The sequence below is a fragment of the Astyanax mexicanus genome, chromosome 6 (assembly GCF_023375975.1).
Source record: "Astyanax mexicanus isolate ESR-SI-001 chromosome 6, AstMex3_surface, whole genome shotgun sequence".
Lineage (NCBI taxonomy): Eukaryota > Metazoa > Chordata > Actinopteri > Characiformes > Acestrorhamphidae > Astyanax > Astyanax mexicanus.
Genome location: NC_064413.1, coordinates 22,439,643 through 22,583,821, shown reverse-complemented (window position 1 = coordinate 22,583,821; position 144,179 = coordinate 22,439,643). Strand labels below are relative to the sequence as shown.

General features: G+C 34.9%; 3 protein-coding genes across 4 annotated transcripts; 1 reads left to right on the top strand and 2 right to left on the bottom strand.

The window, feature by feature from the left end:
* Positions 1-43,121: 43,121 nt before the first annotated feature.
* Positions 43,122-74,847, top strand: capn7 (calpain 7). Its single transcript, XM_007240971.4, has 21 exons — positions 43,122-43,585; positions 45,464-45,572; positions 46,736-46,893; positions 48,622-48,689; positions 50,187-50,387; positions 51,486-51,572; positions 51,762-51,888; positions 52,018-52,103; positions 52,224-52,317; positions 52,734-52,880; positions 52,998-53,104; positions 53,235-53,355; positions 62,013-62,157; positions 62,251-62,350; positions 68,170-68,305; positions 68,400-68,475; positions 68,597-68,742; positions 69,665-69,727; positions 69,841-69,971; positions 70,489-70,572; positions 71,844-74,847. Exons 1-21 carry the CDS (start codon positions 43,484-43,486, stop codon positions 71,998-72,000), a joined length of 2,445 nt encoding a protein of 814 aa, XP_007241033.2. The 5' UTR covers positions 43,122-43,483; the 3' UTR covers positions 72,001-74,847.
* A 3,763-nt stretch (positions 74,848-78,610) lies between these two features.
* Positions 78,611-121,042, bottom strand: sh3bp5b (SH3-domain binding protein 5b (BTK-associated)). Its single transcript, XM_022673880.2, has 9 exons — positions 120,652-121,042; positions 117,271-117,333; positions 112,682-112,810; positions 92,117-92,281; positions 91,504-91,634; positions 88,638-88,680; positions 87,041-87,260; positions 83,360-83,686; positions 78,611-80,588 (listed from the first exon to the last, which is right to left on the bottom strand). Exons 1-9 carry the CDS (start codon positions 120,730-120,732, stop codon positions 80,431-80,433), a joined length of 1,317 nt encoding a protein of 438 aa, XP_022529601.2. The 5' UTR covers positions 120,733-121,042; the 3' UTR covers positions 78,611-80,430.
* Positions 121,043-126,432: 5,390 nt separating this feature from the next.
* mettl6 (methyltransferase 6, methylcytidine) lies at positions 126,433-134,097 on the bottom strand. 2 transcript variants are annotated; one of them, XM_007240969.4, is made up of 5 exons: positions 133,514-134,096; positions 130,803-130,937; positions 128,915-129,085; positions 126,809-126,950; positions 126,433-126,725 (listed from the first exon to the last, which is right to left on the bottom strand). In XM_007240969.4, exons 1-5 carry the CDS (start codon positions 133,796-133,798, stop codon positions 126,586-126,588), a joined length of 873 nt encoding a protein of 290 aa, XP_007241031.3. In that variant the 5' UTR covers positions 133,799-134,096; the 3' UTR covers positions 126,433-126,585. The 2 variants fall into 2 exon arrangements, 1 of the variants encoding a protein (XP_007241031.3); XR_007439614.1 differs by having other exon boundaries at positions 126,588-126,725; positions 126,809-126,918; positions 133,514-134,097.
* Between the last annotated feature and the right edge of the window lie 10,082 nt (positions 134,098-144,179).

Genomic DNA, 144,179 nt, shown 5'->3' with positions numbered 1-144,179 from the left:
ACTCGATGCTTCAAGCCACCTGAATTCGGCAAAGCTGTGCAAGCTAAATTGCATCACTTTTGTGATGCCTGTGAAACAGGCTACGGTACTGTCACATACTTAGTCCAGAAGAATAGCAGTAACCAAGTACACTGTTCATTCGTCTTGGGGAAGGCGAGGGTCGCACCTCTGAAACCAACTACCATCCCGCGGTTGGAGCTGACGGCAGCTGCCTTAGCTGTGAAGGTGGATGTCATGCTGAAGAAGGAGCTTCAGTTGCCACTGACAGAATCCAAGTTTTGGACGGATAGTACTGCAGTACTCAAGTACATAGCCAATGAGAACATTAGGTTTAAGACTTTTGTGGCAAACAGGATCGCCATAATCCTGCAAGCATCAAACGTGCATCAATGGGGCTACGTGAATACTCACTTGAATCCTGCCGATTGCGCCTCAAGGGGTCAAAGTGTGAGCGCCTTCATGAAGAATGAGGTCTGGATTGCTGGTCCCAACTTCCTTAGCAAACCAGAAGGGGAGTGGCCAGTTAACCTCGAACACCAAGAAGAGCTCACAGCTGAGGACCCTGAGGTGAAGAAAGGTGTACTGGTTAATGCTACCACAGTAGAAAGCACTGATGCCATGCAACAACTAATCCATTACTTCTCTTCATGGATACGGCTCAAGAAGGCTGTAGCGTGGTTGACACGCCTCAAGCAAATCCTGGTGAACCTGTCTAGGAAGAGAAAAGAGTTGAAAGGATTGTGCAGTGATGGACAACAGTTGAACAAGGAGATGTTGAGCTACAAAAAGAGTGTCAAACATACTTACCTGACTGTGGAGGACTTGCAAAAAGCGGAGATTACCATTATTGGCCATTGCCAAAACAATAGCTTCCAAGAGGAGATATCGGCACTCCGGAGGAAGGACTCTGTCAAGAAGAATAGTCGAATCTTAAGACTCAATCCACAACTTGAGGAGGGAATCCTTCGCGTTGGAGGGAGGCTCAGCCGAGCATCCATGCCAGCTGAAGCCAAGCATCCAATGATCATTCCCAAGAACCATCACGTGGCGGACTTGATTCTTCAGGATGCACATGAGTGCCTAGGGCACAGTGGACGTAATCATGTTTTGTCTCACGTACGCCAAAGGTACTGGATCATCGATGCTCCCTCATCAATCCGAAGAATGCTGTCTCGGTGTACTACCTGTCGAAGACAACATGGTGCATCAGGTACACAAATGATGGCAGACTTACCAAGAAACCGAGTTCTACCAAATGAACCACCCTTCACCAGAACTGACAACGGGACCAACTTCGTTGGTGCCGACCATGAGCTGAAGAAGGCAATAAAGGAGTGGAATGCTGCACAGATCGAGAACAGCCTGCTTCAACATGATATCAAGTGGTTGTTCAATCCACCATCCGGATCCCACCACGGAGGAGTGTGGGAAAGAATGATTCGTTCAATCAGGAAAATCATGAATGCTATGTTGAGAGAACAAAGCTTGGACGAGGAAGGTCTTCAAACGTTCTTCTGCGAATGTGAAGCCATTTTGAATAGTAGGCCTATCACTACGCCTTCTAATGACATTAATGATCTAGAAGCTCTTACCCCACAACACTTACTCTTGCTCAAAACTAAACCCAACCTACCACCGGGCGTCTTCGACGAGGATGATACTTACGCACGCAAAAGATGGAGGCAAGTCCAATACATGAGCGATCTGTTCTGGAAACGCTGGACCAGAGAATACCTGCCTCAACTCCAGAAAAGACAGAAATGGAACCATCCAGCGCGTAACTTCAGCCAGGGAGACGTAGTCTTGATCGTCGACGAGTCAGCCCCCCGAGGATCATGGCTGATGGGCAGAATCGTGAAGATCGTGGTGGATGAGCATGGAATCGTCCGCAAGGTTCGAGTGAAGACGAAGACGAACGTACTTGAGCGGCCGATCACCAAACTCTGCCTGCTTCAAGAAGCAGAATAAAAAGGACTGTTAAGTATATTACTTTTTTTGTTTGTTTTTGTAATTGTTTCTAAAATAGAAATCAATTAGGGGCCGGGTATGTAGCGGCCAAAGTGGACTTTAAGTTTAAATAAATAAAAAATGTTTAAAATCGCTTTAAAAGATAAATAATAATTTACTTTAAAGGTCTAATTTCATAGATAGATACATTTATTGATTAACATGATTTATTTTATATAGGATGGTTAAAAGAATAATAATTCATGTTGGATTTGGATTAAAAATGTGTACTGTCTCTTTAAGAACGGACGAGCCGGCATCCTTAGGCTTGCGCTTTTTAGTTTTCATTTTCAGATCGCAAGGAACCGTGGAAGCGAACAGTCTTCTTACCTGCTGTTGCTCTTCAACTCCCAGAAACTGTAAATCTTTCTATTTTCATTATAGGATACTTCAGTTAGTTCATTTACGTTTTGTATGCTTTAAGAAGAACAATAAACTTCGATTATCATTTCAACACCTTGTGGAGTGGATTTGTTTCAATTACATGGAAATTGCTGCAGTGGAAACAGTAACTTTGGTTTTGAGAATATCAGCGTAAGGAAAAAGCACTATCCTCGCGGTCTCACCCTGATCAAACCTCTATACACATGTTTGTCATGAGCTCTTTAGTGAGTTAGGTTAGTTGTTTTGCGGCACTGGCTTTGTACTTACTGTTTTTTTAAATATATAAAATAGGAACACTCACTGACCCACACAGTGTCATGTGATACTGTGACATAGAGCTTTCCCAGGATGCATTGGAGTGCAGTTAAATTTTTTAATTTGATTAATAATTAAGGAATTGTGTATGGAGGATTTTTTCTGAGGTATTGTGATGTTAGTTTGTGGTGAAATAGATGTGTTAGGGTTGTTGTTTTGCGTTTTTGGGTAATTCTGAGCAGTCACCATGAAGAAGTAAAGCGTGCTGGAACCGTGCTTTAAAAGGCCCCTGTCTCCCAAGCCATAATGTATTGGCTCTGTAGTCAGTACTGAACACTGGGAAACTGGTGCTTGTCTAAAGTATGTCAAATCAAACAACACAAGGGAAATCTAATGGAAAAAAATGGGTATTCAGGGAAATAGGTACAATTTATTTATTTATTTATTTATTTATTTAATTTTTTTTCTGTTCACTTTTTAATCTCTTTTACAAAAGTTTATTTATTTTACAATGTCCGTCCTACTTTAAATCACATGTTTGTCATGAGCTCTTTAGTGAGTAAGGTTAGTTGTTTTACGGCACTGGCTTTGTATTTACTGTTTTTTTTTTTAATATATAAAATAGGAACACTCACTGACCCACACAGTGTCATGTGATACTGTGACATAGAGCTTTCCCAGGATGCATTGGGGTGCAGTTAAATTTTTTTTTTTTATTAATAATTAAGGAATTGTGTATGGAGGATTTTTTCTGAAGTATTGTGATGTTAGTTTGTGGTGAAATAGATATGTGAAAATTTTTTTGGTCCAAAATTTTTTAGTTCCCAAAATTTTTCGAAGTATTTTTTGGTCCAAAATTTTTTTGGTCCGAAAATTTTTCAATGTTTTTTTTGGTCCAAATGTTTTTTTGGTCCCAAAATTTTTCTAATTTTTTTTGGGGTCAAATTTTTTTTGGTCCGAAAATTTTTCGAACTTTTTTTTGGTCCAAAATTTTTTTGGTCCCAAAATTTTTCGAAGTTTTTTTTGGGTCAAAATTTTTTGGTCCCAAAATTTTTCGAAGTTTTTTTTTGGGTCAAAATTTTTTTTGGTCCGAAAATTTTTCCAAGTTTTTTTTGGTCCGAAATTTTTTTGGTCCCAAAATTTTTCGAAGTTTTTTTTGAGTCAAAATTTATTTGGTCCGAAAATTTTTCGAAGTTTTCTTTGGGTCAAAATTTTTTTGGTACCAAAATTTTTCGAAGTTTTTTTTGGTCCAAAATTTTTCGAACTTTTTTTTGGTCCAAAATTTTTTTGGTCCCAAAAGTTTTTCTATGTTTTTTTTGGGTCAAAATTTATTTGGTCCAAAATTTTTTTAGTTGCAAATTTTTTCGAAGTTTTTTTTGGGTCAAAATTTTTTTGGTCTGAAAATTTTTCGAAGTTTTTTTTAGGTCAAAATTTTCCGAACTTTTTTTTGGTCCAAAATTTTTCGAAGTTTTTTTGGGTCAAAATTTATTTGGTCCGAAAATTTTTCGAAGTTTTCTTTGGGTCAAAATTTTTTTGGTACCAAAATTTTTCGAAGTTTTTTTTGGGTCAAAATTTTTTTGGTCCCAAAATTTTTCGACGTTTTTTTTGGGTCAAAATTTTTTTAGTCCCAAAATTTTTCAAACTTTTTTTTGGGTAAAATTTTTTTCGAACTTTTTTTTGGGTCAAAATTTTTTGGGGTCAAAATTTTTTCTAACAATTTTTTTGGGTCAAAATTTTTTTGGTCCCAAAATTTTTCAAACTTTTTTTTGGCTCAAAATTTTTTTTGAAGTTTTTTTTGGGTCAAAATGTTTTTTGGTCCCAAAATGTTTCGAACTTTTTTTATGGTGAAAATTTTTTTGGTGCCAAAATTTTTCAAACTTTTTTTTGGCTCAAAATTTTTTCGAAGTTTTTTTTGGGTTCAACATTTTTCGAACTTTTTTTTGGGTCAAAATTTTTTTGGTCCCAAAATTTTTCGAAGTTTTTTTTGGGTCAAAATTTTTTTGGTCCCAAAATTTTTCAAACTTTTTTTTGGGTCAAATTTTTTTCGAAGTTTTTTTGGGTCAAATTTTTTTTGGTCCCAAAAGTTTTCGGACTTTTTTTTGGCTCAAATTTTTTTTGGTCCCAAAACTTTTCGAACTTGTTTTGGCTCAAAATTTTTGGGTCAAAATTTTTTCGAACTTTTTTTTGGGTCAAAATTTTTTTGGTCCCAAAATTCTTCAAACTTTTTTTTGGGTCAAAATTTTTTTGGTCCCAAAATTTTTCAAACTTTTTTTTGGCTCAAAATTTTTTCGAAGTTTTTTTTGGTTTCAACATTTTTCGAACTTTTTTTTGGGTCAAAATTTTTTTGGTCCCAAAATCTTTCGGTTTTTTTTGGGTCAAAATTTTTTTGGTCCCAAAATTTTTCAAACTTTTTTTGGGGTCAAATTTTTTTCGAAGTTTTTTTTGGGTCAAATTTTTTTTGGTCCCAAAATTTTTCGAACTTTTTTTATGGTGAAAATGTTTTTGGTGCCAAAATTTTTCAAACTTTTTTGAGTCAAATTTTTTTTGAAGTTTTTTTTGGGTCAAAATTTTTTTGGTCCCAAAATTTTTCGAACTTTTTTTTGGCTCAAAATATTTTTGGTCCCAAAATTTTTCGAACTTTTTTTTGGGTCAAAATTTTTTTGGTCCCAAAATTTTTCAAACTTTTTTTTGGGTCAAATTTTTTTCGAACTTTTTTTTGGGTCAAAATTTATTGGGGTCAAAATTTTTTCGAACAATTTTTTTGGGTCAAAATTTTTTTGGTCCCAAAATTTTTCAAACTTTTTTTTGGCTCAAAATTTTTTTGGGTCAAAATTTTTTTTGAAGTTTTTTTTGGGTCAAAATGTTTTTTGGTCCCAAAATTTTTCAAACTTTTTTTTGGCTCAAATTTTTTTTGGTCCCAAAATTTTTCGAACTTTTTTTATGGTGAAAATTTTTTTGGTGCCAAAATTTTTCAAACTTTTTTGAGTCAAAATTTTTTTGAAGTTTTTTTTGGGTCAAAATTTTTTCGAAGTTTTTTTTTGGGTTCAACATTTTTCGAACTTTTTTTTGGGTCAAATTTTTTTCGAAGTTTTTTTTGGCTCAAAATTTTTTTGGTCCCAAAATTTTTCGAACTTTTTTTTGGCTCAAAATTTTTTTGGGTCAAAATTTTTTCGAACAATTTTTTTGGGTCAAAATTTTTTTGGTCCCAAAATTTTTCAAACTTTTTTTTGGGTCAAATTTTTTTCGAAGTTTTTTTTGGGTTCAACATTTTTCAAACTTTTTTTTGGGTCAAAATTTTTTTGGTCCCAAAATTTTTCGAACTTTTTTTATGGTGAAAATTTTTTTGGTGCCAAAATTTTTCAAACTTTTTTGAGTCAAAATTTTTTTAAACTTTTTTTTGGCTCAAAATTTTTTCGAAGTTTTTTTTTGGGTTCAACATTTTTCGAACTTTTTTTTGGGTCAAATTTTTTTCGAAGTTTTTTTTGGCTCAAAATTTTTTTGGTCCCAAAATTTTTCGAACTTTTTTTTGGCTCAAAATTTTTTTGGGTCAAAATTTTTTCGAACAATTTTTTTGGGTCAAAATTTTTTTGGTCCCAAAATGTTTCAAACTTTTTTTTGGGTCAAATTTTTTTCGAAGTTTTTTTTGGGTTCAACATTTTTCAAACTTTTTTTTGGGTCAAAATTTTTTTGGTCCCAAAATTTTTCAAACTTTTTTGAGTCAAAATTTTTTTAAACTTTTTTTTGGCTCAAAATTTTTTCGAAGTTTTTTTTTGGGTTCAACATTTTTCGAACTTTTTTTTGGGTCAAATTTTTTTCGAAGTTTTTTTTGGCTCAAAATTTTTTTGGTCCCAAAATTTTTCGAACTTTTTTTTGGCTCAAAATTTTTTTGGGTCAAAATTTTTTCGAACAATTTTTTTGGGTCAAAATTTTTTTGGTCCCAAAATTTTTCAAACTTTTTTTTGGGTCAAATTTTTTTCGAAGTTTTTTTTGGGTTCAACATTTTTCAAACTTTTTTTTGGGTCAAAATTTTTTTGGTCCCAAAATTCTTCTAACTTTTTTTTGGGTCAAAATTTTTTCAAAGTTTTTTTTGGGTCAAAATTTTTTTGGCCCCAAAATATTTCGGACTTTTTTTTGGCTCAAAATATTTTTGGTCCAAAAATTTTTCGAACTTTTTTTTGGCTCAAAATTTTTTCGAAGTTTTTTTTGGGTTCAACATTTTTCGAACTTTTTTTTGGGTCAAAATTTTTTTGGTCCCAAAATTTTTCGAAGTTTTTTTTGGGTCAAATTTTTTTGGTCCCAAAATTTTTCAAACTTTTTTTTGGCTCAAAATTTTTTGGTCCCAAAATTTTTTGAACTTTTGTTTGGCTCAAAATTTTTTTGGGTTAAAATTTTTTCGAACTTTTTTTTGGGTCAAATTTTTTTGGTCCCAAAATTTTTCAAACTTTTTTTTGGCTCAAAATTTTTTGGTCCCAAAATTTTTTGAACTTTTGTTTGGCTCAAAATTTTTTTGGGTTAAAATTTTTTCGAACTTTTTTTTGGGTCAAAATTTTTTTGGTCCCAAAATTTTTCAAACTTTTTTTGGGTCAAATTTTTTTCGAACTTTTTTTTGGGTCAACATTTTTTTGGTCCCAAAATTTTTCGAACTTTTTTTTGGGTCAAAATTTTTTCAAAGTTTTTTTTGGGTCAAAATGTTTTTTGGTCCCAAACTTTTTCAAACTTTTTTTTGGCTCAACTTTTTTTGGGTCCCAAAATTTTTTGAACTTTTGTTTGGCTCAAAATTTTTTTGGGTCAAAATTTTTTCGAACTTTTTTTTGGGTCAAAACTTTTTTTGGTCCCAAAATTTTTCGAACTTTTTTTGGGTCAAATTTTTTTTGGTCCCAAAATTTTTCGAACTTTTTTTTGGCTCAAAATTTTTTTGGGTCAAAATTTTTTCGAAGTTTTTTTTGGGTCAAAATTTTTTTGGTCCCAAAATTTTTCAAACTTTTTTTTGACTCAAAATTTTTTTGGTCCCAAAATTTTTCGAACTTTTTATTGGCTCAAAATTTTTTCGAAGTTTTTTTTGGGTTCAACATTTTTCGAACTTTTTTTTGGGTCAAAATTGTTTTGGTCCCAAAATTTTTCGAACTTGTTTTTTGGGTCAAAATCTTTTTGGTCCCAAAATTTTTCTAACTTTTTTTTGGCTCAAAATTTTTTCGAAGTTTTTTTTGGCTCAAATTTTTTTTTGTCCCAAAAGTTTTCGAACTTTTTTTATGGTCAACATTTTTTTGATCCCAAAATTTTTCAAACTTTTTTTGAGTCAAAATTTTTTCAATGTTTTTTTTTATTCAAATTTTTTTTGGTCTCAAAATTTTTTAAACTTTTTTTTGGCTCAAAATTTTTTTGGTCCCACAATTTTTTGAACTTTTGTTTGGCTCAAAATTTTTTTGGGTTAAAATTTTTTCGAACTTTTTTTTGGGTCAAAATTTTTTTGGTCCCAAAATTTTTCAAACTTTTTTTGGGTCAAATTTTTTTCGAACTTTTTTTTGGGTCAACATTTTTTTGGTCCCAAAATTTTTCGAACTTTTTTTTGGGTCAAAATTTTTTCAAAGTTTTTTTTGGGTCAAATTTTTTTTGGTCCCAAAATTTTTCGGACTTTTTTTTGGCTCAAAATATTTTTGGTCCCAAAATTTTTCGAACTTTTTTTTGGGTCAAATTTTTTTCGAAGTTTTTTTTGGGTCAAAATGTTTTTTGGTCCCAAACTTTTTCAAACTTTTTTTTGGCTCAACTTTTTTTGGGTCCCAAAATTTTTTGAACTTTTGTTTGGCTCAAAATTTTTTTGGGTCAAAATTTTTTCGAACTTTTTTTTGGGTCAAAACTTTTTTTGGTCCCAAAATTTTTCGAACTTTTTTTGGGTCAAATTTTTTTTGGTCCCAAATTTTTTCGAACTTTTTTTTGGCTCAAAATTTTTTTGGGTCAAAATTTTTTCGAAGTTTTTTTTGGGTCAAAATTTTTTTGGTCCCAAAATTTTTCAAACTTTTTTTTGACTCAAAATTTTTTTGGTCCCAAAATTTTTCGAACTTTTTTTTGGCTCAAAATTTTTTCGAAGTTTTTTTTGGGTTCAACATTTTTCGAACTTTTTTTTGGGTCAAAATTGTTTTGGTCCCAAAATTTTTCGAACTTGTTTTTTGGGTCAAAATCTTTTTGGTCCCAAAATTTTTCTAACTTTTTTTTGGGTCAAAATCTTTTTGGTCCCAAAATTTTTCTAACTTTTTTTTGGCTCAAAATTTTTTCGAAGTTTTTTTTTGGCTCAAATTTTTTTTTGTCCCAAAAGTTTTCGAACTTTTTTTATGGTCAACATTTTTTTGATCCCAAAATTTTTCAAACTTTTTTTGAGTCAAAATTTTTTCGATGTTTTTTTTTATTCAAATTTTTTTTGGTCTCAAAATTTTTTAAATTTTTTTTTGGCTCAAAATTTTTTTGGTCCCACAATTTTTCAAACTTTTTTTGGCTCAAAATTTTTTCGAAGTTTTTTTTGGGTTCAACATTTTTCGAACTTTTTTTTGGGTCAAAATTTTTTTGGTCCCAAAATTTTTCGAACTTTTTTTTGGGTCAAAATTTTTTCAAAGTTTTTTTTGGGTCAAATTTTTTTTGGTCCCAAAATTTTTCGGACTTTTTTTTGGCTCAAAATATTTTTGGTCCCAAAATTTTTCGAACTTTTTTTTTGGGTCAAATTTTTTTCGAAGTTTTTTTTGGGTTCAACATTTTTCGAACTTTTTTTTGGGTCAAAATTTTTTCGGTCCCAAAATTTTTCAAACTTTTTTTTGGGTCAAAATTTTTTTGGTCCCAAAATTTTTCAAACTTTTTTTTGGGTCAAATTTTTTTCGTACTTTTTTTTGGGTCAAAATTTTTTTGGGGTCAAAATTTTTTCTAACAATTTTTTTGGGTCAAAATTTTTTTGGTCCCAAAATTTTTCAAACTTTTTTTTTGGCTCAAATCTTTTTAGGGTCAAAATTTTTCAAACTTTTTTTTGGGTCAAATTTTTTTTGGTCCCAAAATTTTTCGAACTTTTTTTTATGGTGAAAATTTTTTTGGTGCCAAAATTTTTCAAACTTTTTTGAGTCAAAATTTTTTTGAAATTTTTTTTGGTCCCAAAATTTTTCGAACTTTTTTTTGGCTCAAAATTTTTTTGGTCCCAAAATTTTTCGAACTTTTTTTTGGGTCAAAATTTTTTTGGTTCCAAAATTTTTTGAACTTTTTTTTTGGGTCAAAATTTTTTTGGGTCAAAATTTTTTCGAACTTTTTTTTGGGTCAAAACTTTTTTTGGTCCCAAAATTTTTCGAACTTTTTTTGGGTCAAAATTTTTTTGGTCCCAAAATTTTTCGAACTTTTTTTTGGTCAAAATTTTTTTGGTCCCAAAATTTTTCGAACTTTTTTTTGGCTCAAAATTTTTTCGAAGTTTTTTTTGGCTCAAAATGTTTTTAGTCCCAAAATTTTTCAAACTTTTTTTTGGCTCAAAATTTTTTTGGGTCAAAATTTTTTCGAAGTTTTTTTTGGGTCAAATTTTTTTCGAAGTTTTTTTGGGGTCAAAATTTTTTTGGTCCCAAAATTTTTCAGAATTTTTTTGGCTCAAAATTTTTTTGGTCCCAAAATTTTTCGAACTTTTTTTTGGCTCAAACTTTTTTTGGTCCCAAAATTTTTCGAACTTTTTTTTGGGTCAAAATTTTTTTGGGTCAAAATTTTTTCGAACTTTTTTTTGGGTCAAAACTTTTTTTGGTCCCAAAATTTTTCGAACTTTTTTTGGGTCAAAATTTTTTTGGTCCCAAAATTTTTCGAACTTTTTTTTGGTCAAAATTTTTTTAGTCCCAAAATTTTTCGAACTTTTTTGTGGCTCAAAATTTTTTCGAAGTTTTTTTTGGCTCAAAATTTTTTTAGTCCCAAAATTTTTCAAACTTTTTTTTGGCTCAAAATTTTTTGGGGTCAAAATTTTTTCGAAGTTTTTTTTGGGTTAAAATTTTTTTGGTCCCAAAATTTTTCGAATTTTTTTTTGGCTCAAAATTTTTTCGAAGTTTTTTTTGGGTTCAACATTTTTCAAACTTTTTTTTGGGTCAAAATTTTTTTGGTCCCAAAATTTTTCGAAGTTTTTTTTGGGTCAAAATTTTTTTGGTGCCAAAATTTTTCAAACTTTTTTTTGGCTCAAAATTTTTTCGAAGTTTTTTTTGGGTTCAACATTTTTCGAACTTTTTTTTGGGTCAAAATTTTTTTGGTCCCAAAATTTTTCGAAGTTTTTTTTGGGTCAAAAATTTTTTGGTCCCAAAATTTTTCAAACTTTTTTTTGGGTCAAATTTTTTTTGGTCCCAAAAGTTTTCGGACTTTTTTTTGGCTCAAAATTTTTTTGGTCCCAAAAATTTTCGAACTTGTTTTGGCTCAAAATTTTTTTGGGTCAAATTTTTTTCGAACTTTTTTTTGGGTCAAAATTTTTTTGGTCCCAAAATTCTTCAAACTTTTTTTTGGGTCAAAATTTTTTTGGTCCCAAAATTTTTCAAACTTTTTTTGGGGTCAAATTTTTTTTGAAGTTTTTTTTGGGTCAAATTTTTTTTGGTCCCAAAATTTTTCGAACTTTTTTTATGGTGAAAATTTTTTTGGTCCCAAAATTTTTCAAACATTTTTGAGTCAAATTTTTTTTGAAGTTTTTTTTGGGTCAAAATTTTTTTGGTCCCAAAATTTTTCAAACTTTTTTTTGGGTCAAAGTTTTTTCGAAGTTTTTTTTGAGTCAAAAATTTTTTGGTCCCAAAATTTTTCGAACTTTTTTTTGGGTCAAAATTTTTTTGGTTCCAAAATTTTTTGAACTTTTTTTTGGGTCAAAATTTTTTTGGGTCAAAATTTTTTCGAACTTTTTTTTGGGTCAAAACTTTTTTTGGTCCCAAAATTTTTCGAACTTTTTTTTGGTCAAAATTTTTTTGGTCCCAAAATTTTTCGAACTTTTTTTTGGTCAAAATTTTTTTGGTCCCAAAATTTTTCGAACTTTTTTTTGGCTCAAAATTTTTTCGAAGTTTTTTTTTGGCTCAAAATTTTTTTAGTCCCAAAATTTTTCAAACTTTTTTTTGGGTCAAAATTTTTTCGAAGTTTTTTTTGGGTCAAAATTTTTTTGGTCCCAAAATTTTTCGAATTTTTTTTTGGCTCAAAATTTTTTCGAAGTTTTTTTTGGGTTCAACATTTTTCAAACTTTTTTTTGGGTCAAAATTTTTTTGGTCCCAAAATTTTTCGAAGTTTTTTGGGTCAAAATTTTTTTGGTGCCAAAATTTTTCAAACTTTTTTTTGGCTCAAAATTTTTTCGAAGTTTTTTTTGGGTTCAACATTTTTCGAACTTTTTTTTGGGTCAAAATTTTTTTGGTCCCAAAATTTTTCGAAGTTTTTTTTGGGTCAAAATTTTTTTGGTCCCAAAATTTTTCAAACTTTTTTTTGGGTCAAATTTTTTCGAACTTTTTTTTGGGTCAAAATTTTTTTGGTCCCAAAAGTTTTCGGACTTTTTTTTGGCTCAAAATTTTTTTGGTCCCAAAACTTTTCGAACTTGTTTTGGCTCAAAATTTTTTTGGGTCAAAATTCTTCAAACTTTTTTTTGGGTCAAAATATTTTTGGTCCCAAAATTTTTCAAACTTTTTTTTGGCTCAAAATTTTTTCGAAGTTTTTTTTTGGTTTCAACATTTTTCGAACTTTTTTTTGGGTCAAAATTTTTTTGGTCCCAAAATCTTTCGAAGTTTTTTTTGGGTCAAAATTTTTTTGGTCCCAAAATTTTTCAAACTTTTTTGAGTCAAATTTTTTTTGAAGTTTTTTTTGGGTCAAAATTTTTTTGGTCCCAAAATTTTTCAAACTTTTTTTTGGGTCAAATTTTTTTCGAAGTTTTTTTTGAGTCAAAAATTTTTTGGTCCCAAAATTTTTCGAACTTTTTTTTGGCTCAAAATATTTTTGGTCCCAAAATTTTTCGAACTTTTTTTTGGGTCAAAATTTTTTTGGTCCCAAAATTTTTAAAACTTTTTTTTGGGTCAAATTTTTTTCGAACTTTTTTTTGGGTCAAAATTTTTTTGGTCCCAAAATTTTTCAAACTTTTTTTTGGGTCAAATTTTTTTCGAAGTTTTTTTGGGGTCAAAATTTTTTTGGTCCCAAAATTTTTCAGACTTTTTTTGGCTCAAAATATTTTTGGTCCCAAAATTTTTCGAACTTTTTTTTGGGTCAAAATTTTTTGGGTTCCAAAATTTTTTGAACTTTTTTTTGGGTCAAAATTTTTTTGGGTCAAAATTTTTTCGAACTTTTTTTTGGGTCAAAACTTTTTTTGGTCCCAAAATTAAAACTTTTTTTTGGGTCAATTTTTTTTCGAACTTTTTTTTGGGTCAAAATTTTTTGGGGTCAAAATTTTTTCTAACAATTTTTTTGGGTCAAAATTTTTTTGGTCCCAAAATTTTTCAAACTTTTTTTTGGGTCAAAAATTTTTTTGAAGTTTTTTTTGGGTCAAAATGTTTTTTGGTCCCAAAATTTTTCAAACTTTTTTTTGGCTCAAATTTTTTTTGGTCCCAAAATTTTTCGAACTTTTTTTATGGTGAAATTTTTTTTGGTCCCAAAATTTTTCAAACTTTTTTGAGTCAAAATTTTTTTGAAGTTTTTTTTTGGTCAAAATTTTTTTGGTCTCAAAATTTTTTAAACTTTTTTTTGGCTCAAAATTTTTTCGAAGTTTTTTTTTGGGTTCAAAATTTTTCGAACTTTTTTTTGGGTCAAATTTTTTTCAAAGTTTTTTTTGGCTCAAAATTTTTTTGGTCCCAAAATTTTTCGAACTTTTTTTTGGCTCAAAATTTTTTTGCGTCAAAATTTTTTCGAACAATTTTTTTGGGTCAAAATTTTTTTGGTCCCACAATTTTTCAAACTTTTTTTTGGGTCAAAATTTTTTTGGTCCCAAAATTTTTCAGACTTTTTTTGGCTCAAAATATTTTTGGTCCCAAAATTTTTCGAACTTTTTTTTGGGTCAAAATTTTTTTGGTTCCAAAATTTTTTGAACTTTTTTTTGGGTCAAATTTTTTTTGGGTCAAAATTTTTTCGAACTTTTTTTTGGGTCAAAACTTTTTTTGGTCCCAAAATTTTTCGAACTTTTTTTGGGTCAAAATTTTTTTGGTCCCAAAATTTTTCGAACTTTTTTTTGGTCAAAATTTTTTTGGTCCCAAAATTTTTCGAACTTTTTTTTGGCTCAAAATTTTTTCGAAGTTTTTTTTTGGCTCAAAATTTTTTTAGTCCCAAAATTTTTCAAACTTTTTTTTGGCTCAAAATTTTTTTGGGTCAAAATTTTTTCGAAGTTTTTTTTGGGTCAAAATTTTTTTGGTCCCAAAATTCTTCAAACTTTTTTTTGGGTCAAAATTTTTTTGGTCCCAAAATTTTTCGAATTTTTTTTTGGCTCAAAATTTTTTCGAAGTTTTTTTTGGGTTCAACATTTTTCAAACTTTTTTTTGGGTCAAAATTTTTTTGGTCCCAAAATTTTTCGAAGTTTTTTTTGGGTCAAAATTTTTTTGGTGCCAAAATTTTTCAAACTTTTTTTTGGCTCAAAATTTTTTCGAAGTTTTTTTTGGGTTCAACATTTTTCGAACTTTTTTTTGGGTCAAAATTTTTTTGGTCCCAAAATTTTTCGAAGTTTTTTTTGGGTCAAAATTTTTTTGGTCCCAAAATTTTTCAAACTTTTTTTTGGGTCAAATTTTTTCGAACTTTTTTTTGGGTCAAAATTTTTTTGGTCCCAAAAGTTTTCGGACTTTTTTTTGGCTCAAAATTTTTTTGGTCCCAAAACTTTTCGAACTTGTTTTGGCTCAAAATTTTTTTGGGTCAAAATTTTTTCGAACTTTTTTTTGGGTCAAAATTTTTTTGGTCCCAAAATTCTTCAAACTTTTTTTTGGTCAAAATATTTTTGGTCCCAAAATTTTTCAAACTTTTTTTTGGCTCAAAATTTTTTCGAAGTTTTTTTTTGGTTTCAACATTTTTCGAACTTTTTTTTGGGTCAAAATTTTTTTGGTCCCAAAATCTTTCGAAGTTTTTTTTGGGTCAAAATTTTTTTGGTCCCAAAATTTTTCAAACTTTTTTTGGGGTCAAATTTTTTTCGAATTTTTTTTTGGGTCAAATTTTTTTTGGTCCCAAAATTTTTCGAACTTTTTTTATGGTGAAATTTTTTTTGGTGCCAAAATTTTTCAAACTTTTTTGAGTCAAATTTTTTTTGAAGTTTTTTTTGGGTCAAAATTTTTTTGGTCCCAAAATTTTTCAAACTTTTTTTTGGGTCAAATTTTTTTCGAAGTTTTTTTTGAGTCAAAAATTTTTTGGTCCCAAAATTTTTCGAACTTTTTTTTTGCTCAAAATATTTTTGGTCCCAAAATTTTTCGAACTTTTTTTTGGGTCAAAATTTTTTTGGTCCCAAAATTTTTAAAACTTTTTTTTGGGTCAAATTTTTTTCGAAATTTTTTTTGGGTCAAAATTTTTTGGGGTCAAAATTTTTTCTAACAATTTTTTTGGGTCAAAATTTTTTTGGTCCCAAAATTTTTCAAACTTTTTTTTGGGTCAAAATTTTTTTTGAAGTTTTTTTTGGGTCAAAATTTTTTTTGGTCCCAAAATTTTTCAAACTTTTTTTTGGCTCAAATTTTTTTGGGTCCCAAAATTTTTCGAACTTTTTTTTGGCTCAAAATTTTTTCGAAGTTTTTTTTGGCTCAAAATTTTTTTAGTCCCAAAAGTTTTCAAACTTTTTTTTGGCTCAAAATTTTTTTGGGTCAACATTTTTTCGAAGTTTTTTTTGGGTCAAATTTTTTTCGAAGTTTTTTTGGGGTCAAAATTTTTTTGGTCCCAAAATTTTTCAGACTTTTTTTGGCTCAAAATTTTTTTGGTCCCAAAATTTTTCGAACTTTTTTTTGGCTCAAACTTTTTTTGGTCCCAAAATTTTTCGAACTTTTTTTTGGGTCAAAATTTTTTTGGGTCAAAATTTTTTCGAACTTTTTTTTGGGTCAAAACTTTTTTTGGTCCCAAAATTTTTTGAACTTTTTTTGGGTCAAAATTTTTTTGGTCCCAAAATTTTTCGAACTTTTTTTTGGTCAAAATTTTTTTAGTCCCAAAATTTTTCGAACTTTTTTGTGGCTCAAAATTTTTCTCGAAGTTTTTTTTGGCTCAAAATTTTTTTAGTCCCAAAATTTTTCAAACTTTTTTTTGGCTCAAAATTTTTTGGGGTCAAAATTTTTTCGAAGTTTTTTTTGGGTTAAAATTTTTTTGGTCCCAAAATTTTTCGAATTTTTTTTTGGCTCAAAATTTTTTCGAAGTTTTTTTTGGGTTCAACATTTTTCGAACTTTTTTTTGGGTCAAAATTTTTTTGGTCCCAAAATTTTTCGAAGTTTTTTTTGGGTCAAAAATTTTTTGGTCCCAAAATTTTTCAAACTTTTTTTTGGGTCAAATTTTTTTTGGTCCCAAAAGTTTTCGGACTTTTTTTTGGCTCAAAATTTTTTTGGTCCCAAAAATTTTCGAACTTGTTTTGGCTCAAAATTTTTTTGGGTCAAAATTTTTTCGAACTTTTTTTTGGGTCAAAATTTTTTTGGTCCCAAAATTCTTCAAACTTTTTTTTGGGTCAAAATTTTTTTGGTCCCAAAATTTTTCAAACTTTTTTTGGGGTCAAATTTTTTTCGAAGTTTTTTTTGGGTCAAAATTTTTTTGGTCCCAAAATTTTTCAAACTTTTTTTTGGGTCAAAGTTTTTTCGAAGTTTTTTTTGAGTCAAAATTTTTTTGGTCCCAAAATTTTTCAAACTTTTTTTTGGGTCAAAGTTTTTTCGAAGTTTTTTTTGAGTCAAAAATTTTTTGGTCCCAAAATTTTTCGAACTTTTTTTTGGGTCAAAATTTTTTTGGTCCCAAAATTTTTAAAGCTTTTTTTTGGGTCAAATTTTTTTCGAACTTTTTTTTGGGTCAAAATTTTTTGGGGTCAAAATTTTTTCTAACAATTTTTTTGGGTCAAAATATTTTTGGTCCCAAAATTTTTCAAACTTTTTTTTGGCTCAACATTTTTTTTGGTCAAAATTTTTTTTGAAGTTTTTTTTGGGTCAAAATGTTTTTTGGTCCCAAAATTTTTCAAACTTTTTTTTGGCTCAAATTTTTTTTGGTCCCAAAATTTTTCGAACTTTTTTTATGGTGAAATTTTTTTTGGTCCCAAAATTTTTCAAACTTTTTTGAGTCAAAATTTTTTTGAAGTTTTTTTTTGGTCAAAATTTTTTTGGTCTCAAAATTTTTTAAACTTTTTTTTGGCTCAAAATTTTTTCGAAGTTTTTTTTTGGGTTCAAAATTTTTCGAACTTTTTTTTGGGTCAAATTTTTTTTGGTCCCAAAATTTTTCGAACTTTTTTTTGGCTCAAAATTTTTTTGCGTCAAAATTTTTTCGAACAATTTTTTTGGGTCAAAATTTTTTTGGTCCCAAAATTTTTCAAACTTTTTTTTGGGTCAAATTTTTTTCGAAGTTTTTTTGGGGTCAAAATTTTTTTGGTCCCAAAATTTTTCAGACTTTTTTTGGCTCAAAATATTTTTGGTCCCAAAATTTTTCGAACTTTTTTTTGGGTCAAAATTTTTTTGGTTCCAAAATTTTTTGAACTTTTTTTTGGGTCAAAATTTTTTTGGGTCAAAATTTTTTCGAACTTTTTTTTGGGTCAAAACTTTTTTTGGTCCCAAAATTTTTCGAACTTTTTTTGGGTCAAAATTTTTTTGGTCCCAAAATTTTTCGAACTTTTTTTTGGTCAAAATTTTTTTGGTCCCAAAATTTTTCGAACTTTTTTTTGGCTCAAAATTTTTTCGAAGTTTTTTTTTGGCTCAAAATTTTTTTAGTCCCAAAATTTTTCAAACTTTTTTTTGGCTCAAAATTTTTTTGGGTCAAAATTTTTTCGAAGTTTTTTTTGGGTCAAAATTTTTTTGGTCCCAAAATTCTTCAAACTTTTTTTTGGGTCAAAATTTTTTTGGTCCCAAAATTTTTCGAATTTTTTTTTGGCTCAAAATTTTTTCGAAGTTTTTTTTGGGTTCAAAATTTTTCGAAGTTTTTTTTGGGTCAAAATTTTTTTGGTGCCAAAATTTTTCAAACTTTTTTTTGGCTCAAAATTTTTTCGAAGTTTTTTTTGGGTTCAACATTTTTCGAACTTTTTTTTGGGTCAAAATTTTTTTGGTCCCAAAATTTTTCGAATTTTTTTTTGGGTCAAAATTTTTTTGGTCCCAAATTTTTTCGAACTTTTTTTTGGGTCAAAATTTTTTTGGTCCCAAAAGTTTTCGGACTTTTTTTTGGCTCAAAATGTTTTTGGTCCCAAAACTTTTCGAACTTGTTTTGGCTCAAAATTTTTTTGGGTCAAAATTTTTTCGAACTTTTTTTTGGGTCAAAATATTTTTGGTCCCAAAATTTTTCAAACTTTTTTTTGGCTCAAAATTTTTTCGAAGTTTTTTTTTGGTTTCAACATTTTTCGAACTTTTTTTTGGGTCAAAATTTTTTTGGTCCCAAAATCTTTCGAAGTTTTTTTTGGGTCAAAATTTTTTTGGTCCCAAAATTTTTCAAACTTTTTTGAGTCAAATTTTTTTTGAAGTTTTTTTTGGGTCAAAATTTTTTTGGTCCCAAAATTTTTCAAACTTTTTTTTGGGTCAAATTTTTTTCGAAGTTTTTTTTGAGTCAAAAATTTTTTGGTCCCAAAATTTTTCGAACTTTTTTTTGGCTCAAAATATTTTTGGTCCCAAAATTTTTCGAACTTTTTTTTGGGTCAAAATTTTTTTGGTCCCAAAATTTTTAAAACTTTTTTTTGGGTCAAATTTTTTTCGAACTTTTTTTTGGGTCAAAATTTTTTTGGTCCCAAAATTTTTCAAACTTTTTTTTGGGTCAAATTTTTTTCGAAGTTTTTTTGGGGTCAATATTTTTTTGGTCCCAAAATTTTTCAGACTTTTTTTGGCTCAAAATATTTTTGGTCCCAAAATTTTTCGAACTTTTTTTTGGGTCAAAATTTTTTGGGTTCCAAAATTTTTTGAACTTTTTTTTGGGTCAAAATTTTTTTGGGTCAAAATTTTTTCGAACTTTTTTTTGGGTCAAAACTTTTTTTGGTCCCAAAATTAAAACTTTTTTTTGGGTCAATTTTTTTTCGAACTTTTTTTTGGGTCAAAATTTTTTGGGGTCAAAATTTTTTCTAACAATTTTTTTGGGTCAAAATTTTTTTGGTCCCAAAATTTTTCAAACTTTTTTTTGGGTCAAAATTTTTTTTGAAGTTTTTTTTGGGTCAAAATGTTTTTTGGTCCCAAAATTTTTCAAACTTTTTTTTGGCTCAAATTTTTTTTGGTCCCAAAATTTTTCGAACTTTTTTTATGGTGAAATTTTTTTTGGTCCCAAAATTTTTCAAACTTTTTTGAGTCAAAATTTTTTTGAAGTTTTTTTTTGGTCAAAATTTTTTTGGTCTCAAAATTTTTAAAACTTTTTTTTGGCTCAAAATTTTTTCGAAGTTTTTTTTTGGGTTCAAAATTTTTCGAACTTTTTTTTGGGTCAAATTTTTTTCAAAGTTTTTTTTGGCTCAAAATTTTTTTGGTCCCAAAATTTTTCGAACTTTTTTTTGGCTCAAAAATTTTTTGCGTCAAAATTTTTTCGAACAATTTTTTTGGGTCAAAATTTTTTTGGTCCCAAAATTTTTCAAACTTTTTTTTGGGTCAAATTTTTTTCGAAGTTTTTTTGGGGTCAAAATTTTTTTGGTCCCAAAATTTTTCAGACTTTTTTTGGCTCAAAATATTTTTGGTCCCAAAATTTTTCGAACTTTTTTTTGGGTCAAAATTTTTTTGGTTCCAAAATTTTTTGAACTTTTTTTTGGGTCAAAATTTTTTTGGGTCAAAATTTTTTCGAACTTTTTTTTGGGTCAAAACTTTTTTTGGTCCCAAAATTTTTCGAACTTTTTTTGGGTCAAAATTTTTTTGGTCCCAAAATTTTTCGAACTTTTTTTTGGTCAAAATTTTTTTGGTCCCAAAATTTTTCGAACTTTTTTTTGGCTCAAAATTTTTTCGAAGTTTTTTTTTGGCTCAAAATTTTTTTAGTCCCAAAATTTTTCAAACTTTTTTTTGGCTCAAAATTTTTTCGAAGTTTTTTTTTGGGTTCAAAATTTTTCGAACTTTTTTTTGGGTCAAATTTTTTTTGGTCCCAAAATTTTTCGAACTTTTTTTTGGCTCAAAATTTTTTTGCGTCAAAATTTTTTCGAACAATTTTTTTGGGTCAAAATTTTTTTGGTCCCAAAATTTTTCAAACTTTTTTTTGGGTCAAATTTTTTTCGAAGTTTTTTTGGGGTCAAAATTTTTTTGGTCCCAAAATTTTTCAGACTTTTTTTGGCTCAAAATATTTTTGGTCCCAAAATTTTTCGAACTTTTTTTTGGGTCAAAATTTTTTTGGTTCCAAAATTTTTTGAACTTTTTTTTGGGTCAAAATTTTTTTGGGTCAAAATTTTTTCGAACTTTTTTTTGGGTCAAAACTTTTTTTGGTCCCAAAATTTTTCGAACTTTTTTTGGGTCAAAATTTTTTTGGTCCCAAAATTTTTCGAACTTTTTTTTGGTCAAAATTTTTTTGGTCCCAAAATTTTTCGAACTTTTTTTTGGCTCAAAATTTTTTCGAAGTTTTTTTTTGGCTCAAAATTTTTTTAGTCCCAAAATTTTTCAAACTTTTTTTTGGCTCAAAATTTTTTTGGGTCAAAATTTTTTCGAAGTTTTTTTTGGGTCAAAATTTTTTTGGTCCCAAAATTCTTCAAACTTTTTTTTGGGTCAAAATTTTTTTGGTCCCAAAATTTTTCGAATTTTTTTTTGGCTCAAAATTTTTTCGAAGTTTTTTTTGGGTTCAAAATTTTTCGAAGTTTTTTTTGGGTCAAAATTTTTTTGGTGCCAAAATTTTTCAAACTTTTTTTTGGCTCAAAATTTTTTCGAAGTTTTTTTTGGGTTCAACATTTTTCGAACTTTTTTTTGGGTCAAAATTTTTTTGGTCCCAAAATTTTTCGAATTTTTTTTTGGGTCAAAATTTTTTTGGTCCCAAATTTTTTCGAACTTTTTTTTGGGTCAAAATTTTTTTGGTCCCAAAAGTTTTCGGACTTTTTTTTGGCTCAAAATGTTTTTGGTCCCAAAACTTTTCGAACTTGTTTTGGCTCAAAATTTTTTTGGGTCAAAATTTTTTCGAACTTTTTTTTGGGTCAAAATATTTTTGGTCCCAAAATTTTTCAAACTTTTTTTTGGCTCAAAATTTTTTCGAAGTTTTTTTTTGGTTTCAACATTTTTCGAACTTTTTTTTGGGTCAAAATTTTTTTGGTCCCAAAATCTTTCGAAGTTTTTTTTGGGTCAAAATTTTTTTGGTCCCAAAATTTTTCAAACTTTTTTGAGTCAAATTTTTTTTGAAGTTTTTTTTGGGTCAAAATTTTTTTGGTCCCAAAATTTTTCAAACTTTTTTTTGGGTCAAATTTTTTTCGAAGTTTTTTTTGAGTCAAAAATTTTTTGGTCCCAAAATTTTTCGAACTTTTTTTTGGCTCAAAATATTTTTGGTCCCAAAATTTTTCGAACTTTTTTTTGGGTCAAAATTTTTTTGGTCCCAAAATTTTTAAAACTTTTTTTTGGGTCAAATTTTTTTCGAACTTTTTTTTGGGTCAAAATTTTTTTGGTCCCAAAATTTTTCAAACTTTTTTTTGGGTCAAATTTTTTTCGAAGTTTTTTTGGGGTCAATATTTTTTTGGTCCCAAAATTTTTCAGACTTTTTTTGGCTCAAAATATTTTTGGTCCCAAAATTTTTCGAACTTTTTTTTGGGTCAAAATTTTTTGGGTTCCAAAATTTTTTGAACTTTTTTTTGGGTCAAAATTTTTTTGGGTCAAAATTTTTTCGAACTTTTTTTTGGGTCAAAACTTTTTTTGGTCCCAAAATTAAAACTTTTTTTTGGGTCAATTTTTTTTCGAACTTTTTTTTGGGTCAAAATTTTTTGGGGTCAAAATTTTTTCTAACAATTTTTTTGGGTCAAAATTTTTTTGGTCCCAAAATTTTTCAAACTTTTTTTTGGGTCAAAATTTTTTTTGAAGTTTTTTTTGGGTCAAAATGTTTTTTGGTCCCAAAATTTTTCAAACTTTTTTTTGGCTCAAATTTTTTTTGGTCCCAAAATTTTTCGAACTTTTTTTATGGTGAAATTTTTTTTGGTCCCAAAATTTTTCAAACTTTTTTGAGTCAAAATTTTTTTGAAGTTTTTTTTTGGTCAAAATTTTTTTGGTCTCAAAATTTTTAAAACTTTTTTTTGGCTCAAAATTTTTTCGAAGTTTTTTTTTGGGTTCAAAATTTTTCGAACTTTTTTTTGGGTCAAATTTTTTTCAAAGTTTTTTTTGGCTCAAAATTTTTTTGGTCCCAAAATTTTTCGAACTTTTTTTTGGCTCAAAATTTTTTTGCGTCAAAATTTTTTCGAACAATTTTTTTGGGTCAAAATTTTTTTGGTCCCAAAATTTTTCAAACTTTTTTTTGGGTCAAATTTTTTTCGAAGTTTTTTTGGGGTCAAAATTTTTTTGGTCCCAAAATTTTTCAGACTTTTTTTGGCTCAAAATATTTTTGGTCCCAAAATTTTTCGAACTTTTTTTTGGGTCAAAATTTTTTTGGTTCCAAAATTTTTTGAACTTTTTTTTGGGTCAAAATTTTTTTGGGTCAAAATTTTTTCGAACTTTTTTTTGGGTCAAAACTTTTTTTGGTCCCAAAATTTTTCGAACTTTTTTTGGGTCAAAATTTTTTTGGTCCCAAAATTTTTCGAACTTTTTTTTGGTCAAAATTTTTTTGGTCCCAAAATTTTTCGAACTTTTTTTTGGCTCAAAATTTTTTCGAAGTTTTTTTTTGGCTCAAAATTTTTTTAGTCCCAAAATTTTTCAAACTTTTTTTTGGCTCAAAATTTTTTTGGGTCAAAATTTTTTCGAAGTTTTTTTTGGGTCAAAATTTTTTTGGTCCCAAAATTCTTCAAACTTTTTTTTGGGTCAAATTTTTTTTGGTCCCAAAATTTTTCGAATTTTTTTTTGGCTCAAAATTTTTTCGAAGTTTTTTTTGGGTTCACCATTTTTCAAACTTTTTTTTCGGTCAAAATTTTTTTGGTCCCAAAATTTTTCGAAGTTTTTTTTGGGTCAAAATTTTTTTGGTGCCAAAATTTTTCAAACTTTTTTTTGGCTCAAAATTTTTTCGAAGTTTTTTTTGGGTTCAACATTTTTCGAACTTTTTTTTGGGTCAAAATTTTTTTGGTCCCAAAATTTTTCGAAGTTTTTTTTGGGTCAAAATTTTTTTGGTCCCAAAATTTTTCAAACTTTTTTTTGGGTCAAATTTTTTCGAACTTTTTTTTGGGTCAAAATTTTTTTGGTCCCAAAAGTTTTCGGACTTTTTTTTGGCTCAAAATTTTTTTGGTCCCAAAACTTTTCGAACTTGTTTTGGCTCAAAATTTTTTTGGGTCAAAATTTTTTCGAACTTTTTTTTGGGTCAAAATTTTTTTGGTCCCAAAATTCTTCAAACTTTTTTTTGGGTCAAAATATTTTTGGTCCCAAAATTTTTCAAACTTTTTTTTGGCTCAAAATTTTTTCGAAGTTTTTTTTTGGTTTCAACATTTTTCGAACTTTTTTTTGGGTCAAAATTTTTTTGGTCCCAAAATCTTTCGAAGTTTTTTTTGGGTCAAAATTTTTTTGGTCCCAAAATTTTTCAAACTTTTTTTGGGGTCAAATTTTTTTCGAATTTTTTTTTGGGTCAAATTTTTTTTGGTCCCAAAATTTTTCGAACTTTTTTTATGGTGAAAATTTTTTTGGTGCCAAAATTTTTCAAACTTTTTTGAGTCAAATTTTTTTTGAAGTTTTTTTTGGGTCAAAATTTTTTTGGTCCCAAAATTTTTCAAACTTTTTTTTGGGTCAAATTTTTTTCGAAGTTTTTTTGGGGTCAAAATTTTTTTGGTCCCAAAATTTTTCAGACTTTTTTTGGCTCAAAATATTTTTGGTCCCAAAATTTTTCGAACTTTTTTTTGGGTCAAAATTTTTTTGGTTCCAAAATTTTTTGAACTTTTTTTTGGGTCAAAATTTTTTTGGGTCAAAATTTTTTCGAACTTTTTTTTGGGTCAAAACTTTTTTTGGTCCCAAAATTTTTCGAACTTTTTTTGGGTCAAAATTTTTTTGGTCCCAAAATTTTTCGAACTTTTTTTTGGTCAAAATTTTTTTGGTCCCAAAATTTTTCGAACTTTTTTTTGGCTCAAACTTTTTTCGAAGTTTTTTTTTGGCTCAAAATTTTTTTAGTCCCAAAATTTTTCAAACTTTTTTTTGGCTCAAAATTTTTTTGGGTCAAAATTTTTTCGAATTTTTTTTTTGGCTCAAAATTTTTTCGAAGTTTTTTTTGGGTTCAACATTTTTCAAACTTTTTTTTGGGTCAAAATTTTTTTGGTCCCAAAATTTTTCGAAGTTTTTTTTGGGTCAAAATTTTTTTGGTGCCAAAATTTTTCAAACTTTTTTTTGGCTCAAAATTTTTTCTAAGTTTTTTTTGGGTTCAACATTTTTCGAACTTTTTTTTGGGTCAAAATTTTTTTGGTCCCAAAATTTTTCGAAGTTTTTTTTGGGTCAAAATTTTTTTGGTCCCAAAATTTTTCAAACTTTTTTTTGGGTCAAATTTTTTTCGAAGTTTTTTTTGGGTCAAATTTTTTTTGGTCCCAAAAGTTTTCGGACTTTTTTTTGGCTCAAAATTTTTTTGGTCCCAAAACTTTTCGAACTTGTTTTGGCTCAAAATTTTTTTGGGTCAAAATTTTTTCGAACTTTTTTTTGGGTCAAAATTTTTTTGGTCCCAAAATTCTTCAAACTTTTTTTTGGGTCAAAATATTTTTGGTCCCAAAATTTTTCAAACTTTTTTTTGGCTCAAAATTTTTTCGAAGTTTTTTTTTTGGTTTCAACATTTTTCAAACTTTTTTTTGGGTCAAAATTTTTTTGGTCCCAAAATCTTTCGAAGTTTTTTTTGGGTCAAAATTTTTTTGGTCCCAAAATTTTTCAAACTTTTTTTGGGGTCAAATTTTTTTCGAATTTTTTTTTGGGTCAAATTTTTTTTGGTCCCAAAATTTTTCGAACTTTTTTTATGGTGAAAATTTTTTTGGTGCCAAAATTTTTCAAACTTTTTTTTGGGTCAAATTTTTTTCGAATTTTTTTTTGAGTCAAAAATTTTTTGGTCCCAAAATTTTTCGAACTTTTTTTTGGCTCAAAATATTTTTGGTCCCAAAATTTTTCGAACTTTTTTTTGGGTCAAAATTTTTTTGGTCCCAAAATTTTAAAACTTTTTTTTGGGTCAAATTTTTTTCGAACTTTTTTTTGGGTCAAAATTTTTTGGGGTCAAAATTTTTTCTAACAATTTTTTTGGGTCAAAATTTTTTTGGTCCCAAAATTTTTCAAACTTTTTTTTGGGTCAAAATTTTTTTTGAAGTTTTTTTTGGGTCAAAATGTTTTTTGGTCCCAAAATTTTTCAAACTTTTTTTTGGCTCAAATTTTTTTTGGTCCCAAAATTTTTCGAACTTTTTTTATGGTGAAAATTTTTTTGGTCCCAAAATTTTTCAAACTTTTTTGAGTCAAAATTTTTTTGAAGTTTTTTTTGGGTCAAAATTTTTTTGGTCTCAAAATTTTTTAAACTTTTTTTTGGCTCAAAATTTTTTCGAAGTTTTTTTTTGGGTTCAACATTTTTCGAACTTTTTTTTGGGTCAAAATTTTTTTGGTCCCAAAATTTTTCAATATTTTTTTGGGTCAAATTTTTTTCGAAGTTTTTTTGGGGTCAAAATTTTTTTGGTCCCAAAATTTTTCAGACTTTTTTTGGCTCAAAATTTTTTTGGTCCCAAAATTTTTCGAACTTTTTTTTGGCTCAAAATTTTTTTGGTCCCAAAATTTTTTGAACTTTTTTTTGGGTCAAAATTTTTTCGAACTTTTTTTTGGGTCAAAACTTTTTTTGGTCCCAAAATTTTTCGAACTTTTTTTGGGTCAAAATTTTTTTGGTCCCAAAATTTTTCGAACTTTTTTTTGGCTCAAAATTTTTTCGAAGTTTTTTTTGGCTCAAAATTTTTTTGGGTCAAAATTTTTTCGAAGTTTTTTTTGGGTCAAAATTTTTTTGGTCCCAAAATTCTTCAAACTTTTTTTTGGGTCAAAATTTTTTTGTTCCCAAAATTTTTCGAATTTTTTTTGGCTCAAAATTTTTTCGAAGTTTTTTTTGGGTTCAACATTTTTCAAACTTTTTTTTGGGTCAAAATTTTTTTGGTCCCAAAATTTTTCAAACGTTTTTTTGGCTCAAAATTTTTTCGAAGTTTTTTTTGGGTTCAACGTTTTTCGAACTTTTTTTGGGGTCAAAATTTTTTTGGTCCCAAAATTTTTCGAAGTTTTTTTTGGGTCAAAATTTTTTTGGTCCCAAAATTTTTCAAACTTTTTTTTGGGTCAAATTTTTTTCGAACTTTTTTTTGGGTCAAAATTTTTTGGGGTCAAAATTTTTTCTAACAATTTTTTTGGGTCAAAATTTTTTTGGTCCCAAACTTTTTCAAAGTTTTTTTTGGCTCAAAATTTTTTTGGGTCAAAATTTTTTTTGAAGTTTTTTTTTGGGTCAAAATGTTTTTTGGTCCCAAAATTTTTCAAACTTTTTTTTGGCTCAAATTTTTTTTGGTCCCAAAACTTTTCGAACTTTTTTTGGCTCAAAATTTTTTTCGGTCAAAATTTTTTCGAACTTTTTTTTGGATCAAAATTTTTTTGGTTCCAAAATTTTTCGAACTTTTTTTTGGGTCAAAATTTTTCAAACTTTTTTTTGGGTCAAAATTTTTTTGGTCCCAAAATTTTTCGAACTTTTTTTATGGTCAAAATTTTTTTGGTCCCAAAATTTTTCAAACTTTTTTTTGGGTCAAAATTTTTTTGGTCCTAAAATTTTTCGAACTTTTTTTTGTCTCGAAATTTTTTTGAAGTTTTTTTTGGGTTCAACATTTTTCGAACTTTTTTTTTCGGTCAAAATTTTTTTGGTCCCAAAATTTTTCGAAGTTTTTTTTGGGTCAAAATTTTTTTGGTCCCAAAATTTTGGTCCCAACTTTTTTTTGGGTCAAAATTTTTTTGGTCCCAAAATTTTTCGAACTTTTTTTTGGGTCAAAATTTTTTTGGTCCCAAAATTTTTCGAACTTTCTTTTGGCTAAAAAATTTTGAGCAAAAAAAAAGTTCGAAAAATTTTGGGACCAAAAAAATTTTGACCCAAAAAAAAGTTTGAAAAATATTGAATAAAAAAAACTTCGAAAAAATTTTGAGCCAAAAAAAATTTCAAAAAATTTTGGGACCAAAAAAATTTTGAGCCAAAAAAAACTTCGAAAAAATTTTGAGCCAAAAAAAAGTTCGAAAAAATTTTGAGCCAAAAAAAAGTTCGAAAAATTTTGGGACCAAAAAAATTTTGAGCCAAAAAAAGTTCTTAAAAATTTTGACCCAAAAAAATGTTGAGCCAAAAAAAAGTTTGAAAAATTTTGGGACAAAAAAAATTTTGACCCAAAAAAAACTTCGAAAAAATTTTGACCCAAAAAAACTTCGAAAAACTTTTGACCCAAAAAAAACTTCGAAAAAATTTTGGGACAAAAAAAATTTTGACCCAAAAAAAAGTTCGAAAAATTTTTGAGCCAAAAAAAAGTTCGAAAAATTTTGGTACCAAAAAAATTTTGAGCCAAAAAAAAGTTTGAAAAATTTGGGGACCAAAAAAATTTTGAGCCAAAAAAAAGTTCGAAAAATTTTGGAACCAAAAAAATTTTGACCCAAAAAAAAGTTCGAAAAATATTGAACCCAAAAAAAACTTCGAAAAAATTTTGAGCCAAAAAAAAGTTCGAAAAATTTTGGGACCAAAAAAAATTTGAGCCAAAAAAAAGTTTGAAAAATTTTGGGACCAAAAAAATTTGAGCCAAAAAAAAGTTCGAAAAATTTTGGGACCAAAATTATTTTTACCCAAAAAAAAGTTCGAAAAATATTGGGACCAAAAAAATTTTGACCCCAAAAAAAGTTCGAAAAATATTGAACCCAAAAAAAACTTAGAAAAAATTTTGAGCCAAAAAAAAGTTCGAAAAATTTTGGGACCAAAAAAATTTTGAGCCGAAAAAAAGTTCGAAAAATTTTGGGACCAAAAAAAATTTGACCCAAAAAAAAGTTCGAAAAATTTTGGGACCAAAAAAATTTTGACCCAAAAAAAAGATCGAAAAATTTCGCGACCAAAAAAATTTTGACCCAAAAAAAAGTTTGAAAAATATTGAACCGAAAAAAATCTTCGAAAAACTTTTGAGCCAAAAAAAAGTTCGAAAAATTTTGGGACCAAAAAAAATTTGAGCCAAAAAAAAGTTCGAAAAATTTTAACCTAAAAAAAACTTCGAAAAAATTTTGACCCAAAAAAAAGTTCGAAAAATTTTGGGACCAAAAAAATTTTGAGCCGAAAAAAAGTTCGAAAAATTTTGGGACCAAAAAAAATTTGACCCAAAAAAAAGTTCGAAAAATTTTGGGACCAAAAACAATTTGAGCCAAAAAAAAGTTCGAAAAATTTTGGGACCAAAAAAATTTTGACCCAAAAAAAAGTTCGAAAAATTTTAACCTAAAAAAACTTCGAAAAAATTTTGACCCAAAAAAAAGTTTGAAAAATTTTGGGACCAAAAAAATTTTGACCCAAAAAAAAGTTCGAAAAATTTCGCGACCAAAAAATTTTGACCCAAAAAAAAGTTTGAAAAATATTGAAATAAAAAAAAACTTCGAAAAAATTTTGAGCCAAAAAAAAGTTCGAAAAATTTTGGGACCAAAAAAAATTTGAGCCAAAAAAAGTTTGAAAAATTTTGGGACCAAAAAAATTTGAGCCAAAAAAAAGTTCGAAAAATTTTGGGACCAAAAACAATTTGAGCCAAAAAAAAGTTCGAAAAATTTTGGGACCAAAAAAATTTTGACCCAAAAAAAAGTTCGAAAAATTTTAACCTAAAAAAACTTCGAAAAAATTTTGACCCAAAAAAAAGTTTGAAAAATTTTGGGACCAAAAAAATTTTGACCCAAAAAAAAGTTCGAAAAATTTCGCGACCAAAAAATTTTGACCCAAAAAAAAGTTTGAAAAATATTGAAATAAAAAAAAACTTCGAAAAAATTTTGAGCCAAAAAAAAGTTCGAAAAATTTTGGGACCAAAAACAATTTGAGCCAAAAAAAAGTTTGAAAAATTTTAACCTAAAAAAAACTTCGAAAAAATTTTGACCCAAAAAAAAGTTTGAAAAATTTTGGGACCAAAAAAATTTTGACCCAAAAAAAAGTTTGAAAAATTTTGGGACCAAAAAAATTTTTGACCCAAAAAAAAGTTCGAAAAATTTTGGGACCAAAAAAATTTTGACCCAAAAAAAAGTTCGAAAAATTTCGCGACCAAAAAATTTTGACCCAAAAAAAAGTTTGAAAAATATTGAAATAAAAAAAAACTTCGAAAAAATTTTGAGCCAAAAAAAAGTTGGAAAAATTTTGGGACCAAAAAAAATTTGAGCCAAAAAAAAGTTCGAAAAATTTTAACCTAAAAAAAACTTCGAAAAAATTTTGACCCAAAAAAAAGTTTGAAAAATTTTGGGACCAAAAAAATTTTGACCCAAAAAAAAGTTTGAAAAATTTTGGGACCAAAAAAATTTTTGACCCAAAAAAAAGTTCGAAAAATTTTGGGACCAAAAAAATTTTGACCCAAAAAAAAGTTCGAAAAATTTCGCGACCAAAAAATTTTGACCCAAAAAAAAGTTTGAAAAATATTGAAATAAAAAAAAACTTCGAAAAAATTTTGAGCCAAAAAAAAGTTCAAAAAATTTTGGGACCAAAAAAAATTTGAGCCAAAAAAAAGTTCGAAAAATTTTGACCTAAAAAAAACTTCGAAAAAATTTTGAGCCAAAAAAAAGTTCGAAAAATTTTGGGACCAAAAAAAATTTGAGCCAAAAAAAAGTTCGAAAAATTTTAACCTAAAAAAAACTTCGAAAAAATTTTGACCCAAAAAAAGTTTGAAAAATTTTGGGACCAAAACAATTTTGACCCAAAAAAAAGTTTGAAAAATTTTGGGACCAAAAAAATTTTTGACCCAAAAAAAAGTTCGAAAAATTTTAACCTAAAAAAAACTTCGAAAAAATTTTGACCCAAAAAAAAGTTTGAAAAATTTTGCGACAAAAAAAATTTTGACCCAAAAAAAAGTTTGAAAAATATTGAACCCAAAAAAAACTTCGAAAAAATTTTGAGCCAAAAAAAAGTTCGAAAAATTTTGGGACAAAAAAAATTTTGACCCAAAAAAAAGTTCGAAAAATATTGAACCCCAAAAAAACTTCGAAAAAAATTTGACCCAAAAAAAATTTGGAAAACCAGACCCTGTGCACATTCCTTTAAAAAGTTTTCTTCCTAATGTAAATTACATTTCATTAGCACATTCTAGCACACTATCCAATTGTGTAGCTAGTGGAACCGTGACAGACTGACCAAAAAAAAAAGTTCGAAAAATTTTGGGACCAAAAACAATTTGAGCCAAAAAAAAGTTCGAAAAATTTTGTGACCAAAAAAATTTTGACCCAAAAAAAAGTTCGAAAAATTTTAACCTAAAAAAACTTCGAAAAAATTTTGACCCAAAAAAAAGTTTGAAAAATTTTGGGACCAAAAAAATTTTGACCCAAAAAAAAGTTCGAAAAATTTCGCGACCAAAAAATTTTGACCCAAAAAAAAGTTTGAAAAATATTGAAATAAAAAAAAACTTCGAAAAAATTTTGAGCCAAAAAAAAGTTCGAAAAATTTTGGGACCAAAAAAAATTTGAGCCAAAAAAAAGTTCGAAAAATTTTAACCTAAAAAAAACTTCGAAAAAATTTTGACCCAAAAAAAAGTTTGAAAAATTTTGGGACCAAAAAAATTTTGACCCAAAAAAAAGTTCGAAAAATTTTGGGACCAAAAAAATTTTGACCCAAAAAAAAGTTCAAAAAATATTGAACCCAAAAAAATTTTGACCCAAAAAAAAGTTCGAAAAATATTGAACCCAAAAAAAACTTCGAAAAAATTTTGAGCCAAAAAAAAGTTCGAAAAATTTTAACCTAAAAAAACTTCGAAAAAATTTTGACCCAAAAAAAAGTTTGAAAAATTTTGGGACCAAAAAAATTTTGACCCAAAAAAAAGTTCGAAAAATTTCGCGACCAAAAAATTTTGACCCAAAAAAAAGTTTGAAAAATATTGAAATAAAAAAAAACTTCGAAAAAATTTTGAGCCAAAAAAAAGTTCGAAAAATTTTGGGACCAAAAAAAATTTGAGCCAAAAAAAAGTTTGAAAAATTTTGGGACCAAAAAATTTTGAGCCAAAAAAAAGTTCGAAAAATTTTGGGACCAAAAAAATTTTGACCCAAAAAAAGTTCGAAAAATATTGGGACCAAAAAAATTTTGACCCCAAAAAAAGTTCGAAAAATATTGAACCCAAAAAAAAACTTAGAAAAAATTTTGAGCCAAAAAAAAGTTCGAAAAATTTTGGGACCAAAAAAATTTTGAGCCGAAAAAAAGTTCGAAAAATTTTGGGACCAAAAAAAATTTGACCCAAAAAAAAGTTCGAAAAATTTTGGGACCAAAAAAATTTTGACCCAAAAAAAAGATCGAAAAATTTCGCGACCAAAAAAATTTTGACCCAAAAAAAAGTTTGAAAAATATTGAACCCAAAAAAATCTTCGAAAAACTTTTGAGCCAAAAAAAAGTTCGAAAAATTTTGGGACCAAAAAAAATTTGAGCCAAAAAAAAGTTCGAAAAATTTTAACCTAAAAAAAACTTCGAAAAAATTTTGACCCAAAAAAAAGTTCGAAAAATTTTGGGACCAAAAAAATTTTGAGCCGAAAAAAAGTTCGAAAAATTTTGGGACCAAAAAAAATTTGACCCAAAAAAAAGTTCGAAAAATTTTGGGACCAAAAACAATTTGAGCCAAAAAAAAGTTCGAAAAATTTTGGGACCAAAAAAATTTTGACCCAAAAAAAAGTTCGAAAAATTTTAACCTAAAAAAACTTCGAAAAAATTTTGACCCAAAAAAAAGTTTGAAAAATTTTGGGACCAAAAAAATTTTGACCCAAAAAAAAGTTCGAAAAATTTCGCGACCAAAAAATTTTGACCCAAAAAAAAGTTTGAAAAATATTGAAATAAAAAAAAACTTCGAAAAAATTTTGAGCCAAAAAAAAGTTCGAAAAATTTTGGGACCAAAAAAAATTTGAGCCAAAAAAAAGTTCGAAAAATTTTAACCTAAAAAAAACTTCGAAAAAATTTTGACCCAAAAAAAAGTTTGAAAAATTTTGGGACCAAAAAAATTTTGACCCAAAAAAAAGTTTGAAAAATTTTGGGACCAAAAAAATTTTTGACCCAAAAAAAAGTTCGAAAAATTTTGGGACCAAAAAAATTTTGACCCAAAAAAAAGTTCGAAAAATTTCGCGACCAAAAAATTTTGACCCAAAAAAAAGTTTGAAAAATATTGAAATAAAAAAAAACTTCGAAAAAATTTTGAGCCAAAAAAAAGTTGGAAAAATTTTGGGACCAAAAAAAATTTGAGCCAAAAAAAAGTTCGAAAAATTTTAACCTAAAAAAAACTTCGAAAAAATTTTGACCCAAAAAAAAGTTTGAAAAATTTTGGGACCAAAAAAATTTTGACCCAAAAAAAAGTTTGAAAAATTTTGGGACCAAAAAAATTTTTGACCCAAAAAAAAGTTCGAAAAATTTTGGGACCAAAAAAATTTTGACCCAAAAAAAAGTTCGAAAAATTTCGCGACCAAAAAATTTTGACCCAAAAAAAAGTTTGAAAAATATTGAAATAAAAAAAAACTTCGAAAAAATTTTGAGCCAAAAAAAAGTTCGAAAAATTTTGGGACCAAAAAAAATTTGAGCCAAAAAAAAGTTCGAAAAATTTTAACCTAAAAAAAACTTCGAAAAAATTTTGAGCCAAAAAAAAGTTCGAAAAATTTTGGGACCAAAAAAAATTTGAGCCAAAAAAAAGTTCGAAAAATTTTAACCTAAAAAAAACTTCGAAAAAATTTTGACCCAAAAAAAGTTTGAAAAATTTTGGGACCAAAAAAATTTTGACCCAAAAAAAAGTTTGAAAAATTTTGGGACCAAAAAAATTTTTGACCCAAAAAAAAGTTCGAAAAATTTTAACCTAAAAAAAACTTCGAAAAAATTTTGACCCAAAAAAAAGTTTGAAAAATTTTGCGACAAAAAAAATTTTGACCCAAAAAAAAGTTTGAAAAATATTGAACCCAAAAAAAACTTCGAAAAAATTTTGAGCCAAAAAAAAGTTCGAAAAATTTTGGGACAAAAAAAATTTTGACCCAAAAAAAAGTTCGAAAAATATTGAACCCCAAAAAAACTTCGAAAAAAATTTGACCCAAAAAAAATTTGGAAAACCAGACCCTGTGCACATTCCTTTAAAAAGTTTTCTTCCTAATGTAAATTACATTTCATTAGCACATTCTAGCACACTATCCAATTGTGTAGCTAGTGGAACCGTGACAGACAGACCAAAAAAAAAAGTTCGAAAAATTTTGGGACCAAAAACAATTTGAGCCAAAAAAAAGTTCGAAAAATTTTGTGACCAAAAAAATTTTGACCCAAAAAAAAGTTCGAAAAATTTTAACCTAAAAAAACTTCGAAAAAATTTTGACCCAAAAAAAAGTTTGAAAAATTTTGGGACCAAAAAAATTTTGACCCAAAAAAAAGTTCGAAAAATTTCGCGACCAAAAAATTTTGACCCAAAAAAAAGTTTGAAAAATATTGAAATAAAAAAAAACTTCGAAAAAATTTTGAGCCAAAAAAAAGTTCGAAAAATTTTGGGACCAAAAAAAATTTGAGCCAAAAAAAAGTTCGAAAAATTTTAACCTAAAAAAAACTTCGAAAAAATTTTGACCCAAAAAAAAGTTTGAAAAATTTTGGGACCAAAAAAATTTTGACCCAAAAAAAAGTTTGAAAAATTTTGGGACCAAAAAAATTTTTGACCCAAAAAAAAGTTTGAAAAATTTTAACCTAAAAAAAACTTCGAAAAAATTTTGACCCAAAAAAAAGTTTGAAAAATTTTGCGACAAAAAAAATTTTGACCCAAAAAAAAGTTTGAAAAATATTGAACCCAAAAAAAACTTCGAAAAAATTTTGAGCCAAAAAAAAGTTCGAAAAATTTTGGGACAGAAAAAAATTTGACCCAAAAAAAAGTTCGAAAAATATTGAACCCCAAAAAAACTTCGAAAAACATTTGACCCAAAAAAATTTTGGAAAACCAGACCCTGTGCACATTCCTTTAAAAAGTTTTCTTCCTAATGTAAATTACATTTCATTAGCACATTCTAGCACACTATCCATTTGTGTAGCTAGTGGAACTGTGACAGACTGACCAACAAACCTTCTCTGTCTGATAAAATAAAACAAACAAACATAAAAAACAGACTCCGATGGACTGCCCAGCCCACCACTGACACTCAGGTCTATATATACAGACTGTGCGTGAGCAACATCATTTATGATATTCAATTCCAATTCTTAAAAAAATCATGTAAATAAATGTAAATAATATCAGAATGCAATTTACATATTTACAATTATTTTTAATTATATCACAGTCACACATTTTATTTACAAAAACATTAATTCATTTATAACTTGATGGCAGAAACACATATAGAAAATGTTTGAAGGAAATATTTGGACAGCCAACAAAAGACTGGAAAAGTAAGTATAATAAAAAACAGCTGCAATATAAGTAATTTGCAACTAACTCACAATGAACATTCTTGTTTTTTTTAATAACTACTGTTACGTGCATATGCACGTAGAACGTGTTTTTCTGTCTTTCTCCCCGTTTCTCTCTCTCTGTCTGTCTCTCGCGCTTTCCCTGTCTCTGATTGGCTGATTAGGTCTGGTGGGAGGGCCCAGTGGGAGGAGCGTCGCCTTGCCACCCAATAGATCTTCCCTGATGGATCTACACCCGCCAATGATCTGCATGTTCTGACCGGATGGGGTGGGCACTTTCAAATATAACGCAGCTCAGTCGCGTCAGTCGGGAGATGAGAGCTGAGAGGAAAGACCTGTGTTAAGAGACTATGTGATTGTTTAAGTTGTTTCTGTGTTTCCTGAATAGTTGTGAGTAGTGAATGTTTGGCTGAAAGTAGAGTATGTAGTTTGTTTCTGTGAGAGTGAGGTGTTTGTCTGACGGTGAATTTACACTGCTCCGACGCGACAACGCACACGGTCGCACTACCCCCCTCCAACCGGTCGCATGTGGGCGTGACAAAGGCGTTTCCTGCGTCGTCCAATTGAATCGTTTTAATAAATGGGAAATGCTTTTTATATAAACTATTATTATTTCCAATAATTAATAAATATAAATGTGTCTTTATTGATATAAATGTTTGAATGAGCTTCATTACACTGTCTAGTGAGCAGTATATAAGCTGACAAAAGCAATTAAATTACATTTTAATATTTTAAAAACCCACCAGAGACTCCAACAATCACAGCAGCCTTTCTCCTCGCTGACAGAGTCCCTGTGAATCATCAGGGATTTTATAAAGAACAGGGAAGCCTAAAACTCTTCCAGGCTTCTCTGGACGCTTGAAAGCGGAACTAAAATGTTTTCATGCGCTGCGCTTAGGACGCGTTACAGGCCAACACCTGCTCTCTGATTGGATAGACGCATTGCGTTGGACGGACTCATTTGCATAAAGTTCAGCTCGGCTCAACTTTTCATCGCATCGCATCCCCCGCTCTTATGGAACGCCAAAAGGCCCAAAAAACGCCTGGACCAGACGCCTTGTATCGAAAAGAACGGCGTAAAATACGGCGTTCTGTGTGGGGTTTACGCCGTAATATACGCCGTATGATTTCAAGACGCCGTAATATACGCCGTATGATTTCACGACGGCGTTAAAAACGCCGCTTAAAGCACAGAAAACGCCGTTTCCCCCGCAGGGGCGTAGCAGCAAATTCTGGGCCCTGTACACCCTCTATGTTAATGGGCCCCTATCCATGCCAGTAAACAAAGGAAAGTGAGCGAAAAAAAAATCAGGATTTTCATGGGCCCCTCTCCCTACTCGGGCCCTGGGTAGTCAGGTCCACTTTTCCCCCCACTACCACGCCCATGTTCCCCCGGCGTTTTTCGACCCTTTTGGCGCGCCGTACAGAGCGCCGTCTCAGTGCAATAAGACGGCGTAAAAAGCGGCGTTTAGTGTCTCTCTTGACGCAGTAAAAAGCGGCGTAAAAAGCGGCGTTTAATAATAAGATAATGAGCTCCACCTTCCAGTTTTGAAAGCCAATACATTTAAACTCTGTTCAGCCAATGCTCTTACCGAGAGACTCAGTCTAAAGCAATTCACTGCAGATCCGAGCTCCTGAGCTCTTCAGACACAGTTTTTTAGACACAATTAACAATATACCATCTATAGACATTCCCGCTGGTGCTCATGCCTTTTATTAGTCTAATATTTATGCTGTATCAATGTAAAAATAAACTCTAGGTTTAGGTGAAAGCAAAATGCTGTGCAGCTCCCCACTTTTTTTTTTATCCAGACGGAAATCACATCACCTTGTCAGTATATCACACATGAAGAACCCTATTGTTGCAAAAACATCAGGGTTTCAATAAATGAATTTATTAATTTATTAAATTAGTTACAAATTATATTAGGAAGCTGATTCTTCTTATTTTTATTCTTATTAAAATATTATAATTATACAGTATAATTATAATATATTATATATATATTATATTATATAAAATTATATATTATAATTATATAATATTATTATTATAAGATGTAAATTATTCTTAATTTACTATGAATATTATTGTTTTGTTGTTGTTTAAGCATAATATTATTAATATTAGTTTTTATGCTTCAGCAGATCCGGTAATTTTTCTATTTCCATAAGGAAACAAGTAATGTCATTTACAGACATAGACTTACAAGTTACATATTTATTATATTTATATTTATTATTATATTATATTTACTTCAGTCGCTTAGAAACCTTCATTAAATTATTAATCTGGCTCTTTACTTTGGAAAATCTATTCAATATCCAAACTCATTGGCAAGCCCCACGCACATTATGAGTGTCAACTTATCTCATCATATTCTATTATTATGTAACATCAATTAGCTGATACACATACAGGCAGTACAATACACTGTATTTAATAAAAACACACAAACTGACCAACAGCACCACAGCTAGCCTAACTCACTCCAGTCTAAATGCTGGACAGCCTGGATCATTAGCTTAAAAAAGCTCTGTTTAATTTTGCGTGCGTGTATGCATTTTTATTGACGCGGCTCCGAGACAAAGTGGATCAGATCTTTCGCGCTGCGTGGGGAGATTGATTTTGTTACTAAAATTCTTTAATTGTAGTATACTTTAAGATTTGAATATTTTTAACATATTAGAGAGACACTTCTGTAAAAACAATTAAAACATCCCTAAAAAGGGGCTATAGCGACGTTCCTGTGTATAGACACCTATTCACGGTTTGCGGATGTCTTATCAAGTCTTGTCATTTATTTGCCATAAAAAGGCCTTTAAATCTTACTGTAAATCCTTTGAATTTAACATTGTTGTTGTGTACTTTTTGCAATTTTCATATTTTCATAATTTTGTCTCTGGTGGTCTTAAAAATCATTTATTTGCACAAACAGGGGCAAATCAGCCTGGCATTGATATATATATATATATATATATATATATATATATATATATATATATATATATATATATATATATATATATATATATATATATTTTTTTTTTTTTTTTTTTTTTTTTTTTTAATTTATTCTTATTAATTCTATTTTCTTACTCAATGTTGTCAGTCCCTTTTAAATTGTAAATGCTCGGCTACACTGGAAATGATGTACTCCCGAGAGGAAAAAAAGGTTTATTGATTGAATTATTGAATGATCGGTAAGTTGAGCTATCCAGTGATTGAGAGTGTTCTTCGTGGAGTATAAATTTAGCCGTCATCCTTCTCTCTACCAACACCTCCGTGTCCTTGAATATTCAGCTGTCGGGGTGTTTTTTTTAAAGTGTTTTTTGGTTTATCACTGTATATCTTATAAACATTTACGTTTCCTTACATTTTATGATTACTAACACTCCTGTTATTTAGATCCTTCAAATAATATGAATACTGATACAGTACCTGGCCAAATATTTAAGAGCTAATAAACCAAGAAACTCTTGTAATATAGCAGAATGACCCTATTAGCTACCATTTACCAAACGTAGCCTAAAAAGAAACACACTATTAATTAATAAAATTCATGGGGCGTCCCTACTACTATTAATTTTATTTAAAATACATTGAACAGCATAAATATTAGACTAATAAAAGGCATGAGCACCAGCGGGAATGTCTGAAGAAGGTATATTGTAAATTTGTATTTAAAAACTGAAGAGCTCTGGTTCAGGAGCTCGGATCTGCAGTGAATTGCTTTAGACTGAGTCTCTCTGTAAGAGCATTGGCTGAACAGAGTTTAAATGTATTGGCTTTCAAAACTGGAAGGTGGAGCTCATTATCTTATTATTAAACGCCGCTTTTTACGCCGCTTATTACGGCGTCAAGAGAGACACTAAAACGCCGCTTTTTACGCCGTCTCATTGCACTGACGGAGGCGGCGCTTCCCATTGAAAATGAATGGGATCCGTCGCTGTGCGTTGTCGCGTCGGAGCAGTGTAAATTCACCGTGAGTGTCCTCCCCCCTCCCTCACCACTCCACTCTGTTGCACTTTGGTGGACAGATAAGTTGGGCCCTTCACGTAATTCATCACGTAGGTAACACGTAATTCATCACGTAGGTAACACAATGTCTAGACACACCAGGTAAGGGGCGGGTGCCACTATTGTATTTTTGGTTTAGTTTAGTTTTTGGCTTAGGTAGTTTAGCACTTGTATTATTTTCTTTCCTTTGGCACCGTCCAGAGTCCACCTTAGGCATTTTAGTTTGAAGAAACAGCTTGTTGCTTATTATTATTATTATTATTATTATTGTTATACGATTGTATTTTTGTATCTTTCATTTGCTATTTGTTTAATTGTACACTTTTGTAATTTTGTAAAACAACCAGTAAAATCCCTGGTTTCTCTCTTCAACTAAATCTCTGCTTCCAGTCCCTTTATTCCATCAATTTTTATTTTTGTTTACTTCCTAATTTACCCTAGACCACAACACTTTTAATTGGGAACGTAACAACTACGGACAACAAATTCCAAACAAAAAAGTAATTTAGAACATTTATTTGTAGAAAATGAGAAATGGCTGAAATAAAAAGATTCAGAGCTTGTAGACCTCAAATAATGCAAAGAAAACAAGTTCATGTTCATAAAGTTCAGAAATCAATATTTGGTGGAATAACCCTGGTTTTTAATCACAGTTTTCATGCATCTTGGCATGTTCTCCTCCACCAGTCTTACACACTGCTTTTGGATAACTTTATGCAAAAATTCAAGCAGTTCAGCTTGGCTTGATGACTTGTGATCATCTTCCTCTTGATTATATTCAAGAGGTTTTTAAATGGGTAAAATCAAAGAAACTCATCATTTGTATATGGTCTCTTATTTCATTAAATTTATTCTTTTTTTCGTTTCAGTTGAAAGCATGTTTGCCTTGTAAAGTCACAATTTTGGATGCTTGTTTTTCATTGCACAGTGAATAAGTGCTTAACAATGGCAACAACCAAGGATCTGATGACGCGTTATTAATTTAATAGTTTAATAATGTCATCAGCAAATCAGAACAGACATGGGGTGTAGCGTAAAAGCAAAGAAGGCTCATGTGCTTCGCTGTATTGAGCTACAGACTGCAATCCTTTTTTACAGCCACTAGATGTCACTGTTCTCTTACAAAATCTTACAGAACACATGGGGGAGATACATACAGCATGTTAAGACGCAATATTGTTTACTTTTTATAGGTTTTAGTAGCTTTACTGTTCAAAGGATGTAAATATGTTATCAAATGGATTTGATATCAAAAGTTCGATTTATATTTTAGAGCTTTGGCTTTATGAATATAATATTTTTTTTTAAAATAAAATGCACAGTAATATTATTGTTAATAATCCTATATTAGTAATATTAGTAATATTAGTGTTCATATAGCAGTGTGTTTAGTTTGAAAATGAAAAAAAAATCATGGCATCAGAAATGTTAATTATCGAACTGTAATATTAGTTTGTTCATCGCAGTAAAAACGTTCACAGGAGCAGCAGCAGGTCTGTTGCACCCTCTCCGAAATGAAGCTTCTGATTGGCCATGTTATTGGTCATTGGCCATGTTATTGGTTAAAGCAGACCAGAGAACTTCTAGGAATCTGTAGGGTTTTTATCAGACCACCAGGTGGCGCTCCCGAGTGAGTAAAATTACTAGAAATAATAAGTTAATTAATTAGGAAAAATGTTAAAAATAAAATAAATATATTTTTTGTTCATGTTTATTGGTTTCAAAGTAACTGCAATGTACAGATAAATAGCACATAAAAAAACATTTGTTAATAGTACACCAAGGAGAATAAGTACCAGTGTTATTAAAAAGACTCTATAAAATAAATAAAGCAATCAGTCTAGAAGTATAAGAAATGTTACATAGCTACAAGTCAATAAGATTTAAATATTCCAACTGTCTTTGTCCACATTTCATGATATATATTATATTTTGGGTGTAGAAGATAAAATCATTTTAGCTACTACTTTGCTAAGTTTACATACAAAGATGCCACCTAAAATCATTAGTGAGAAAGATATATATTTTATTTCATTAACCTAATTTCAATATCACTGTCAATAGAAAAAAAAACACAGCAGCTTTAAATTTCTATTGGTTGATTTTTTTTTTTTTTTACAAAACTGTTGAAACTTATGTAACAGGTGGTTAGATGCGAGAAAGACTCTGCATTGTTCTTTCACTGGATTTTATACTGGTAAATAGAAATAAACAGATTTTAGCTCTGGAGAGGTATCACATCTTTTCTTCTCTCCGCCCCTCTCTCTACATTTTAAGACATGTTGACAAGAGTATTGTGATATTTACAGGCTCAGAGGCTAATAATAAACTTAAAACAAGAAAACAGATGAACGACTTTTATTTTATAGGCAATACAGAGTCAAACTAGCAGAACAGGCTGAACAAACAAACAAACAAATAGCTATAGCATAGTCACTTGGCCCAACCAAGCTACACAAACTTTAAACACCTATAAAACAAAAACTATCCATACCTGATGACCAGGAATAAACTACAGCATTTAGCTCTGAATAGGTATACTCCTCTACACTCCTCTCCTAGATATTTAGCCTGCATGCGAGTATAGACTATGCAGTATAGTATTCACTGTACACACACATATATGTATATACAAATATATATATATATACGTATATATATATATATATATATATATATATACGTATATATATATATATATATATATATCGATTTGAGGGTCACGATTCGATTAGATTCTCGATTTTCTTGTTTTTTTTTCTTGTTATTATTTTATGCCTCATAAAATTTAAATAATATATTTATTATTATTATTATTATAAATATTATAAATATTATTATTATTATTTATTAAGATATATATGGTAATGCCATCTAGTGACTTTTTTTGGTAGCAACAGTGTGCACTATTAAAACAAGCAGTTTATCAGAGCTGTGTGTGGATGGCTGGTGAAACTGCTCACTTACATGAAGCTGCAGTTCTTCATCCATCCACTAGCAGCAGCAGCACAAGCCCCGCTCTCTTCACTCAGTCACTACTTCAGTACAGCCCAGCCACGGGCTACAGGGCTCAGCCAGTCCGTTTTTACTGTTTCTGTAAACAAATAAAGGTTTTAACCCCACTAACCGGATAATACAGCTCACTACAGTTCATCTTTCAGCCCAAGCAGCTAACAGCAGCAGGTTAGAACAGCCAACACGGAGTCACTGCTCGGATTACATTATAAACAGGTCAGTTATCGCGCTGCTAACCTCAGGATGTTTATAACTACGGAGTTTAGTGGACACACCACGGCCGCCAGGTAAGTCTTTTAAAGGCTACTGAAGACTATTAAAGGCTATTAGAGGTTATTGAAAGCATTATTGGGGGGCAGAAATCAGTACAGGCTGGTTAGATAAGTGATGTGGTGAAACTGTGACTAGCGCTGTGATGTTTATTAACGTCATTAAAACAGATTTTGTCAGGTATTGTCTTATAAATATTTACACATAACTTATATCTCTCCTGAAAAGCTTTTATTTTAGTCAGAAACACGCTTGTGTTTACTTTATCTGAGAGAAAGATGTTTTTTTTAATTCAATGGAAAGCAACAGGTGTAGTCAATTATAAGTTTAAGATTTTTAATCCACCTCACTGTGATCTATAGTCAGTGTTCTCAAGTCACACTGACACACGCATTTCAGCGAGTTCACACGCTCTCACCTGCGCGCACCCACCCCTCCGTTAGATACAGATACAAAACCTGCGCGCCCAACCCCCGCCCCCCCTCCCCCGTTGGACAGATAAAAATGATCACACTCCCGCCGACACTCAAAACTTGAGAGCCCTGTCTATATTTCTATAAATCCGTTTTCAGTTTCTCCTCCGTGGTTGAAAGGCAGCTGTCTCTCACACAGCAGAACTGAGGGCGGGGCTGCGCTCATGCGCTCTCTCTATTTAAATGAATAGGATGCGCTGTGTTGGTGCCGCGCCATTTGCGTAGCGCGCTGCGCTATTTGCGTAGCGCGCGCGGGAGGGATCGTCGATCCTCTTTTTGACTTCGATACTCGAGACCATGACCTCATTTCGATTCGATTTCGATAAAATATCGAGATCGTGACACCCCTAATATATATACATGTATACATACATAATACATACATATACATAATATATATACATATACATATACATATACATAATATATATATATATATATAAATTATGATACCACAGTGTCTGAATCAGTTTCTCTGATTTATAGTTCTTTTTATTTCCCAAACAAGCCCTGGTAGGTTACTACAAAATACTACAAATATACTACAAAGTATACTACAAGAATACTACAAATATAGGGAAATATTTAAATAAATTTCAGGTTTCTGTGGACTCTCCATTATGTCCTATAGTTATTTAGAATATGGTGTTTTTTTTTATAACTATTTGAACTAACTTACGAGTCCCCAGGCGAACTAGCACATCGCACTCATTCAATTGGATGAACTGATTCACTGAAGAATCGATTAAAAAGTTTCACAGGAGTTTTAATAAATATATGGGTGAAGAGAATGGGTGACCCGCGGTTTTATGTGCTGTCTGAAAGCAAATGAGCGAATCTGGAAGATTTGTGTTTTTGTTTTTAGCAGCTTGGTAAAGTTAGTTTGATATACGACGTTCTGTTTTTAGCTCCTCTCGGTGTAAACGACACAGTGACAACTCCGGGAAACGCCCACCCAGGCGGAAGTGCGTGGTGTGTGGGTTTGTTTTTGCCCGGAGCTCAGAGAGAGAGAGAGTGAGAGTGAGGGAGTTAGCGGTGGACTTTCTCTTACTCCGGCGGAATTTGGGGATTTTTTGGGGGCGACGTTTTCGAGAATCGTCCATCCTCTGAAACCTGTTTATTACTGGACACGGAAAAAGCCGCTGGTTCTCGCTGCTGTGTGTTTTAAGCCTGTGTGTAGGGTAACTGAGCTAGCTCGTGTTTAGCCTGTGTGTGTTAGCTAAGCTAACTGTAGCTGTCATGGAGCAGAAGAAGCAGTAGAGCTGTTCAGATCCTCCACAGACTGACCGAGACAGAGCCAGCCCTCTCCTCACTTCAGGGGGATAACATGGACTGTAGTGCGCTGGAGCTCGACGCTGTGAACTTCGCCAAATCAGCGGTGATTCACGACCAGAGAGGGAAATACAATGAAGCGATTTTCTTTTACAAGGTGAGCAGCTGTTAAGTTAGATAACTAGCCTAAATAACTAGCTTAACTAACTAACGGTTAGCTAGGTTAGCTAGCTAGTTAAGTTATCAAATAAACCGAATGGGTAACTAGTAGCTAGTTAGCTAGTTAACTAACCTAGTTAGCCAGTCGTTAGTTAGCTTATGTGACGACACCTGTACCAGTAAAACTAATAACTATGATAGCTATGATTATTTTTACTATTATTAATACCAGTCCTATACATTTTAACGTAATTCATTATGACAGGTTATGTTATTTAACAGAGCCACATTTTCTTAATGTTATTTTAACTTTATATGTCCTCTGTTAACCTACCATTAATTAACATGAAAACCCACTATTTTTTATTAGTGACAGCCTCTGTTAATTCCAGATATTTGTTAGCTAGCTTACATTTTACCGGGAAAATGTAACTAAGTATCTGTTACTGGAGTTTTTACTAGTAGAAATGCAGTTACTGATAAAACAGGTTGAAAATTCCAGGTTAATCAATAGTAACAAATTACCAGACATACAGATCTGGAAAAAATAAGAGACCACTTAAAAATAATGAGTTTCTTTAATTTAACCAAATGGAAACCTCTGGAATATACTCAATAAGAAAATGAATGATCACAAGCCAGCGAAATGAAGTTTAACTGCTTGAATTTTGGCATCAGGCGTGGCATAACATTTTCCAAAAGCAGTGTGTAAGACTGGTGGGGGAGAACATGCCAAGATGCATAGAAACTGTGATTAAAAACCGGGGTATATATACATTGATTTTGTAACTCTTAAAACTTTATTAATATGAATGTGTTTTCTTTGCATTATTTGAGTTCTGAAAGCTCTGCATGTTTTTTTTGTTATTTCAACCATTTCTTATTTTCTGCAAATACAAAAAATGACAATATTTTTATTTGGAATTTGGGAGAATAATGTCTGTAGTTTGTAGTCTGTAGCAAAATCAGAGAAACTGATTCAGAAGCTAAAGTGGTCTCTTTTCTAGAGCTGTATGTATAAAGACTTGAGTAAAAGTACAAGTACTCAATCAAACCAGTGATTTGAGTAGAAGTTGAAGTGTTCTTTAAGCATCACATTTAAGTGCTAAAGTATTCAACGTTTTTTAACCTTAATTATTACAAGTACTTTGTTCCTAAATGTACTGCACATGTACTAAAAGTAAAAGTACAGTATTGTATTATGTAGGTATTACAAAAAGCAGTCAGAAGTTTAAATATATTGCAGGTAGGCAGCGAAGCGAAAGGCAGAACGGGAGCAGCACTGTAGTCTTATAAGGCAGCTAAATCGCTTGACTTCACCCAATGATGAGGAGCTTCAAACCTGAAAACAGTACAAAGCATCTGCTGCTCTGGCTTTAGTGATTATGTGGGTTTGGAATGATTTAACTTTTGTATTATTATTATTATTATTATTATTATTATTATTGTAACGAGAAACAATGTAACAAAAAATGTTTTGGAGTAAAAGTATCAAAGTATTAAAGTGGAAGTAGGAAAAAATAAGAATACTCCAGTAGAATACAGATACAGCATTTAAGTACTTAAATACAGTAGTGCATTAGTTCTTCTTCATTAATATACATCTCTGCATACGACTAGTTGAACATTAAGTTACTTACATAACATTTTCATTGTCCCAGTAATATGTAAAATATATATAAAATAAATTTTAGTCAGAATAGATTTATTGGTCTGTAAATGAGATATTATGATTAAATATTGAACAGCTGATATTCTAGTCCTGGTGTGGCTTTCCATACAGGTACATTTGTGTTTAGAATTTAGTTTTAGACTGGAGAAATATCCGTTTAATTTGTAGATCTAACCACAAATCATTCGATTTTTCTTCTTTCAGGAGGCAGCCCAAGCACTCATCTATGCTGGCATGGCTGGGTCTAAACTGGATAACATCCAGGGAAAAGTGAACGAGTACCTGGAACGAGTACAGACTCTACTCAGTGCTGGTCAGTGTTTCTATGAAATGTTGGGATATAGTAACACTGTCTGGAAGACATTAGTACCAAAGCACCCTGGCTCTGTCCCCACTTTATGTATTGAGTGGTGGTAAAGTGGACAACTGGATTTATTTCAGAGGTTTAAATTACAGTTATTAAAAAGTTGTGTTAGGCTGCCTCTCAGTGTCATGGTTATGTTTTCTCTTTCTGGAGAAAATGGAGTGTATGAACTTATACTTTCCGTTGTTTATTCTCCAGTAAGGCGTTTTCTGAACAGGACTGAGTTAGAGTATGAGTGTGAGTAATATGAAATATGGGTGTGACTTTCAGAAAGGAGCTCTGTCCTTCAGAGTCTTCTCTCAGCTTATTGGTATTTTCTGTAAAAGATTTGGCCATCTTCCAATGTCTATTAATAAATAGTTACACTTAAAGCCATGAGACATGCTTTACACATACACATGTTTTTATGCCATCCCATTCTAATTGTATAGCTTTTAACAAGGTTTTAGGGTGTGTCTGTGGAATGTTTTGCCCATCCATGCAGAAGAATCAGGTCAGAGCTTTGTGTGGGCCAGTCAACCTCTTCCACACCAAACTCAAACATGCCTTATGTTATCTCAAAGGTGGAAGTATACAGTTGTATATTTCATCAACTGTTTGCAATGGTGGTATCCTATATCAGTACCACTATTTAGATTCACATATTCTTTCTCTACTGATTGTGAGGGAGATTGCATAGACTGGCTAGATGCTTGATTTTATACAAATTTGTAACAATAGGTCTGAATGAAACACCTGAACCCAATGATTGAGGTGTGTCTCAATGCTTTTGTTTAGATAGTGTATATAATAGCCAGGCCTCAGTATAAAGAAACCTGATTCACTGCTCTGACAGTAAGGCAACAGGCTCATTTTGTACATAAGTAATTTAAGAAGTTTGCCACACATTTGTGTAAGTTGTATGTGTAAATTAATATGCAAAGTAAATTAGTTTATTAAGCCTCTATAATAGGACTATATGCTGACATTATTTGATTATGCCAGAGTTTGGCTGCTGTTAACATAATATAACCTCAAATTTATGTGTAGTTTAACTATTGAATGTTTATTTAATGCCAGGGACGTTTTAATTAAATTCTTTTTAAACACACAGATCTTATTTCTCTTACCAGTTCAAGCACAGAGCAGTGACCCGTTAAAGACCAAGCATCAGCTGGACCTCGAGCGGGCATACTTCCTGGTGACCCAGGCCTTTGAGGAGGATGAGAAAGGCAACAGTGACGAAGCCATAGAGCTCTACTCACAGGCTGTAGAGCTGTGCATACAAGCAGTGAGTCAGTGCCTTTGTTCAGACTGATGTATTAATTTTCACAGAACAAGAATTTTATTTAGTCTAAATGGTCTTTTTTTGTAAATTTAATTTATGTTTTTGGCAATCATATACAGATGCAAAAAAACACAAAAAACAAAGAAAAAAACAAGTAAAGTTTGCAGTTGACAGTAGTTATATTAGAGGAAAATGGAGACAATGACAACCATTGACACTTTATCCACACTAAGACACTTCATTATGTTACTGCTATTCATTTAACCTCATTCATGCTGCTTAAAGAAGAGTGCTTTATGCACTTTTAACCTGGTATTCGTGTGGCTGCTAATTCTCTACTTTTCTTTTTGTTTTGTTTTTGCTTTTTTGTCATTTTTGATATTTTTCCAATTATCAAACAAACGTTAATAGCAGACAAAGATAACCTGATTAAATATAAAAGGCACTGTTTAAATTATGATTTTATTTATTAAAAAAAAAAAAAGAAATATCCAAACCAAGCATTTGTTATTATGTAAATAGTATTTGCCCCCTAAACCTAATATACTGGGTCTGCCACCCACTTGCAATCAAGCTAACTAGCAGTAAGTCTTTCACATCTCTGTGGAGCTATTCTGGCTCACTCTTCTTTACAGAATTGTTTTAAATTTGACACATTGGAGGGTTTTCCGGTATGAACCGTCTGTTTAAGATCATACCACAGCATCTCAATTAGACTCTAACTAGACCACTCCAAAACCTTCATTTTGTCTTTTTTAAGCAATTCAGAGGTGGACTTGTTTGTGTGCTTTGGATCATCGTCCTGCTGCAGAACCCAAGTACGCTTGAGCTTGAGGTCATAAACAGATGGCCGGACATTCTCCTTCAGGATTGTCTGGTTTCATCTGTTACAGCAAGTTGTCCAGACCCTGAAGCAGCAAAGCAGCCCCAGACCATCACACTTCCACCACCATGTTTTACATTTTGTATGATGTTCTTTTTCTGAAATGATGTGTTAGTTTTATGCCAGTGGTAACGGGACACACACCTTCCAAAAAGTTCCACTTTTGTGACGTCAGTCCACAGAATATTTTCCCAAATTCTTGTGGATCATCAAGATGTTTTTTGGCCTGTGTGAGACAGGCTGTTGTGTTCTTTTTGGTCAGCATTGTTTTTTACTCTGGAACTCTCCCATGGATACTATTTTTGACCAGTGTCTTTTTTTTATTATTGAATCATTAACACTGACACTGACCTACACTGAGGCAAGTGAGACCTGCAGTTCTTTAAACGTTGTTCTGATACCTTTTTTTAAATTAAACTTTAATAAAATGTGCTGTAGTTCTACTGGGTTTCTTTGCTTATAACATGATATGGACAAAACATGAAACACTTTAAATGGTATTTGAAAATAAAATAGCTGTAAAAAGCAGATATTCTTTTCTTTTATGATGCATCAGATATTTGGCATCTGATTAATTACCCTCCAAAATGTATCCTAATATTTGCTAGTAGAACATGCTAGCAGGGTTGTTGACTAGGAACCATTGGCTCTGGTTGTTTTGAGTTTTGATAGTGAGGATGTTCCTATCGCTCATGTTCTTTTTTAGCGTGCCAAAATGACTTCATAACCTGTCAGTCTTGCAACAGGTGTTAGTGAAGAGGACATGGGGCTTGGTTTCCTTTCTGGAGTCTCTTTTATGAGTGACAGTTTTACTGAGCCCTACTCTCCTTTCTCCCTCTCTCCTGCAGGCCAACGAGACCTCAGATCCAGCACTACAGGGCAAACTGAAGCAGTTGGCTCGCCAAGCACTAGACAGGTAAAGTAGCATAGTGTAATATTCAGAGTATATTGCAGTGTAGAGGGTGAACAGTGTGTGAATCTTTCTACAGAAACATGGTGGTTTGGTTAAAATGGGTAAAGATGCTCTCTTTATTTCCTCTTTATGTCTAATGTCATCACATTTACTGGATTTGCTGGATGACTGCAATCCTGGGATTACCTCTGAGAATCTTTTTATGTTCATTTGACCTAGTTCACTGGATAAGCTGTGCATGTACATAAATGTTACTATAACTGTACTGTGTATATATGATTTTTATATTTAAGTGAACCGGTACAGTGTAGAAGGTCTTATTTGGTTTAGAGTATTTAAACTTTAAACATGGGTGAAAAAACCCATAGTCAAAATAATTTTGAAATATTTATGTCTTTTTAATTGATTAATTTCAATCAGACATACAAAAGGTACACAAAAATCCGAACAAAATTATACCTGTTTAAAGCCAGACCGTGTTCATTTGCAGGTTTTTATAATTTTTTTAAACTTTTTTTATTACTAATAAAATTTTATTTATTTTTTAATTCTTATCCCATTTCCTCCCTAATTTACAAGGTCAATAACCCAACCCACTCATTAGGACTCCCCCTATCAGTGCCCCAACACCAGGAGGGTGAAGACTAGCACATGCCTCCTCTGATACATGTGAAGTCATCCATCACGTCTTTTTGAGCTGCTGCTGATGCAGCATTACCGAGTAGCATCACAGCACGTTTGGAGGAAAGCGCAGCGATACATCAGCTCACAGACACTTTGTGCTGAGAAACATCACCCTTTAGAGTGATTTGGGGAAAGAGTGCCATCGACCCACCCAGAGAGAGCAAAACTCTCAAAGTTGTGCTCTCTCAGGGCTCTGTCAGCTGATGGCAAGCTGCATGACTGGGATTCGAACCAGCGATCTCCCAATCACTTGGAGCTGGGCATGTCTTTCTTTTTTTTTTTTTTTTTTAAGAAAAGTAATATAGTAATATATTTACCACAACAATTGTGTTCTAATTATTAATGTACTCCAGGAATGCTAGTTAAGTCACATTTGAGTGACTTACTTACTTACTTACTCAGGAAAAATAGCAAACAAATAAATGTAAAGTCTTAAGTTATCTCAGTTAACGTTACTGTGTTGGCACTATCCAGTTTGTTTCAGCTTTTGTCTTAAAAACATCCCGTTTGGGAGATAAAGTAAACAAGGTGTGATGTGTAGTGTGATAAGTGGTGCTAAATTTAATCAGTGATGCTAAATTTAACCACCTTCCTGGTTATTGGTTTGTATACAACAAGCATAATTTATTAAAATCATGCATATACTGTAAAAAATACACTTACCATTTGAACATTTGAATAAGTTAACAGTTAAATGTGCCATGCTTTTACCTGGTTATGTTGTTATTCTCTGGTATATTTGTTGCAAGATGAACTGCTCTTCAGTTAAATTCACCACCATCTTGTTTTTTTCCCCTCCTTTTTCGTATGATGCAGGGCAGAGGGACTGAAAGACTCCCTTTCTAAATCCCAGGAAAAGCCCATCGCCTCCACTCCCAAAGCCCCTGCTCCAGTGAGGCAGTACCTGCCCCTGGGTCCGGACTTCTCACTTAATGACAAGCCACAGCCTGTCCGAGCTGTACAGTCCAGTGAGCCGCAGGGTCAGCGCTACACACCTGAAGAGATAGAGGTGCTCAGGTGAGTACAGCCAGCTGATGCTGCTTTATCCACTCCTAAATACTTCCACATATGTCTTGTCCCCATGTTTCTCTGCAGGTCCAGCAGTCGGTGGTTAGGGAAGCAGAAGATACCTTATGTAATATGTTGTTAGTTTTGATATTTTCCTGTTCATAAAGAACTTGCACAATCTTACTGCTGCAGTGCGTACACAATGGGATATTTGTTCACTTTCAACATGTTGTTTAAGTAGTTGTGTCTTGGCTCTATTTTGAGCTCTGATAGACCAGGGTGATGCTGCTTTCATATGACTTTCTCATGCCACAGTGATACCTCTTAGTTAATACTCATGACAAGTAACATGTGTTCCCATGTCTCAGTCTGCTCTATGTAGGTAGGTAGTGGTTTTTAAGCAATAATACACGAAAGGGAGTGCTATAACATGTAATATTGGTACTGCTGTGCTGCGTTCGTAGGCACCTCAAGTGTATTATTGCGATTATATCACAGTTCCATTATCACTGTTTATTGAAAGATTTTGAGTTAAATAGGACGAGAAAATAAGATCTGTTTGGTTCTAAACACTCAGAGTCAAATGAGTTCCATTGCTGCTCTGTTTGTAGCGGCGCTGTTTGGCTGGTAAGCGCTGCATTGTTGCTAGGTTAACTTTATGTGGTGGAGTAATACGTGGAGAGCTTCGGCCAATCACATTGCAGGGTCGGAACCAACTGTGGTATAATAGTGCATTTGTTATTGTGTGACTTAAATACTGGTGATGTATTATTATTGTTATTATTGGGACAGACCTATCCTTACCATAAAATACATCTGCATTAATTCTGTAGTCGATCATGCTTTGGGTTTGTGTTGCAGCTAGTAACACATGGAACAGTGGGACAGTTAACAACAGGAGGAATGATTTGAAACTGTAAAAGCAATTTAAAAAGGATTATATAGTAAAGAACTGTCATCCTAAATTTTATGCCGTTTGGAAATCTTTTACATCCTTAGCTAATTGCTGTAACATATATTTTGACCTGATGTGCCCAAATGTTTGCATGTCGCTAAATGTCAAATGCTGATGTATTACTCACATTGCTTTTGTTTTGTTTATTGAAGGAAGACCTCCAAGATAAATGGAATTGAGTATGTGCCATTTATGAATGTCGACCTGAGAGAACGGTTTGCTTTTCCTGTTCCATTCTCGTAAGTTCTTGCGTTCATATTTTTTTTCTTGTATTGTTCTTGTAGAATTGCTCTCACACTATAAATATATTCACCAAATACAGAGGTCTGCCGTAATACTCTTAGCGTAGGATTTAGTATGAGGCATAGAGTTATTTATTCATAAATTGAAAGATTTGCTCATGTAGATTATTGTTTATTGCTCTAAAGGGACAGGTGTGGAAAGCTGGCCCTGTCCCCAAAACAGACTGCAATCTTCTCTCGCTGGGTCCGACCTGACGACATCTCCAACAACCCCATCATGATTTTTACTGTGTCCAGCTTCAGCATCAAGCAGGTGCCAATTTCCCCTCAGTTCAGAACTATTGATACAGTTGTTAAACTTTCATGGGTTATATGTTGTATGCTATTTAAAAAATAGGATTAAAATGATGTAAAAAGTAATATGTTGTTGTTGTTGTTGCAGACGGTTGTATCAGACTGTTCTTTCGTCGCCTCTTTGGCCATTAGTGCTGCATATGAGAGGCGCTTCAACAAGAAGTTAATCACCAGGTAAGTTCACACTGCAAATAATGTGTGTTATATAATCCTTAATTTCATATTATCATCAGCATTTTCACACATTAAATTCATAGAATGTGTGTGTGTGTGTGTGTGTGTGTGTTTTTCCAGCGTCATTTACCCACAGAATAGGAGGGGAGAGCCAGAGTATAATCCATGTGGAAAATACATGGTAAAGCTTCACATCAATGGAGTCCCTAGAAAGGTACAGGAACTGTTTTGTTATGTCATTTTTGTCAAGATTCACTCTACTAAAAATTTCTACTGTATTTTTTGCACTATGAAGTGCACTGAATTATAAGGCACACTATAAATGAACGTTTATTTTCTGTTCTATTTTCATACATTAGGTGCATACATTAGGTACCGGAGTATAAAGCGCATTATGCAACATTAGTAAGGAACACAGTGTCTCCATATTTCCCTTTAAATTCACCAGGTCTCACCGCTAGGTGGTGGTGGGACGGTAACTTAGTTAAGTAAAGTTAAGCTAAGTAAACAAAACTTTAATTCTTAGTTTTATTTATTTGCATGCTGATGTTCCTTAAAGAGCAAAATTTGGTGACCACTCTTACAAAAATTTATTAAAAACCTTTTTCTTTTGTTGTTTTTTGGTTGAAGGTGATCATTGATGATTTCCTCCCAGTGGATCGCAATGGTGAGCTGCTCTGCTCCTATTCAAGTAACCGGAACGAGTTATGGGTTTCTCTCATAGAGAAGGCCTACATGAAGGTGATGGGTGGATATGATTTCCCTGGCTCCAATTCGGTAAGTATAAGCCTAAAAAATAAGGGCATGAAGGTAAACTCAAGAGTTACAAACTACACACTTGTTTTCACATCCTATCATTTTGTCCCCTGTGAGATGCTTTCTTTTTATTTGTAGAATATTGATCTCCATGCGCTGACTGGCTGGATTCCAGAGCGCATTGCAATGCACTCAGACAATCAGTCCTTCAGCAAGGACGACACCTTCCGCATGCTTTACCAAAGGTGAGCTGCCAGGTTTGTGTGTCTCTCCATGGAGAGATAGACTGTTCTCCAGCTGTTATTAAAGTCTGTATTCTTTCAACTGAAAGATGTTTTGAGAGTCAGTGTCTTATTGTGAATTTCACTTTGACAGGTTTCACAGAGGAGACGTCCTCATAACAACAGCGACAGGAGTGATGACAGAGGAGGAAGGAGAGAAGTGGGGCTTAGTGCCCACACATGCCTACGCTGTGCTAGACATCAGGGAATACAAGGTCAGTTTCTGTGCCCTCTTTCTCTTCAGGTCAATCGCGTCAGTGCAAAATGGTGCCTACTGGAGCATTGAATGGTGATGTGTAAGAAGGTCTAATATGATTGGAGATGCCCTGTCACATTTAGAAATTATCAAGTTTTTCACCTGTTATTAATGTTGAGCAGAGGCCTTTCAACCTGATCAGTGCTTAAATTCACATGTAAATCTAGTGAACTTTGTAGGATATTCATTAAGTGAGTTAGAACTAGTCAAAAGGTGTCTACATGTTATTGGTATTGATCAGGTGGCTTCAACCAGAATGTTCACAAAGTGGTATTCAGATTGACCTTTGAACCTTTGCAGAACAAGCTGAAATGTTTGACCCAACAAGTTTAAATTAACACAAAGGAGTGAATGTTCTGATATGACATGTAATTACGAAGTTATTATAAATCTAGTTCTGAATTAAATGGCGCTTCATCAAGCACCAACTAGCACAATGGTGCCTACTAGAGCATAGGATGGTGATGTGTAAGAAGGTCTAACACAATTGGAGACATTCTGTCACATTTTAAAATGATCAAAAGTCTTTCACCTGTTATTAATGTTGAGAAGAGGCACAAAGGAGTGAATGTTCTGATATGACATGTAATGTCAAGTTATTCTTAATCTAGTTCTGTATTAAATGGCGCTTCATCAGAGTGATATTGTACAGAGGTCTTTAACATTGTGAGATTACAGCAAATACTGCAGAGTTACAGCAATTTAGGTTAGAAATTCCAAGGACGCACAGATTGCTTGATGCCTGGAGAGTATTGTATGTGAAATTTTCACAAATGTTTTTAATGAACATTTACCTAGAGACTCTACAGTGTGCAGCAAGACTGAAATGGAGGTGATAGGCCAAATATCCAGAGAGTAGTTTCAATATAGCTATTTTCAAACAATTAGCAATTATGAATGAACAAAGCACTTTTTAAACATAGTTGTATTGAGAAATTTGTCAGAGCCACTGTACTAAATATGGCAAAAACAATTAGATGTCAAAATAGTACAGCATGATTGACATATACTCGTTTTTTTGGAACAGCGCCCCCCAGTGGGCGGATTGTTTCAGCACTTTGCAGGTCACTACAGTGTCTCCACCTGAACATAACTGCCAAAAATCATCCAGATTGGGCAACATTCAGCCTGCCAAAATGTCTGCTGAATGCTGATTGGCTGATGGTGTTCAGCCATGTTGATTGATTAAGTTGCCCTTTGAACATCCTTTAGAGGCTGTATGATAGATTCTGCATGCAAAGTTTCAACTTGCTAGGTTGCACGGTTGCTGAGAAACAGTGCTCCAAATTTACCTCTTGAAGTGAATGGGGCATATATCCGGAAGGACTAATTTGCATATGGCGGCCATATTGTTTACATATTTCAACTTTTTCTTAATGAATATTGAAGCGCATGCTCTCACGAGTGTTTTGATACCAAACATGCCAGGATTGGTCAAAATTCCTAGGAGTAGTTTGCAAAAGTAGGTTTTGCATATTATGCAAATTAGCACAAAATCTATATAGACGGAAGTGCATGGTCCAAATTGGAAAGTTGTTGGTATTGACCCAAGGAATCCATCAAAAAAAGAATTTTGAATGTAGGTCTTATGGTTTTTGAGTTATTGAGAAACTTGTGAAAAATGAATTTCCTTGTTTATAGCGCCACCACTTGACCAATCGGTGCCATTTGTGTTGTCCACCGAGATGCACTGATCCTACATCTACCTACCAAGTTTCATTTCTCTATGACTTACGGTTTAGGCTGCACAACTGTTTTTACAGGAGAAAAAGAATAATAATAATAAATATAGCCGCAAGCGGCGATTTACGGGGTTCGAGCGTCACAGGCAAAGAGGCCCCTGGAGGCCAGTTAGGCTTAAAACCTGTTGCTGGTTGACCGTCATCACCAAACTGGATAACCAAGCTGGGTGACCAGCGTGACCATAAAGACCATAATGGCAATGCTAGATGAGTGGTGTGAGTAAACTAGTTGAAAAGCATTGATAAATTGAGCTGTAGTGTTCATCAGGTTTTATGTGGTGTCTTACTGCACTCTAGTGCGCATTTGGTGAAACAAATTCAGTTCTTAAATTGAAAAAACACAAGGCATAAAAAGGGCATATAAATAACCCGTATATAGTATATAAGTTTTGACCTGATTAACATTCCGCCTGTTAAAAGCTTGCTGGAATGTGATTGGCTAATAGTGACCACAAAAGTGTCCATATCAAATTTTCATTTGGTGTACCATTAGTGCATGGGCCATAGATGATAATTGGCTAGGATGACCTTGATAGCTTGTATGGTTCTAGAGAAACAGCTATCGAGCATTGGCCCCGCCCCCTGGGGGGGTGTATGTCTACTTATACTGACAGGGTATCTGAGAATCATGTAATGATCAAAGGACTGAAGTGGTATTAGTGTCAGGTTAAGCATTCAAAAGTTATAAGTGTTAAAGACATTTTACTGCACCATGGTAGAACTCATTTGCATATGGCGGCCATATTGTTTATAAATGTAAAGATTTTTTTAATAATTATTGAGGAGTAAGCTCTGCTGAACTGTTTGACACCAAACATGTCATGATTGGTCAAGGATCCAAGGACAAGATCTCAAAAGTATTTTTTGCATATTATGCAAATTAAAAAAAAAATTAAGTGGGTGGAGCATAAACAAGAATGACCCAGGCGGCTGACCATCATGAACAAGAAGGATAAATATGTTCAATTAAGCAAGACAAGCAAGATTGAATAAGTTCAGCAGAGCTTTAATTTAGAATAATTCACCTGTAGCTGTTTCACCAAATGACCACCAGAGCGCAGCAAGAGACCATATATAACCTGCTGGAAATTTATCACTCTATCAGAAAGACAGAACATTCCCTATCAGTGTGTTTCTATTTATTAAAAAGAGAAGAAAAGTCCGATTGGGCTCCAAATTGGTATTCATGATCAAGTGGTCTGTATATACATGTATGTAAATTTGTGTGTTGATAGGGTCAAAGGTTCCTGACTTCTGACCATTTAGGTTTGAAAAAAGTGATAATACAGGCTTATGGCCTACAAAATGGCTGTTGCTCTTTGGCCATATTAGAGGCAAAAAATATCTGATTTGGCTCAAAATTTGCAATCAAGATCACAATATCAGTCTATATATGTATGTCAATTTCTGTGTCGATAGGGTCAAAGGTTCCTGACTTCTGTCCATTTAGATTTGAAAAAAGCGATAATACAGGCTTGAGGCCTACAAAATCGCTGTAGTTTTCCAGCCGTTGTAGAGGCAAAACATGTCCAATTTGGCTGAAAATTTGCAATCAAGATCAGATTATCAGTCTATATACGTGTATAAATTTGTGTGTTGATAGGGTGAAAGGTTCCTGTCTTCTGTCCATTTAGGTTGGAAAATAGCGATAAATAGAATAAATTGAAAATAGTTATTTTTGCACTGTAGAGCCTACTGAAGACTTATTTGGCTCATACTTGGCACATGTGCTTCAAATGTCATTGTTAATTAGTAGCTTCAACAGTTTTGGCATGTTTTAAACTTTGACAGAGTTTTGGCCAAATAACTCTGAAAAGGCTTTCACGTACATGTTTGATCAAGGTTTATGGGCCTCAAATAGTTAAAATGTCAAGATTTTTTTGATAATTATTTACCTTCAGTGTCTCAAGATTGCATCAAGACCAAATTTGTTTTGATTGATTAAGGACTTAAAGACAAGTTCAAAAAGAGCAATTTTTACTCTTTTGGCCACTGATGAAAATCTTTGCATTTTTGGTAAATACTTGTAATTACAAAGTTGTAAAGGCTACAGCAAAGTATACAATTAAAAGAGAATAACAAGCCTAGGCCACTTGTACCTTTAGATATAACTGATTTTCTGCTATAGCGCCCCCTTGAGGCCAATCAACGCCATATTTTAATGGATGATAGAAGGCCCTCATATACATGTAGGTTATAAGTATCGTCCTGATTGGTGATTGTTTAGCCTGTCAAAAGCTTGCTGGAACCTGATTGGCTAATAGCGATCGCAAAAATTTGCATATCACATTTTCCTTCTGTCAAACATTAGAACATAGGCAATAGATGATACATGCCAAAGGAGAGCTTCTTAGCTTGTACGGTTCCTGAGAAACAGATTTTTAGCTTTGGCTCCGCCCCCTGGAGGCGTATGTCTACACAGATTGACATGGTACCTCAGAATCATGTTGGCATAAAAGTTTTAAAGTGGCATTAGTGTAGGTTTAAGCATTCAAAAGTTACAGCTGTTAGAGTAAATTTGGGTGTGCCACGGTAAGATTAATTTGCATATGGTGGCCATATTGTTTACAAATTTCACAATTTTTTCGATAATTATTAAGGTTGGGACTCTGCTGAGTTGTTTGACACCAAATATGACAGGATTGGTCAATGACCCTAGGACAAGTTCTCAAAAGTAGGTTTTGCATATTATGCTAAATAGCAAAAAATCTAAGTGGGCGGAGCTTAGTGGTTCCATTGACCTTTTTGATTTGCCATTAACCAAGGAATCAAATAATGCAAGAATTTTTGCTTTAGCTATCAGGGCGTGGGAGTTACGAGGCCAAACGCGTTGACCTTCGCCATAGCGCCCCCTTGAGGCCGATCGGGCTCATCTTTTGAATCTGAGTAGCGGTGAGAAGTACTACCATATGACCAAGTCTCAGCCCTGTAGGCCTTACGGTTTCTTCTGCCCAATCACTTCTATGGCAGAAAAAGAATAAGAACTATAATAATAATAATCAGAACAATTACAATAGGGTTTCTAGCACTACGTGCTCGAACCCCTAAATATAGCCGCAAGCGGCGATTTACGGGGTTCGAGCGTTACAGACAAAGAGGCCCCTGGAGGCCAGTTAGGCTTAAAACATGTTGCTGGTTGACTGGCATCACCAAACTGGCTGACCAGCATGGCAAAGGTGTTTGGCCAGTGTGACCAAGCTGGATGACCAGCATTGCTATGATGACAAAGCTGAATGACCAGCAGGACCATAATGACCAATGTGAATGACCAGAATGACCTAGCTGGATGGGCAGCATAACCAAGCTAGGTGACCAGCGTGACCATAAAGACCATAATGACAATGCTAGATGAGTGGTGTGAGTAAACTAGTTGAAATGCATTGATAAATTGAGCTGTAGTGTTCAGCAGGTTTTATGTGGTCTCTTGCTGCACTCTAGTGGGCATTCGGAGAGCCTAGCAGTGAGGCATGACAAGGGCACATATTAATAACCAATAATATCAATAATAGTACATATGTTTTGACCTGATTGACATTCAGCCTGTCAAAAGCTTGCTGGAATGTGATTGGCTAATAGTGACCACAAAAGTGTCCATATCAAATTTTCATTTGGTGTACCATTAGTGCATGGGCCATAGATGATAATTGGCAAGGACGACCTTGATAGCTTGTATGGTTCTAGAGAAACAGCTATCGAGCATTGGCTCCTCCCCCTGGGGGGGGTGTATGTCTACTTAAACTGACAGGGTATCTGAGAATCATGTAATGATCAAAGGACTGAAGTGGTATTAGTGTCAGGTTAAGCATTCAAAAGTTATAAATGTTAAAGAGATTTAACTGCACCATGGTAGAACTCATTTGCATATGGCGGCCATATTGTTTATAAATGTAAAGATTTTTTTAATAATTATTGAGGAGTAAGCTCTGCTGAACTGTTTGATACCAAACATGCATGATTGGTCAAGGAGCCAAGGACAAGATCTCAAAAGTAAGTTTTGCATATTATGCAAATAAAAAAAAAATGAAGTGGGTGGAACATAAACAAGAATGACCCAGGTGGCTGACCATCATGAACAAGAAGGATAAATATGTTCAATTAAGCAAGACAAGCAAGATTGAATAAGTTCAGCAGAGCTTTAATTTAGAATAATTCACCTGTATCTGTTTCACCAAATGACCACCAGAGCGCAGCAAGAGACCACATATAACCTGCTGGAAATCTATCACTCTATCAGAAAGACAGAACATTCCCTATCAGTGTGTTTCCATTTATTACAAAGAGAGGAAAAGTCTGATTGGGCTCCAAATTGGTACTCATGATCAAGTGGTCTGTATATACATGTATGTAAATTTGTGTGTTGATAGGGTCAAAGGTTCCTGACTTCTGACCATTTAGGTTTGAAAAAAGTGATAATACAGGCTTATGGCCTACAAAATGGCTGTTGCTCTTTGGCCATATTAGAGGCAAAAAATATCTGATTTGGCTCAAGATTTGCAATCAGGATCACAATATCAGTCTATATATGTATGTCAATTTCTGTGTCAATAGGGTCAAAGGTTCCTGACTTCTGTCCATTTAGATTTGAAAAAAGCGATAATACAGGCTTGAGGCCTACAAAATCGCTGTAGTTTTCCAGCCGTTGTAGAGGCAAAACATGTCCGATTTGGCTGAAAATTTGCAATCAAGATCAGATTATCAGTCTATATATGTGTATAAATTTGTGTGTTGATAGGGTGAAAGGTTCCTGTCTTCTGTCCATTTAGGTTGGAAAATGGCGATAAATAGAATAAATTGAAAATAGTTATTTTTTCACTGTAGAGCCTACTGAAGACTTATTTGGCTCATACTTGGCACATGTACTTCAAATGTCATTGTTAATTAGTAGCTTCAACAGTTTTGGCATGTTTTAAACTTTGACAGAGTTTTGGCCAAATAACTCTGAAAAGGCTTTCAAGTACATGTTTGATCAAGGTTTATGGGCCTCAAATAGTTAAAATGTCAAGATTTTTTTGATAATTATTTACCTACAGGGTCTCAAGATTGCATCAAGACCAAATTTGTTTTGATTGATTAAGGACTTAAAGACAAGTTTGCAAAAATGCAAAGATTTTCATCAGTGGCCAAAAGAGCAATTTTTACTCTTTTGGCCACTGATGAAAATCTTTGCATTTTTGGTAAACATATGTAATTACAAAGTTGTAAAGGCTACAGCAAAGTATACAACTAAAAAAGAATAACAAGCCTAGGCCACTTGTACCTTTAGATATAACTGATTTTCTGCTATAGCGCCCCCTTGAGGCCAATCAACGCCATATTTTAATGGATGATAGAAGGCCCTGAGATACATGTAGGGTATAAGTATCGTCCTGATTGGTCATTGTTTAGCCTGTCAAAAGCTTGCTGGAATCTGATTGGCTAATAGCGGTCACAAAAATTTAAATATCAAATTTTCCTTCGGTGAAACATTAGGACATAGGCCACAGATGATACATGCCAAAGGAGAGCTTCATAGCTTGTACGGTTCCTGAGAAATAGCTTTGGCACTACGTGCTCGAACCCCTAATAATAATAATAATAATAAGAAGAAAAATCTTAGCAAAAACAATAGGGTTCTACGCACCTAAAAACAGCAAAACAACAGTAATGGAGGCCATACGGGTACTTTGGGTTTATTGCAGTGTATTGTAATCATTGCTGGTTGGCAGGGGATTAAGTACCTATTTCACTTAATCAATGATAAATTTATAATAATTTATAACTTTTTTGAGTATTTTTCCAGATATTTGTGTGTGATAGACTAAATTTGTGTGATAGGGTAAATTTACAAAATCAGCAGATCGAATTGTTATTCTGTCCTACATACAGTAGTTAATCACTACAAATTGCACTAATCTCAAAGTTAGTAAAAACATAGTATTGCAAAATAATTATAATTAAAGAAATCTGTGGTCTGTTCTTTATTTATTGCAGTTTTCCTTATTGTGTTTTTTAAACAATTTTCTTCATTTTTTCCACTGGAATTTGAAGTTGGAATGATAAATACATTATATGTCCAAATTGTTATGGAGATTGCTTCTTACCTGGGATGCACTGAAATTATTGTTTTGGCCAAAACACAACAAAGGTTGAATACCAAATATAGAATACAATTTTATTTTAATGTTTCAGATTTTAAATATCCCAGTATACATACCAACAAAGCACAATACTTTTTTTAAGTAGATTTTACTTTAGAAATGCAATTCTAGTTACACATTTTAAACAGGTGTACACATTTTAAACACTTAGTAGTAGTAAATAGACAATATAGTATATACAGTATATACACAAAATAATAATATAAACACTTAAATTATGCTACATCACTAATTCGATTAGGGCGGCACGGTGGCGCAGTGGGTAGCACTTCCGCCTCACAGCAAGATGGCCTGGGTTCGATTCCCGACTGGGGCGTCCCGGGTCTTTCTGTGTGGAGTTTGCACGTTCTCCCCGTGTCTGCGTGGGTTTCCTCCGGGTTCTCCGGTTTCCTCCCACAGGCCAAAGACGGCACGTTCAGGCTAATTGGAACTTGGTTGAAATTGCCCCTTAGGTGTGAGTGTGTGAGTGAATGTGTCTGTGTGTCTGTCTGTGTCTGTCTGCCCTGCGATGGATTGGCAGCCTGTCCAGGGTGTATCCTGCCTTCCGCCCGATGCCGGCTGGGATAGGCTCCAGCACCCCCCCCGCGACCCTTAATGGATGAAGCGGTTGATAATGACTTGACTTGACTTGACTAATTCGATTATTGGTTTACCTCATTGGTGCTTTATATATGTGCCTCAGCACTGATAGTCTAGTCATACATTTAACTCAGTAGTGCTATAAAATTCTATTCCAGGGTAAGCGCTTCCTGCAGCTGAAAAACCCTTGGAGCCATCTCAGGTGGAAGGGCCGTTACAGTGAGCGCGATGAGAAGAACTGGACTCCTGATCTACTGAAGTACCTCAACTTTGACCCCAAAACTGCACAGAAGTTTGATAACGGTAAGAGAATAACTTCTAGGTGAGCTGCATGTGAAAGGAAAAGGTGTATTCCCACAGCAGAGCTTTGAACTGACTTTGGACTTTGGATTTAAGGTGTGTTCTGGATCATCTGGGAGGACTTGTGCCAATACTATGATGTCATCTACCTGAGCTGGAATCCCAGTCTGTTTAAAGAGTCTTCCTGCATACACAGGTCAGCCTCTTACAGATCAGTATTATAAATGTAAAATTGAGTGGCTTTCTTATCTTATAGTATTTATTTTATTTTATAGAATGTGAGTGGTCCAAGGTTCACAGCTTGTTCCTTGGACCATGTTGTCATATTGTAGTTTAAGTTGTTTAGGTCTTTAAGGAAAAAGAAATAGTGTTTTTAAGTGTATTTTTCGTAGAAAAATAGTTCCAGGAAATATGTTTCACAAAAAAGAACTTTGCCATACACATGCTTTATGCATGACAACATCCCTGTGCATTTCATTAACTTTGAGACTGAGAGTCTGACAATTTTTGTAGCTTAGACAAGATCACTTGCTGGTGTTTCTGTATAAATGTGTGGTATAGTGTTTATTTGTAATAGTAGTTTTACTTTCTCATGAAGTGTGTTTATACTAATCTGCCAAAACTTTAGAACCACTGACAGGAATACTAATCAGTGCCACCTATTGCTATTCTTTACACAAGAAATTGTGCCCTACATAGAGAGTAGTGTGTCTTTTAGGATTAAACCTATGTTTTATGTTCTTTGTTGTGTGTTGATATAATTTGTTATGAGCTATCATCACCCCATTGCAAGACTTTAATTGATTTGAGGTAAATTGGCAATCTTTTGACACTCTTTGAGACAGTTTTGCAAAAAAAAAAAAAAAACAGCGGTTATGGCTGCGTAAGGCTCATTTATTTAGGAAAGGAAAAAAGTGTAGCCCTTCTGGACAGGATTTAAAGGATCTGCTGCATACATTTTTAAGGCAGATACAATAGGGCACTTTTACAGGTCTTGTAAAGTCTATACCTTAACAGGCCAGAGCTGTTTTGCCAACAAAAGGGGGACCTACACAATATTTAGTTTACAGTGGGAAAAAATAATTATTTGATACAATGCTGATTTAAAGTTTTGAAGATTTAAAGTTTTTCCACCTACAAAGAATGGAGACGTCTGTAAATTTTATCATAGCTGAACTTCAGCTGTGGAAAAATAAAACTAAATCCAGAAAATCACATTGTATGATCTTGAAATAATTAATTTGCATTTTATTGCATGAAATGCATATTTGATTACCTACCATCTAGCCAGAATTCTGGCTCTCACAGACCTGCTAGTTTTTTCTTTAAGAAACCCTCCTACTCTGCACTTACCTGTATGAACTGCACCTGTTTTAACTTGTTACCTGTATAAAAGACACCTGTCCACACACTCAGTTAATCACACTTCAACCCTTCCACCATGGCCAAGACCAAAGTTCTGTCTAAAGGTGCGGTATGCCACACTGCTTTCCGCTCTGCCCGCCGTTCAGCTGGATGATGGCCAGTTGTGGTTGCGTCGCCTGGGGGGCGTGTCATTTATCGCAAGGGTTAGGGTTAGGGTTTACAACCTTCATCCCTTAGTAAGAACACTGGAGATGTGTCATTGCTGGGTCTTATAGCATGACAATGAGCCAAAACACACATCTAGGGCAACCAAGGAGTGGCTCTGTAAGAAGCATTTTCAAGGTCCTGCAGTGGCCTAGCCAGTAAAGGTGTGGAGTATCGTATCATACACAATAATATCGCCAACATTTTTAAATATCGTGAACGATATTACACCCTGAAATATCATGCCATACCACCCACTCCTAATTATCACATCAGGGTACTACTTTTTTGCTGTTTTTAGCAAAAGAAAAATTCATACTGTTCTCATTTCCCATAATATATTTACTAGAGACAGATTATATCCATTATTAATTTTACTTAAGTCCTGGATATATGGAGATATTTGAAATATCATAACATTTTGGATTGTTGACTTCTGTTACAAATTTGATAAAATTATTGTATTTTTTAATATCTCAGTTAGGGGTGTGCCATGTCGTATCGTATGCAATAATATAATGAATTTTTCATTTTGTTGCAGCAGTGTATTCCTGACATATACATTTTTTAATTGTGTTTTGTCATATCGCCAAGAGTATTGTGAATACTCTTGAAAATACCATGAAGGTTTCTATACCAAGTTCCTATACCAAGTTTAAGTTCTGTATCAAATACTGATGGCGCCGAGCATGGCTGCCGTGTTGCGAGCTCCCACTTATTTTAGCAGTTTTTCTTTGTTTTTGTGTTTGCTTGTTACTCTTTTTGCACTGAATGTTACTGGCATCGTCACATATGACCGACAAACACTCCTGGGAATCAGATCGTCGATCACTCACCGCAAACCGGACTTTGAGTTCCACAACGCTGATCCTTTGTTCCCTAACATCGGAGAGGCTCCATTCACCTGGGTCGCCCGGCCACGCACGCGACGCAGACGCCGGAAAAGAGGCAAGCGAGCCGGTGTGCTCGTCAGGCTGAGACGCCGCGCTCACCGTCCGCCTCTTCCCACCTTGTTGCTGGCTAATGTGCAGTCCTTGGACAACAAGCTGTGCGAGCTCCACGCACGGATCGCTTTCCAGCGGGAGATGCGTGACTGCAGCGTGATCTGCCTCACAGAGACCTGGCTATCCGCGGACATACCCGACCACGCCATAGAACCCGCGGGGTTCTCTCTGCACCGCGCCGACAGATCCAAAGAGCTCTCTGGGAAAAGTAAGGGAGGTGGTGTATGTTTCCTGATCAACAATGCTTGGTGTGATCGGAGGAATGTACATTTCATCGAGTCTTTCTGCTCGCCGGAGCTGGAATATCTAATCATCTCCTGCCGGCCGGTGTGGCTACCTCGTGAGATTACAGGACTGTGTTTAGCGGCAGTGTACATACACCCGCGTGCGGACGCGGAATTCGCACTCGGGAAGCTACACGAGACCATCAACAAGCAGATGACCGCGCGCCCGGAGGCTGCACTCATTGTTGCAGGGGACTTTAACCGGACAAACTTTAAAACTTTTTGTCCAGCACTGTTTCAGCACATTACATGCTTCACGCGGAAAACCCAGACGCTTGATCACTGCTACTCTAACATCCGAGGAGCCTACAAAGCCCTCCCCCGACCCCCGTTCGGCAAATCAGATCACTCCTCCATCCTGCTTCTGCCCACCTACAGGCAGAGGCTGAAACGAGAACCGCCCACCACCAAGGAGGTACGCCGCTGGTCTGACCAATCGGAAGCTATGCTTCAGGACTGTTTTGATCACGTGGACTGGGAGATGTTCCGTGATTCGTCAAGCAGCATCGACGAGTACGCAGACACAGTCACCGCCTTCATTCGCAAGTGCGTGGATGACGTAGTGCCCCTCAGATCAGTGCGCGTCTTCCCCAATCAGAAGCCCTGGCTGAACGGTGACGTCCGTTCCGCTCTCAGCGCACGCAGCGCCGCTTTCAGATCTGGAAATACGGAGGAGTACAAACGAGCCAGCTACGCTCTCCGTAGGACCATAAAAGCGGCCAAACGTGGGTACAGAGAGAAAGTGGAAGCACAGTTCAACACAGCCAACACCCAGAGCTTGTGGCAGGGTCTGAACATTATCACTGACTACAAGAGAAGCTCTCACACTCTGACCAGCACCAACGCTGAGCTGCCAGAGGAGCTGAACCGCTTCTACACTCGATTCGAGGCAGATCACGCTGCGCTCCCAGAGTGCGCCCCGCCCACCGCTGCGCTCCCAGAGTGTGCCCCGCCCACCGCTGCGCTCCCAGAGTGCGCCCCGCCCACCGCTGCGCTCCCAGAGTGCGCCCCGCCCACCGCTGATCCCATCCCACCCTCCGTCTCTGAAGCTGACGTGCGCAGAGCTTTTCAGCGGATAAATCCACGCAAGTCAGCTGCTCCGGATGGCATTCCCGGGAGAGTGCTTAAAGCCTGCTATAGAGAACTGGCAGCAGTCTACACGGACATTTATAATACATCACTCTCTCTCTCTGTTGTGCCAGCTTGCTTTAAACTGGCCACCATTGTGCCAGTTCCAAAGACTGCCCACACCACCTGTCTGAATGACTGGCGACCTGTTGCCCTAACCTCCATCATAAGCAAATGCTTTGAGAGGCTGGTTAGGGATATCATCTGTTCCTCACTGCCTGCCACCCTGGACCCACTGCAGTTTGCATACAGGCAGAACAGATCCACTGACGATGCGATCGCCCTGACCCTGCACACTGCCCTCTCTCACCTGGACAAGAAGGACACGTATGTGAGAATGCTGTTTGTGGACTACAGTTCAGCATTCAACACCATCGTTCCCTCGAGGCTCGACATCAAGCTCCGGGATCTGGGTCTGAACAGCACACTGTGCAGCTGGATCCTGAACTTCCTGTCAGACCGACAGCAGGTGGTGAGGATGGGCAACATCACATCCTCCTCACTGACCCTCAACATCGGAGCGCCCCAGGGCTGTGTGCTCAGCCCGCTCCTGTACTCCCTGTACACCCACGACTGCACAGCCAGACACAGCTCCAATGTCATCATCAAATTTGCTGACGACACAACAATTGTTGGCCTGATCTCAAACAACGACGAATCGGCCTACAGAGAGGAGGTTAACATCCTGGAAAACTGGTGCCAGGAGAATAACCTCTCTCTAAACGTCAGCAAGACCAAGGAGCTGATCGTGGACTTCAGGAAGCAGGAGAAAGCATACTCGTCGATCTCCATCAACGGGACTGCGGTGGAGAGGGTCAGCAGCTTCAAGTTTCTGGGTGTTCACATCAGCGAGGATCTGACATGGACAGAACACACCACACGGGTGGTGAAGAAGGCACAACAACGCCTGTACTTCCTCAGACGGCTGAGGAGGTTTGGTCTGAACCCCAGCATCCTCAGGACTTTCTACACCTGCACTGTGGAAAGCATTCTGACGGGCAGCATCACCACCTGGTATGGGAACTGTACTGCTCTGGAGCGGAAATCCCTGCAGAGGGTTGTGCGCACAGCGCAGTACATCACTGGGGTTGAGCTCCCAAACCTTTTGGATTTATACACCAACCGCTGCCTGAGGAAATCCAAAAAGATCATGAAGGACCCGTTCCATCCAAGCCATTCCCTGTTCTCACAGCTGCCGAGTGGAAGGAGGCTCAGAAGCTTGAAGACCAGAACCAGCCGGTTCCGAGACAGCTTCTTCCCCCAAGCAACCAGGCTGTGGAATAGCCAGTAGAACGGTGTTCTGCCCAACCCACCCCACTGACACCCATACAAACTCTGCACCCTGCACTTTACTTTACACTGCATCTATCAGACTTTTCCATATTATACAGCATTCTGCCCCCTGCACTCCCCACTCAACTCATTCCTTACCTGCACTTACTCATAGCTATACTGTGACATACTGACTACTTCCACACTATCCATATCTACATCTGTGCATATCTGTTCTGTGCAATATTTGTCTATAGTGTAAGTTATCATGTTTATTGTAATTAAGTGTATTGTAAATAGTGTTTATACTGTAAGTTATCTGTATGTCCTATTTTTATATATTTTATATTATTTTATTACTCTCTTGTAAATATTATTCTTTGCGCATTGGTGGGAATCTGCACCCAAGTTTTTCACTCACATGTACACCTGTACTCTGTGACGTGACAATAAAAAAAATCTTGAATCTTGATTTTCTGCAATGAAATGCTAATTAAATATTTTAAACTCCTACAATGTGATTTTCTGGATTTTTTTTTATTCTGGCCACAGACCTCTGTGTTGTTCGTAGGTGGGAGAACTTGCAAAATCTGCAGTTTATCAAATACTTATTTTCCCCGCTGTATATCATAAAATTTTAGTGTTATGACTGCAAAAACATGAAAAAGAATCTCTGAAAGAATACCTCAATGAGGTATTTTCTGTGATGAATGAATGTTTGGATGATTGATTGTGTTTTTTATGCTTTGCTTTTGCAGTAGCTGGGATGGAAAACAGGGCCCAGTGAAAGATGCCTATAGCTTGGCCAACAACCCTCAGTACAAGTTGGAAGTGCAGTGTCCACAAGGGGGTGCTGCAGTGTGGGTGCTGCTAACGAGACACATCACTGACAAGGTACGATGATGTCAAAATTAATGACAATGACCTTTATCTATTATATGATGTTTTAAATTGTTTTGTTTTGCCTATTCTTACACTTTCCTTCAAGGATGACTTTGCTCAGAACCGAGAGTTCATCACTTTAGTTGTTTACAAGACTGATGGGAAGAAAGTCTATTATCCAGGTATGTTTCAGTTCTTTTTACTGTTTTTACACTATTGTGTATTAAATTCAAGATTTTATTCATTTCTGTAAGGTATGACTGAGTAAGTGTTGCTTCTTTGTCACTCTCTCTGTCCTTCTAGCTGATCCTCCACCTTATATTGATGGAATTAGAATCAACAGCCCACATTACCTGACCAAGATCAAGCTGACCAGTCCAGGAACTCACACGTTTACACTGGTGGTGTCTCAGTATGAAAAGCAAAATACCATCGACTACACACTAAGGGTTAGTCTCTCTCTCTGTCTCTCTCTTTTGTACTGACATGCCACAAATCTTGGGAAAGCATTATGTAAATTGATCATAAAGGGAATAGATTAGGAATGGTCACACCTGTATAAAATCCTTTCATTTTCTCAAAAATCGACAGGAGTTTAAGTTTAGATCTCCAGCTCCGAGGCTAAAGCAGCAATAGCATTTGCGGCTAACTGTGCTTAGCGCTAGCTCTTTTGGCATTCAGAAGTGAGTGGCCTGCTGCTAACCCCGGCGAGCACTTCTGTAGCAGCATTAGCCGCTAACCATGCTAAGCGGCAGCTTTTTCGCTGTATAAAGGCGAGTATTATCAGCCTGTAGCCTGCTGCTACTCCTAGCTAGCACTGCTGGAGCAGCATTAGCATTAGCCGCTAACCGTGCTAAGCACTAGATCTTTTTCCCTTCAGAGGTGAGTATATCGCGCTGTAGGCTGCATGTTTACCATGTTAAAACAAGCTACATGGGACGAACCAATAGCTAAAATCACCCTGGCTTACCGGAACACTCAGGGTTCCTCACTGTAATGCTGTCAGGTGGCTAGGGGTTAGCAGCTAATGCTAAATTGGGAATCTAAGCTTACTGTAAATAAATGCAAGCGCTTTACTCACCCAAATAAACAGTTTTCAGTAGAGAAATCAGTGTAGATTGAAAATCTAGCGCTTGTTTGACTTTTTTTTTTAAAAAGTGTTTCAGTTAAAGTGTTTTAAAGAAAGGGTAACACCCTAATAGTAGATTCTGTCCTATGACTTTTGGCTTGTCAGTGCATAGTACAAAGATGTGTGAGAATGTGTTATATTGCTTTTGTATGACTTTTACACCAAAGAAAAAAATAAGTACAACACTGTCATGGCAGTTCATATAATGTTAATTGTTATAAATGTTCTGATTTCTCTACCAGGTCTACTCAGTGTGCAAATTCAATTTTGGCAAAATTCCAACACCCTTTACCTACACCAAAAGGGTAAGCCTGATTTGGATCAGACATTGCATTTATTGTGAAAACTGTAGTAGAGCTGTACTACTAAGAAAAAAATAACATTTTTCTCCTCCTTTCATATCTGTCTGTCTGTGCAGATAAATGGCCAGTGGAAAGGGATCACAGCAGGAGGCTGTGGGAACTACAGGGACTCGTACAAGCATAACCCCAGCTACCAGTTCAGCCTGGAGAAATCAGGACCTCTACTCATCGAGCTCCGAGGCTCACGGTACGACTGTGTGCTCATGTTCGTGTGCTCAGTTCTACCTCAAACCAGCAGAGGGTGCACACTTTCCTTTTGTTTCCTTTTGCCATAGCTCCAAAAGTGCTGTGGATCCAAAATTGATTGGCTCTTAAACAAAAATGCTACTGGAATTGTGGCACAGTCTTAGACATGCAAACAAAAATGGGGTACAAGCAGACTAAAACTTGAATTTAAGCTCGCTCTTCTATAAGAGCAACCCAATAATCCATATTATAAATGTATAGATTCTGTATTGTGAGCAGGTGTGTTAAGTAATGAATTACAAATACTTTGTTTCCTTACTTAAGTAGACATTTACGTTTTCTCATCATTCAAAAAAAAAAAATGATGTCCAGATATATATATTCCCATCTAAATTAATTTGATTGATTTAATTCATCCAAGTAAATTGGATTGTGGTTGGATGAGAGGTATAAACGGATACCATTTTATGAGTTGACTACAGATTTACATGAATGTAGTTTTTTTTTTGTTGTGGCAGGCAATACAGTGTGGGCTTTGAGGTTATACCTGTGTCCAGTGCAGGAGAACAAGCTGTCCAGAAGAAGGCCAGTGGAGATTACAGGTAAGGTCCAGTTCTTCCTGTCATAGAATATGACAAAGAAAGCTTGATCTCAATCAGCCCCATCTGGCTAGAATTGACTGTGCAAACAGACAAGAGTCAAGTTATTGCTGCTTTCTTTAGCTTTTCAGCCTTAACGACCAGAGGTATAGAGGTATATTGAGCCTCTAGCTGCATATGAACTATAGCTATAATCATATCAAACCACAGAACCTACTGATCTAACCATCACAAAGACATTAATCTGTTAATAAAACTTAGCACAAAAATAGGGAAATGTGTGTTTTGTGTAACATTGCTTCTTCATAGTACATCTTATACCAGTGAAAAAGGGCTGTTAATTTGCCTTTTGAATGGTGACACGTTTGTAAAAAAAAAAAAAAAAACATGCATTTATAAGTATGTGGATTGTGCCCATGGAAAATGTTAAGCTTATTCCAGTTATTATTTTACTAATTTGCTCCTCAGCTAAAATTCAATCGAATTGTAGTTTAAAATATGTAGATGATGAATGTGATTAAATGCAGTTTAGATTATTAATTAATTAATAATTAATTTGATTATTTTGAATTGCCTGACAGTACAAATAAAACATGAATTTCATGTTTGGTTCAGATTAATTTTGGTCCACACCAAAATAGCCGGCATGCCTCCTGAAAAGTTAACTCACTCAACTGACAATATTTTGCTACTATTAAACACAGTGTTTGGGGAAAAACTGACATTGCCATAGTTTTTTTATACTGCAATATTCTGTGATATAAAAAAAATACAGGAATTTTTTGAAATCTGAAATCAATAATGCAACATGTCAATATATTAATAATGCACCGTTTATCAATGAATGTAAGTATTAAATAATAGAAGCGTGAAAAATATTGAGCAGATATAATTATCTATATATGGTAGAAAATAAAAATAGTTGAATTTGGATAAAGATTCAAATTTGTCTTTCATAACTTTAAACATCCTAAAAAGTAACTATTTTGAATGCTCAAATTGTGATGACGATGCTGAAGCAAAATACTGCGCAGCCCTATTTGGTTTAATAAAACCTTAATGTTTGATACAGACAAATATGAATAATTCTAGTTAGAATTCTGCTAAGAAGAGTAGACTAATACAGAGAACCGGTATTTCGCCAGTATATTCATGTTGATGGCTGCCAAAGGCACTGAATCAGATATTATGTGTGCTGTAAGTGTAATTTTTATGCTGTGTTCTATTTTAAAACAAAACTTAAAAGTAAAATTATTCTTATCCTCTCTTGTCAGATGTGGCTTCTGCTGTTTGGAGATGGACCACCTTCCTGCAGGCACTTACAGGGTCATTCCCACCACCTTCCTGCCTAAACAGGAAGGTCCCTTCTTCCTAGATTTCAGCAGTGCCACTCCTCTTCGTGTGTCCCCCAGTCCCAAAACAGATCAATAACCTACTGCAGCACGGCAGCGCCTTCTCGCATCAGTGCTGCAGTGTGTGTCCCTCTACCCGCTTCGTTCAATCTGACTATTGCAGTGCTTCCCACTCCAACAGACTGTCACACCCTGATTGCCTGGCAGCGCATGGTTCTTGCTACGTTTGGTCAGCTTTTGGATCCGTGAGAGGCACACACTGCTTCAAAATCTACAAACTGATGACGCTGGTGCATGAACATCTTATCCGTATCATTTTTCTTTGATGATCTTTTTTCACTCAGGAGACTGCAATAAACTGTTAAACTTTACAGTGCTGTATATTACAGGAACATTCCTGTTGGGTACATAGTTGGCAATGTAGCTTTTCTAAGGGCTCTTCTGACGATAAATGAAGTAAAGATGACTTCAGGTGTGGCAATAGACACTGGTGTCTGAATCTTAGCACTCTCATCTAGAAGGCATCACGTAGAATGTCTCAAAGGACACCGATTGCTTTTGTTTTTGATAAGCTTCAGCATTTTGACTGTATTTTTCTGTATTTTTAAGTTTTCAGGTGCTCTTTTTGTGATGACACATCAATCCAAAGTGGTTTTGTTGGCTTCTTAAAACAAACAGGAATATAATGAATTGCTGCAAATCCAACACATACAGTTCTGGAAAAATTTAAGAGACCACTTCATTTTCTGACTCAGTTTCTCTGATTTCGCTCTTTATAGATAGATTTTTTAGTAAAATAAACATTGTTGTTTTATTCTATAAACTATGAACAACATTTCTCCCTTAGTCCAAATAAAAAATATTGTCATTTGGATCATTTATTTGCAGAAAAATAGAAATGGCTGAAATAACAATAAATATGCAGAGCTGTCAGACCTTAAATAATGAAAAGAAAACAAGTTCATATTCATAAAGTTGTAAGAGTTTAGAAATTAATATTTGGTGCAGTAACTTTTATGCATCTTTACTTGCTGTGCAACTCCTGGTCTCCTCTTGATTATATTCCAGACATTTTTAGTGGTCTCTTAATTTTTTCCAGAGCTCTATGCCTCCAGTGTCCAGCACCTCTAAAGTAGGCCTGTCACAATAATTACTTTACATACAATACCAGTGGACACAACCTCAATCGTATTGGCCAGCCCTGAAATTATTGCCCAGCTGTGTTAACTATGGATTTTATGCCATTCGACTGTTCTGTTCTTTCAACTGCTCTCTGACGGAGGAGTTATCAATGACTGACTGACTGCCACATGCGTGAACCACAGATAACCTATCAAAGTTTATCTACAATAGTGAGGCCCAATCCCATTTCACACCTTGGCCCTACCACTTACCCCTACACCTTCTTTTTCGAGTGTAACCCTTTCCTTGGAGCAGAGTTAGAAGAGGAAGGGGTAAAATCCTCCCCCTAAGAATTGGGACAACCTTTTAAGCACCTGATACGTCTAAAGTTCAGTAACCTAGCTGCTGCTGGTTAATTAGTTAACTTTAGGACTCTGTGTGTCTTTAGAAAGGGGGAAGATGGTGCAGAAATTAATTATTATTGTCCATTTCTTAATGCATCTGTGATAGGGAGCTGAAAATAGCTTTGATTAGCTTTTATTTTTTATCTTATTTTTCTGTTTCGCCATAAATGCTGCAGCCCCTGCCTTCTGTTGCACCATTTAAGGTGGAACAGGAAAGTTAGCTAGCAAACTACGGAGATAAACTACTATCAATCTTTTTTTATGTTATGTTATGAAGAAATCAGCCATAAAACATTGAAACTACACATTAAACTATATTAATATAGTGTTAATCATTACTATTATTAGGGAAAATACTTATATTTGTGGGTTTCTTTGGCTGCTTGTTCTGCCATCTTACCAGGAATTCTCATAACTCTCGGTTTGAAGTGTTCCTCTGAAAAATCTCTGTATGAAGGACTAACAAAGCCCTATCCCTTCCCCCCCTACCCCTCCAGCCTAACAAGAATTGGGACACCCCTAACCCTTGACATGGCGCACTAAACAGAGGGGTAGGGGTAATTGGTAGGGTCAAGGGAAATCGGGCCTAATAGTATAATGCAGTTTTACTGCTGCTGTAGTCTTTATTTGTTGTATTTATATTGGATAAACATTATTTTATTTATTTATTTTTTTTCAATTTCAGTGTCTGACTATTCGTAATGAACTATTTCAACATTTCATTGCACTTTAAAAGTGTCATTGCATTATTATGCTGTTGTATTACCATTATTTTTCGACCATCATGGTCTTAAAATTACAAAATTATAGTTTATCACAACTGTAATTTATCACAACCGTACACAAGTCTGGTGATGCCGCTGACCAGTGCAAAGCATCTGTGTCTTCAAAGCAAGCTCTTTAGAGGGCGGCAGTATGTGGATGAGCATTGTCCTGTTGGAATAGCACACTGGAGATGATCCGGCACCATATGAAATAAAGATACTTCATTCTGCCATTCTGAATCACTCCATGATAGTCTGGCACAACTAGCCTCCATTTATGATTTCTGTCAGTTAATTCCTCCTGGGTATATCTATTTTTTGCTGATCAGTGAATCATCCCAAACAAAAAGTTATTGTGACAGGCTTACTTTTTAGGTCTTCTTTATGTGGATCAGATTTGGTGGAACTAAACACTTGTGAAGGTCTAGATCTCCAGGAGCAGGGTTGGCCACCCCTGCTTTAGATGATTGGATCACTGGGATGTTTCCAGTGGGATACATTTCCATCTGATTTTTAACCCAATTATATAATGCACCTTGTTTTTAACACGTCCTATTATCATCTTTCATCAACTCAGATATTCTGTATTTATTTTCAGTTCAATTAAAAGAAAGAGGGAAAAAACATTAACATACAGATACAATTGTCTCTCTAAATTGATGATGAATGTTTTTTTAAAGCAGATCACCGTATTTTTTACACTATAAGGCACGCTCAATAATCAATAAACATCTATTTTCTGGTCCATTTTCATACACAATGCGCACAGGACTATAAGGTGCATTTTAAAGGGGGACTTGTTAGAAACAGGGGTTTCCTTTCTAATGCAGCAGGTCTGTAAAGCTAAGCTAAGTTACGTAAACAAAACTAAAATTCTTAAAAAAAAAAACATTTCCTTTTAAAATTAAATGAGTGCTGGATGTTAATCTACACAGATTTCTCTTCTGAAAACTTTTATTTGGGTAAGTAAAGCGTTTCAGTTTATTTCCAGTAAGATTAGATTTCCAGATTTCCACTAAGGCTGCAGCGTTAGCATTAGCAGCTAACTGCTAATGCCGCCTAGCTGCCTGACAGTGGTACACTGAGGTTTCCTGAGTGTTCTGGTAACTGAGTAACTCCAGGGCGATATTAGCTAGCAGGTTTGTCCTAGGGAGCTTGTTTTAACACAGTAAACGCGCAGACTACAGGCTGATAATACTCACCTCTGAACGGCCAAAAAGCTAGCATTTAGCGGCTAATGCTAATACTGCCGGAAAACTAAACTGAAACTCCTTTATAACGTGTGGCTTTACAGCTCCTTACAACCTGACTGGTAATACATAAGGCACCCCGAATTTTTAAAACACACTGACAATTTTAATGGAAAAATTTAAGTGTTTTAAGTGCGCCTTATAGTGCAAAAAATTCAGTATATGGATGTTCATAAATAAGACTTTTGTTTTGCAGACAGGACTGCCCTAAGGAAACACCAGGGATCCTGTTATTGTTGTTGGAGGAGCGAATTAAGTAACAGGCCAAATTGGTCCTAATTGGAGTCAGCAGGTTTAGATCACTGCAGCAGCAACAGCAGTAGATAAAACAGATTTTTCTTTGAAACGTCCATGTGGTCCAGATGCCCCATTAACGAAAGGTTCAGTTTTAATGTGGGATTGTTTTCCAGACTGAAAAACAACTATCTATTTTAACAAAGTATTTAAAGCAGTTGTTATGCAAAAAAAAAATCATATGTGCATAGTTTCCACTAGATTTGTTCAGTGTCTGCAGTTTGCTTCCGTAGTCTCTCATTTGAGGGACTTTGTCCTTGTGTCATAAATTTTACGATGCTGAGGTGAGTGTGTGCTAATTGGTATAGATAAACCTCCTTTACTTCCTAACAATCATAGCCCCCAAGCTCCAGCAAAGGACTGAAAAAGCAAACGTTTACAGACACTGAAGACGTTTCTCAGACAAGGATTAAGCCTCGTCTTAGACTACACAGAATTTGAATGGATTTATCCATTGAAAGGACAATGCAGTCTATGACTAGGCCTAATTTCGTCTGGGAAGGGGGAAATTGTTTAAATTGATTTTGTCTTTAAAGTAGATTTGTATTGTTTTTAGAAAATGTTAAAGAAGAGTAAAGATTAATCTCCCATTGCAAAGTGTTTAGTGACTTAAAATTTTAGTAATGAACTGCATTACAGTTCTATTGCATCATTGGATCCCACCCTGGTCCTACACATAAGAGGTATTTGCCAGACCGTATTTATATATATATATATATTGTTTTGGCATTGTGGGCAGTGTGCCAAGTCCTGCTGGAAAATGAAATCAGCATCTCCATAAAAGTTGACAGCAGAGGGAAGCATGAAGTGCTGTACGATTACTTTGGACTTTATAAAACACAGTGGACCAACACCAGCAGATAACATGTCTCTTCAAACCATCACTGATTGTGAAAACTTCACCCTATACCTCAAGCAGCTTGGACTGTGTCTCTCCACTCTTTCTTCAGACTCGGGTCCCTTGATTTACAAATAAAATGCAAAATTGACTGATGGTCAATGAGGGATTGAAGAGCCATGTCACCTGATGGTGTTGGTCCACTGTTGGTAATGCACGGCTCATCTGTTCACAAGATTTTGATATTGATAAGGAGCTAAATGTTTTCATATTGATTTAGCTGTTATACATGGTCTTTACATTTTCTTTAGGCTGTTCACAATATTTTTATGTGTATACATTGTCCCCACTCCCACCACTCACTGGATTGTTTAAACTCCTGCTCCCATACATGAATATATTGTGGCAAGGGACTTATAATGTCAAGTCCCACAGAAACACAGACTTCTACTAAACATTCTGGGGCAGTTTTCCCAAACAGGGATTATGCCTAGTTTTGGAGTATACAGCATTTGAAATGAATAATTTACATTAAAATGAAACTATAGAGACTAGGCTAAATCTCTGTGTGGGAAACTTCTCCTTAATGTTTGGGCTACAGATCTCTTCTTTGAGTTGAGCTCAGTCGTGTGCTTGTCCAGGACAAGGTACTACAAGTATCAGGGTTGGAAACTTGTGCATTATTACTATGATTACTGTTCAGCCTTTAACTGACATCTCTATGTGAGAGTACATGATATTTTGGTAATAAAAATGTGCAGTTTACATGTATTCATGTATTGTGCTGAGTAGAGGAGACTAAATATGAGGAAATAAATATGTAATGTACAGTAAAGATGTTCTATGATTAATTAAATACATCTTCCTCTATAGACCTGGGGTGATGTGGTTAGCACAGGCATCTGTTAACTGATGTATCAGAGCTGGGGATACTGCACTTTCCTCAGAGTGTGCTGGCTACGTAGTGATGTTGCATCAGTTGCAGTCGCAGAGGAGAAAATGCTAAAGATTTTTGGGGATGTGATAGAATTGGAGATTTACAGAAAATTCAGACACAACTGTGCCAAAATGGACCAGGATGTTTTCAACACCTTGAGAAATCATGACAAATCAAGTTGTTTTAAAGGTCTCATTCCATCGTTTTTTTTTTTTAATTCATTTTAAAATGTCTAGTTGTGGTGTATAATATGAATGAATACCATGTGAGCAGTTTTTTTGTGGAAAAAAAAATAGTATGACGCTGCTTTAGTCTGGTGGAGGAGTGGATGGGATTTCAGCTCTTGCTCATGAATATTCATACATGCAATAATATCGTCTCTGATTAGCAGCACTGCGACAAAAGGAGGCAGCGAGACGGACAACAGTTAGAAACGTTTTAAAATAAAGACATTTTTACACTAATAACCTTGCAATGTTATGGGTTACACTACAACATGTGTAATACCCTAATAAGTGCAGTTCAGCCACTGATCTGGTCTTAGAGTCTCTGTAAAACCCAAAGTCAACCGGAGGTCCTATTTAAACCTAGTTACTTACAACATGAGGCCAGAATACTAATTTACCGGTTGATGTAAACCCGGTGCTTTTCCTGATCGACTTGTTTTTCTGAATATTTTCCTTATTATTTTAGCAGATTTTAGCAGAAAGACACCTTTAAGAGCAAAATTGCTATAGTCGTGCATTTCCCCATTTCTCAGAACAAAGACACAAAAAAGATTACAGAATATTACTTTATTTAAGTCTGAGAACAACCAAGCAAACTGCTGAAACTCAGGAGAGGACCATCCTAAGACATAAAAACACTGTTATTTGTCTTTCACCATATGTTTTTACTACATACACAAAAAGCATACAAAGAAAATGCGGGAACACAAACATAAAACGTGAAAAAGAACACAAAGGTTGTGCATTAGGACAAGACAGCATACTGACTAGAACCAAAGCTGTGCTTTGAGCTTTTTCTGAGCCTCTATATCTAGCTGCAGCTGTATAACATTCATTCTCTTTTTGTCTCATTAGTGCATTTCACTGAATCTCAAATCTCCAGCTTCAATACTGAGGGCAATTCCAAAGTCTTGGACGCCAAAACTGTTTGTTCAGTAGGAACATTCTTTCCTTTTTTTACTGGCTGGTTTTTGAGTACCCGACCAGACAGGTTCTGCTTTGTGACATTTTCCCATCCATCAGCCACCAAAACGTTACGGACAGAAGTCATAAGACTGAGCTCAGCACAGCACAAGTACAGTAAATCAACAGTTTGTTAAGCTAGGCTACCCAATACAATACTGACCCATCATCCTCCACATACAAACAACCAGACAATGAGAGCTGGAAAGAATACAAGATATCCGTTTATCTATTGCTCTATTTAAATATTGTCTACCAATATCTACCAAAGTGGCGACAGTTCATCTTTATCGAGACACAGATGCTGATGGCAGCATGCATACTGTCCAGGTGTTGGCGTATGGTCAAGCCTGTAAATGCATGGTGCTGCTAGGGTGTGAATCTTGAATAGAGAGGTTGAGGAAGGAAAGGATGAAGGTGTTCATGTATGTAGGAGCAGAGGACCAGCAGGACTCTTTGGCTGCTTTTCCATTGCAGGGCCAGTTGGTTACTAAGGCCACGTTGAACTGTTGGACCTATGAGACTTATGGTTATGGTTTCTTTTTCCATTTGCTGTGTTGCTAAAGCAGTATTTGCACGACATCTTGTAATAATTATGAGACAAACGCTGTTGTTTGATATGCCCAATCTCACATTCCTGTCCTTTGTTTTACAGAGTGGGCAAAGTTTGAAACTTGAAATTGAGCATAGTAACTAAATGTGAACTTTTACAACAGCTACATCTAGGCCTCATCTAGCTTCGCTAACACCTTTGTCTAAGACTACAACCACAGCGGTAGCACGCTGGCTACAAATGTCAATCAGGATTAGCATGTTGGCTAGCAACCAGTCTCATCCTACATCGCTACCACAGTGTTCGTATGTTGGCTACCGGCCTCATCCTACGTCTTCCATCACCACCTTAACATTATCAAGGCCATTCATTCCTCTGACTGAACGTTGCTGTGGCCACCAAGTATCATTAGTTAATTGTGTTGATAAAATTGATCTGCGTTACCCTTCGTGCTCGGAACGTTTTTACCCTGCAGTAGAAAAGTGGTCTTTTTTACTGTATTCAGCTTCAGCATAGCGTGACCAATTATTGCACTAAAGAAGAAGCCAATTACTGAAGAAGTTCTGTAGATTTTGAATCCGTTGGATTTAGAAAGTTCTATCTTTTTCTGCTGGCAGCTTTCGTCAGTAGTAAGGCTGCTGTGCTCCAGGCTCAAGTGCAAGAACAAACACAAGCACAAGCTCAGAGTTTATTACACTGCAGCAAGAACGGTTCAGTATTTATGAGGCCATGGGCTTTGCTGCAGTGAAAGTCAAAGTCAGACCACCCATCTCTCTGTTCATAGATCTCTTCCACTCTTTACACCAAGTGAGAGACCATTTTCCAGCTCATTCCACTCCTCTGCACATCATCTTCAACTGTCAGTCTCTCGTCATGCCTGAAAAAGTTTGATTATTTTGCTTGTTAGGTTCTTTTCTTCTAAAAAGCCAAAACTAGGTCAAGATTTTCCTTTGAACGACTAGAACTTTGTACACCGGCACGACAACATGAATGGTGCAGATGGTAATGTAGAGTCATGTAGAGATGGGCAGCTTCCAATGCCTCAACGTCTCAAGGTCATGGCATGTGGGAGGGAGGGTGGTGAGATGTTTGGGTAACAGCAGTCTATTCTGCACCTCATTAAAAATGAGGAGAGGGGTGATGAGGGATGAGGGACTCTAGGCAATACTGAAGGGGTTGTGTCCGTTGACTTTGGCATTGTCCATCTGTCCACGTTTAAGAGACAGGAGGTGGAAACGGTTCTTCATGCTACTAATGCTGCTGTTGTTATTGAGGGCGTTGTTCAGTTCAGCCTCGGCACCTTCGGCTCTGTCACCTATAAACAAACACACACAAATATGTATGAGTACAGCAGAACAAGTAATACATTAGGGCAATTATTATAGTTTCAGAGTGGACAAAAAAGATTAAAAGATTCAAAGTAGGGCTGAGCAATACAGCAATATTTTATTGTATTGTGATCAGTGTTGTCACAATATAAAAATTATGACTTTCTAGATGATACCTGCCTTAATATCTCAATACCAATACCACAGCAAAAAACTAAATTATTAGATATTAATAGAATAATAGAAGTACAGTTATTTTTCAAAAAAAAAAAAAAAACTGATGATGCTTATTCTTTATTGTAAGTAAGAACATAATACGTTTATACAATTCCTTTGATCGCTTTAATTGTTTGATATTTTGATTCATTCGATCACAGAAAAGCTAAGTAAATAAGGCATTTAAAAGCTGGGAGACATTTAATTTTTAAAAATGGAAACTCAGAGAGGACACAGAGCTCAGAGCCTCAGATTGTTTATTTGGCTTGCATTTGGGCGGCACGGTGGTTTAGTGGTTAGCATGTTCGCTTCCCAGCACTGGGGTCTTGGGTTCAAGTCTCTATCTGGGTGGAGTTTCCCTTGTCTGTGTGGGTTTCCTCCGGGGACTCCGACAGTCCACCCACAGTCCAAAAAGCATGGAGATCGATAAATTGGATACTCTAAACTGCCCAGAAAAAAAAAAAAATCATTCTAGTAAATTGGATACTCTAAATTTGATCTGGTGTGTATGTGTAAGAGTGTGGTATTCATGTACGTGTGTGTGTGTGTGTGTGTGAGTGTAAATTTATGTATGACTTTGCCCAGATGTAGATTGGCACACTGTCCTGGGTAAAGAGCTGTAGTGCCTGATGCAGTGCTCGGTGGACGGTGGTTTCCGGTTGAGAGTATGCTGTGCGCTATTGACTGCCGCTTTTCACCGGTGTGGTTGATTGCTGAGTATGAATGGTTGAGTGTAAAATGTGTAAATTGTAAAGCGTCCTTGGGTTTCTAGAAAGGAGCTATATAAGTTGAACTTCATTCATTTGTTTACAATAAGCTTATATTTCCAAATTTCCACCATGGTTGGGTGCAGCAGCATTAGCATTAGCGGCTAGAAAATGCCGCCCGACACATCTTAACAGCTGTGATAGTGTAGTATTGGGTGCACTCCCATCATGAGCAGCACCTATCCATAATTAAGAGAAAATGCTAACTAGCCCAAACAGCTCTTCCATCTCTTTGAATATTTTATTTTAAAAAAATCCCCACAAAATGCTGACACTCACTCACAACAGCAAAATCTAGCGAATGTAAAAAAAAAAATGGCTAAGAACATTTTGTGACTAGAAAAGATCACCATGTTCTTCTGGCTGTAGCTCAGCCAGAATCAGCATCTTTCCCCCGGAATTCAAAGTATGATTCAAGATCAGTTATTAAATGCATATTATAATTACTGATAATCCTCAACACTGTATAATATAGTGGGTTAAGATTTTGACCATGTCACCCAGCACCGTTTCTAAAGCAGTTCTGCTTGGTCATCTCTTAGTTCTGCACCTGGCCCCGGCACTGCAGTATCTGTCACAGTGATAAACAGAGCTTACTGGGGCACAGGTGCACAGAGGACAGGAAGCTCGGAAAAATCCATCTTCATAATATTACATAAACAGGATACATGAGTACTATAACTGTCTTTTCTACACATCATCTTCATTTCTCTTCGTAAATGCACAAACACTTTACACTAGGGGTGTTATTGCATGTGCCCTGATTCCAGTCCTGTGATACTGATAATAGAGTCCCACAAATGCGTTTCAATCATAAACTGTATGCTCTGAGATTTCAACTATTTCTACGACAACAACCCTGTTTACACCTGATTTTTCCTCAATTCTAGACTTAAAGGGGACAAATGATATCTGTTTATACACAAGTTAGAATCCGTTATGAGCTATACAAAACATATGAATGAAGTTCTTTGCACAAACAGCTCATAGAATCGTATGATTTCTTTTTTTTTTTTTTTTAGGAAAGTATTACATTTTTTTTCTCATTTTTTTTTGACAGTTGTCCCAACCATTTAGCTGCTAGTCAGCTTTATATCTTCCATCACTAGTGATGCCACAACACAAGGAGGGTGAAGACTAGCACATGTCTCCTCAGATAATACTCACCTCTGAACAACAAAAGATCTAACTAGCGCTTAGCACAGTTAGCATGTAATGCTAATGCTGCTCCAGCAGTGCTAGCCGGGGTTAGCAGCAGGCTACATTCCCATAATACTCGCCTCTGAACGCCAAAAGAGCCAGCGCTTAGCGTGGTTAGCAGCTAATAAAAACTATAGAACTAAACTATAACTCTGCACTTCAGCAGAGTGGCTTTACTGCTCCTTACAACCTGAATAAAAAATGTATAAAGCGCACCACATTAAAGGATTTTAAGTGCGCCTTATAGTATGAAAAATATGAATATGACTATGACTATGACTATGAATCATTTGGGAGTTGATTTATTCATGTATTTATTTTGTATCACTGTCTTATACTTTCTGTTGTTTTGACATTAGTGTGAATGATGCAAAATACTGGAGAAAGAAAAAGTAAAATTATATTTGTATTAAAAACTATACTGTGTTATACTGCAAAATAAAAATGATGTTCTTAAAAAAAAAGGTATATCAGGGTGTTTACATTCACACTGCATTAAAATATGCCCAGATCACACAAAATCAGGAAATCCCTTTAAAACACTGACACCAGAGGCTTTACTGTGAACACCTCACCTCTCTCCAGGTCACACTCAGGGGAGGAGGCTCCACTGCATTCACTGCGAGGACCCAGGATGGGCGAAATCAGGCCGAAGTCGGAAAGAGACACAGTGCTGGGCAACTCCAGACTGCAGGGCCGAGACGAGGGGGGAGGGAAGGCTGATGACGGAGAGGAGGAAGAGGAGGATGATGAGGAAGAGGAAGAGGAGGAAGAGAAGGGGCAGGGCAGGTCCAGAGGACTGCTGGGTCCGGAGCTCAGGCTGCAGGTGGACTGAGTCTCAGAGTCCTCCTCAGACATTGCGCTGGTGCTGCAGTTCTCGTCCTCAAACAATTCTGACGTCACTGCAGGGGGAGAGAGGCAGAGCGGAGCAGGGTGAGATCTCTTTCAGCTTAGAGGTGGCAAAGTAGACACTATTTGATCAAACTGGGACTGTAGATATTGCCAATGTTTATAGAACACTGATAATCTTTACAAAGAGTGCAAATAGTCCTGTTTAACTGGATGTAGTGCAGCAAATTATGAACAAAAAAAACTGTACCGAGTGTGAAATAGCATTTGTACTGTGTGCCGTAAAATATAAATGTACTGTGACAATGACAATCATTGAAACGTCTATTTTCAGACATAAGGCGCATTTCAAGAGACACTTGGTGGTGGTGGCTAAGCTAAACTGTAATAAAAAAGACTTTGACTTTAAAAGTCAAACAAGCGCTAAATGTTAATCTACAGATTTCTCTCCTGAGTGAAACTGTTTATTTGGGTAAGTAAAGCGCTTCTGTTTATTTACAGTAAGCTTAGATTAACCGACTAGATTAACGACTAACCACTAGCTAAAACTACTCCAGTGGTGCTAGCCGAGGTTAGCAGCAGGCTACAGGCCGATAATACTCACCTCTGAACAGGGAAATAGCAGTTATCGGCTAATGTTAATGCTACTCCAGCCTTAGTGCTGGAGAATAAAAATTAAACTCTTGTATAACGCTGTAAAACACACTGCTTTAAAAGACGCACTGATGACTTTTATGGAAAATTTAAGAATTTTAAGTGCGTCTTAATGTGTGAAAAAAATGGTAAGTTCTTACTTGACATATCTTTTATTTTATTATTAATAAAAAATATATATATTTTTTTTCGTTTTAATTTTTTGCACTTTTCTTCAATTCATTTCCGGATCTTTCAGCTCACCTTGTGGGTGTTTGTGACATATTACATTTTTTTTTAACAGAGATAAGCTCCCCCTGCTGTTTTTTGGGATATAAAAACAGAGGGTAGTAGAAAGTCCTGCTTTCCAACCACATTAGACAGTACATAAAAACTGTGGTTTGAAAATTCTCAAATCAACATTGATCTGGGGCTCCATACAAAACATGCCAAGCAACAGCCTCAAAATCTTAATAATTTAGAGATGATCTGCAAAGAGGACTGGACTAAATTTCCTCCTGACGTGTGAGCAAACCTCATCATCAACTACAAAAAAACGTCCGACTGCTATGCTTTCAACAAGAGTTTTGCCACCAAGTATTAAGTCTTGTTTGCCAGAGGAAACAAATATTTATTTCTCTCTGCATAAGACATAAAAAATAAAATCCATAAAATCACATTGTATTATTATTTTTTTATTTTATCTCTCACTGTTAAAATCAACCTACCCTTAAAATGATAGACTGGTTATGTCTTTGTCAGTGGGCTAACTTAATTATTTCCTACACTTAGGTCCCAGGCTGCCTATGCCTACTATAGTAGGCAGAAATGAATGTCCAAAAACCACTGCAAGTGCCTTCTGCACAATTCTTAAAACCTCGTCACGAGATTTTTTTTGTGTGCTGCCGTGTTTACGTAAGCAAACAAGGAAACAAGGTCATTTTATCATGCCCTGCACTGTCTTTTATTAGTGTTGTGCATTAACTCAAGCATGTGCTTTATGGTAAAAGCCGGCTGTGAGAGTGCACTCTGACTGACACCGGGTTCATAAACGCAGCATGCCACAGGCTCTTATCTGTCTCTGGCCTGCTGACACCATGCCCTTAACCACCCCATCTGTTCCCAGTACTGAAGAACAGTGCACATACCGCTATAAAATAGTAAAATATTAAACACAATTTCTTGCAAAAAACAAAGTTTTCAAAAAATATCATACCAGTCTGGATCTTGTCTCAACTTGCTCAGACGGGATTAGTATTAGCGCATTTGTGATTTAAATGAATCGGAAAAGTTGAAAGCTCCATAGATCTCATGCTCTTTTGTTCCAAACCCTTGATTGAAAAGAAAAGAATCTCTAGACACCTTATGATTTGATTAGATTATGATTTCGAGGTCTGCGATGCAATTATAAAAAACGAGTATTGAGCATCTTGATACATCTTTTTCTCTTCTAGACAGGATTTCTTGTTCCTTGTTGCGTGACTACTTGGTACTTTTAAAGTAACTTATCTGTAATGCTCCATAATGAATGCCGCTTTTTATTTGGCTCTTTAAAACTATTTCTATTTAATTAGAAAAAAAAAATAATACATTTAAGAAAGCTAGAAGTAATGTTGTTAAGGTAATAGTTGGGCAGGCTTCAGACACAATATTAAAACCAGCTCCAAGAAGAGCGGAAAAAAATGTGACTATAAATGTTTTGTTTGAACAGTGTAATTTATATCGCTGTCCAATTAAAAACAAGCATATCCAAAACAGCAACTTTACAGAAATAACTTCTAAACTAAAAAACGAGTAAAAAGAGATTATTTCACGTCATTTTGAAGTATTTCTATTGTTCCATTCATCAAAAAAGTTTGGCACAAATTATGTAGTAAACTAAAAATCGACAAAAATGTAGATACTTGTTTTTCATTGGACAGCGGTGATATACAGAGCTGTTTAACTGTTGTGGATAATCTGTGTTTGATCTGCATATGAATAAAGTGTTATGCATAATATACCATTTAAAAGACCACTTAAAAACGATGAGTTTCTTTGATTTTACCAAATTGAAAACCTCTGGAATATAATTAAGAGGAAGATGGATGATCACAAGCCATCAAACCAAGCTGAACTGCTTGAATTTTTGCACCGTGGGTGGCATAAAGTTATCCGAAAGCAGTGTGTAAGACTGGTGGAGGAGAACATGCCAAGGTGCATGAAAACTGTGATTGTAATTGAAAAGGGTTATTCCACCAAGTATTGATTTCTGAACTGTTAAAACTTTATGAATATGAACTTGTTTTCTTTGCATTATTTGAGGTCTGAAAGTTCTGCATTGTTTTTGTTATTATTCCTTTTCTGCAAATAAATGCTCTAAATTACTATTTTTCCTGGGATTTGGGAGAAATGTTACCCAGAGAAACTGATTTAGAAACTGAAATGCTCTCTTAATTTTTTCCAGAGCTGTATAATCGAAAGTTACACATTTTAATAGACTTTGCAAAGCTTTATATACACACAGGAATAGTGATTTTTGGACCCACAACCAACAGTCCAGAATGCAGCAGCATGTCTGGTCTTCAACCAGCCAAAACAGGCACATGACACCCCACTGCTCATTGAGCTCCACTGGCTACCAGTTGCTGCTCATATCAAATTCAAATCCCTTATGATCGCCTACAAGGTGAAGACAGCGCAGGATCCATCCTACATGCACTTTCTCTTAAAATTAAAATCGATTTGCTAATAAAAAGATTACATAGCATAGTCAGTGATTAGTGTGTACTTACTGGATATTCCATCAGACTCTATCTTGAAGCTTACAAGGTCATCTCCAGAGACCCCGTCTCCCTCGGCTCCCACCCCTCTTTCCCGTGGGCCAATGGTGGATGAGCGGCGGCGCTCGTGGATCTCATCCGAGATCATCTCCAGGTTTTTCAGAGCAGTCTTATACTCCCCTTTAGCCTGCGTCAGCTTAGCCTGCAGGTCGTCCACATTCTTCTTTAGTTGCTATAAAGAGTTGAGAGAAAAAGAGTGAGGAAAGTAATCCTGAAGGCTTGTTTATTCAAAGAAACCTACACTCTTAAAAACAAAGGTGGCATACAGGGTATTTGAAGTGATGCAAAGAATGATGTTCTTCTTAAGAGGGATGTACAATGTATGGTTAAAAGATGCCCTATAATGTAAAACAATTATTTTGGCACAGCTTAATATTGAGGAGATCGGTACATGGAAGTGACAAACGCTAAACCTCAATCACTCTTGTGTCCTCTGTTAAAAGACAATGTGGCATGACCAAAAAAGTGGGCTGTTATCAAAATAATGGGAGACTTGTTGTTGATACTAAAGAGCAGCACATCACCACCTACTTCTGCTAGTCAAGAGAATACAGATTGCTATGTAAACTAGACTTCATGACCACAGCTATTTCTGTACTGGTGGATATGCACCAAGCTAAAAGCTAATGCCAGTCTTTTACCATCTCCTCTCTCCACTGTCGTTTATTCAAGAGGAGAACATGAGCACCATCTGATTCTGCTAGTTATGAGAATACAGATCGCTACCTAAACCTGAAAAAAAAAAAGTGACCTCAGTTTTTCCCTGTGTTCTATTACAACTCTTAAATGTTTATTCCCTTTAAAATACCTACAAAACTGGACCTAAACACACATTAGAAGGAAATGTACCAGCTTGTGTTTTAGTGGTAAGACTGAAAGCAATGCTAAAAGCTAACCTGGCTGCTAAGAGCACATCATACAGCAATATTATACAGTAGGAATAAAAAAAGAAATTAAACAATGTTATAATATGCAGCTTCTTTGCTATAAAACAATTATTTTGTTACACAATTCCTCCATAAAAGAAAAATCTGTGTTTCATTTAGAAGCAAAATAACATGATTGTAAACAACACTGGAGCACTCCTGAACCAAAACACAATATATATATATATATATATATATATATATATATATATATATATATATATATATATATATATATTCTTTGGCACATTTACTCATGTTACAGAGTTAGGTCAATGTAGCATTAGAGGTGTTTGTCCAAGAACTCCTGTTGGTAAAGCATGGTGGTCTTGCTTTGGCAGGAACTTAAATGCAATTATCCTCAGTGAAAGGATTACCTACCTATGACCCATGACTGCTTATACAACTGTTCCCAGAACTGTATACCCAGGCCGGAAAACATTTAGAATGATCTATTTTAAGAGTGTAGGAGACTACACATCCAAACATCTAAACACATCCCAATAACACAGTATGTCAATTTGGTGCTTTAATATGACTAATATTAACATCTATAATATGTCCAATTTCTATATTCTGAACATCTATAATTTATGTAAACAGAAATATTATGTAGTCCTTACCTCAAGCTGTAAGTAGTATTTTGCCTTCAGTTCAAAATAAGGCCTAAGAAAGGGAGAGAGAGAGAGAGAGAGAGAGAAGACATAGTATCTTTTAGGGGTATGAGAAAATATCAACTTTCATGCAAAGGAGTGATGTTGGAGAGTGGTTCTATGTGTATAACTGTATATTGCAGTTTTTGCAGAAGTTGCAAAGTGTTGATAGCACGTGGATGTAATGTTTGTTTGTCAAGTGCCTGTAATAAAGCCCAAATGTGATCTGGCATTGTATGAATTTGCACCACACACCATGACACCAGATTTTCTGGACGTGTGACACTTCACAACAAACTGTTCTCCACAAGGACAAAACCGGAATTTGCAACGGGTGTTTTTCTTTTAAGAGATGTACAATGTATGGTTAAAAGATGCCCTAGAAGGTAAAATGATACTTTTTTTTTTTTTGCACAGTTACATATTGAGGAGATCTGTACATGGAAGTGACAAACGCTGAACCTCAAACACTCTTGTGTCCTCAGTTAAAAGACATTCTAACACAACCTAAATTGGGCTCTAATCAAATCTGACGAAACACAAAAGCAGTTTTGGTAGAATTGATGTTGATACTGAAGAGCACCACATCACCATCTGATTCTACTAGTTATTAAAATACAGATTGCTATATACATAAAAAGATACTACTAGAATTACTTTCTTTGATTTTATCAAATTGAAAACCTCTGGAATATAATCAAGAGGAAGATGGATGATCACAAGACATCAAACCAAACTGAACTGCCTGATTTTTTGCACCAGGAGTAGCATAAAGCTATCCAAAATCAGTGTGTAAGACTGGTGGAGGAGAACATGCCAAGATGCATGAAAACTGTGATTAGAAACCAGGGTTATTCCACCAAATATTGATTTCTTTATTGAATACTTTATGAATATGAACTTTCTTGCATTATTTGAGGTCTGGAAGCTTTGCATCTTTTCTTTTATTTCAACCATTTCTCTTTTTCTACAATAAATGCTCTAAATGACAATATTTTTATTTGGAATTTGGGAGCAATGTTGTCCATAGTTTATAGAATAAAACAACAATGTTTATTTTACTCAAACATATACCTATAAATAGCATAGAAACTGATTCAGAAACTGAAGCGGTCTCTTAATTTTTCCAGAGATGTATATATAGAATATAGAATACACTCCATGACAGTCTGGCACGACTACCAATCCAGTTCCATTTCTGTGGGTTGATTCATTCTGGTTGCAACTATTTTTTAAGGATTAGTGTATATTTCTTACCTTACAGTATTAAATATATTGAATAACAACCTACATTATGAACATATCAAATTGCAAGGTACTTGCCAATATACAGCCTTAATATATATGACCTTAACTATATATGAGTCTAAACCAGGGGTCTCAAACTCATTTTTGCCGAGGGCCACATTGGCATATTGGCTGTCCTCTGATGTAACTTATAAATATAAGAAAATGTAACCAGATGTAATACAAAATGAATGTAATTACTCCTTAATGTTAAATAACTCTCAATATACTATTTATTCAATCAAATATTACAGTTGCATGGAAAAATGGTTGCTTGTTGCTCTATTAACATAAATCCTTTTAATGTATAAGTTATATTAACTTTGATCAAAACGTTTGATACTGAAATAAGGCTTAATAAATATAAAATCAAAAATTGTGAGCTGTGACAGATTTAGCATTTCCTCAGATTTAGCAGTTCCTCATCCAACCACTAGTCGGAGCTGCAGCTGCAGCACCACAAGCCCGCAGTCTTTGCTTAGTCAGAGCTGCAGCCCAGCCACGGGCTACAGGGCTCAGCTGAGCCAGTCTGGAGCGTTTTTAAAAATTTGTAAGTTCTTCTGTGTATGAAATAAAATAACCCCACTAACCGGATAATACAGCTCTCTACAGTTCATCTTTCAGCCCAAGCAGCTAACAGCAGCAGTTTAGAGCAGCGTCACGGAGGCACTGCTCGGATTACATTATAAACAGGTCAGTTAGCGCTGCTAACCTCAGGATGTTTATAACTACGGAGTTTAGTGGACACACCACGGCTGCAAGGTTAGACTGTTGAAGGCTACTGAAGACTACTAAAGCAGGCAACGCAGCGTAAGCAAAAAAAAAAAAAAAAAAAAACACAAACACACCCAAAATTCAAGTTAAGATAAAATATGAAAACGAACATAATAAAGCATAAATAATTAAATTGAATTGCGGGCCAGATGTATGTTTATTTTGTTAACCCGTGAGGGGCCGTATGAAACCGCGTCCGCTACTTTGAGACCCCTGGTCTAAACTGTACATATTACCATAGCAACTGTTTGCTCTTCTTTGGCAGCTTTGATGTGTGTAGGGTAGAGGATTTACCCTTCTCTCCCTCTGCGGCAGAAGCACACAGCCCCCATTCATCCCCACACCCTGCAGCATGTATTGTGTGAGGCAAGATTACACTACACACAGTGTATGTGTGTGTGTGTGTGTGTGTGTTAGTGTATGTGTGTGTTGCCTGTTGCTTACTGTATCTGAATCCAGAAAACTGCACAGAACACAAAGCACTGCACTCATAAGCCCCGCTGAGGTAATGTACAGTATATCTGTGGTTTGTCTACAGTCAGATACTGCATAATAACAGTCTCTAAACGCAATCCTTTGGGGATGAAGCTCTCTTTGAGAAAGCTACACAGAGTCGTGTAGGAGTTCTTTCAGCTCTGAAGATCCACAGCCCCAGTGTGGGGAACCAATTTTGTGTAATCAGATCAAGGAGTTGTCAGCATCAAAGGGATGTTGTGCTAGTAAGTGCTATGGAGTTATGAATATTTAACCCTGGAGTGTGTGTTTGAACACTCACTTGGACTTGCTGATGGTGCGTTTCAGCTTCTTCTCCAGCTGCTTCATGCGGCTCATGGCTGCGGTGTATCTGGCTGCTGTCTCTTTGTGCAGAAGCTCACTGCGGGTCTTCGTCTGCTCTGCTTCCATCACCTTTAAAATTAAAAATTCTCATTTTCTCCCTAATTTAAACGGCCAATTACCCAACTCCCCCTAGTGATGCCCCAACACCAGTAGGCTGAAAAACTAGCACATGCCACCTCAGACACGTGTGCAGAGTAGTTTCACAGCACGCTCGGAGGAAAACACAACGACTCAGTTCCAATACCTTATCTCACAGATGCCATATGATGACTGACATCACCTTTTGAAGTGATGTAGGGAGAGAGTGCCATCTACCCACCCAGAGAGAGCAAGGCCAATTGTGCTCTCTCAGGGCTCAGGCAGCTGATGGCAAGCTGCTTAACCAGGATTTAAACCAGCGTTCTCCTGTTCAAAGTGGAAGTGCCTTAGCCCACTGGACCACCCAGAGCGCCCCGATACTCATAAATTAACTAATAGTTTACTTTCTATCATAGATTAAAAAGGAAAAAAATCTATACACAAATCTAGAGACAAAGCTCCAGATCACTCACCCTCTGAGTGGCGTGGTTGAGCATCTCCTGCCAGGCCGAATCAAACTGCCGCTTGTCGTCCTCTAGCAGCCTTTGCTCGGCCAGGGCTATGGTCTCTTTAGCTGCGCGCAGCACCTCAGTGGCCCTCTGGAAGTCTTGCGTTGCCTTCTGGGCCTCCAGCTGAGCCTGGAAAGCAGAGCAACAATACCATCATCAGCCAAGTACCAGACACATGCCAGGACATACCGGCCAGACTCCCACACACACAGTCACGTATAACACACACTCTGCCAGGCAGGAGGAGTGTGGGGAAGCCCTGCAGGGCAACCAGCTGGCCAGTTACTCCTATCCTACATTTTAGCATTTTTTTTCGTCATGTATTTCTCTTACACACAACAACTGGACAATACTAGCTAGGGATGCAGTGAATATTTGTCAATCAAACAATTATCGGCCACAACTGTCACAAGTTAGTCACAAGAATTAGTGAAAAGACAAAATCATTCACTCATTTATTTTAGATCATTTTGTAGCATTTCCAATAATAGGGCAATAGATAATTTCTGAAGTAGCAGCAGCAGGCCAACACTCAGGCACAGCCCACAAACAGCCAGTGTTGGGCACGTTACTTTGAAAAAGTAATTAGTTATAGTTACTAGTTACTTCTCTAAAAAAATGTAACTGAGTTACTAACTGAGTTACTCCACTATAAAAGTAACTAGTTACCAGTAAAAGTAACTGTTCCGTTACTTGCCCCCATAAGTTAGCAATGCCGTTATTCACATCACTGCAAACAGCACATTTAAGCTTATGTTTACTCAGTACTTGCAGAAAATGAAACATAATACAGAGTTTGGTATTACTTATAATGCTTTCTATTAGATAACTTGCTTTACTACACTTTCAAGCTAAAAGACAGGCGCTGCACAGGGCTATTGAGGGTAGCAACGTTAGCTGAGCTAGCAAGCTAACTTTAAAAACACAAAAAAATGTGATTGCTAAAGGTCTGGCTGGCCTGTTTTTCTCTCTGTAAATTTCCCTCAAGCACTATTGAGCTGCATATGTAATTTAAAATAGCACTACTGAGGTAAATTAATGACTGAAGTAACACTGCTAAAGTAAATTCATGATTAAAAAATAGCCCTGCTAATGTAAATCTATTGGGCTTTGCTGGTTTATTAAATGTAAGAAATAAATATTTTGAAATCACAATGCTTTGTAATGCTTTTTCTTCCTTATTTTCCCTTTTGCAGTGACATTTATTGAATTGTGAAAAGTTAACAAATGCAGTTTATATTTGGCCTTTGGGTAAATGTTTCAGTTTGTTCAGATTTTGGCCAAATAATTTCATTTCTTTGCATCTCTGTTCACAGTACATCTGAATTAAACATTACTTCATCACTCAATGTGCTCAGTACTTGGCTTCCTCCAATTTCAGAAGTGAACAAGAGAAAGGTAGCAGCCACAGACGTGTGGATATTAGAACTGTAAAGCACTTCCTGTACGGGCGTGTTAAAGCCTTACTAGCATAATCCTTTCCTTATTTTAATGCTTTTTGGCTCGAATCTGTCTGTCAGCAAACGTTGGCAGAAACCTAAGCCCGTTGCAATGCAGGCTAAGCCAACTTATTCTCTGGGTACTAGACAAAGTGTAACGATTTTCATAAGCTCACCCTTGCCAGTGATTTTCCCTTTTTGAAATATGCTACCTGAGCATAAAATTCCTTATAACAGAACACCTTTGGCAAACTACACTGAGCCTCTTCCTGTACGCTTAGCCTTTATTTAAAAAAAAAAAGTTACATACTAAGAAAGTTTCCTTTACCTGCCCCATCATAAGATCAGATGGAAACCATACATAAAAAGTAAAATTTTTCTCTGTAGAACACATTCTAACTCTGCTCAAAACACTAGCTTAGAGTAGCAAAACATCTTTAATTAAAATGTAGTCATAACGGGTAGGTGTTCTCTCACAGCAACAAAGAGGCAAGGTCACTCACTATACAACCTCGAATAAGCTCACTATAATTGTATGAAAAAATACAAATATATGATAATTACTAGTTTAAAAAGGTGAACATAGCTAGCAGACACGCTCAGACATCAAACATTAACTTGTGATCAAATATGCTTAAATAGAGGAACTGTAAATATGCTATGACTAATAATAAATCATATGCAGCACTGATACCTCGCTGAGAAGTCAATAAATATACTAAATGTATTCATGAACTTGTGCTGTGGTCAATTCATTTAGTTCCTTATTCAAAAGCACTTCTGCTATAGAACTTCCCCAAAGCTCCAGCACAAATCTAAACTCACACATAAACATACAGCCCATGCTGAACTTATGACACAGCATAAATACCACAGCCAAAAATGCTTACATGATACTAATGGCCCTATTCTAGCGTTCTATAGATGCAGCTTGATTTAGGGCATATGAGTGTGTCTTTGCTATTGTAACAATGTGAAAAGTATGCAGTGTGCGGCTCAAAACACTCAAAAGGCATGTAATAATTCTCCTAAATAATCATGTGTCATTTTGAGTGTTACATTCCCTCACTATTTTTTAGAAACTCCTGAAGACAGAGCTCTTCAAAGAGCACTTACTCTCCTAACACCTCTAACAAACTAACTGCTTCTAACCTCATTTCCATCTTCCCCTCCTTCACTGCTCTATTCTATTATCTCCATTTGACCTCCTTTAGCCCCTGTCTAAAGAGGTTTTTACCTTTAACTTCTATTACTTTTGTACTTCACTATTGTAAGTCGCTTTGGACAAAAGCACCTGCCAAATGTAATGTGATGTAATGTAATGTAATTAAAGAAACCAATCAGTGTGTCACTTGCTATTACCTTTATGAGCCAGATACACTCTGACCTTGGCAGATACTGCCAAGATAGCAATAAATGTCTGCCTAGTTTGAATTCTGAATCATTTTGAGATCACTACGCCCATCAGTGTGGAAATACTCCCAAGCACCGCTGCTATTTAAACAATGCAGGCACAAGGCGTGAAAATAGACTGTTGGCAGGGTGTAAGATAGCAATGAGCATCGCGACACACCTTGCGCAGGGTGTAAGATAGGGCCCATAATGTCAATATACCTTATAACAATTGTTCTACATTTTTCTTAGCTTCCTTTATGGCCAATCTACTCCTAATCTCAATACTCGCTCTCTCTGATCTGTTCTTGCTATTTTTAGTTCACATGATAAAGTAGATGTGACGATGGCACATTGCTGCAGACAGATAAAAGTGCAATTCAGCTGCACTTTAAAGAAAAAAGGGAGACATCTAGACATGTTCTGTCATGATATGTGTTATACCATCTCTTGTGGCTCTTGTGAAATGCAGTAATTGTGAACCAGAACTGAAGATGATTTCCAGAGAAACAAAAATAGATGTAATTTGATGACATTCTTTGAAAAGAATATCTTATGTGGTCTTAGAGTTCCAGAGCAAAAGCACACATATGCTGGTAGGCAGGCATTGTGCAGCTATGCTACAGCTAAGCTATTACATTTATTAATGTTACATGAACCCATATTATGTGATCATTAGCTAACTGCACTGAAAAGAAAACATATGCACAACACTTCACTCAAAATGACCAAGCTTTAAAAGAGCTGTGGAATTCTGCAAAGCTGCTTATTTATGGTCGATCTCTACAGTATGTGTGTGTAAAATTAGTGACCTGCAGCTTAGCATTAGTTTGCAACAGATTTAGACCACAGAGGCAATCTACTTGCAATGCCAACTTCATGAACCTAATGCATGGAGAAATTTAAACAAGGCTACTCTGGTATGGTAATACAAATCGAGTAGGCTAAAAATAATATATATTGAGACCACTGACCATATTTGTAGACAGGCACACATGGTGACTGTGTTTTGGAATAAGCAATTGTAAGGCAAGCATCTGATCATTTGATGTCTATCTGGATTGAAGTCATAGCGCCCAGGGCTATTACCAGTAGGCTTGACAATAAAAAAATTATTATAGCAAAAGAAAATGTTTCATTAACCATGATATAAAATTAAATCCATATTTAAGCCTTAGTAGAAAATCTAGCTTGGAAAAACAGTTTGCATCAAAGTAAAGTCCCACATTTCACCACCGGCATCGAAGCACAAAAGGTACATTTTAAATGTAGAGCTTCTAATTTTGACGGACACTGAACCACAGCGCAGGATTCAGTATATGCTCAGAACATGCCCTGACCTGAAGTCAGAGGTTTTCATGCATTGGTTTTTCATATTCATATCGTTTTTCAAGAACAGGAGTTAACTTTATTTACACAACCTAGTACTTTCCAAATACATAAAAAAAACGTAAAATACACGTTTAGTTTATTGTCACTTGAGTAAATAATTTTAAATATTATAAATACTGTATTCAGTCTATGGTTCAATCGGAATCTTCACAAAAAAAGGCAAATCAGTACCAAGTTGCTCTACTCCTCTAAATTGAAACATTTTATTGTTCTCTTCATAAAAACTACATCCTGCTTTATCATGCGATTATGCATGAATTTGCAAGATCTGGCGCACCCCACTGCCTGGCAGAGCCACACCACAAACGCAACCGGTGGGTGTTGACAGATGGTAGATGACCATCCATTAAACAACGCACACAATTCTGGTGGAATCTCAGGTTAAGACTGGCTGTTAACACTGTAATTAGTAAAATCAATCAATCAATCAATCAACCTTTATTTTCACTAGGGAAAAAAAAAAACATTGAGGGTGACCCTCATTTACAATGTTGCTGAGCCTTTATAACAGCAAAGGGATTAAACACATTTAATAATAATTTAGAAATAATAAGAAATAAAATAGTAAAAATATAATAAAAAATAAAAGAAGTACTCATTTTAAATCAACGTTTAATAAAAATATATATGTAAAACAGAAAATTCTAAAATACCATAAAAAAAACAAATTTAACACATAAAAAGTAAAACATTTATAAAATATAAAATAAGTACATTAAACTATCAAAACTTTCTACAAAATCAGCCTAGAGTTTTATGATATAGATTAGGGCTGCACTATTTTGGATGAATTTTACATTGCAAATTATTTAAGCATTTAAATGGCTTTTTAAAAAAGGTACATAGTAAAGTTTTCCAGGGATTAAAAGTGTGAATTCAGCTGTAACTAGAAATATCTGCGCAAAACTGTGCTGGACTGTGGTCAACAGCTTTCTACACGTGCGTTTACAAGCACGTGTACAACCATGTGAATGAAGGCAATATGGTTACCTCGGTTACACGATATATCGTGCAGCTTTTATATAGAAAAACATTATTTACAGCATCTGTTAATGACTGAAGTTCATTACAGGGCATCACTAGTACCATCAGGTCACTGCATTCAAGCTGAGCAGAAAGGGCAGAACAGCATCAGTTGCCGGGCAATGTCAGTGTGTGATCACGCAATATCCCAGGGAACTGTGTTCTCTTGTAGAAAAGTGTTATAGTGTCTCACCTTTACAGCAGTGCATCATTAACTTTACAGGCTCCCTGGAACTGGCTAACACAGCCAGACGATGGACTTTGTTGTTTAGTTAGTTGTTTAGCTGATGCAGTGAATTCCTCTCTGTTTGGCACTTAAGACAGTCAATGTATTGACTCTGCTCAGATTCTCATAAAGCACTGCTGCATGTGGCCAAATGTTGCCTCTAAATACCTCCCCGCAAATCAGACTTCCTTAGGGATGCCTTAAACACAGTGTGACCCACTTGAAGCAGCGTTTACGCTCGTCTATCAGCCTACATTTCCTCCACATGCTCATCCTCAACCTTCTGCCACGTGAGGCCATTTGTAACGTCTGCATCGTCTCAAAGTTGTTCTCTCTGATGTCTCCTGCCTCTCACGCTCCAGAGCACAAGGCATACATACAGGCACGGCACTGGATGTAGCACAAATATCATGAGAAATATCATCATGTAAAGATATGTATAAGCTATGAAGAAAAACAAAAAATACGAAGATCAGGTTTTGACAAAAAGAAAAACACATCCCTTGCAAAACACACACCCAAAATACATCTAGCTACTAGCTAAATACACACTGTGAAGAAAAAGCATATGGCATTATGTTTAACAAACCAAAATATGTCATATATAAATATATATTTTTTAGATTCTTCAAAGTAGACACCTCTTGCTCATATGACAGCTTTGAGCATCTTGGCATTTTCTCAGTCAGCTTTATAAGTCACTTAAATGCTGGCTTTCAGTTAACAGCTGTGCTGAACTTGTCAAGAGTTAAATACTTGAATTTCTTGCCTCTTAATGTGTTTGAGAGCATCAGTTGTAAAGTTGTGAAGAGGTAGATTTAGTGGTATACAGTGAATAGCTCTATTAGAGTAATTTTCTAATCCATAATAAGGCAAGAACAACTCAACAAAGTAAAGAAAAAAATGCTTTAAAAAATGAAAGTCAGTCAGTCTGAAAAAATTCAGGAACTTTAAAAGTATCCTCAAATGGTCACAAAGACCATCAAATGTTATGAGGAAACTGGTCACTTTGTTGCACTAGATACCAGCCTCAGAAACCTACCTGCTTAACCCACCCATTTATATGTTAAAAGTTGTGTTTAAAAGTCAAGTTTGGTTTCTGCGGCTGGGCTTCATTGTGTTAAATGCCACCATTTTTCCTGAAAACTTTATTCATGAGATTAGGAGATTACAATATGATTTATGATATGATATTTTTTTATCAACGTGGTTCACAAAGGACAATCTGTGTTCAGAGTTAAAAAGATACCATTTAACATATTTTAATATAAATAAAATTCCATGATTATCTTACATAGGTTCTATTATTATTATTATTATTATTATTATTATTTACATTTAAATATTAGAAAAGAAAAATCATGATTAAATCATTAAGTTTTTTTTTCAAATCAATTTTAATTGATATTCACAATATATTGAATCATAATCCCTGTATTGTGATATGTATCCTATTTCCAGGTTCTTGCTAATACACATTGAAATTGAAATGAGCACAAAAAGACACTGAGCAACAAAACTGTTTCTAAAACACCCAAATGCATCCTTAAAAAAGCACGATTCTCCACTGGAAATCCTTTTTAATGCAGAATTTGGCTAAATCAACCCCCTCAAAATGTTCATCAGCTAAGCAGGAAGGGAAGAGGGAAAAAAAAGGAAGACGTGGGAGTCATAAGCAGATTGTGTAAAATCTGCCGTCATGCTTTGGTTCAAGCCCCACTGGGTCACTGTTAAACATGATGAGGTTGCCTGGCTGCAGCAGCAGCAGTTACGTAACAGCGTCCAACAGGGTAACACACACAGAGAGCTCAAACAGTGCATGAGGAAAAACTGAGGGGTTTCAGATACGCACCATGATCTTGTCCCTCTCAGTACCCTTCACACTAACTCACTCACTTACTCTGATCAACAGAGTCAGCCAGACTCAGACTCTGAGCAGATAAGAGACAAAAACTGCTCAGATGGAAAGTGAGGTCAGGGAAGAGCAGAGAAGGCAGAAAGAGTAAAGGATAGAGAGAGGGAGAGGGAGGGAGAGCAGCAGGAAAAGAGAAAACAGACTTTAAACAGTCACAGGAATCAATGCTGCTGCTGCAGACAATTTATCTTCCTTTTGATCTGAAATCTGCTAGAAAGAATGGGGACAACTTTCTTAGGATGTCAGGCAGGGACACTCAGCAATAAAGACTTCTGCCCAAAACCGAACAAAAAGAAACATATGGCCGGATTTTACTTATTTTGCTAGTTTTTTCACACCAAAGCATAAAATAAATAGCCTAAATGCACGTTGTCTTACTTACTCTCACAGAAGAAGAAGTTACACACTACCATATAGCCACCAGCAGTGCTATTCTAAACATGACATTACCTTTGCAGTGATAGTCAAGTCACACATATTTAGCTTAGCTAGCTAAGCTAACAATTCCAACAGGTCTTTAAAAACTTTTAAAAGTCAAAGATAAAACACACATATCTATCCTGTAAATTATTTATTTGAGTGAGTAAAGCCATTCCATTTATTTACAGTAAGATTTCCAATGTCATGATTGAAGTGGATGATTATAGGGACGCAAGCTAGCTAGCTAGTTATTTCAGCTGTGCCATTCTGATTATAATCCTACCTCAGCAGTACAATTTTGTCTTAAATTTACACCAGCACTGATACTCTAATAATAAATGTAGCCTACCAGGGTAATTCAAATAACATCTGACTGAATTTTACACAAGAGAAATGCAGTTTTTTGGTAAACAAACAGATGCTAAGGCTAAGTTAGCTAACTACCAACCTGAGCTAACCTGAGTTATTACAGCTTGTATTGTTCAGTTATTAGTGAACATATAGTAATGTAAAGTGTACATTGAGCCTAAAAAAATACTATAAAATATAATATAAGACACTTGTTTAATATTTCATTAAAATAATAAAGCAAGCTGCATTAGATAACTTAGGGAAGGATAGACTCTGTTGCAATTTTTTAGCAGTAAAACATACTTTCAGCTGTTCTGTTGAGCTTATATTTACTCACAATATGGGCTGATTTTAAAATTTGCTTTATTTGTTGAGAGGACAAGTTAACATTAGTTAACCAAGGTTTATGGGTAAATAAAATGCCATTCTCTTCATTTATTGTGAAATTATCAAAACTAGAGATGGAAAGATTGAACGTATAGTATTGGCCAATTTTCGCTCTTTCTGGATTTTGCGGGTTGATTAGATCATACTCTGAAAATATGGTTTAAAACAGGAGCTACTATTGGGGCTGTTTAGTCACACTGGTTGAGAGCTGATTAAATAAATTTCAGTTTAAACCATACAAAAGCTTAAATCATAAATCATGCAAATAACAAATAGATACTTACTACCTACTGGTACATAAAGGCCTCAAACATGATTCTATATATACAGTAGTAGAGCTGGGCGATATGGGAAAAAATCTTATCACGATATAGTTTTCCATATCAGTCGATATCGATATGTATCACGATATAAATCAAATCACTTTGTGTCACACTTAAAGGTTTGTTTTTATTAGTGAGAGAATAAGGGAGTGATGGAAGTTTTATCACAATATTTTTTTCTGTATCTCCATAATTATTAGGGCTGGCCCGAATAGCATTTTTTGAGCTCCGGATATTTGGCAGTAATTGGTAGCGAATATTCCAATATTAGTTTTTAAAAAAAACAAATTAATCATGAACACGAGCCAGAACCCGAGCTTGAACGTCAGCCTGACTCAGGCGCTGCATGAACTCGGGCTTTTTTCCAATTTTTTCCAATTTTCCATGACTGAAAAAAAAACTTGGGCTATAAGCTCAATATTAAATATTTCGTTTGTTTAGAAATTATTTTATATTCTTAAACCATGTTAAATTATATTAGATTAGTAGGGCTGGCCCGAATAGCGTTTTTTGAGCTCAGAATATTGGGCACTGATTGGCAGCCAATATTGGAATATTTGTTTTTAAAAAGACGGATTAAAAACTGATTAAAGTAAAACAAAAATTGCAACTCGGCCCCTTTAATTCACCACAAAGTTTTCCAAGACCCAGCCGAAAAAAAAAGATTTCCCACCTTTTCCTCAGCTGGGTCGGGCTCAAAAAATGATTTGTGATAGGCTGTTTTTTGGTTTGTTTGTTTAAGCACTTAGGCTTTTGTACTGCTGCAGTGCAATATTTAGATTTTATATTCTGAAATTCGTTAGGTTTTATTTCTTTTAGCATTTTGAACTTTTTTTCCAATTTCAAATTTATTTTTTTCTGTTCGTTATGTTCTATCGGTCCTTGCGTTTTTTGTAGTTGAAGTTGAATTTAATATTGAAGTTCAATATTTCTAATTTATATTTTGAAATTCGTTAGATTATATTTATTATTGTATTTTGAGCTCACTTTAGTTGGTTATTTTCCAAATTCATATCTATTTTTCTGTTATTATTAAATGTTATTAGCTTATTAGCTTAGCTTGTCATTTAGCATACAGAACTTCTCACGGATTTTTAATGAATGTTGATTTATTAATTTAAAAGCTGTACCTTATTAAAAGTATTTTAAGCCAGACAGACACTGTGTGATTTTTTAATGAGTTTATCTGCACTTTTAAATGGTTTGTCCTGTAGGAAACGCACACGATTTGTATGCTGACACTGTTGTCTGACTGAGGAGCTGCTTTCCGTCAAATGCAGCCTGTAGGCAGGAAAAAATCCAGCCAGAACCGACCATATCATGAGCCAGTTTTAAAGCCAGTAATTTAGTAGAGCATTAAACTACAAATCTGAGATGTACCTGCTGTACTTCTTAATCTCTGCCCCCAAAATGGTCCATTAACTTGCTTGACAGACGCGTCAAATCCCCCGCGAGCACGCGCGGCGCACAGCGCACCGATTAATTCATGCGTTGAGCTTTAAACGCGCAGCTGAGCTGTAATTGGGGAAATATCACAAAAATCACAGTGTGATTTGTTACATTAAAAAAAAGACCATTTTCTTCCGCCTAATCTGAGAGGAAAGCGGTGTTCTCGACCGGCCCGAGTTCATGCAGCGCCTGAGTCAGGCTGGCGTTCAAGCTCGGGTTCGGGCTCGCGTTCAGGCAGATAATCTAAATGATAAATGATTTTGTGTTTTTGCACTTGGGCCATAAGCTCAATATTAAAAAGTTCGTTTGTTTAGAAATTATTTTATATCCTTAAACCATGTTAAATTATATTAGATTAGAGGAAAGTCATTTAGACATCATTCTTAAGGTGTTTTTGTCCTGTTACCGCTCCGCAAAAAAACCTCTTCCTTTAATCCGCGCCCCACATACACATTTTTGCAGCACCTGCCCCGAGGTCCTAATATAAATTGAATTAATTACATTTAGTGCTTAAAATTTACTTAAAATTTATTTAAAACGTGCTGAACAGTGCGGCCGTTTATTCCCAAAGTCCAAACACTATGGTTGTTTGCGTGTGTCGGGCCATACTCCACTATTCTTTAGGGTTTTTTGTTGCATGCATGAGAATAACTATTACAATTTTCTTAACTATTTATTAATTTGCTCCAGCGTCTTCTGGATTGATTACACGTTGTGTTTTCGTTGTTTGCCGCGCCACTTAGACGGAAATGGAAATGAATGTTTATCGAATTCTATTGCACAGGCTTATCATCGTCATCGAGGGAAAAATTATCGCGAAACAAATCGATATCGTTATATCGCCCAGCACTATACAGTAGACTATATAGACTAGGGGAGTGAATGCTCCATCTTGAAACTTTGACAATGTTTACATACTACTTCAAGTACTTACTTTACTTCCAGTTAGCAAGAGAACATTAATTTTCGATGATTTTTTTGTCCCTTTAATGGTTTAGTTATGTTGTAAGCAAGAGTATGGTTGACTGCTGACTTCACCAAGTTAGTTCAACATTTCCTTGTAGGCTTTGTATAAATAAATCACAGCATTTCTCTGTAAATATGAATTATAGTAGTGGCTGACTTTACTGTAAAATGTACATGATTTAGCAGTGCATGGACAGTGACCTCAGTCTGAAGTCCATTACCCTCCTGGAATTGACAGAATGCAATCTGACGGTACAGTGGTGATAAACAGCCATAACCAAGGGAAATGAAAAAGGGCCTCTGCCACAACTCATCACATCATGCTCCCCCAACCAAAACACACACACACACACACACACACACACAGCTCTACCTAAGCCCACTCAGCGAGCCAGTAGTGCAGCAGTGTCTGCAGGACTCCATCATGACTATGCAATGTGACAGAGTCAAGGGGGCTTGGCACTGCGCTGCCATAAAAAGCATTTACCCCTTTGCCCCACTTTCAACATTTTTAATAAAAATGGAATGATTTCAAACTTCAGTTCATTTTCAACTGATATTTCTCTAATGTAGCTGACTCCAAAGCCAATCAGATTATATTCGTGACATAATGATTACAGAAGCTATGTGCAAGGCTCATTGTAAGGGCTTTTTGATCACAGAAAGCTGCATTTCCTTATTCAACATCTAGCTGGAACTACAGAGCTGGCGCATGGCCAGTGTTGAACTCCTCTCGTTGTGTGCTGACTAGACATGGCTAGGCTACGCTCAGTCAGTCTTGTGCAGTGATAAGCATAACAGTGTTGAAATAAACTAACGCCATTACTTTTTTCAGTAACAAATAATCAAACTAATTACTCTGACAGTCATTATAACGCAGTTACCGTTTCCGACATACCGTTACTGCTAGTTACTTTTGCCGCTCAATTAACTTTTTTTTACTTCGCGCATACAGACAAAGGCACAAGTTTGTGTGCACGTTGTGTGTGTGCGTCACAAGGGAGGGGAGGATGAGATAAACGCCTAAGCAATGATTGGCTAAGGTTTAGTAAGATTACATCTTCAGCCAATCAGAGAAAATAGGTTGTTGGGTGTTTAGAGCGTGTGCATAGTGGCGGGTGTTTACAGCGCATAGCGAGAGATGGCAAATGAGGAGGACTGCAGTGGCAAAACAGCCTTTTCCAGATGGAAATTCCGACACTATTTCAAACTCACTGAGGTCAAAGTTAAAAATGTGCATGTCGAATGCACATTATGTCCCGGACAAAAAACCTCTATGCAGGTACTTGTCTTTGCTGTCGTGCACTCTATTCATCTGGCTTATGAAACACGCTCTGAGAAGGTGGGGGCCGTGGAGTGGGGGGGTGGATGTTACGGGGGCGAGTAACACAAAAGTAACGCAATAGTTACTTTTACTGGTAACTAGTTACTTTTATAGCGGAGTATAGCTAATTACTTTTTTTAAAAGTAACGTGTTAGTTTTTTTCATATTCAATTCATATTTGTTGAATATGACAATACAGACAATAAAGACTTGTCAACCGAATACCTCCCTCTATCAAGGGCATCTTTTAGCTCATACAGTGATTAAGTATTTGCACATCAATAGCACAGCAGAGCTAGCAAACACCACTATCCACACAAAACAGAAAACAATGCACATGATGTTTAATCAAGACCAAACACACGTATAGCAGCAACAGCAACAGTTTTTAGCAATAGATAGCTAAGTAGCACTTGCTTTTGCTCTTTAAGGTTCATACTGCAGTTCTGAATGAGAATTGCAGGTACTCTGAGTTTTTAAATGTAGTTGATTTTAAAAACTAAGAGAGAGACACTGAACATTACAGAAGCACTGCATTGCCAAGTTTGCCTGGAAAGACAGTGATTGGCCGATTGAGCTAAAAGGCAAATCAAAAGGCAAATGAGCAGTCTATCACTACTTCCATCTCACACATTATCAACAGTGTTCATAGTGTTCCCCTGACTGTAGTAAAATTAGAAATGAGCCAAAATGCTGTTACTCAGTTGCCCAATCACACTTAATTTATTTCTGGATCATGGCATCTGTCTTCACTTTTCATCCAGAACACCACCTGAACCCCACAGGAGAACACCACCACTATTCCATCACACTTAATCCTACCAATCAAAACTGTTAAAGCAAGGGTGGCAGAGCAAAGTAAACACAGAAAACACAAGAGACTACAAGGCTATTTGTATTCAGAGGCTCAATGGGCTGCTAACAATTATACCTATATATGAACCAAGTACTCCAGCAGCTAATTGTGAAATGGAATTGGACAGTACATTAGAAGGGAAAATTACTTTTTCACACCTGAGGATTAAGCACTGAATAATTTTATTAGCTTCACAAATGAGGCACGAAATTGTCTTTTTCTGCTCCATGGTTTATGGACCACAGCAACCAATACAAAGAGAACAGAATGACAATAGGAAAAAAACAAACAGGACAAAATATGCATGTATTTCAGCTGTACAATGCAATTCTGCCCTGCAATAAACATTCAGTATGACATTATTTATTATCATCATGAGATGAAACATAATTAGTGGACTTGTAGTGTGACTGCTAAATACAGCCCTGGAAAAAAAGAAGAGACCACTTCAGTTTCTGAATTGGTTTCTCTGATTTTGCTATTTATAGGTAAATGTTTAAAGAAAATAAACATTGTTGTTTATTCTATAAACTATAAACAAAATTTCTTCCAAATTCCAAATAAAAATATGTATTAACAGAAAATGAGAAATGGCTAAAAAGAAATCAATATTTGGTGGAATAAGCCTGGTTTTTAATGCATCTTGGCATGTTTTCCTCCACCAGTCTTACACACTGCTTTTGGATAACTTTATGCCACTGCTGGTGCAAAAAATCAAGCAGTTTAGCTTGGTTTGATGGCTTGTGATTATCCATCTTCCTCTTGATCATATTTCAGTTCAATTTGGTAAAATCAAAGAAACTCGTCATTTTTAAGTGGTCTCTTATTTTATTTACAGAGCTGTATGTAAATAATATAGATTTGTTTGGGGCACATTTTAAACCATATTTGTTCAATATTTTTTGACCAGAGGAACCATATAACTCTAGGTCAAAAGAACTGTAGCTTTCAAAATAAATAAAAAAGCTTTCTTGGTGTTTTAGACTTAAGCTTTTTTGTTGCCTTTTACTACCTTTGTCCCAAAACTGTCGTGTGAACCTGATCATGATATCTGTGTACCATTACACCCCTAAAAACCATGGTCAGACTTTCAAAATGTATCATCAATGTCTAACAGACACTTACTATAAAATCCTCTGTGCAGAATCAGAGTCAAACACTGCAGGATGCAGAGCTGTTGCAATGTATTTAATTAAATTAATCTGAAAATGTCACTTCAAATCCCTTCATCTGAAAATGCAGGACCTTTATTAACCTGAGTGCCAAACCAGGCTTATCAACTCCTGACAGCCTCCACCATGAAAGAATTCACCAACAGTCAGCGACCCTGACAGTCATAAACAATATACAGTATCAGAATCAAACCACCCACATTTTTTTGTGTTTTACTTTATCTCAAAAACAATGGCCCAATCCCATTTCAACCCTTGACCCCTACCGCTTAGCCCTACTCCTCAGTTTTGCCCATTCACACCTTTAGGTATGGTGTCCCAATTCTTGTAGGGGTAGAGGGGTAGGGCGTAGTGTTAGGGCTGGTGTTTCAGAGGCACACTCCAAACTAAGGGATTATGTAAGGGAAATCACTGCAAAGATGACTGTGCAAGCATACACAAATTGTATAAATAACCACATAACCATTGCATTATCTTAGTTTAAATTTGTTTCATTGTATTATAGTCCTTTTCTTCGTAACAAGAATAAATTTGCTATAATATTTTATATTGGTAGCTAGCCAGATACATTTCCTGTTCCACTTTAAATGGTGTAACAGCTGTCACTGAGACTGCTGTGTTTACGGTGGAAATGAAAAGTTTGAACAAGAAGCTACCTATTGTATCTGAACTTCACTGATCCTCATGCATCAGGGTCGACAACAGAGCACCACTGGTAGACTGATAACAAAGCATTGTTGTTTTTCTTTATTTATTTATGCTGAAAACATATTACGTTCTTGAAGGCTTGACCCATTTCTCTTTTCCAATACCTTTTTTCGAAAGCTATAAAAAAAAGCCATAATTTTTCCTCACAAAACGTATTTATTTTATAAATATTAAAAATTTAGTCATCTTATTCTCATACTGCCACAATGAGAGGCTACCATAATTTTGTAAAAAAACAATGAGCATGTTTATGGAGCTTTATTAAGAACAAAAACAACAACATGATAACTTTAACTGCTTAAACTTCAAATATTTTTCCCTAAGCCTATTACTGGATGCATTTCAGATTTTAGAAGGTCTTTAAAATAAATTGTATAATTTTATTTATATATTAGTAGTGTCAATCACTTTAAAAATTCATTATAATTATGCATCATGCTGGTTCACAGTATTATTGTGAGGGGACAGTAATAATAGTGTAGTGTGGTTCAGGTCTTGCAGACTAGATCCTTTTTTTACTGCATTATAATATCTCAGGGTGGGGGGGGATGTGTGTGTGAGCGAGAGACAGAGAGAGTTAGTGATCGATGGAGTGAGTGAGAGAAAGAGAAAAAGTGAATGAGCGGGAGTAAGCGAGAGAAACAAAGCGAGTGAGCGAGAGAAACAAAGCGAATGCCTGAGAGATTTCAGCACAGCGGCGGTGTGTTGACCGTGTTTCTGCACTGTTTTTTTTTTTTTTTTTACATTGCAGTAGGTACTTTTTTTAGTATCGAATTTCAATACCCAGCCCTAAGGATTACAACCACTTTCTCTTATATAGAAGCTGAAGCACAACTAATCAGATCCATCTAAGTACTGCATATATTATCAATAAATTACCAGGCACTGCCTGGGAGTCCGAGAGCACATCCAGTGGTTGACTTAAATGAGAACACCGACTTTTTGTTTAGTAAAACATGAAGCTGCACAAGAAGCTTATTAAAAACCACTGTTTACAACCCGTAGAATAACCTAATTTCCAGGTGCCGCCAACTTGAAGTGAAGTTGCCCAGAGATTAGGTTTTGCTATGGGTTGTAAACAGTAGTTTTTAATAAGCTTCTTGTGCACTTTTAAAGTTATGAATGCCTCCTTTTAAATGTCAGGGCTCTCTGGATTTTACCAATGAGGTGTGGAGCTACTTTGAGCCTGGATAACGGTGTAAAAGTGATTTATCTGCAGGGGAAATATATGCCACATATCATCCATTTTAAAGCATGTTTGGAAAAATGCAAAAAATTAGATTTGGATCTCGGAAAGCTGCAGGAGAAAGGAGGTGTTCTATTTAACAAAGGTAAGTACTCTTTATCATGTTTTACTACACCAGTCAATTTTACACAGGAGTTCTGTTTCAATTTTATACCAGGGTAGTAACTGTTTTTCTTTGCTAGGACATTGCTTTATTGGTAGTTGTTTCAAAAAACATGTGGCTGGATGGTTGGCATCAGTTAACTTGAAGCAAGCATGTGCTGCTTCGCCTTCAGTTTTTCAGTGCCGGCAGCATAAAGTAAGGAAAATAAAGCTTGCATCAGAATTATGCACCAAATTGTGTAATCAGTTTTGCTTTATTCAAGCTAGAGCGTATAGAGAAGATTGTGTCAGAGCGTGGGGAAACAGTTTGCACAAGGGTGGAATGAATGCAGGGACCAGCAGAGCTTACTGCACTTAAAGATCTGAGCAAAAAATTTACAGTATATGGGTGGGTAGAGAGAGAAGATAAAAGAAAGAGAGGAGAGAGAACACATGAGATTCATCACTTCTATCATCTTTACTGACTTGTTTTTGTCTTTTTTTTTTTCTATCCACAGAAGTACTCCATCAAGTCTAAAAACAACAGGGGCCAGTCTGCCCAGCTGTGAGTTATGTGTTTGGGTTTTTCACATGATTAAGGAGATCAGCTTTTGATACACAGCCAGGCTATTTCACAAAGGCACAGTGGAACCTCTGCATGCCTCAGGCTGCCAATCTGCTGCTTCTCTACAGGGCATGAGGAGCAGATCTTCAATCAGATCATGTCACCATTAGGAACTTTGCCTAATCCATAAACAAACACTTAGTCTCACGTTTTTTTTCATGAATCCTACTTAAAAGGCAAACATGCGGTTCATCTGTATACAGGCTTGTATACAAATTGTTCTAAAGGAATTTGGGATTTTTTTATTTTTGTACAGCTCTGGAAAAAAAAAAAAATAAGAGACCACTTAAAAATGATGCGTTTCTTTGATTTTACCAAATTGAAAACCTCTGGAATATAGTCAAGAGGAAGATAGATGATCACAACCATCAAACCAAGCTGAACTGCTTGAATTTGTGCAGCAGGAGTAAGGGCATAAAGTTATTCAAAAGCACTGTGTAAGACTGGTGGAGGAGAATTCTCCAAGATGCACGAAATATTGATTTCTAAACTCTTACGGTGCGTGTCCACTGGCACTTAAGCCCCGATGCATCCCATTCATTTCAATAGAGAGAGACGCCGCATACCACAGTGCATGCTGGGTTGCGTTGCGTTGACCACAAAAAAGTTCAGCAGATCTCAACTTTATTCAAATGAATCCGGCCACCGCTTGGCTTCCAGCCAATCAGGGAACAGAAGGCTGCTACGCCACACACATACGAGCCACAACCACACAGAACAGGCGCCTTTCAAACGCAGAAGAGAGGCAAAAATGACGGAATATGAATTTATAGAACTATAGATTACAGTGAGGTTTACTAAAAATGTAAACCTTAAATATTGATTTCTAAACCTTTAGAACTTTATGAATATGAACTTTTTTGCATTATTTTGGGTCTGAAAGCCCTGCATTTTTTTTGTTATTTCACTGTATTTTCTGCAAATAAATGCTCTAAATGACAATATTTTATTTGGAATTCAGGAGAAATGTTGTCTGTAGTTTACAGAATAAAACAACAACGTTTATTTTACTCAAACATATACCTATAAATAGCAAAATCAGAGAAACTGAAGTGGTCTCTTAATCTTTTCCAGAGCTGTATATCAACCAACAACTTTGAATTACATCTTTCCACTATCCACAAGTATGTGTATTACTTTGCAAGGTTCCTCTAATTAATCTAAATATAATATAATATAATAAAATAGCTGCAATACAAACAAGTACAGTTTTTTTTCTGTAACGTATAGTCTGTTCGTTTTTATGCATACACATCACAAATGCATACTTTTGAAATAAACAAGACAAGAAAATTTTATCAGGTCAAGTGTAACCCAATGTTAAAACCATTACAGCCTCTAGTATGAATCAGTTTATCAATTTAGCTGCTATTTCCTTGTTTTTTTTTTTTAAAAAAAGCTTCTGTTGTCTCCAAAGAGCGTTTTAACTGCTCTGTGCACTTTGCTCCTCTTTGCCACTAAGGAAATATCCAAATAACTCAAAGCTTCGTCAGGGAAATAAGTGGGCCAGCAGAAAATATATTCTCTCCAAGGAGTCCTACTAAACTACCTTGACCTCGATTTCCTGAAGAGGAAAACATCTATCTATCTGTAAAAAAATTAAAATAAATATATTTTTAACCTGCACTTCCTTTTGAAAGAGGTGTGTATGCACAAGGTTATGAGAACTATATTGGTAACAGCACATGATGGGTTCAAAAAAACAAATAAAAATTTGATGTACCAAAGTTGACTAGCGTCTTCAAGTCAATATTTGAAAATATTTGTTTTGAACTTCAGAACAGCAGTAAGTTTAGTTAAGATGCTGCAATAAAGTGTCTAACCTCAATGTTTATATTTTATACTTGTTTATGTACTTGCAGTGGCAGGGAAGTACATGGAAAATACTGGATAATGGCATCAGCCCACATTTATTAAATCAGTGCACTCAGTCACAGGGGGACAAAGGGCTCTCGCTCAGTGGTGCAACTTGCACCAGTAACAGGTGAAGCTTGAAGTGACAATACCTGATGCAAATGACATTTATCTTTGGGAAAACCTAAAATCATAATCTCAATAGTACACCTCAACATGATTTCGTAAAGGTACCAAAAAAATACCATAATGGCCATCTTCTGCTTGGGTGGAGCTATTAAAACCCAATGGGTAAAATGCTTGACTTGATGAGAACAATGTTCAAAAACATTCATGTATCGGCAGTGGCAAGTATGTACATGCAGCATATCACAGGACTGGCCAGAATATTTAATTCACTAATAAAATAAAATAAAAATATTGTAAGATTAGGTTTTTGGCAAGTGCTCTGGCGATCCATTATAACAATGCTTTAGTCCAGTGAAGGAGTGGGGAGGAGAAATGATAGGATTTCGGCTCTTGCTCATGAATATTCATGCAAACATATCGCCTCTGATTGGCTAACAGCACTGCGAGGCAGTAAGACGAACAACAGTTAGAAACCTTTTAAAATAAAGACAGTTTAACAGTAGAAGATCCATTTTTGTTTATACAAAAGCATGTTGTAACTGGGATAAGCCACCATTTGATGTAAAGGTCCTCTAATAATGACATTTTTCTTCCTACTCATACAACTCTAATACAAACATGGTCCTTTATTAGACGAAAGGAGGATCTTTTATGACACTGTTTGAAGAAATCGCATGCTATCATTATTTTTAGGAGTTTACATAGCACTGGTTACGGTATGCGCTGTAATCTGTAAACTGAGCAGATTTTTATTTGCTTTTTGTAAAGAATAATATATGCATATAAAAGCAAAATATGCATAGAAATTACTGTCTTATGAACTTTCTATAAAATGTTTGGCAAATCAAAATTATTTGAAAGGAAGTCAGGTAAAAAAATCAAAAACCAAATCACAAAACATAAAAACCCCAGTGAGACTCAAAGCTAAATGAAGAAACCTTGGGGGGAAACAAGACTCACAGGGAGGACTTATCCCCCTCGGGTCAGCTACAAATTATAAATAATTGCTAAAAAGTCTCTGGACCACCACAAGTCTGATATTACACATAGATGTACTGATAAAATCAAACCAGTGATGATGATAATAATAAAATTAACGAGTTCGAGTATGGTTAATAGTTAGGCTTTAATGTGGTCAGTAGTGGAGGATGAGCAATTAGTCCAAGGCATGTCACAGTAACTGGGCAGCAGCTACAGTTCCATGTGTTAGGCTGAAGTGATGCTGAAAAAGAGAGAGAGAGAGACACTCACCTGCCGAGCCATTCGGCGTGCCTCCCAGTATGGTTTTGAGTCCTCCACTGCCTTGCCAATCTTCTTCACCAGCTCATCCAGCTTCACTGTGGCCTCCACTAACACAGAGCGGAACCTCTGCCTGGCATCCTGGCAACCAGAGCACAAAGACAATAACACACAAGAACATTAAAATCTTCACATTAAAAAAAAAACAATCCTACTGAGAAATGGCTAAAATGACAGAACAATATCATCCACGTAATCATTTAATTCAAGTTCAAACAGCAGTTAATTAGATATAGCCACAGAAAACGTCATATATAATGAAGTCAATTCTACACACACACACACACACACACACACACACACACACACACACACACACACACACACACACACACACACACACACACACACACACACACACCTCATTAGATTAGTAACTGAGATTGAGCTCCCTTTCAAAAACAGCTCTCAGTATGTGGGTAATGTAACTTCTAAGAATGTTTTAAAAAGCTCAGAGGAAATAAAAGGACTGCTTTGTTTTGACACGGTCTGTCTATCTGATTTTAATAAAGCACATTATTTCTGTTCATCTGCAATGACGTAAAGCAGGCCAAATGTAATTCATATACAGAAAACAGGCTGTGTAACACTTATTTTGGAAAATCTGCTGTTTTGATTGTTCCAGGCATGTAAGAAACTCACTTTATTGAATAAAAACAAATTGCTGAACATAATAGGGACGTTTCCCCGGCCAGGGATTAAGCAAAGTTTTGGACTACACAGCATTGTGAATATGTTCCAATGAAAGAAAATGTGAAAGTAAACTCGTTGTATTTTCATATCCTATGCAATAATAAAATTTAATTTTCATTTTGTTGCAGTAGTGCATACTTAAAATTGTTTTTTTAATTCAGTGTTTTGTCATATCGCCAATAGTATCGTTGTCGCAAAAATGTAATGAAATATCGTGATATTATTTTAGGAGCATATCGCCCACCCCTAATCTTTATGTACAAATTTTACTGTCAGGTTGTAAGGCTACTCTGCTAAAATGTTATACAGGACTTTCTGTTTAGTTCTCCAGCAGTATTAGCATTACCCGCTGAGTGCTAGCCATTTGGCCGTTTAGAGGTGAGTATTATCAGCCTGTAGCCTGTGCATTTACCATGTTAAAACAAGCTACCTGGGATGAACTGCTAGCTAATATCGCCCTGGTTTTCCGGAACACTGAGGTTACTCATGGTAGTTCTGTCGGGTGGCAGTTAGGCAGCATAAGTGGTTAGCCGCTAATGCTAATGCTCCAGCCTTAGTGGATATTTGGAAGTCCTGCTCCTACTACATCCTTGTTCCTTATTTTGGCGCTTAAAATGCGCCTTATAATCTGGTGCAACTTATAGTGCGGAAAATATGGGTATTTCAAATAAATTTAAAACATCAACTGTGTACCAGAACTGTTTATGATTATATTAGTTTTCAGAAAACAGAAGGCGTGGGCTTATAAAAAGCATCAAACAGCAATAACATAAACACCGTCATATTCACATATTCACACTTGATTGGGGCCCATATATACCAGGAACATCATTACAAGGTCTGTACAAAATCTTCCTCATAAAAATGATTTCAAACGCGAAGCATTGTTGTGATGCGTCAATAACTGTGACAATTCTTGGCACTTTCAGATTTTGTTCCTGGGTCAATGACATAAAAGGATTTTCTAAAATGCACTTTCATCAGCTCTCATTATTCAGCGGTAACACAGTACAGTAAATACATTTTTACACTCTTCTTCACCTTTAAGATAATAGAACTAAAAACCCAAATCTGACCTGAAATCAGGTATTTCAGTCAGTATTTTACTCAACTGCATGAAAGCGAACAGTTTTAAAGTAAACTGTAAACTGATGCAACCTCAAGCAATTGGTTTTAAACCTGTAAAACTCTTCTTCATTTCTTCTTGTGTTTGTATCAGCCCATACTTCACTGTCTGATGTGTCCTGGAAAGTTTGGACAGCTAACTGTACCAGCTTTTCTTTTTTTTTACACAGGTTCCAGTGTGGGGGTGTTGGTGGTGGGGTGTTTGTTTTCCTGCAGGGACTGTATCTGTTACAATTATTAAAACAGTTACACAATTTGTAAAACTGTTATATTCATATTAAGATATTAGATTAAGTTATTTTAGGTTTTTTTTCTTCCAGTCAAATTTGCTGTGGCCTTAATTTACTTAACATAACAAAAAGTACATTATAGAGTTTTTGTAAAAAATGACTGACAAAGTCAACGATTAATATCTCAGATACAGAAATTATATCTGTTTTATTTTTAAAAAATATTATAATTACTGCATTGATATTTAATTTGACACATTAAAATAACATTGAAAAGTTACTAAAGTTAAAATTAGTACATATACAACAGAGGTAAAGTATATATATGCCATCGTTTTATGCATTTAAACATTTCTTGGACAGGGGTCATACCATTGACCCTTCTGGGTGTCAAAAAAATGCCACCCAGTGTGCACCAAGAGACATTATAAATACTGGTGATGGCAAGCAGAGCTTTAAACCCAGGAAGGTAACAGCATCTGCAGGAAAGCAAACAACACAACACAACACAAACACACATCCACTGGAACCTGTATAAAACTGTAAAAGAATGAAGACATTTTTCTCAACAAGCATTCTATAAAAAGAAAATCAGTGTGCTAGAGTCATTGGCAAAAGAACAGGGCTTTTAATAAATCAATACAATTGAATCTGAGCATTTTTCACCACAGCTGAAGTCACAGTCTTACTATTTATTCAATAAACAATATGAAATACTAAAAAAAGTCAACCTTTATCCTTTAACCATAATCTGTAGGCAAGGACAAGTAAATAAAAAAAAATCATTATCAATTTATAAGGTTTAAAACATCAGAAAAAAAAATATATTTTGCTGAAACAAACAATAAACAAAAGATCTCATCTCTGCTCTTTTGAAAATACTGAACCTTTCATTAAGTGTGTCCTTCTGTTCCTGACCTGCTGACCACACTGAAGAAGTAGTCGTGCCAACAAAGCTTATTACATTATGGCATGCCCAAACACAGCCTGATATCTGGGGCAGGATCTGGAGCTTGCTTGCTGCTTTTTAGCAAGTCTAACTTATGTTTTCCCTTGTGTGCAACGGGTCGCTCACAGGGCCCCAGACTGGGAGTTTGCATCTGGCGGCTATATATATATATATATATATATATATATATATATATATATATATATATATATATATATATATATATATTTGTGGCAACAACTGGCTGCAATAAAGCTTTACCAGTAACTGGCAATGAGTCTTTCACATTTTGGTCTACTTCTCTCTACAGAATTGTTTTAATTCAGACACTTCGGAGAATTTTTAAACATAAACATCATGTAAAATATCATGCCACAGCATCTCCATCTACTAGGCCACTGCAAAATCTTTTTTTTTTTTTTTTAAGCCAATCTGAGGTGGACTTTCAGGTGGTTTGTGTGCTTTGGATCATTGTCCTGCAGCAGCACTCAAGTATGCCTGAGCTTGAGGTCACAAACAGATGGCCGGACATTCTCCTTCAAGATTGTCTGGTACACAGTAGAATTTCTGGTTCCATCTGTTACAGCAAGTTGTTCAGTCCCTGAAGCAGCAAAGCAGCCCCAGACCATCACACTACCACCACCATGTTTTACATTTAGTATGATGTTCTTTTTCTGAAATTATGTGTTAGTTTTATGCTAGATGTAACGGGACACACACTTTCCAAGAAGTTTTACTTTTGTGACGTCAGTCTAAAGAACATTTACCCAAAGTCCTGGGGATCATCATGATGTTTTTGGCAAATGTGAGATGGGCCGTTGTGTTCTTTTAGCAGTGGTATTTGCCTTGGAACTTGCCATGTATACCATTTTTGCCAAGTCTCTTTCTTATTATTAAATCATTAACATTGAACTTTACTGAGGCAAGTAAGACCTGCCGTTCTTTAAATGTTGTTCTGAGTTGTTCATGCTCAGACTGATGTTCCATGTACTGCCACCTGAATGTTACACCATAGAATGAGTAACTAGAACTTTTTTGTGACACTATGTGTGGTTAGCTAACTGCGGAATGGGAATGGTAATCAGCTTAAACAAACCTTTTGCTTCCCTATGCAAACATTTTGATTCCCTGCTCCCTGAATCAGGCCTCTAAAAAGCTAAGGGTCTGCACAAATAATGAGTCAAGACTGTTATGCTGTCACTGTGCTCTCTCGGACTCCGGCTGCTGATGGTAAGCAGCAGGATTTCCGGTTCATAGAGGCACAAATGCCCTGTTTAAAGCTTTATTTCGAAGTTTATTTTCTCGTATTCTGCTTTTGAAAGAGTAGACACAATCTCCCTCCAATGTACCTCTCATTATTCAACTTCTCCAAGGAAAATACCGTTTTCTAGGCCACCTTTAACAGGCGGATTATTGCAGTCAAAGATCAGCATCTTACATAATCTCTACAATCGGGGGCATGCAATTAGATGACGTGAACATAGATGAATAGCCTAAATAAGGAGAAATATAAGACAAACATTTTAAACAATGCGTAACCTTACCTCCAACTCTGTTTCACATCTGTTGATGTCATCTGTGGACTGATTCAGCTTCTCAAGCTCCCCCTGGTAAGCAGAAATAGAGAGTTTAGAGAACCAGACATATTAATACACTTTCTGTGGGCTACAGGGGTATAACACCGAGCAACTCTGAGCACAGTAGAACTGTGTTATTTGGAATGATGATGCTCCATCCAGTACTTTTGGGATGAGTTGGGGTGATGATCATTAAACATCCTGACCTCACTAACACTGTTTTTAATTAGATGCAATCAAATCTTGACAGCAATGCTCCAATATCTAATAGAAAAATCCTACCTAGACAGATACTCTTTTTTATACCGTTGATTTTGGAAGAAAGAATGAGTATGTGTCCTTAATACTAGTGTCCTTAATAATAGAGTATCTGCTTAAAAACTGTACATCACCTAAATACTTATAATGTAACAAATTAGGACCAACGGGGTATACGTTCATGTAATCCTTTTCATATGCACCACACTGTAAACCCTAATAAGTTAGGTCTACTTAAATCACTTGAGGTAATTCGTTGCCTCAAAGAAATTAAGTTTTCAAAACCCAGTTTTTTTATAAAGTAATTTATAATACTGTATGGAGCTGAACAAATGTTCATCTTTAAGTTCAACAGACAAACCATAAGTACGTCTGGATGCGGTGGACCTAAAACTTAACTTTTTAAGTTAAAGTACCTTTTGCACAACCACTCTATTATACTAGTTTAAGTTTTTTGTAATTAATTATTACATTAAATTGTTTTCGCTCAACATGTGCATATTGTAGTTGTTTTTATAGCCAAAAATTCTAATTAAAGGTTAAGTTAAGTTGAAATAATACAGGGTCTTAATGGGTTGCAGTAGATAAAACAACATTACATTAGTAGTCTGTTCTCTAAATCATCAATTCACATAAATTATCTATAGAGTAAACAGTATTGAGAGCACAGCCAACACAGTGTTTCTGCAGCTCAGAAAATGATGCTTGTTCTTACAGCCAACAACACAGAGACCAGATAGTTAATCACAATATATGATCTACAAGTTTATCTAAGAAAGCCCAGGGGAATTACTACACATTAATGTGTAGATTGTGCCAGATGCCAATGGAAAACCTTAATAAAGGCAACAGAATAAACTCATTTATTGTTATTATTTATTAATTATAAGTTGGTTCTACTCAAAGATCTCTGTTTGAATATGTATGTACCAGCAAATATGCTTAGCTAACTCAAAATAGTTGAGAAATATCCAATGTTTAGAAATATCAAATTTTATGTATTTTATGTATTAATTAATTTGAGTTTAAACATCTTATGAGTTTACAGTGCAGGGCCAAATAAATAAATTATACATAATGTGAATTTAATTCTTTACATTGTGACCATATTTTATGATAAATGTTCCAGTAGAAATGCTTTAAAACAAGATAATGAAATGGACATTGTAACAGGGACTTTTTTGAAAGTGTAGAAAAAGTTCTTTCTCCATTTAAGTGGTGATTTTAATAATTATTCATTAATCCTATGGACTTCAGTCCCTTTATTCCAGTGATCTTGCCTCTGCTAGAGTCCACCTGCACTGCAGTGTGTAGAGTATGTACCCTGATCCAATACATCTGACTCAGCACATCACTTCATTAACAAGTTATTTAATGATTAGAAAAGTGTGAGTGTGTTAGAGCTGAAGTGCGCTGTGCGGGAGGGATGCAGTCTGTGGAAGCAGCATTGGAAGGTTGTATTCTAGTGGTTTTTAAAACTTTTTAAACCATGTACCAACCATGATCACACGTACTTCCAAGTAGCCTCTATGAGTAATTTAGCAGGAGCACATTCCTGCTGAAAAATGCTGCTCAAGACCAGCTTTAGCCCGTAGCTGGTTTCAGACGGTCTACAATGGTTTTTGACAGACAAGGTGGTTGAAAGGTGGTCAGCCATTAACAATCCCAATACTGGCAAACCTGATTTTGGCCAGCATAGTGTGAGTTCACAAAATCACGAGAATGTGCTCGGTGTCCTATTGCTATTAGCATAGCCGCCATTTAGCTAATTTTCATGTTTTTGTTATTTCTGTGCTAAAAACTCATTCCTGTTACTTTCATTTCTGTTACTCAAAACATAAAAAGTAACAAGAATGAGTGCCATTAACAGGAGTGACTAGTCAACTATTTATTTTAAAAAAGCCTTTCTTGAGAGAAAATCAAAGAAATTAGTGGACTTGCTTTTAAACATGCTTTTTAAACGTCACACAAGTTTTGTAACCATTTTACGCTTAGAAACCTTGTAGAAAATTAAGTAAAGCTGCCTGAGATTGATCAGTACATGTTTTGAATATTTTTTTTTTGAATAGCTTTTTTTATCTTGTGGAGTTCCACAGGGTTCAATTGTGGGGCCTATGGGAATTTTTGAAATTTTAATAGCTACAGTAGTCAAAACTAATTTAGAATTGTGCAGTAAGGGCTTACATATACTGCAAATCAATGCACTGGCATGGATATTTTAGGTGAAATTCTATATTTTCCAAAATCATTTAATATCACAAGATTTTTATATATGTAGCTAATTTTCTGAAGTCAACCATATTTCCATACAACCATGCTCGCTCTATTCTTCTTGAAGGAAATACAAGGCCACTTCGGTGCAGCTGATGGTGTAGCTACTTACAACAATCATTACCTACAAACCCCCCAGAATAAATGAACCAAACAGCTGTCTGTCTGTCAGCACACGAAGCTTACTCAGCTTTAAGGACTGTTTCATACATTAACCAAACCCTGTCTGTTTAATAATCTAGATTCTCACCATTTTAAGCCATTAAATATTTACAGTAGGCTAGACTGGAACCCCTGTATTGGTCTGTAAAAGAGTTACTTGGTTTTAAACGCCTGATATGAAGGAATGGAGCAGGGGGGTGTTCTGTCGAGTTATGCTACCCATCGACAAGTGCTTGCTAAAGACACTGCGCATGCGCTGACCTACACTTTTTGATTATTTCTTGTGCTTTTATTATGATGAATCTGTTTTTTTGTGAATTTAACAACCTGGACTCACTGTCACTGCACAAAGGTGTGAATGGAAATAATAATAATATAATAATAATAGTAATAATAATAATAATAATAATAATAATAATAATAATTAATGCAAGAATTATTGTTTAAAAAACTACAAAAGCAGTTTTAATGATCTCTCATTGTCATAACTTTACCATGATACAGATATTTATGCTATCCACATATACTAACGCTACTTCTACTGGGAACATGTTCTAATATGGTGGCTCTTTTGTATGTATTTTTACAGTTAAATATACACTAGGGTAGCACGGTTTGACAAGGTAGCCCCGCTCGACAGAACACAGGTTAACCCACCTGAATCCTGGGATCCACTTCTTCCTCTTCGCCTGATTCACATTCTTCATCCGACCTGATCTCCTTGTCTGTGTTATCCATTCTCAACCTCAGTGTTTGTGGGAGTTTTTTTCTCGATGACTAGAACTGAAATATCTCCCCTATCTTAAATCTCCCCTCTAGCCTTATGTGTCTCCTGTGTCTGCAGAAACATAAAGCTGGGTAGTTAGATAAATAGTCTAGCAGCTCCACCAGTCTCTTTCAGTCGTGAGCTGGATAAATTATTTAGCGCATTCTGTGTCTAAAATGGATTAAATCGGTATAAAAATGTAGTAACGTGTGTCTCTTTCATTCAGCCTCCGTGATCAGACTCCGTGTGTTTCCTCAGACCGCAGCCGTCCAACTGCAACAATCACTGGCGTCAAGCCTTCTTTTACCACCCGTATTCAGACACGCCCCGCCTCCTGCGCTGCGATTGGTTAATCACGTGAGGCTGCAATGCTCTTATTGGACGTCTGTTTCAGAACCTGCCAATCGCTTTCACAACAGGCCGGGTTTGTCGGAATACAGGTATGAGAAAAAAAAACATATATGACTGCAGTTTAGCAAAACCCCGCCCCCTTTCCTGTCACACTAATCCTATCAAACACACTCCCGTTCAAAAGTTTAATTAATTTGATATTCAATTGAGAATCAAAATTGGAAAAATAAAAACAAATTTACTGTCAGTGTAACGCTTATTAATTAGATTTCCTGACCGTTTTAGGCTAAATGCTGAAATTTAAAATTTGATGTAAAAACTTATTTCATTTTTTTAATGTAGTGCAGTTTACAAGAAATACGTTTGCATCAATTTTTCCAATTTTATTTTTTTCATCTCTGCCCCTCACAAAGTAATTTATGGAAAAATGAAAAAATATATATATATTTTTTATTTTCTGATTTGTCAATTTTTGCATTTAGCAGTTTGGATTATACAATCAGATTTGTGTTACAACATTCAAAAAATGGAAAAATCTAAAAAATCAAGAAAAGATTCAATATTATTTTTTTCTTAAAATTCTGTTTGTGAAAGGCCGAAACGAAAAACTAGATAGTTGAAAATATTGGATAAAAACACATTTCTTCTTTCTTCTTCAGTTTTTACACCCATTTTTTTATTTTATTTACCTTGATACGGTCAGAAAAGTAAGCTGCTAAACATCACACTGACCAATTACCCAATTTGTTTCCTTTTATTTTTGCCATTTAAGCTCTTCAGGTCCAGTCAATAACCGGAAATGGTAAAAGATCAAGTGTAGACATTTTTGCAGGGAAATCTGCCAGAGAAAACAAATTGAACTAAAAAGTGAAAATAAATAATTGTAGTATTGGAAAAAAACATAACTAACTTGGAAAAAATGAGTTCATGTTATATGGGTATGTATATTCTGCACAGGGTATTAAAAATGTACAGTACTGTGAAAATGAAACTGCCCCTTTCTTTTATTTTGCATGTTTTTCATCATTAACTGTTTTGCATCTTTAAACAAAATATTAGAAAAGACAAGAAAATTATTGTTTCATTTACTGAAGGAAAAAAGTAATCCAGCATTTACTGGCACTGTGCGGATTAATTTATCTCTTAACTATAATTTAAATTGAGTTGAAAATTGAAATAATTAAACTAGACACCTCTCATAGCTTGATTACCACCAGCCCTGTTGAGTAAAATTTTTATTCAAATAGCACTTTTCTAGTGGTGAAGCTGCTAGACTAAAAGGTCTAGCTACAGTATAATACACCCCAGTTTCACCAGTTTTACAAATAAAGCTGTAGTCAGGAGTATACAATGTTGTCTCTCCTCAAGAAAAAAACAATTACTATATGAATTGACATGCAAAAGTTCCTGCACCCCTGTAGTATGAGTAGGAAAGTGACTAAAAAAATAAACTGAAGCAAAATTGACAAAATAAGGAAGATTTAGTAGACTGATGAGTGGTGGTGAACTATTTTACTATGCAGCAACATTTGCACAACTTTGACAATTCTAAGTCTTCCGCATCATCACCATAAAATCCACCATCAGAAGTTTAACTAGTGTGTTACATTTTAGAAGTTTAAATACAACTTTTTGGTCACAATAAGCAAAGGAAAGTATGTTTGGAAAAAAATAGTACAGAATACAGGGTCCAGTGAAAAGTACATCTTTCCAACTAATCAGTGAGAGGGTGGAAATTGATTGAATAGTTAAACACCAGAAAATTCTTGAGGCAAGCTGAAGATTCTGCCATGTCTTTCACAGTCCCCTGGTCTAAACAGCCTGTACAATTTTGTAAATAGTCTTCAAAAAGCAGTATGTTTTAGTCCACGTCCAAGCATCTCACCCTTCTGTCTTTTTAAAGGAAAATGTGGCATCATTTGCCTTTGTGAAATCACTACTGGCCCAAATGTTGATGATTTAGATGTTCCCTGGTTTAATAACAGAATGACTTTAGTGAGAGCATCTACGCCTTCAGGCTTTCATATACACCAGGTGTTCCAATGCACACAAACTGCTCTTTCTGTGATGGATCAAACCCTCTGATCTCAGAGAGTTCAAGGGATCGACTGCCTGCATCACAAAAGGTCCTGGCAGCAAGGCACGTGGATGGACATGTTTTTTACACATAGCAGCACCAGCACACGTGTTATAATCAGAATACTGTGTCTTTTGGCTCTCGAAACGTTCTCTTAAAATGAGAGTTCAGACTACACAGAAATCATATTTTCCTAGATTAATCACATTTTATTTTTCCAATCATGTATGGAACCACGCTGCAATAACAAGACATTTTCATGATGACATTTTTCTGTTTCAAAATTACATTTTGAATTTCTTACATTATTTTAATTACTGTGATATTTTACCTTGATGCGGTGGAAAGCTTAAGCTTTTCCTCAGCTACGTATGGAAACAATATGGGAAATATTAGGTGAAATTAATATTATTAATTGCTGAACATGTAGCAAATGTCTTCAGTCCCTTGAGAATAAAACAATATTTGAAGGTTGTGATGTCACTAATGTCAAAAGTTACTTTCCAAAAGGGGCAATTATCACAATTTTGACCTAACACCCTCTTATAGTACAACCTTTGCTACTTACTGCTTAACCGAATCCAGATCTGTGATCAGAGATCCCAACGATTCATAAATCCTTTAACAACCCCAGAGGAAGAAACTCACAGTTAACAGTGTGGTATGGATCAGAATAATGTTCCATTGCTACTAATATGGGAAAAGATGTCCCTTTCTGATGAAGGCATCATTTATTTGATCGGGTATAAGTAAAGGATTGCTTTTGAGGCAAATCTGTATCTCTTTGTATTGTGTATTTTTCTTAAGAATACATTTCTTTGGTCTTTTTATTTCTCTGGTACATTTTTCTGGTGTGTGTTCTCTGTGACTTTAATAGGGACTATCCAGCCAGAATTGTGTGGGGTCACTTAGTGGAGATTGTTAGGACCTAAATAAGAGTGATTACTGAGCTTAGGAATGATTCTGAACCAATGCAAGTCTCCATTATAATAGTCTTTATAATCTTTGCAACAATGAATCAATGCACCCTGTTTACATACTGCATCTTTTTAATGTGGGGTTGAGACACTGGATGGGGGCACTATAAGTGTGAGGTTAGTTGCTATGATGAAATTATAAATGTGTTTATTACATTTCTATTCAGACACACATTTAAACTCTATCAGTGATGCACCACAGACACTTCTGTCTCTCATTTGCTGTCCTTCATGTAAAATACTGTTATTAACCAAAACCAGGTTTTAGAATGCATTTTGCTAGAGTAAATAAACACTGTGAGCATAACAAGAAACAAAACATGTATTTAGTATAAAAATAATATCCAATGTGCTAAAAAATGACTTCTGCTTTTTCAATGGTGATGTGAACAGCTCTCTAAAAAATCTTGAGCTTTTGCTGCCCTCAAGTGTTAAATGAATAGATTCACATATACACCTCGGGCAGCATATACACTGGAGCTTACAGCATAAATCAAACTGTGCCACATATTTTGTGTGTCAAAAAATATGACTTGCACGGCTCGTAATGTGCAAATGGAATGTACTAATTCTCTTAATTAATAGGTGTGTTTTGGTCATAAGTGAAATAAACCAATCAAAGCATCAGTTGTCATTCTCTTTAAGAAGCAGGTGCATGTTGGGATCTTAACAGCATGGTGCTTTGTGGGTCTCAAAAGAGGCACCTCTTTTGCATGTTCACGCTGTGAAGGAACTCCAGCAGCTTAAGGGACCCATAGGTTTCAATTGCAAAACAGACAACTTTTAATCACGTTTTTTTCTAATATACTGTAATTCTACCTCCATTATTTGAATGCAACAGCTAGTGTAACCTCTGCATATAGAGACCAGAACAAATACACATCACATTAAGACTTCTAGTGTTCTAGAACCCTAGCCTGGACCGAGCTAATTTAATATTTTAAAATGAACTGGCAACATGTCATACATTATCTAAACTGCTTTTATAGGCTAGAAAATTTTGCATTACTTTTGTTCTGTTTAATTATTATGAACGTAAGACTAATATAACCAAATGACAAGTCCTCCAGACAGAGAAGATTTATGTTTTTAATGTTATATTGTTTACAAAGTTAAAATATTTTTGACGTTGGTATTTTATAACTTGTATTTTCACTCTGATTCATGTATGCCATGACATTTTCATTTTAGTTTCACTGATGGCTGTGTATGAACTTCACTGATATGTCTGTTGTTTTACTGTATAATGAACTGTTTACATGCAACATTTTTATTGATGAGTCAGTGGCTTTAACTGTTAATAAACTGGAAAAAAACTTTCTTTGTTTATTTTTTGAATGGTACAAAACTGTAATTTTTTGTAATTTTTAAGGTACAGTTGGTCTTGTCACTGTGGCAGTACCCTGTGGGTACAAATATATACCATTCAAAAACTTACTGTATTTGTACCTGTGACCATGTTGTGGGTAAGGTACAACTTTGGGACCTAGGGTACAAAATAGTCCCCCTCAGGTACAAAAAGTTCCTATAAGTAGAAATGGCAGTGGCGTGCAGTGAATATAGTGGGTACCCCTGGGTACTCCTTCTGCAAACCAGAAAGGAACCCCTTCTGCAGAAGATGGTACCATTTTTTCTGAGAATGTATAGCTTGTAGCATGAGTGTGTTTTAAATTAGAGGCGTGTAAATAAATGTATAGGTAAGGCACAAGGTTGGCTGTCTCTGATTAGTCATAGGCTCATGAATATTTATGAGCTATAAACCGAGGTATAGTCGACAAGACCTGAGAAGTGTTTTTGATCATAGTGACTTATGGGGAAAAAAGGAAAACGTTTATTAAAAACCAATCTTTCCGTCTACTCTAATAAAATTAACATTTTTTAAAAATATAACATACTTTTTGAACAAACGAATTTTAAAATTTGCAAAACATGAAAACCAGCAATACGGCTATGCAACGCACACTCATTAAACCGAAATAGACCATGAACAGTAACGCAATTTACAACTACTTACATATACTCTAAGATAATTAACAATGTTTTAAAGTATAAAATACTTTCTGAACAAACTTTATTTTTCTAAGCATATAGCCTAAGTGCAAAATCCTGACATGTTGTCATGGTTATAATCAGTCAGTGGCGCAGTTGCATTTCTCAAACCTTAAAACTAGGTATGGCCATACACACCAACTTATGGCATGTCTGTATCATCAATAATGATAGAACTACATATTGTGATCTCAGTAATTGTTGTATGAAGTCATAAAAAACTTTATTTTCTTTATTTGACAGATTTGACAGAGTATCAAATTTACAATTATACCGTAAAAAATATTAATAAAAACTTCATCAACATGTCCAAGAAAATAATTAACAAAAGCATTATTCACAGAATTGCCTTTGAAGCACCAAACAATCCGTCATTCGGTCTTGCGGAACTTACTCTGGAGAAACACTCGAGGAACACACAGTCCTTCTTTTTTGTTCACAGTTTCTCTCAGAACGTACTCGTTTACGAGGGTCTGAAACCCGGCCTGGTGAAACAGACTGGCGAGATGCTCTGAAAAACAGTAAAGGGGTTAATTACGTCAGAGTCAGCAGAGGACACAATCGTGCAGAAGTATAAACATGACAGTGACTAACCTCTGGAGAAGAAAAAGGAGCGAGTGCCGTCCTGTCTGACGTAGAAATTCTCTCCGAGCTTGCTCCCAGACTTAAACCTCAGCATGGCATGATCATAGAGACCATAGTCCCTGAACAACACAATACCACCTGGTTTTAATATCTGAAAGATCCAAACACAAGCATTATATACATTGTTAAATAATTATATAGTATGCAACAATCTCTGCACATCATATAGTCACTGAGAAAATGTAAATTTAATGCTACCTTTATGAGGAAAACAATAGCCACATGGAATTAATTTACATTTTAAACAACAGTTTAAGGCACATACTTGATGATTTAGGCAGCAAGCTAAATTTTCTATTTTTTCTACTAGTTAAGAATATTATTCTTTTGGCTCCAGATCAATACTAACTAGAATATTGAACCCAGTCAATCCACTGCATTATTGCTCTAATACTAATTGGGACATTCCACCGAATAGTTGCCATTTGCTTGTTGTAACTTTTCCAAATGAAATGTTTATTTATTTTTTTTTTAATCTTTTTTCAATTCTGAATCTAATAACTCAGGCAGCTTTACTTAATTTATTATAAGGTTTCTAAGCCAGGATGGTTACAAAACTTATGTGACATTTACAAAGCATGTTTAAAAGAAAGTCCAATAATTCCTTTGATTTTCTCTCAAAAAGTACTTATTTTAAAGAAATGGTTAACTGCATCTTCAAATAATTCATATTTATGACAAAAAAAATCATACCTGTTAATAGCACTGATTCCTGTTACTTTTTATGTTTTATGTATTGGGTAACAGGAATGAAAGTAACAGGAATGAGTTTTTAGCACAGAATTAGCAAAAACATGAAAAATAGCTTAATGGCCACTATGCTTATAGCACACTGAGCACATTTTAGTGATTTTCCCAAAATTTGTATTTTAAAAATAAACAAATAAGATCTGAGAATTAATTTAGGTAACAGTAATTGAATTTAGGAATTCAGGAATGAGTGTTGAGATTGACCTCCTCAGTCATAGTTACAATAGAAAAACTTATGAGGGAACTTAATTTTGGTCTTCCCATGATCTTCAGAAGAACCAGCTGATGTCACTTTCTGTTGTAGAATGTTCCAGATGTTTCAGATGGGGTAATGTGTTACAGTAACAGGAATGAGTAAAACCAAGGAACACAAATAAAACATGTACTTTAACTTAAATATTATGGATTTATTTACAAGAAAAAAACGTCTCTGAATTTAATAATTATATTTCATGATAAAGTTTATAGTTAGAGAGTGGGGACAGATAACAAATGCAATTTTTTCAGTTTTCTATGTAGTTTTTTGTTAATGTTTTTAATTATATATCTTACTGTTGAAATTAGGTCAATGTAAAAGACACTATGCTTAATAATAAAATGTATTTAAGGTTATTTGGTGTGCATATTTATACATGTAATTTTAAGGGGACAGAAATGACACCGATTTGGTGGAATGGCCAAATTATGTGATATGTAATTTTAAAATTTTGGATGAGGTTTCCAATTTCTATTAATCTTAGTGTATAATGAATAAACTATTTAAGTATTGGAAACATTTATTTGTTGATTATATAAATACAGGTTTGGTCAGCCTTTGTAAAAAATGCCTAAAACTTTTCTTTGCAATGAGACAACAATTTACATCTTTAAAAAGATAATATTTCTAGTCATTTTGGTGCATTCAACATGAAATGTTGGACACAATGTAAAAACTGCTAGAATTGTCAGAAAGTGATAATCAGGCAATAAAGTGCCCAAAAGCGACAATATTTAATTTTCGTTTCTATTGTTTATATTTAGTATTTCCTGTTTGAACAACAAAACAAAACAAAAAATGAGTTGTTGTGTTATATTTGGCCTAATGGCCAATTTGGCCTAATGCTCTTATGATGCTTATTTGTATTTTTGTTTGATATGACTTTTATTTATTTATATTCCTTCATTTTTTCATGCTGATCAATTCCCCACAATTAGCTGCTTGATAATTAACTTATTTAACATACTAAACTAGTTAAATAGGTACCATTAATGCTTTTGGAAACTCAGCCCTGACCTGAATCTAATTAAATGTACATTGCTGTTTACCTTATAAATGTTTTCCAGGGCTTTCTGCATTTTGTCAGGATGAATAGCTGACAGGACAAATATCAGTGTAGCCACATCCAGACTCTCTTCTGGGACAGTGGCTAGCAAATCATCTTTGGTCAGGTCACACTGGAATGCTAGACATCGTTCTGGGCAGTAAAGTGAATTTTGCTGCAAACAAATTAGAATAGAAATTACTGACAAAGCTTCTCTGTTGCATATGCACCAGCTCACTGTACATCACTTTTAAACTTAATCAGAGAGTATTATAAAAACTGACAACAGAAAACTATAGTGCAAAAAGTATTCGCACACTCATCCAAATAATTGAATTACTTCCATGGTCACAGATGTATAAAATCCAGGGACTAGTCATGCAGACTGCTTTTACAAAGATTAGTGAAAGAATACGTCGCTCTCAGGAGCTCAGTGAATTCCAGCGTGGTACCGTGATAGGATGCCACTTGTGCAACAAGTCCAATCGTGAAATTCCCTTACTAAATATTCCACAGTCAACTGTCAGTGATATTATAACTACAAAGTGGAAGCATCAGGGAATGGAAGCAATTCACATCTAGGGGTGTGCAATATCATTTCATTCACAATAATATCACAAACATTTGTTAATATCATGAACGATATTATACCCTGAAATATCGTCATATTACCTACCCCTAATTATGTTCTCCTTTCCCATTTTATATCTATAGGTAGAGACTATATCTGTCCAGCATCATTTATTTTATTTGCTTAATCCTGGATATATGGAAATATTTGAATTGTATTATTAGGATTATTAGTATCATGACATCCTGGATCATTGAATTCTGTTATAAATTGATAAAATGCTTGTATTTTAATGTCTGTATATGCAATCATAGAATTTAATTTTAATTTAGTTGCAGTAATGTATTCTCGAAATATTTATATTTTTTAATTTAGTGTTTTGTCATATCGCCAAAAGCATTATCACGAAAATACCATGAAATATCGTGATATTATTTTAGAGGCATATCGCCCACCCCTACTCACACTGTCAAACTAAAATAACAAAGCAGGGTCAGTGCAAACTAAGGCACATAGTGTGCAGAGAATGCCAACTCTCTGCAGAGTCAATCACTACAGACCTCCAAGCTTCATGTAGCCTTCAGATTAAGATTCAATAACAGAGGAGCATAGAGAGCTTCATGGAATGGGTTTCCATGGCTAAGCAGCTCCACCCAAGCATCACATCACAAAACGTAATGCAGGCAATGGATACATTTAGCAATATAGTGTTAACTTTAGAAAGTAGCACTTGTTTGTAATGTTTTGCACTTGTTACTGCTATACCCATTAACATTATTATTTTAAAGCTAATGTCTGTAAGTTTTGGGATTTAGGGCCCTCTCTGGTAAAAATGGGTAATTGCACCGAACATGCGGAAGAATCATTTTAAACTATGCGTGTGTGATACAATCTCCTTTCAGAGGGGATAAATCTGAGTGTCCCCTTCTGAAGTCTCCATTGCCCCACCAGCCGCTCACATTCAGTAAAACTGAGCCGGATCCTCTTTTAGAGGCTGTACGTGTGATGTAAGTACGTAAAGACGCATAACTTCTGCGAAAAGCGACCCCACACCACAGTTTTTAGAATGAATATATTAGGCTTAGCAGGGATGGTCATTCCAGCACACTGACACCAAAAACAATTATTATATTTTATATCTTCTCCACTTAAAAATGTTTCTCCTTTCAGTTTAAAAACTAAATATTACATACTGCCACTTTAAAGACTCAGTATCTGTGCAGAACAGCAAGAGAGAGAAACGTTAACTCTAGATGAAATATACATTAGTTAGCTAAAGCGAACAGTGACTAAAGAGCCAGGAAGGAGTAAAAGACCTTACCTTCACAAACTCCACAGCTCGAGGTGAGAAGTCACATGCATAGATGAAGATGTTAAGGTCCTCCTCTAACAGAGGAAAGATGCAGTTCCCCACTCCACATCCCGCCTCCAGCATTACCAGCTTCTGAGTCTCGAACTGAAACAGGATGAAAAAACTGGGTTATTATTTATATAGCAATATTTATTTGTTTATTTCTATCACTAATCTTTACACAGGATTTATTTTTGTTTCTGTTCAATGATTTAATGACAATCGTTGTTTTCCTATGGGATACTGGATGATTTTTGTGTGTGGGTAACAGGGGTGGGTGATATGGCCCTAAAATAATATCATGATATGTCATGGTATATTCACAATAACGATATTCTTGGCGATATGACAAAACATTAAATAAAAAAATACAAGAAAGTTATCAGATTTGTAACAGAAGTCAATGATCCAGAATGACATGCTAAAAACAGCAAAAAAGTAGTACCCTGATGTGATTTAGGGGTGGGGGAAATGGAAATGGGGGGCAAGATATTTCAGGGTATAATATCATTTCCAGTATTCCAATTTTTTTTGGCGATATTATTGCAAACATCAAGATTCTCAACATCAGGCAACTGCATTCTAAAACACACAGCAACATTTTGCACAACCAGAGTCCTGATTGAACCCAACTGAGAATCTGTGGGAGGAGCAAAGATCAGCATGAAGGCAAGAAGACCTTCATGCATACAGGTGGTGAGCAATAACAGGAAGTGACTGATTGCTGAATTAACCAATAAAGGCTTTTCTATTAATTATTGAGAAGGGCATGCCACTTTCTGTACAAATTTAAATAAAAGTTAAGAAATATATACATTTTTCCACAATGATCTTCAAAAAGATCTAAAAATACTGGTTGTCAAGTCAAACTTTGTCAGGGTTAGTTTTAGACTTCACTGTACACTATGGGTGTGCCATATTGTATCGTAAGATATAAAAAACAAAAAACATTTTTAAATATCTTAAATGATATTATACCCTGATATATTGTGCCATATCACCCACCCCTAATTATCAAATCAGGGTACTCCTTTTTTTTGCTGTTTTTAGCAAAATAAAAATTCAATCTGATCTCATTTTCTCATTCTCATCTGTCCAGTATCATTCATCTTACTTCAGTCCTGTATATATATATATATATATATATATATATATATATATATATATATATATATATATATATATATATATATAGATATATTTGAAGTAAATGATTAGTATCATGACATTCTGGATTATTGACTTCTGTTACAAATCTGATAAAATTATTCTATTATTAAAATTATTTTATTTCTTAATATCTCAGTTAGGAATGTGCCATATCACACTGAATGCAATAATACAACTTAAGTTTAATTTTGTTGCAGCAGTGTATTCTTGAAATATATTTTTAAATTCAGTGTTTTCTCATATCGCCAAGAGTATCATTATCTCAAAAATACCATTAAATTTTGTGATACTTTTAAAGGGCCAGATCACCCACCCCTACTGCACATCATGTCATCTTGGATCTTTGACGTCTGTAAAAAACTGGTGAAAATTTCTGCTTTTTTTACTTGCTTTTTTTGTAAATTAATTCACATGAAGAAACTGAATATTACGTAAAAGCTCCAGTCTAAGAATAATCTTATTAATTAATAATCTTATTCCCAGGCCTTATAAAGCAGTGGCCATACATTATTTTTTTTACATGATGTCACATTAGGGTTCTGTAAAACACAGAAATTTTCACCAGTTTTTTACAGACGTCAAAGATCCAAGATGACATGATGTAAGAAAATGGAGATTTAATTGGTTTATTTTTATTTTTTATCTTGGAATGAATTATGGTGATATTTTGGAGTCTTTTGCAGTGAGACATGGAATAATTCTAAAAATAAAAGACACTTAATTCTCATACTAAAAGCTGATTGGCTCAGACGCAGACAGTATGCAGACCCGTTTACCTTCCTTACACAGTTATATTGTACACAACCCTTGAGAACATCTCACTTTGTTAGCTGTGAAACAAAAGCACCCTGTTGCTACGATTTAATTAACTCGTTCCTACGCCTTAATAAGTTGTGGCCACACCTTAATTATCTCATTCCCACACCTTAATAGTCTCGTTCCCACACCTTAATTATCTTGTTCCCACACATTATGTTCTTTTCCCATGCCTTTTATTTTTTAGTTAACATACCTTAATTATCTTGTTCCCATGCATTAGGTTCTTGTTTCTATGCCTTAATACGTCTTAGCCACACCTTAATTATCTAATTCCCACGCCTTAACTGTCTCATTCCCACGCCTTAATTGCCTCATTCCCACACCTTAATTATCTCGTTCCCACACATTGTTTTTTTCCCCATGCCTTAATTATCTTGTTCTCATGCCTTAATACGTCTTGGCCACACATTCATTATCTAATTCCCACGCCTTAACTGTCTCATGCCCACGCCTTATTTCATTTTCACACATTAAGTTCTTGTTCTCACGCATCAATAATCATGGCCACACATTATTATTTTTTTAAACATGATTTCACCTTAGAGGATCCGTAGTATTTATCATATTGCAATAATATATATTGTACGGTAATAGAAATATCGCAATATTAGCTACTTTTCCCATACCGCGCAGCCCCCTTTAACACTGTTAACACTATTTTCTCATAGATAAAAGCAGGAATATTGCCTCACCTCTCTGCAGGCCTTCAGCTCCTGAAACTCTCGGGTGGTCCAGTGTCTGTCCTTAAAGAAGTTCGTGCTGTTCCTTTTGTAAAATAAATCCCAGTTCTTCTGAGCGTCCAGCTCCAACTTCTGCTGTTTAAAGTCCGAAACTAAAACCGGGTCATTTTCCAGCCTCTCCCTCTCCTCCTCCGACAGAGTCCGAGCACTGTCGCACGCACTCTGATTAAACACAGCCGGAGAGGAGGAGGAGGAGGACTCCGCCGCCGGGTCACACTCACCGTTCACCACCGCCATAATAATATTAATAATATTAATAACAGCAGGAGGAGAACTCAGCTCAGCTCAGCTGTACGGAGTCTGTAAATAATGTGAACATCCAGCGCCTTCACAGCCCAAACACACACAGCGTCAGTATTACAGATACTGAAGGATAACTGGAGAAGCTCTGCGACACTGAACATGTACTGTATTTAACATTCACTGAACAGAAACCCAGTTCACACACATTAAATAAAGTATTAAACTCAGACTGTTAACATGCTCTGCCTCAGTCTCTCTTCCTCTGCAGTTCTCCCACTGTCAGCTTCAGACACTCAAACAGCGCAGAGAGACACCAAGCGGAGCACCAGGGGTAACACACTTACAGCCTTTACACTGCAGAATTTTAATAGAGCAGAAAGAAAGAAAGAATTATATATATATATATATATATATATATATATATATATATATATATATATATATATATATATATATATATATATATATATATATATATATATATATATATAATTGAATTTGTTTATAATAATAATAATATTAAACGAACTTCAGTGTAAGTCCAATGTAAATCTAAAGTGTTTTTGTCATAATCTAATTTCTTATGGACTTGACTGTAAATAGAAGGGCTTATCTGGCTATAACCAACATACAACAGCAATAAAATATATATTAATAAATACGTTTATTAAAACCTTACATCTAGTGACTTTAGGAAATGCTTTGAAGCTGTTTGGTCACATCAGCACACTGCCCATTCAAATAGCCAATAGAGTGTGAAATGTAATCACACTGGCTATGACAATTCACTAATGACATACTTTAATATAAACTGGAACCAAGATGTTATAAAGTCTCCCTGACTGCGACTGGACCAAGTAATAATGTATTATTTTGAATACGAACTGAGACATATCTTTTAAATATCATTATTCCAGTTATGAATGTTGTTGTTTGTAAATCAACAAAACCAAGCACAGAGAAATGACAGATAAACATTTCGTGGTACACAAAGAAGTGTCTCTGTAAATACACTCATACAGTAACTAACAAGTTTGGAATCAATATTTTCATGAATATGAAGCAGTATACTGGCAAATAAATACATATTATGATTCTGAGATACTACATCAGTGTGACTTCACAGATTTGATTAACCACAATTACTTAATAGAGATAAACATGGCAACAAGAAATGTTTTCTTTGTACATAGTTCTTGGTTTTGTGTCCTGTTCTTTTTTTGTTTTATAATTATAATTACAGTAATTAATCATTGCATATACAGCTATCTTCAAGCTTACCACCATGACACCACACCATATAAATAAGTGCTATAGGAGGACCAAGTTTGAAATGTAAAAATGGAAAAGTTTTCTATTCAATTAAGAGATCTGTGTGGATAGATCTCTTTAATTGGGTTGGAAACAGATTATTCATATTTATATTACAATTATTTATATTATATTATATATTTATATTATATATTATATTATATTATTATTTATATTATAAGGCTCAAAACCTTCTCAAGGGCAGAAAGGTTCTCACGGGGAGGTTCTTCAGGGCTCCTGCCAGAATCACTGGGTTTAAGACAATATCACCTGGACAAGGCACCAGTCCAAATGGCTAATTTGCAATGGTTAGTATTGTTGCCTTCAGGAAAAAAAAATGGGACAGTCTCTTTTTTGGTGTTTGGTTTAGTTTATGCTGTGGAACTGTGTTTCCTTGAGAAATTAACTTATTAGGCCACTAATACCCTAATAATTTAGCATGAGTTGTGTGTGCATTTAGTTATATAGTTACTTAGCTAGCTTGCATGTTTATTTATTTATTGTATTGTGCACCAGACAAGGTTCACTATAAATAAACGTCTATTTTCATACATAAAGTGCATCAGATTATAAGGCGCATTATGCAACACTAGTAAGGAACTGAGGTGTCCCCAAGTTTCCCTTCTAATTTAGCAGGTCTCACCACTAGGTGGTGGTGGGGGAGAACTAACCAAGTTAAGTATAGCTAAGCTAAGTAAACAAAACTTTAATTCTTAAAAAAAATGTCTAATGAGTGCTGGATTTTAATCTAAACAGATTTCTTTCCTATTTGTGTGAGTAAAGTGCTTCTGTTTAATTGAAGTAAGCTTAGTTAGCATTACAAGAAATACACTGAGGAACACTGAGTATTCTGGTAAGCCAGGGTGATATTAGCTAGTGACTTCCACATAGCTTGTTTTAACACTGTAATCGTGCAGGCTACAGTCTAGTCCAGGGGTCACCAACATGGTGCCCGCGGGCACCAGGTAGCCCGCAAGGACCTTATGAGTAGCCCGCAGACCTGGTCTAAAAATAGCATTTTTGTTGCTATTCTTTTTTTTTTTTTAAATCACAGTTGCATTGGTGTAATTTTAGATTATATTAGATTAATATTAGCTTAGAGATAGCCTATAGTTTATATATTATTATACAATATAATGTAATATAATATGTAATATTATATTAAAATATAATATAATATAAAATGTAAACAATTGCAGAGATTTATAAAAATAGTGTTGCATATTGATATCTGTGTCTTCACATAGATGAATGTCATTAATTATTAATAATAACATATAATTAAAGGTAAATTGAGAAAAGTTGTAATTTCATGAGTGTGTATCAAACTGGTAGCCCTTCGCATTAATTGGTACCCAAGAAGTAGCTCTCAGGTTCAAAAAGGTTGGTGACCCCTGGTCTAGTCCAATATACTCACTTCTGAACGGTGAAAGAGCTAGCGGTTAGAGTGGTTAGCGGGTAATGCTAATGCTGTAACTCCTGTATAATGCTGTACATCAGTGGAGTGGCTTTACTGCTCATTACTGACGATTTTGGAGAAAATGAAAGGATTTTAAGTGCATCTTTTTATTAATAATCACCTTCTATTATGTGTAATGCTCCCAACAAATAGGAGGTTGAAGTCAATTACATGACTACATTCACATTAAAACATGGAAAAGCATTTTTAAACCAGGCACCTGATCTATCATCCCTTTTAAATCTGCATAGTCACACAGTTTGCTGATCTCCCTGCTCTAACATACCTACTAAATCTAGCAATAACAGGTGAATAGAATTAGGCAAAGCCCAAATCTGTGTAGAAGTCCGGTCTTCCAGGGCTGCTATTGCCATTTTCTAGCCTGGATCACATTACATTTAAACAATGTGTGTCCATTTAAGTTTAAAAAAGTGATTCCAAATGTTGTAATTGTGTGGACAACCAGTCCAGTGCTGTTGTGACCACTAGAGGGTAGTGCAGGCTTATTATTATGGATTTTCCTGTTCTGAACATTATCTATTATGTCAAATATACAGCGGATAATCTTCACTTATGTAATAAATTATGGAAAGACAGAAAACATCATTTCTTTTGTTGTGAAAGGAGGTGAGTCATTTTAATCACAGATAAATCAGGATATTCTATAACACAATAACAGGCCTATATAAATAAGCATGCCATTAACGCTTTTCTGTATATATACCTATAATGATTCAAGCATTAAACATTACTTTTAATAACAGAACTATACTTACTTGACAAAAAAAAAGAAAATCTGCTTTCTCCCCTGAGCTCATACTATAGCAAAGAAATCAGTCCTTATTTTTATTATTACAGATACTTGTAATGGCTATTTGTTAAATGCAGCCAGTTATCAAGCATGTCACTGTTCCTCCTCTTCTTCTTCTTCTAATTGTGAAAGGGCCACTTTCTAGAGGAGTATTGTAATTACATGGGCAATCTACTATTTGAATAAGTTCTCACTCGCCCATATGCAGAGTGGGCGTACGGCTCTAATGCTGTGTTAACACCCAGTCAGAACGCCATGCTATCTTTAGAGCTCCCACCTGCAGAGACAGAGGAAGGGTGAAGACCACTGGCTAAGAGAATGACTGGCAAACATCTGCATTGCCAATTGTACCTGCAATCAAGAGAGCAGGAGATAATTGATAGGCAATTATAAGCATATGTGAGCAATTATGAACACTGAATGAAAACAGATATGCACATGAAGCAGTTTGGTGTTATTATTTAGTTTCTACTGCAATTCCAAGTTGTGAGTGTGAGTGAGGGGGAGATTTTCTTGGACCAGCCTTTCAGATTCAGATGTGGGAGTTTTAAGTGGTGTATTGTGTAGGATATATTTATTTCTGTTTCCATGTTTTTTGGATAATTGACAAAACCTATATAATTCAATATATTTAAATGTAACTAAAATTTGTACATAATGTGTTCATAAATAAAGTACAGACAGTCTAGCTGAAACACTCAGGGCACTCATTCTATTAAGTGAACTCTCATATACAAGCCTCACCTCATCATGAACCCAGAATTGGGTTTTGGAACTGTGTTATTTGGAGTGATGAAGGGCCATCTAGTTCTCTAATAACTCTAATAATGGCATGTGTTGGACAAGTGATTTTTAAAACTTTAATTTTTTTCCCCCAAATTTGAAAGACTAATAACCAAATTCTTCTTCAGATGAATCCACATATGACCTATAATACCCCCACTGGGTTGCCACGAATCCACAGACACCTGTCCTGAACAACTTCACACTGGGAGTGATGAGGGGAGAGAGTGCTATCTACCCACCCCTGACAACATTGTTAATTGTGCTCTCTCAGGCTCTGGCTGCTGATGGCATGCAGCATTTTTAGTAATTTTTATTATTTTATTTTAAGTTATTTATTTTTTTATTTAACCCTATTGTTTTCTCCTCAGTTCAGAATTGGCCATCTTACTAGTTTGGACTCCTGTCGTTTGCAACGCTACCAACAGTAAAATGGCAAATCTCATGCCTCCTTCAATCCACGTTAAGTCATGAAGCAGTGTTTTTATATTATTCAGACAGCTTATCCAACATCAGTACCTGACCTCACTAATTTTCCAGTGACTGAATGCAATTAAATCCATAATAGTCCATGTTCCACAGAAATGTTATGGAAATTTACCATTAGAAAGTAACTATTAGGCATAATCTTGACCCTTTGGTTTTCCTTGACAAAGATGACAAAGCCTTGTTATGGACTTAAGCCTAGGCGTGATTAGATTAATGTGTGGCCTGAATTAATATTGAATTATGTTTTGATTTGGAAAAATGATTTAATGTTTATATTGCAGTGTTGTTTCAACATCTTACATTTCAACATTATAGATTATGTTCTCTGCATTTTACACTTAAAACTTATTTTTAAGATTTGATGTTTTATATTTTTAACACAAGCATTTCGATATGAAAGGATTTAGATTTAGAATGAAATGCTAATAAAATCATGATAACGATCAGATATATGAGACAAAGACATTATATTGTTTCCATGTTTCAACAAATTCAACAGTGATTTAAAATATATAGTACCTTTTAGCATTAACATTAAAGTGCAACTAACATTATTTTAACCACATTTCAACATTGTACCAGCTGAGGTTTTACACACACACACAATTGCTGCCAAATGGAAGCAAGTAAGTAAACTGAAATAAAAAAAAATGTTTTATCATACTTAAGGATATAATACAACAAAAATGTAATTTATATTATAACATTTTTATTATGTGATTTAATGTAATTTATGAAAATTTAATGCACAATTTTCTGGCTAGTGTTGATCCTCTTTAGTGCTCTGAAACATTTCTTCTGAATATTGCAAGCAACAACATATGTCACCCAAAACAAAATGCTGATAAAACAATGAAAGAGCTGAGTAATCCAAGTGACTTATTATACTGTTGAAAATAGCTTTGCCTCATGCCATACTGCCTCTCTGACTTGTGCGGAGATAGAGATCAAACCACCCCGTCACTTTGTCACCTTGAGATGCAGGTAATTAGATCAGCTGCACCGACAGCACCAGGACATTTCGATGAGCCTTTCTCTTTGTGGAATGTGATATGAACGTTTTGCAACAGATGTTATCCCAGATCATTTGACTTTATTGCAGAACTTCAGACAGCTGGATGTGTTTCATTTTTATTTCAGCAGAATACGAAGGAGAACACATTATATTTATTATCTCTAAATTATTTTGTATTTTAAGAAATAAAAAAGTTTTTAAAGTGGAATACAGCAGTGTACTGAAGACTCATCTACAAATCTCTATTAATCTATTAATATCTACATTGATATGCCAATAGGGTAAAAATGGGTAAAAAAGTACATAAATTGACCATGAAGTGTTACCTCAAGGCACGGCTTGGGCACACTCACACACCTGTATAATTCTTGTTATCTTGTGTGAGTGAGGTTGAACACTGGCCAGTGTGCTCATGGCAAGGCAATGTTTGACCGAGGTCTGATTATGGGTGAGACATTCCATTTCTGTAGTTGTGGGGTGTGCATTTAACATTCTTTGATCTATAGTGTCACATGTAAACTAAAAAACAGTGCAGTGGGTAATAATAATTGTGACTGGCATAGGGGTATGCGATATACATGTATGTTGTTTGTGATAATATTTTATTTGCTGTGTTTACGATGCACAAGCTTACATTATTGAGTGTGCTAATCATAATCAAAACACCTTTACTTCACACTCACTAAGTCATATTAGACAAAATACTGCACAAGAGCAAATGTGCCTCTCTGTGCCTGACACACGAAACATAGATCAGATAATACTGTGGTGATTAATATAATACATTTTAAGTGACTGACACCACCAATATAAATAGAATTTATATATTTACCACTGTTTAATTTAACGCTAATTATTTTATTTACATTTATGTACCGTATAAGCTATAAGCTTAGGAATAGGTCACATGGTTGATGCGTACATGCAGTGTTTGATATTTGCACTGGTGTCTTGAGTCTTTTTGTTTATTTCAAGTAATTCAGAAATGCCTTAAATATATTGTTTCCTTATATATATTTAGTAAGCATTTTATTATCCTTTAAGAAGTGCAGGCTATTACAATATAAGACTTTTTTTTAAGTCATTTTTGAATAATGAAAAATATCGTTGGTATCAAAATTACAAAAATTATCGAGATATTTATTGAAAAATGCCAATGAGTTTGAGTTAGAAAAAAATTTTTTTTAGTATCATTTGATGAAAAACTAAAATGGGTTCCACAGACCCGAACACCACACAAGGATTAATAACGGTTTTCATGCATCTTGGCATGTTCTTCTCCACCAGTCTTACACACTGCTTTTGGATAACTTTATGTCACTCCTGGTGCAACAATTCAAGCAGTTCAGCTTGGTTTGATAGTTGTGATCATCCATCTTTCTCTTGATTATATTTCGGAGGTTTTTAATTTGGTAAAATCAAGGAAACTCATAATTTTTAAGTGGTCTCTTATTTTTTTCCAGAGCTGTATACATTTGTTATGATGAATTAAGGGTGACTGGGACATAATGTTGATAAATTGTTAAATGAATAAATTTTTTGGCCTAAAGGGTAATTTGGCTTGAGACTAGAAGGCTGCCAGTTTGATCCCTAGCACCGGCATGAATTATGGGGTGGGAGGGGTTTTTGTGAAGTGGAGAAACAGTGCTTTCTCCACAATTGACCTTTATGAATGTGGTGCCCTTGAGCAATATAACCTAACCTAAGCTGGAGTTACTGAGGTTACTGAGGTGGCAGCCCACACCACAGCGTTCTTTCTGACGTAATCACTATTGACTGTATTTGAGAGAGAGTGTGTGCCGTGGTTGGGTTAATGGTTAAATTCCATTGTGCGGCTCTGCAGTGGCCGCAAAGTGTTTCTTTCTTTTCTTCTATCTTTCTCCTCCACACATATATACACAAGTATGTGCAGTTTACTAAATTGCTTACAATAACTGCACCACCAGCAGTGCTAATACTGATTTTGCGATTTGATGGTTCTATTCTTCAGCTTTTAGCTCTAACCCTTTGCGTTCCTCGTCTTTGTTTCCTTAGCAATGCACACCTTTGATAGCCTTTTATCAAAAGGCAATCGAGTTTGTCAGGAAAAAGGGAAGCAATTTTCTTCAGTCCAGACATTGTGGACAGACATCAGCGGATGGCAGCGGCTGAAGCAGAAAATATTTGCGGTAATAAAGCCGTGCCCCACTCCGAAACCCTTACACCTCACTTGATTCTCCCTTTCACACTTACCCTTTTATTGCTCTCTCCTTCTTCTGCCCTCACTCGCCATCACTCAGTGGGTTCGGCTGATGAACACAATTTGGCGTGGCCTGCGTCTGCCGCTCAGAAGTGCAGGGAATTTCTCCTACATTAGTTCATTCATGTAAATCCTCTTGAAGATCCTTCTTTGTACAGTAATAATGATCATTAAACAATCTCGCACTTGGGTTGATGCACCGACATTGGTTTATGCATTGGAATGCACTGAGGGATGCTCAGCAAGACAAGCGGCTTGTATTGGCGCTCATACTCTCGACGTTGAGCTAGATTAATGTTTCCCCCGCTGCTGGAAACAAATGTGAAGCTCATAGAATACCAAACACTGTCGCCATTAGTGTGCAGTCCACGTGGCCCTCACTGCTCTCTCTCTCTCTCTTTCTCTCTTTCTCTCTCTCACTCTCTCTCTATTGCATGCTTTCTGCCCTCCCTCATCTCTCCCTCTCTCCCTCTCTGTCTCTTTCCCATTTCTTCTATCCTCTCTCCCTGCCTGTGTCTCCTCTGGCTCAGTGGTGTGTTTCTAAGAGATAAGACCCTTGCTCATTTCACACATGAGCAGAATGGGAAAGGGAGGGTGGTGCTAGTCGTTGGGGGTTAGAGTAGTGGTGGTGGTGGTGATGGTGCTGGGGTTGAGAGCTGGTGGGGGGGCTGAGCAGGACTGCGATGGCATAGGAAAAGCCTCACCCTGTGCTGCCATCCTCTCCTTTTCTTTATTTTTCTCTCCCTTTGGCTATGGACATCGATTGGACCCCTCCTCAGGTGGGCGTTCCTGCTGAACCCAAGTGTTCCGATGGTCCTTTGAGGAAAATCAATCCTGGAGCTCATAAAAAGCCAAATAACCATTATCCTGCTACCCCGCATACCATATGGTCATTCACATAGCAACATCTTAATTAGTTACAGAGCACAGACAAAATGCATGTGAAATAAAACCCTCCAAAAACTGGACACAAAATACATAACTCAATGACCCAAGCTTGTCCTTAAAACTGAGAGAATAATCAAAACAGACTAAAATTTAGAGACTCGAGGTTCAGCTTGTACTTGAACCCATGAGATTCAACACACACCTCTGAGACAAACTGAGACAACTTTTTAAGTAATGTAACTTAACATAACATAATTTTGTTTAAAATAAAGATGTCCTCAAGGCATGTTATGCGCCTCAATTCTGTGGCTATGAATTCAAGATGAGTCTCTGAATCTTGAATCCTGAGTGTCTATGTGCAATTCTGAATCAAGGCTCAGGTCTCTAGGTGAAAGTTAATGTCATGTCTAATTCGAACTTTGAAACTTGGCAGTATAAGGCTGATTTGAACTTTGTTTCTCTGGCTGCAATTTCAAAAACTCTTGAGTCTAGGTGCAAATCCAAGTTGAATCTTAAATCTCTGGGGTGTGAGTTCAAATCTGATTTGAGTCTCAAAGTGGTGGGTGGAAGTTTAAAAAAGTTAAAAAAATATGGGTGTGACTCCAATCTGAAGTCTCTTGGGTGTAAGGCCAAGTTGAGTCTTAACAGTTTGAGTTTAATCTTGATGCTTTGCTTTAAATACAAGATGTTGTGAGTCTAGGTGTGTAAATTCAAGTTAAAATTCGAGTCTCAGGGGGGCGAGTCAAAGCTAAGTCCTGAGTGTCTGTGTGCATTGCTGAATCAAGTCTCAAGGCTTTGGGTGCAAGTTCAAGTCAAATCTGTGTATGACTCCAATCTCAATTATCTGGGATGTGTGGTTGAGTTGAGTCTCCAACCCTTAAGGTCTGAGCCCAAGCTGAACCTTAGGTTCTGTTAACTCTTCTCTGGGGTTCAAGGCCCAGTTGAGTCTCACTCTTTTTCAGTGTGAATATGAGACAAGTCTGGAGTCTTGAGCTGAGTCAAATCTAAGTTTTAAGGCTATGGGAGCAAGTCCAAGCTTGGTACAAGTTGGGTCTCGATTCTTTGATCTTTGAGCCTGAGTCAACTGTTGAGATTCTGAGTGTGAATCAAGTCTTGGGTCTTTCTGGGTTTGACTTAGAGTCGAGTTTTGAATCTCTGGGTGTAAAACTTTATTAGAGAATTTTCAATCTAGCCCTGTCATAAGCTGCAGGCAATATAGTGTACAACAACAAAAGATCTTAAAAATGCAGCTACAAAGTTTTGATACAATATTGATTTTCCTCAGAAGAGTTTATGCATTGTAGATAAAGGAGCTGCATTATTTTATGGAAGATTTTATGATTATATGTATTGGAGGTGATTGAACAAGACTGCATGGCG

Coding starts and splice junctions, on each gene's coding strand:
- capn7 (XM_007240971.4), top strand. CDS start 43,484: ATGGACTGTAGTGCGCTGGAGCTCGACGCTGTGAACTTCGCCAAATCA. Junction 48,690..50,186: donor GCTCGCCAAGCACTAGACAG/GTAAAGTAGCAT, acceptor CGTATGATGCAG/GGCAGAGGGACTGAAAGACT. Junction 52,104..52,223: donor AACAAGAAGTTAATCACCAG/GTAAGTTCACAC, acceptor GTGTTTTTCCAG/CGTCATTTACCCACAGAATA.
- sh3bp5b (XM_022673880.2), bottom strand. CDS start 120,732: ATGGATAACACAGACAAGGAGATCAGGTCGGATGAAGAATGTGAATCA. Junction 112,811..117,270: donor GATGTGAAACAGAGTTGGAG/GTAAGGTTACGC, acceptor TCTGGTTGCCAG/GATGCCAGGCAGAGGTTCCG. Junction 83,687..87,040: donor AGAGTCTGATGGAATATCCA/GTAAGTACACAC, acceptor CTCCCCCTGCAG/TGACGTCAGAATTGTTTGAG.
- mettl6 (XM_007240969.4), bottom strand. CDS start 133,798: ATGGCGGTGGTGAACGGTGAGTGTGACCCGGCGGCGGAGTCCTCCTCC. Junction 130,938..133,513: donor AGCTGAAGGCCTGCAGAGAG/GTGAGGCAATAT, acceptor ATCCTGTTTCAG/TTCGAGACTCAGAAGCTGGT. Junction 129,086..130,802: donor GAGCTGTGGAGTTTGTGAAG/GTAAGGTCTTTT, acceptor ATTTGTTTGCAG/CAAAATTCACTTTACTGCCC.